The following is a 144,179-nucleotide window of genomic DNA, read 5'->3' on the forward strand; positions in this document are numbered from 1 at the left end:
GTTTCACAGGCCTTTGTAAGAGATGTTTCCAGTGGCTGTAAGAGCACTGTGGAGAGCGAGTTGTGTCTTTGCTTCCCAAAGATCTGGAAGGAAAACCGTTTGTGGCTTGTCTCCATTGTAGGCAATTACTCAGCGCTTTGTGACTTCCACCTCTACAGCAACATAGAACACGGCTTAGAGCAGACTTTCCAAGTAGGTGACATCAGGATTGGAAACAAACTCTGTTTCAGGTCTTTGTCTTAGTGGTTCCCGGTAGGATGTAAGAGTCCAGTGGAAAGCGAGGTCTTTCCCACCTTGCGAAAGAGCTGGAAGCAAGACGGTCAGTGGCCTGTCTCCTCTTAAGGAAGCCAGGCAGGGCTTTGTGACTTCCACCTCTAGGGAAATGTATTACACGGCAGAGCAGAAGTACTACTTCAGCGAGATCAAGGCTGGGAAGAAACTGTGTTTCACAGGCCTTTGCAAGAAATGTTCCCAGTAGGCTGTAAAAGCACTGTGGAGAATGAGTTGTTTCTTAGCTTCCCAAAGAGCTGAAAAGATGGCACTTTGTGGCCTGTCTCCCCTTGAGGAAACAAGGCAGGACTTTACGCTTTGTACCTCTAGGGCAACGTAGGACACAGCAGAGCAGAAGCCCTACTTCAGCGAAATCAGGTTTGGGAAGAAATTGCGTTCCATGGGCCCGTGTGAGAGATGTCCCAAGTAGGCTGTAAGAGGACTGTGGAGACTGAGTTGTTTCTTAGCTTCCCAAACAGCTGGAAGCAAGACTGTTTGTGGCTTGTCTCCTATGGTGGCATTGACTCAGGGCTGTGTGTCTTCCATCTCTACAGCAATGTAGGACATGGCTTAGAGGATAAATTCCAAGATGGTGAGATAATGACTGGAGAGAAACTTCATTTCAGGCCTTTTATTGAGAGGTTCCCGGTAGGCTGTAAGAGCCCTGTGTAAAGCCTGTTCTTTCTCAACTTGCCCAATAGCTGGAAGCTAGACGCTTTGTGGCCTGTCTCCCCTTGGGGCAACAAGGCAGGACATTGTGCCTTGCACCTCTAGGGCAATGTAGAACCCGGCAGAGCAGAAGTTCTACTTCAGCATGATCAGGGCTGGGAAGAAACTGCGTTTCACAGGTCTTTGTAAGCCATGTTCCCGGTAGGCTGTAAGAGCACTGTGGAGAGCGAGTTGTTTCTTAGCTTCCAAAATAGTGGAAGCAGGACGCTTTCTGGCCTGCCTCACCTTGAGGAAACAAGGCAGGACATTGTGGCTTGCATGTCTAGGGCAGTATAGGACACGGCAGAGCAGAAGTTCTACTTCAGCGATATCAGGGCTGGAAAGAAACTGTGTTTCACAGGCCTTTGTGAGAGATGTTCCCAGTAGGCTGTAAGAGCACTGTGCAGAGCGAGTTGTTTCTTAGCTTCCCAAAGAGCTGGAAGCAAGACTGATTGTGGCTTGTTTCCTTTGGTGACAATGACTCAAGGCTTTGCTTCTTCCACCTCTAGAGAAAAGTAGGACATGGCTTAGAGCAGAACTTCCAAGGTGGTGAGATCACGACTGGAAACAAACTGCATTTCACGCCTTTTTATTAGAGGTTCCCGGTAGGCTGTAAGAGCCCTGGGGAAAGCGAGTTCTTTCTCACCTTGCCAAACAGCTGGAAGGAAGACCGTCTGTGGCCTGACTCCTCTTAAGGAAGTCAGGCAGGTCATTGTGACTTCCACCTGTGGCGCAATGTATGACACGGCAGAGCAGAAGTTCTACTTCAGCAAGATCAGGGCTGGAAAGATACTGCGTTTCACAGGCATTTGTGCCAGTTGTTCCCTGTAAGCTGTAAGAGCACTGTGGAGAGCCAGTTGTTTCATCGCTTCCGAGAGCTGGAAGCAAGACCATTTCTGGCTTGTCTCCTTGGAGGCAATGACTCAGCCCTTTGTGACTTCCACTTCTAGAGCAACGTAGGACACAGCGGATCAGAAGTTCTACTTCAGCGAGATTAGGGATGGGAAGAAACTGCGTTTCACAGGCCTGTCTGAGTGATGTTCCCGATAGGCTGTAAGAGCACTGAGAAGAAGGAGGAGTTTCTTAGCTTCCCAAAGAGCTGTAAGCAAGACAGTTTGTGGCTTGTCTCCTGTGGAGGCAATGATCCAGCGCTTTGTCACTTCCACGTCTAGAGCTATGTAGGACATGGCTTAGAGCAGAAGTTCCAAGGCGGCGAGATCTCAGCTGGAAACAACCTTCCTTTCTAGTCATTCTACCAGAGGTTCCCTGTTGACTGTAAGAGCCCAGGGGAAAGCGAGTTCTTTCTCATCTTGCAAAAGAGTTGGAAGCAAGACTATCTGTGCCCTGTCTCCTCTGGAGGATGCCAGGCAGAGTTTGGGAATTCCACATCTAGTGCAATGTATTACACGGCAGAGCAGAAGTTCTCCTTCAGTGAATTCAGGGCTGGAAAGAAATTGCGATTCACAGGATTTGTGAGAGATGTTCTCAGTAGACCATAAGAGCACTGTGGAGAGCGAGTTGTTTCATAGCTTCCCAAAGATCTGGAATCAAGAATCTTTGTGGCCTGTCTCCCCTTGAGGAAACAGGGCAGGACTTTGTGCCTTGCAACTGTAGGCCAACATAGGACCCGGAAGAGCAGAAGTCCTACATCAGTGAGCTCAGGGCTAGGAAACAATTGCGTTTCACGGGCCGTGTGAGAGAGGTCCATGGTAGGATGTAAGAGCACTGTGGAGAGCGAGTTGTTTCTTAGCTTCCCAAACAGCTGTAAGCAAGACCGTTTGTGGCTTGTCTCCTTTGGCAGCAACGACTCAAAGCTTTGTGTCCTCCACCTCTAGAGAAATGTAGGATATGGCATAGAGCAGAACTTCCAAGGCGGTGAGATCATGACTGGAAACAAACTGCATTTCAGGCCTTTTTATGAGAGGTTCCCGGTAGGCTGTAAGAGACCTGTGGAAAGCGAGTTCTTTCTCACCTTGCAAAGAGCTGGAAGAAAGACGGTCTGTGGCATGTCTCCTCTTAAGGAAGTCAGGCAGGCCATTGTGACTTCCAACTCTAGGGCAATGTATGAAACGGCAGAGCAGAAGTTCTACTTCAGCGATATCAGGGCTGGGAAGAAACTGCGTTTCACAGGTCTTTGTGAGAGATGTTCCCGGTAGGCTGTAAGAGCACTGAGGAGAGCGAGTTGTTTCTTAGCTTCTCAAAGATCTGGAAGCAAGACGCTTTGTGGCCTGTCTCCCCTTGTGGAAAAAAGGCAGGACTTTGTTCCGTGCACCTCTAGGGCAATGTAGGACATGGCAGAGGACAAGTTCTACTTCAGTGTGATCAGGGATGGGAACAAACTGCGTTTCACAGATCTTTGTGAGAGATGTTCACGGTAGCTGTAATGGAACTATGATGAGCCAGTTGTTTCTTAGCTTCCGAGACCTGGAAGCAAACCGTTTGTGGCTTGTCTCCTTTGGAGGCAATGACTCAGCCCTTTGTGACTTCCACCTTTAGAGCTATTTAGGACACGGCAGAGCAGAAGTTCTACTACAGCGAGATCAGGGCTGGGAAGAAACTGCATTTCACAGGTCTTTGTGAGAGATGTTCCCGGTAGGCTGTAAGAGCACTGTGGAGAGCAAGTTGTTTCCTGGCTTCAGAAAGAGCTGGAAGCAAGACACGTTATTTCCTGTCTCCACTTGAGGAAACAAGGCAGGACACTGTTCCTTGCACCTCTAGGGCTATGTAGAACACGGCAGAGCAGAAGTTTTACTTGAGCGAGATCAGGGCTGGGAAGATACTGCGTTTCACAGGCCTTTGTCAGAGATGTTCGCCGTCGGTTGTAAGAGCACTGAGGAGAGCGAGTTGTTTCTTAGCTTCCCAATAGCTGGAAGAAAGACGCTTTGTGGCCTGTCTCCCCTTGAGAAATCAAGGCAGGACATTGTTCCTTGAATATCTAGGGCAATGTAGGACATGGCAGGGCACAAGTTCTACTTCAACAGATCAGGGCTGGAAAGAAACTACGTTTCACAGGGCTTTGCAAGAGATGTCCCAGGTAGGCTGTATGTGCACTGTGGAGAGCCAGTTGTTTCTTAGCTTCCCAAAGAGCTGGAAGGAAGACCGTTTTTGGCTTGTCTCCTTTAGAGGCAATGAATCACCGCTTTGTGACTTCCACCTCTAGAGAAACGTAGAACACAGCTTAGAGCAGAAGTTGCAAGGCGGCGACTTCAGGGCTGGAAAGAAACTCTATTTCAGGACTTTGTATTAGAGGTTCCTGGTAGGCTGTAAGAGCACTGTGGAGAGCGAGTTGTTTCTTAGCTTCCGAAAGTGCTGCAATCAAGGTCGTTTGTGGCTTGTCTCATTTGGCGGCAATAACTCAGCGCTTTGTGTCCTCCACCTCTAGAGAAATGTACGACATGGCTTAGAGCAGATGTTCCAAGGCAGTGAGATCATGGCTGGAAAGAAACTGCATTACAGGCTTTTGTATGAGAGTTTCCCGGTAGGCTGTAAGAGCCCTTTGGAAAGCGAGTTCTTTCTCACCTTGCCCAAGAGCTGGAAGCGAGACGGTCTGTGGCCTGTCCCCTGTTAAGGAAGCCAGGCAGGACATTGTGACTTCCACCTCTAGGGCAAAGTATTAGAAGCAGAGCAAAAGTTCTACTCCAGCTAGATCAGGGCAGGGAAGAAACTGCATTTCACAGGTCTTTGTGAGCCATGTTCCCGGTAGGCTTAAGAGCACTGTGGAGAGCGAGTTGTTTCCTAGCTTCCCAAAGAGTTGGAGGCAAGACGCTTTGTGGCCTGTCTCCCCTTGTTCAAACAAGGCAGGACTTTGTGCCTTGCACCTCTGGGGCAATGTAGGACTCGAGAGAGGAAGTTCTACTTCAGCGAGATCAGGTCTGGGAAGAAACTGCGTTTCCCAGGCATTTGTAGATGTTCCTGTTAGTCTGTAAGAGCACTATGGAGAGCCAGTTGTTTCTTTGCTTCCGAATGCTGGAAGCAAGACAGTTTGTGTATGCTCAGGCTTGGAGTTAGTGAGTCAGCCCTTTGTGACTTCCACTTTAGAGCAATGTAGAACACGGCAGAGCTGAAGTTCTACTTCAGGGAGATCAGGTCTGGGAAGAAACTGCATTTCACAGGCCTTGTGAGAGATCTTCCCCATAGGCTGCAAGAGCACTGTTGAGGCCGAGTTGTTTCTCAGCTTCCCAAAGAGCGGAAGCAAGACGCTTTGTGGCTTGCCTCAACTTGAGGAATCAAGGTGGGACATTGTACCTTGCACCTCTAGGGCAATGTAGCACACGACACAGCAGAAGTTCAACTTCAGTGAGATCACTGCTGGGAAGAAACTGCGTTTCAAAGGCTTTTGTGAGAGATGTACCCGGTCGGGTGTAACAGCATTGTGGAGAGAGAGTTGTTTCTTAGCTTCCCAAAGAGCTGAAGGAAGACGCTTTGTGGCCTGCCTCCACTTGAGGAAACAAGGCAAAACATTGTGCCTTGCACCTATAGGTCAATATAGGACATGGCAGAGCACAAGTTCTACTTCAGCAAGATCAGGGCTGGAAAGAACTGCATTTCTCAGCCCTTTCTGAGATATGTTGTCGGTAGGCTATAAGAGCACTGTGGAGAGCGAGTTGTTTTTTAGCTTCACAAAGAGCTGGAAGCAAATCGGTTTGTGGCTTGTCTCCTTTGGAGGCAATGACTCAGTGCTTTGTCACTTCCACCTCTAGAGCAATGTACGACATGGCTTAGAGCAGAAGTTCCAAGGTGGTGACATCTGGGCTCGAAACAAACTGCATTTCAGGTCTTTGTATCAGAGGTTCCCGTTACTCTGTAAGAGCCCAGGGGAAAGAGAGTTCTTTCTCACCTTGCCAAAGAGCTGGAAGTAAGATGATCTGTGGCCTGTCTCATCTTGGACCTAGGCAGAGCTTTGTGACTTCAACCTCTAGGGCAATGTATTACACTGCACAGCAGAATTTCTATTTCAGCGAGAACACTGCTGGGAAGAAACTGCGTTTCATAGGATTTGTGAGAGATGTTCCTGGTAGGATGTAAGAGCACTGTGGAGAGTGAGTTGTTTCTTAGCTTCCCAAAGAGCTGGAAGCAAGACTGTTAGTGGCTTGTCTCCTTTGATGGCAATGACTCAGCGCTTTTTGTCCTCTACCTCTACAGCAATGTAGGACATGGCTTAGAGCAGATTTTCCAAGGCCCTGAGATAATGGCTGCAAACAAACTGCATTTAAGGCCTTTGTATGAAACGTTCCCGGTAGGCTGTCAGAGACCTGAGGAAAGCGAGTTCTTTCTCACCTTTCCCAAGAGATGGAAGGGAGACGGTCTGTGGTCTGTCTCCTCTTAAGGAATCCAGGCAGGCCATTGTGACTTCCACCTCTAGGGCAATGCATTATACGGCAGAGCATAAGTTCTACTTCAGCGAGATCAGGGCTGGGAAGAAGCTGCGTTTCACAGGCTGTTGTGATAGATGTTCCTAGTAGGCTGTAAGAGCACTGTGGAGAGCGAGTTGTTTCTTAGCTTCCCAAAGAGCTGGAAGCAAGACCCTTTGTGGCTTGTCTCCTTTGTTGGCAATGACTCAGCGCTTTGTGACTTCCACTTCTAGAGCTATGTAGGACATGGCTTAGAGCAGAAGTTCCAAGGTGGCGAGATCTCGGCTGGAAACAAACTTCGTTTCAGGTCTTTGGATCAGAGGTTCCCAGTAGCCTGTAAGAGCCCAGGGGAAAGCGAGTTCTTTCTCACCTTGCGAAAGAGCTGGAAGCAAGACGGTCTCTTCCCTGTCTCCTCTTAAGGAAGCCAGGCAGGGCTTTGTGACTTCCTCCTCTAGGTCAATGTATTACAAGGCAGAGCAGAAGTTCTACCCCAGGCAGATCACAGCTAGGAAGAAACTGTGTTTCACATGCCAGTGTGAGAGATGTTCCTGGTAGGCTGTAAGAACACTGAGGAGAACGAGGTATTTCTTACATTCCCAAAGAGCTGGAAGCAAAGCGCTTTGTGGCATGTCTCCCTTAGAAGAAACAAGGCAGGACTTTGTGTCTTGCACCTCTAGGGCAATGTAGGACACCGCAGAGCAGAAGTTCTACTTCAGCGAGATCAGGGCTGTAAAGAACTGGATTTCACAGGATTTGTGAGAGATGTTCCCCATAGGCTGTAAGAGCACTGAGGAGAGCGGTTCGTTTCTTAGCTTCCCAGAGAGCTGGAAGAAAGACCGTTTGTGTCTTGTCTCCTTTGCCGGCAATGACTCACCGCTTTGTGACATCCATCTTTAGAGCAATGTAGAACACGACTTAGAGATGAATTTCCAAGGCAGCGAGATCAGGGCTGTAAACAAACTGCGTTTCAGGTATTTGTATTATAGGTTCCTGGTAGGGTGTAACAGACCAAGGGAAAATGAGTTCTTTCTCGCATTGCGAAAGAGCTGGAAGCAAGATGGCCTGTGGCCTGTATCCTCTTGAGGATGCCAGGCAGGGTCTTGGACTTCCACCTCTATGGCAATGTATTGCATGGCAGAACAGAAGTTCTACTTCAGCGAGATCAGGGCTGGGAAGAAACTGCGTTTCAAAGGCTTTTGTGAGAGATGTTCCCCGTAAGCTGTAAGAGCACTGTGGAGAGCCAGTTGTTTCTTAGCTTCCAAGAGCTGGAACCAAGACCGTTTCTGGCTTGTCTCCTTTGGAGGCAATGACTCAGCCCTTTGTGACTTCCACCTCTAGAGCAATGTAGGACACGGCAGAGAATAAGTTCTACTTCAGCGAGTCCAGGGCTGGAAAGAAACTGCGTTTCACTGGCATTTCTGAGAGATGTTCCCGGTAAGCTGTAAGAGCACTGTGGAGAGTGAGTTGTTTCTTAGCTTCCCAAAGAGCTGGAAGCAAGACCGTTTGTGGCTTGTCTTCTTTGGAGGCAATGACACAGCGCTTTGTCACTTCCATCTCTAGAGCAATGTATAACACGGCTTATAGCAGAAGTTCCAAGGCAGCGAGATCAGGGCTGGAAACAGACTGAGTTTCAGGTCTTTGTATTATAGTTTCCTGGTAGGCTGTAAGAGCCCAGGGGAGTGCGAGTTCTTTCTCTCCTTGCCAAAGAGCTTGAAGCCAGACGCTCAGTGGCCTGTCTCCTCTTAAGGAAGCCAGACAGGGCTTTGTGAGTTCCAACTCTAGGGCAATGTATTACACGGCGGAGCCGAAGTTCTACTTCAGCGAGATTAGGGATGGGAAGAAACTGCATTTCACAGGCCTGTATGAGTGATGTTTCCGGTAGGCTGTAAGAGCACTGAGAAGAACGAGGAGTTTCTTAGCTTCCCAAAGAGCTGCAATCAAGACCGTTTGTGGCTTTTCTCCATTGGAGTCAGTGATTCAGCGATTTGTCACTTACACCTCTAGAGCTATGTAGGACATGGCTTAGAGCAGAAGTTCCAAGGTGTCGAGATCTCAGCTGTAAACAAACTTCCTTTCTAATCTTTATATCAGAGGTTCCGGGTAGGCTGTAACAGCCCAGGGGAAAGCGAGTTTTTTCTCACCTTGCGAAAGAGCTGGAAGCAAGACGGTCTGTGCCCTGTCACCTCTGGAGGATGCCAGGCAGGTTTTGGGACTTCCACCTCAAAGGCAATGTATTACACGGCAGAGCAGAAGTTCTGATTCAGTGAGTTCAGGGCTGGAAAGAAACAGCGTTTCACAGGATTTGTGAGAGATGTTCTCGGTAGACCGTAAGAGCACTGTGGAGAGCGATTTGTTTCTTAGCTTCCCAAAGATCTGGAAGCAAGAATCTTTGTGGCCTGTCTCCCCTTGATGAAACAAGGCAGGACTTTGTGCCTTGCACCTCTAGGGCAACATAGGACCCAGAAGAGCAGAAGTCCTACTTCAGTGCTATCAGGGCTGTGAAAAAATTTCGTTTCCCGGGCCCGTGTGAGGGATGTCCCCGGTAGGATGTAAGAGCACTGTGGAGAGCGAGTTGTTTCTTAGCTTCCCAAACAGCTGGACGCAAGACCGTTTGTGGTTTGTCTCCTTTGGTGGCAACGACTCAGCGCTTTGTATCTTCCACCTCTAAGCAATGTAGGACATGGCATAGAGCAGAACTTCCAAGGCGGTGAGATAATGGCTGGAAAGAAACTGCATTTCAGGCCTTTGTATGAGACGTTCCCGGTAGGCTGTAAGAGCCATGTGGAAAGCGAGTTCTTTCTCACCTTGCCAAAGAACTGGAAGTGAGACGGTGTGAGGCCCTTCAACCCTTAAGGAAGCCGGGCAGGCCATAGCGACTTCCACCTCTAGCGCAATGTATTACAAGGCAGAGTGGAAGTTCTACTTCAGCAAGATTAGGGCTGGGAAGCAACTGCCTTTCACAGGCCTTTGTAAGAAATGTTCCCAGTAGGCTGTAAAAGCACTGCGGAGAGTGAGTTGTTTCTTAGCTTCCCAAAGAGCTAGAAGATGGCACTTTGTGTCCTGTCTCCCCTTGAGGAAACAAGGCAGGACTTTGCACTTTGTAACTCTAGGGCAACGTAGAACACGGCAGAGCAGAAGTCCTACTTCAGCAAGATCAGGGTTGGGAAGAAATTCCGTTTCACGGGCACGTGTGACAGATGTCCCCAGTAGGCTGTAAGAGGTCTGTGGAGACTGAGTTGTTTCTTAGCTTCCCAAACAGCTGGAAGCAAGACTGTTTGTGGCTTGTCTCCTATGGTGGCAATGACTCAGGGCTGTGTGTCTTCCATCTCTAGAGCAATGAAGGACATGGCTTAGAGGATAAATTCCAAGACGGTGAGATCATGACTGGAGAGAAACTGCATTTCAGGCCTTTTTTTGAGAGGTTCCCGGTAGGCTGTAAGAGCCCTGTGGAAAGCGTGTTCTTTCTCAACTTGCCCAATAGCTGGAGGCTAGACGCTTTGTGGCCTGTCTCCCCTTGAGGAAACAAGGCAGGACATTGTGCCCTGCACCTCTAGGGCAATGTAGGACACAGCAGAGGACAACTTCTACTTCAGCGAGATCAGGGCTGGAAAGACACTGCATTTCACAGGCCTTTGTAAGAGATGTTCCTTCTAGGCTGTAAGAGCACTGTGAAGAGCGAGTTGTTTCTTACCTTCCCAAAGAGCTGGAAGCAAGACCGTCTGTGGCTTGTCTCCTTTGTTGACAATGAATCAGCCCTTTGTGACTTCCACCTCTAGAGCTATTTAGGACACGGCAGAGCAGAAGTGCTACTTCAGCGAGATCAGGGCTGGGAAGAAACTGCGTTTCACAGCCCTTTGTGAGAGATGTTCCCGGTAGGCTGTAAGAGCACTGCGGAGAGCGAGTTGTTTCTTAGTTTCCCAAAGAGCTGGAAGCAAGACCGTTTGTGGCTTTTCTCCTTTGGAGGCAATGAGTCAGCGCTTTGTCACTTCAACCTACAGAGCAACTTAGAACACAGCTTAGAGCAGAATTTCCAAGGCAGGGAGATCAGCACTGGAAACAAACTGCGTTTCAGGTCTTTGTATTATAGTTTCCCAGTAGGCTGTAAGAGCCAAGGTGAAAGCAAGTTCTTTTTCACCTTGCCAAAGAGCTGGAAGAAAGACAGTCACTGGCCTGTCTCCTGTTAAGGAAGACAGGCAGGGCTTTGTGACTTCCACCTCTAGGCCAATGTATTACACAGCAGGGCAGAAGTTCTACTTCAGGGCTATCAGGGCTGGAAAGAAACTGAGTTTCAAGGATTTGTGAGAGATGTTACAGTACACTGTAAGAGCACTGTGGAGAGTGAGTTGTTTCTTAGCTTCCCAAAGAGCTGGAAGCAAGACGTTTTGTGGCCTGTCTACCCATGAAGAAACAAGGCAGGAAATTGTGCCTTGCACCTCTAGGGCAATGTAGGACACTGCAGAGCAGAAGTTCTACTTCAGCGAGATCAGGGCTGGAAAGAAACTGCGTTTCACAGGCCTTTGTAAGAGATGTTCCCGGTAGGCTGTAAGAGCACTCTGGAGAGCAAGTTGTTTCTTAGCTTCCCAAAGAGCTATAAGCAAGAGCGTTTGTGGCTTTTCTCCTTTAGAGGCAATGCCTCAGCGCTTAGTGACTTCCACCTCTAGAGCCATGTAGGACATGGATTAGAGCAGAAGTTCCACAGCGTCGAGATCAGGGCTGGAAACAAACTGCGTTTCAGGACTTTGTATGACAGGTACCTGGTAGGCTGTAAGAGCCCAGGGAAAAACGAGCTCTTTCTCACCTTGCCAAAGAGCTGGAAGCAAGACGGTCTGTGGCCTGTCTCCCCTTGAGGAAACAAGCAAGGACTTTGTGCCCTGCACCTCTAGGGCAATGTAGGACATGGCACAGCAGAAGTTCCACTTCAGCAAGATCAGGGTTGGAAAGAACTGCGTTTCACAGGCCTTGTGAGAGATGTTGCCGGTAGGCTGTAAGAGCACTGTGGAGAGCGAGTTGTTTCTTAGCTTCCCATAGAGCTGGAAGCAAGACCATTTGTGGCCTGTTTCCTGTGGGGGCAATGACTCAGCGCTTGTCGCTTCCACCTCTAGAGATATGTACCACATGACTTAAAGCAGAAGTTCCAAGGCTCCGAGATCACGGCTGGAAAAAATCTTCATTTCAGGTCTTTGTATCGGAGGTTCCCAGTAGGCTATAACAGCCCAGGGGAAAGCAAGTTCTTTCTCACCTTACGAAACAGCTGGAAGCAAGATGGTCGGTGCCCTGTCTCCTCTTAAGGAAGCCAGGCAGGGCTTTGTGACTTCCACCTCTAGGGAAATGTATTACACCACAGAGCAGAAGTTCTACTTCAGCAAGTTCAGGGATGGAAAGAAACTGCGTTTCACAGGCCTTTGTATGAGATGATCCCGCTATGCAGGAAGAGCACTGTGGAGACCGAGTTGTTTCCTAACTTCTGAAAGAGCTGGAAGCAAGACGCGTTGTTTCCTGTCTCCCATTGAGGAAACAAGGAAGGACATTGTTCCTTGCACCTCTACGGCAATGTATTACACAGCAGAGCAGAAGTTCTGCTTCAGGGAGATCAGGGCAGGAAACAAATTGCATTTCAGAGGATTTGTGAGAGATGTTCCCAGTAGGCCGTAAGAGCCCTGTGGAGAGCAAGTTGTTTCTTAGCTTCCCAAAGAGCTGGAAGCAAGACGCTTTGTGGCCTGCAACCTCTTGAGTAATCAAGGCAGGACTTTCTGCCAAGCACCTCTAGGGCAATGAAGGACACAGCAGAGTAGAAGTTTTACTTCAGTGAAATCAGGGTTTGGAAGAAACTGCGTTTCACAGGCCTTTGTGAGACATGTTCCCGGTAGGCTGTAAGATCACTGTGGAGAGTGAGTTGTTTCATAGCTTCCCAAAGAGATTGAAGCAAGACGCTTTTGGGCCTATCTCCCCTTGAGGAAACAAGGCAGGACTTTATCCCTGCAGCTCTAGGGCAATGTGGGACATGGCAGAGCCGAAGTTATACCTGAACGAGATGAGGGATGGGAAGAAACTGCGTTTCACAGGCCTTTGTAAGAGATGTTCCCGGTAGGCTGTAAGAGCACTGTGGAGAGCCAGTTGTCTCAAAGCTTCCCAAAGAGCTGGAAGCAAGACGCTTTGTGGTCTGCCTCCCCTTGAGGAAACATGGCAGGACTTTGTGCCTTGCAACTCCAGGCAATGTAGGACACAGCAGAGCACAAGTTCTACTTCATTGAGTTCAGGGCTGGAAAGTAACTGTGTTTCACAGGCCTTTGTAAGAGTTGTTCCAAGTAGGCTGTAAGAGCACTGTAGAGAGCGAGTTCTTTCTCACGTTGACAAAGAGCTTTAAGCAGGATGACCAGTGGCCTGTCTCCTCTTAAGGAAGCCATTCAGGGCTCTGTGTCTTACACCTCTAGGCCACTGTATTACACAGCAGAGCAGAAGTTCTACTTCAGCCAGATCAGGGCTGGGAAGAAACTGCGTTTCACAGGGCTTTTTAAGAGATGTTCCCGGGGGTTGTAAGAGCCCTGTGTAGATAGAGTTCTTTCTTAGCTTGCCAAAGAGCTGGAAGCAAGATGTTTTGTGGCCTGTCTCCCCTTGAGGAAACAAGGCAGGACTTTGTGCCTTGCACATCTAATGCAATGTAGGACACGGCAGAGCAGAAGTTCTACTTCAGCCAGATCAGGACTGGGAAGAAACTGCATTTCACAGGCCTTTGTGAGAGATGTTCCCGGTAGGCTGTAAGAGCACTGTGGAGAGCGAGTTGTTTCTTAGCTTCCCAAAACCTGGAATCAAGACCGTTAGTGGCTTGCCTCCTTTAGTGGCAATGACTCCGCGCTTTGTGTCTTCCACCTCTAGAGCAATGTAGGACATGGCTTAGAGCAGAATTTCAAAGGCGTAGAGATCATGGCTGAAATCAAACTGCATTTCAGGCCTTTGTATGAGAGGTTCCCTGTAGGCTGTAAAAGCCCTGTAGAAAGCGAGTTCTTTCTCACCTTGCCAAAGAGCTGGAACTGAGACGGTCTGTGGCCTGTCTCCTCTTAAGGAAGTCAGGCAGGCCATTGTGACTTTCACTTCAAGGGCAATGTATTACACGGCATAGCAGATGTTCTACTTCAGAGAGATCAGGGCTGGGAAGAATCTGCGTTTCACACACCTTTGTAAGACATGTTCCCGGTAGGCTGTAAGAGCACTGTGGAGAGCGAGTTGTTTCTTAGCTTCCCAAAGAGCTGGAAGCAAGACGCTTGTGGCCTGTCTCCCCTTGAGGAAACAAGGCAGGACTTTGTACCTTTCACTTCTAGGGCAGCATAGAACACGGCAACACAGAAGTTCTACTTCAGCAAGATCACGGCTGGGATGAAACTGAGTCTCACAGGCCTTTGTGAGAGATGTTCCTGGTAGGCTGTAAGAGCACTGTGGAGGGCCTGTTGTTTCTTAGCTTCCCAAAGATCTGGAAGCAAGACCGTTTGTGGCTTGTCTCTTTTGGAGGAAATGAATCACCTCTTTGTCACTTCCTCCTCTAGAGCAATGTGGGACATGTCTTAGATGAGAAGAACCAAGTTGGCGACATCAGTGCTGGGAAAAATCAGCATTTAAGGAGTTTGTATGACAGGTTCCCGGTAGGCTGTAACAGCCCAGGTGAAAGCAAGTTCTTTCTCACCTTGCCAAATAGCTGGAAGAAAGACGGTCTGTGGCCTGTCTCCTCTTGAGGCTGCCAGGCTGTGCGCTGTGACTTCCACCTCTAGGACAATGAATTACACTGCAGAGCAGAAGTCCTACTTCAGCGAGATCAGGGCTGGGAAGAAAGTGCGTTTCGCAGGCCTTTGTAAGAGATGTTCCCAGTGGGCTGTAAGAGCACTGTGGAGAGCCAGTTGTGTCTTAGCTTCCCAAAGAGCTGGAAGGAAGGCCGTGTGTGGCTTGTCTCCTTTGGAGGCAATGAGTCAGTGTTAGTGACTTTCACCTCTAGAGAAATGTGGGGCATGGCTTAGTGCTGAAGATCCAAGGCGGCAAGATAAGGGCTGGAAACAAACTGCGTTTCAGGTCATTGTATGAGAGATTCACGGTAAGCTGTAAGAGCCCAGAGGAAAGTGAGTTCTTTCTCACCTTGCCAAAGAGCTGGAAGCAAGACGGTCTGTGGCCTGTCTCCTCTATAGAAAGGCAGGCAGGGCTTTGTGACATCCTCCTCTAGCTCAATGTATTACAAGGCAGAGCAGAAGTTCTACTTCAGCGAGATAAGGGCTGGGAAGAAACTTCATTTCACATGCCCTTGTGAGACATGTTCCTGCTAGGCTGTAAGAGCACTGAGGAGAGCGAGGTGTTTCTTAGCTTCCCAAAGAGCTGGAAGCAAGACAGTTTGTGGCTTGACTCTTTTAGCAGCAATTACTCAGCGCTTTGTGTCTTCCAGCTCTAGAGCCATGTAGGACATGGCTTAGAGCAGATGTTCCAATGCGGTGAGATCGTGGCTGGAAACAAACTGCATTTCAGACTTTTGTATGAGAGGTTCCTGGTAGGTTGAAAGAGATCTGTGGAGAGTGAGTTGTTTCTTAGCTTCCCAAAGAGCTGGAAGCAACACGGTTTGTGGCTTGTCTCCTTTGTTGGCAATGACTCAGCGCTTTGTCACTTCCACCTCTAGAGTTATGTAGGACATGGCTTAGAGCAGAAGTCCTAAGGTGGCGAGATCTCGGCTGGAAATAAACTTCGTTTCAGGTCTTTCGATCAGAGGTTCCCAGTAGGCTGTAAGAGCCCAGGGGAAAGCGAGTTCTTTCTCACCTTGCAAAAGAGCTGGAAGCGAGAGGGTCTGTGCCCTGACTCCTCTTAAGGAAGCCAGGCAGGGGTTTGTGACTTCCACCTCTAGGGCAATGTATTACACAGCAGAGCAGAAGTTCTATTTCAGCGAGGTCAGGGCTGGAAAGAAACTGCGTTTCACAGGCCTTTGTCAGAGATGTTCCTGGTAGGCTGTAATAGCACTGTGGATAGCGAGTTGTTTCTTAGCTTCCCAAAGAGCTGGAAGCAAGACCGTTTGTGGCTTGTCTCCATTGGAGGCAATGCCTCAGCGCTTAGTGACTTCCACCTCTAGAGCAATGTAGGACTTGGCTTAGAGCAGATGTTCCAAGGCGTCGAGATCAGGGCTGGAACAAACTGCATTTCATGACTTTGTATGAGAGGTTCCCGGTAGGCTCCAAGAGCCCAGGCAAAAGCGAGATCTTTCTCACCTTGCCAAAGTGCTGGAAGCAAGACAGTCTGTCTCCTATCTACTCTTAAGGAAGCCAGGCAGGGCTTTGTGACTTCCTCCTCAAGGCAAAGTATTACAGGGCAGAGCAGAATTTCTACCTCAGCGAGATCAGGGCTTGGAAGAAACCGCCTTTGAAAGTGTTTGTGAGAGATGTTCCTGGTAGGCTGTAAGAGCACTATGGAGAGAAATTTGTTTCTTAGCTTCCCAAAGGGCTGGAAGAAAGACCATTTGTGGCTTGTCACCTTTGATGGCAATGACTCAGTGCTTTGTGTCTTCCACCTCTGGAGCAATGTAGGACATGGTTTAGAGCAGAAGTTTCAAGGTGGTGAGATCACGGTTGGAAACTAACTGCGTCTCAGGACTTTGTATGAGAGGTTCCCGGTAGGCTGTTAGAGCCTAGGAACATAGAGTTTTTTCTCACCTTGAGAAAGAGCTGGAAGCACGACGGTCTGTGGTCTGTCTCCTCTTAAGAAAGCCAGACAGGAACTTGTGACTTCCACCTCCAGGGCAATGTATTACATGGCAGAGCAGAATTGCTACTTCCGTGACATCATGGTAGGGAAGAAACTGCGTTTCACAGGTTTTGTGACAGATATTCCCGTTAGTCGGTAAGAGCACTGTGGAGAGCGAGTTGTTTCTTAGATTCCAAAAGAGCTGAAAGCAAGACGCTTTGTGGCCTTTCCCCGCTTGAGGACACAAGGCAGGACTTTGGGCCTTGCACCTCTAGGGCAATGTAGGACACGGCAGAGCAGAAGTTCCACTTAAGGGAAATCAGGGCTGGGAAGAAAGTGCGTTTCACAGGCCTTTGTGAGAGATGTTCCCGGTAGGCTGTAAGAGCACTCTGGAGAGGTAGTTGTTTCTTAGCTTCCCAAGTGACTGGAAGCAAGACCGTTTGTGGCTTGTCTACTTGGGAGGCAATTACTCAGCGCTTTCTCACTTCCACCTCTAGAGCAATGTAGGACATCGTTTAGATCAGAAGTTCCAAAGCTGTGACATCTGGGCTGGAAACAAACTGCATATCAGGTCTTTGTATCAGAGGTTCCCTGTAGGCTGTAAGAGCCCTGTGGAATGCAAGTTCTTTCTCACCTTGCCAAAGAGCTGGAAGGAAGACGGTCAGAGGCCTGTCTTCTCTTAAGGAAGCCAGGCAGGCCATTGTGACTTCCAACTCTAAGGCAATGTATTTCACGGCAGAGCAGAAGTTCCAGGTCAGCGAAATCAGGGCTGGAAAGAAACTGCGTTTCACAGGCCTTAGTAAGAGATGTACCCGGTACGCTATAAGAGCACTATTGAGAGCCAGTTGTTTCTTAGCTTCTGATAGCTGGAAGAAAGACCGTTTGTGGCTTGTCTCCTTTCGAGGCAATGACTCATAGCTTTGTCACTTACACCTCTATAGAAATTTAGAACAGGGCAGAGCAGAAGTTCTACTTCAGCGAGATCAGGGCTGGGAAGAAACTGCGTTTCACAGGCCTTTGTAAGAGATGTTCTGAGTAGGGTTTAAGAGCACTGTGGAGAGTGAGTTGTTTCTTAGCTTCCAAAAGAGCTGGAAGTGAGGCCATTTGTGCCGTGTCTCCTTTGGAGGCAATGACTAATAGCTTTGTCATTCTACCTCTAGAGCAATGTAGGTCATGGCTTCGAGTAGAAGTTCCAAGTCGGCTAGAACTTGGTTGGAAACAAACTGCATTTCAGGTCTTTGTATCAGAAGTTCCCGATAGGCTGTAAGATCCCAGGGGATAGCGAGTTCTTTCAAACCTTGCGAAAGAGCTGGAAGCATGAAGGTCTGTGGCCTGTCCCCTCTTAAGGAAGCCACGCAGGGCTTTGTGACTTCCCCCTCTAGGCCAATTTATTACGTGGCAGAGCAGAAGTTCTACTTCAGCGAGATCAGGGCTGGAAACAAACTGCATTTCAGCTCTTTGTATGAGAGATTCCCAGTAGGCTGTAAGAGTCCAGGGGCAAGCGAGATCTTTCTCACCAAGGGAAAGAGCTGGAAGCAAGACGGTCTGTGACCTGTCTCCCTTTGATGAAACAAGGCAGGACTTTGTGCCGTGCACATCTAAGGCAATGTAGCACATGGCAGAGCAGAAGTTCTCCTTCAGTGAGATCAGGGTTGGGAAGAAACTGTGCTTCACAGGCCTTTGCAAGAGATGTTGCCGGTAGGCTGCAAGAGCACTGTCGAGAGCGATTTGTTTCTTAAATTCCCAAAGAGCTGGAAGCAAGAGGCTTTGTGGCCTGTCTCCTCTTGAGGAAACATGGCAGGACTTCTGCCATGCACATCTAAGGTAATGTAGCGCACGTCAGAGCAGAAGTTCGACTTCAGGGAGATCTGGGCTGGGAATAAACTGCGTTTTACAGGCCTTTGTAAGAGATGTTACTGGTAGGCTGTCAGAGCACTGCGGAGAGCGAGTTATTTCTTAGCTTCCCAAAGAGCTGGAAGCAAGATGCTTTGTGGAGCTTGTCCGCTTGAGGAAAGAGGGCAGGACTTTGTGCCTTGCACCTCTAGGGCAATGTAGGACACTGCTGAGCAGAAGTTCTACCTCAGCGAGATGAGGGCTGGAAAGAAATGCGTTTCACAGGCCTTTGTGAGAGATGTTCCCGGGAGGCTGTAACAGCACTGTGGAGAGCGAGTTGTTTCTTAGCTGATAAAAGAGCTGGAAGCAAGACGATTTGTGGCCTGTCTGCCCTTGAGGAAACAAGGCAGGACTTTATGCATTTCACCTCTAAGGAAATCTAGGATACGACGCAGCAGAAGTTCTACTTCAGCGAGATCAGGGCTGGAAAGAAACTGCATTTCACGGGCCTTTGTAAGAGATGTTCTCGGTAGGCTGTAAGAGCACTGGGGAGAGTGAGCTGTTTCGAAGCTTCCCAAAGAGCTGGAACCAACAGCATTTGTGTCTCGTCTCCTTTGGCGGCAATGACTCAGTGCTTTATGTCTTCCACCTCTAGAGCAATGTCGGTCAAGGCTTAGTGCATAACTTCCAAGGCGTTGAAATCACGGCTAGAAACAAACTGAATTTTAGGCCTTTGTATCAGAGGTTCCCAGTACTCTGTAAGAGCCTTGTGCAAAGCGAGTTATTTCTCACCTTGCCAAAGTACTGGAATCGAGAGGGTCTGTGTCTTGTGTCCTACTAAGGAAGCCAGGCAGGCCATTGTGACTTCCACCCTTAGGGAAATGTATTACACTGCAGTGCAGAAGTTCTATTCACTCTCCACAGTGCTCATACAGCCTAGCGGGAACATCTCCTACAAAGGCCTGTGAAACGCAGTTTCTTCCCAGCCCTCATCTCGCTCAAGTAGAGCTTCGGCTCTGCTGTGTCCTACATTGCCCTAGAGCTGCAAGGCACAAAGTGCTGACTTGTTTCCTCAAGGGGAGAGAGCCCCCCAGTGCGTCTATCTTCCAGCTCTTTGGGAAGATAGGAAACAACAAGCTATCCACAGTGCTCTTAGAGCCTAACGGGATCATGTCTTACAAAGGCTTGTGAAACGCAGTTTCTTCCCAGCCCTGGTCTCACTCAAGTAGAACTTCTGATCTGCCGTGTCCTACATTGTCCTAGCACTGCAAGGCACAAAGTCCTGCCTTGTTTCCTGAAGGGGAGAGAAGCCCCAAGGTGTCTTGCTTCCAGCTCTTTTGGAAGCTGGTAACAACTCGCTCTCCACAGTGGCCTTAGAGCCTACTGGGAACATCTCTTACAAAGGCATGTGAAACGCAGTTTCTTCCCAGCCCTGATCTCGCTCAAGTAGTTTTTCTGCTCTGCTGTGTCCTACATTGCCCTAGAGCTGCAGGGCACTAAGTCCTGAATTGTTTCCTCAGGGGGAGCGAGGATGCAAAGCATCTGTCTTACAGCTCTTTGGGAAGTTAAGACACAACTCGCTCTCCACCTTGATCTCAGCGTACCTGGAACATCCCTAACAAACGCCTGTGAAACACAGTTTCTTCTCGGGCCTGATCTCACTGAAGTAGAACTTCTGCTCTGCCGTGTCTCACATTGCCCTAGAGCTGCAAGGTACAAAGTCCTTCCTTGTTTTCTCAAGGGGAGAGAGGCTACAACCCATTTGGCTTCCAGCTCTTTGGGAAGCTAAGAAACAACGCGCTCTCCACAGTGCTCTTACAGCCTACCGGGAACATCCCTTACAAAGGCCTGTGAAACGCAGTTTCTTCTCAGCTCTGACCTCGCTCAAGTAGAATTTCTGCTCTGCCGTGTCCTACATTGCCCTAGAGCTGCAAGGCACAAAGTGCTACCATGTTTCCTCAAGGCGAGAGAGGCCCCAAAGCGTCTTACTTCCAGCTCTTTTGTAAGGTATGTAACAAATTGCTCTCCACAGTGCTCTTACAGCCTACTGGGAACATCTCTTACAAAGGCCTGTGAAACGCAGTTTCTTCCCAGCACTTGTCTTGCTCAAGTAGAACTTCTGCTCTGCCGTGTCCTACACTGCCCTACAGCTGCAAGGGACAAAGTGCTGCCTTATTTCTCAAGGGGAGAGAGGCCCAAAAGCATCTGGCTTCCAGCTCTTTTAGAAGCTATTTAACAACTCGCACTGCAAAGTGCTCTTACAGCCTACCGGAACATCTGTTACAAAAGCCTGTGAAAGACAGTTGCTTCCCAGCCCTGATCTCACTCAAGTAGAACTTCTGCTCTGCCATGTCCTACATTGCACTAGAGCTGCAAGGCACAAAGTGCTGCAATGTTTCCTCAAGGAGAGAGAGGCACCAAAGCGTCTTCCTTCCAGCTCTTTGGGAAACTAAGAAACAACACGCTCTCCAGGGTGCTCTTGCAGTCTACAGGGAACATCTCTTGCAAAGGCCAGTGAAATGCTGTTTCGTCCCAGCCCTCATCTCGCTCAAGTAGAACTTCTGCTCTGCCATGTCCTATATTGCCCTAGAGCTGCAAGGCACAAAGTGCTGTCTTGTTTCCACAAGGGGAGAGAGGCACCAAAGCGTCTTGCTTCCAGCTATTTGGGAATCTGGGAAACAACTCACTCTCCACAGTGCTCTTACAGCCTACCGGAAACATCTCTTACAAAGGCCTTTGAAATGCAGATTCTTCCCAGCCCTTATCTTGCTCAAGTATAACTTCTGTTCTGCCGTGTCCTACATTGCCCTAGAGCTGCAAGGCACAAAGTCCTGCCTTGTTTCCTCAAGGGGTGAGAGGCCCCAAAGCGTCTTGATTCCACCTCTTTGAGAAACTAAGAAACAACTCGCTCTGCACAGTGCTCTTACAGCCTACCGGGAACATCTCTTACAAAGACCTGTGAAACGCAGTTTCTTCCCAGCCCTGATCTCGCAGAAGTAGAACTTCTCCTCTGCCATGTCCTACATTGCCATAGAGGTGCAGGGCACAAAGTCCTGCCTTGCTTTCTCAAGGGGAGACAGGCCACAAAGCGTCTTGCTACCAGCACTTTGGGAAGCCAAGAAACACCGCGCTCTCCTCAGTGCTCTTACGGCCTACCGGGAACATCTCTTACATAAGCCTGTGGAACCCAGTTTCTTTCCAGCCCTGATCTCACTGAAGTAGAACTTCCACTCTGACGTGTAATACATTGGCCTAGAGGTGGAAGTCACAAAGCCCTGCCTGGCTTCCTTAAGAGGAGACAGGCCACTGACCATCTTGCTTCGAGTTCTTTGGGAGGGTGAGGAAGAACTTACTTTCCCCTGGGCTCTTACAGCCTACCTAGACCTATAATACAAAGACCTGAAACACAGTTTGTTTCCAGCCCTGATCTCGCGGCCTTCGAACTTGTGCTCTAAGCCGTGTTCTACATTGCTCTAGAGGTGGAAGTGACAAAGAGCTGAGTCATTGCGTCCAAGGGAGACAAGCCACTAACGGCCTTGCTTCCAGCTCTTTGGGAAGCTAAGAAACAACTCGCTCTCCACAGTGCTCTTAAAGCCTACTTGGAACATCTCTTACAAAGGCAAGTGAAACGCAGTTTCTTCATAGCCCTGATGTCGCTGAAGTAGAACTTCTGCTCTGCCGTGTCGTACATTGCCCTAGAGGTTCAAGGCACAATGTCCTTCCTTGTTTCATCAAGGTGAGGCAGGCCAAAAAGCCTCTTGCTTCAAGCTCTTTGGGAAGCTAAGAAACAACTCGCTCTCCAGAGTGCTGTGACAGCCTACCGGGAATATCTCTTACAAAGGCCTGTAAAACTCAGTTTCCTCCAAGCCCTGATGTCGCTGAAGTAGAACTTCTGCTCTGCCATGTAATAAATTGGCGTAGATGGGGATGTCACAAAGCCCTGCCTGGCTTCCTTAAGAGGAGACAGGCCACAGACCTTCTTGCTTCCAGCTCTTTCGCAAGGTTTGAAAGAACTCGCTATCCCCTGGGATCTTACACCCTATTGGGAACTTCTGATACAAAGACCTGAAATGCAGTTTGTTTCCAGCCCCGTTCTCGCCACCTTGGAACTTCTACTCGAAGCCATGACCCACATTGCTCTAGAGGTAGAAGGGACAAAGCTATGAGTCATTGCCTCCAAAGGAGACAAGACACAAATGGTCTCACTTCCAGCTCTTTGGGAAGCTAAGAAACAACTCGCTCTCCACAGTGCTCTTAAAGCCTACTCGGAACATCTCTTACAAAGGCCTGTGAAATGCAGTTTCTTCCCATCCCTGATCTTGCTGAAGTAGAACTTCTGCTCTGCCATGTTCTACATTGCTCTAGAGTTGGAAGTGACAAAGCTATGAGTCATTGCCTCCAAAGGAGACAAGACACAAGCAGTCTTTCTTCCAGCTATCAGAAGCTAAGAAACAACTGGCTCTCAATAGTGTTCTTACAGCGTACCGGGAACATCTCTTACAAAGGTCTGTGAAACGCAGTTTCTTTCCAGCCCTGATATCCGTGAAGTAGAACTTCTGCCCTGCTATGTCCTACGTTGTCCTAGAGGTCCAAGGCACAATGTCCTCCCTTGATTCCTCAAGGAAAGACCGGCCACAAAGCGCCTTGCTTCCAGCTCTTTGGGAAGCGAAGAAACAACTCATTCTCCACAGTGCTCTTACAGCCTACCGGAAACAACTCTTATAAATGCGTGGTAAACGCAGTTTCTTCCCAGACCTGACATCGCTGAAGTAGACCTTCTGCTCTGCCGTGTCCTATACTGCCCTAGAGGTGCAAGGCACAGAGTCCTGCATTGTTTCCTCATAGGGAGATAGACCACAAGCGTCTAGCTTCCAGCTCTTTGGAAACCTAAGAAACAACTCGCTCTCCACAATGCTCTTACAGCCTACCAGGAACATCTCTCACAAAGGCCTGGGAAACGCAGTTTCTTCCCAGCCTTGATCTCACTGAAGTAGAACTTCTGCTCTGCCGTGTCCTACACTTACCAAGATGTGGTAGTCACAAAGCCCTGCCTGGTTTCCTAAAGAGGAGACAGTCCACAGATCGTCTTGCTTCCAATTCTTTTGCAATGTAAGAACTTGCTTTCCCTTGGGCTCTTACAGCCTACCAGGAACCTCTAATACAAAGTACTGAAATAGACTTTTTTCCAGCCCTGATGTCTCGGCCTTGCAACTTCTGCTCTATGTCGTGTTCTACGTTTCTCTAGAGGCGGAAGTCACAAAGCGCTGAGTCATTGCCTCCAAAGGAGACAAGCCACAAACGGTCTTCCTTCCACCTCTTTGTGAAGCTAAGAAACAACTCGCTCTCCACAGTGCATTTACAGCCTACCGGGGACATCTGTTACAAAGCCCTGTGAAACGTAGTTTCTTCCCAGCCCTGATCTCTCTGAAGTAGAACTTGTGCTCTGCGATGTCCTACATTGCCCTAGAGGTTCAAGGAACCATGTCCTTCCTTGATTTATCAATGGCAGACAGGCCAAAAAGCGCCTTGCTTCCAGCTCTTTGGGAACCTAAGAAGCAACTCGCTCTCCACAGTGCTTTTACAGCCTACAGGAAACATCTCTTACAAAGGCCTGTGAAACGCAGTTTCTTCCCAACCCTTATCTCGCTGACGTAGAACTTCTGCTCTGCCGTGTAATACATTGCCCCAGATGTGGAAGTCACAAAGCCCTGTCTGGCATCCTCAAGAGGAGACAGGCCACAGACCGTCTTGCTTCCTCTTATTTTGCAAGGTGAGAAAGATCTTGCTTTCCCCTGGGCTCTTTCAGCCTACCGGGAACCTGCAATAAAAAGACCTGAAACGCACATTTTTATAGCCGTGATCTCGCCGCCTTGGAAATTCTGCTCCAAGCTGTATTCTACATTGCTCTAGAGGTTTAAGTCACAAAGCAATGAGGCATTGCCTCCAAAGGACACAAGCAACAAATGGTCTTGCTTCCGGCTCTTTGGGAAGCTAAGAATCAACTCGCTCTCCACAGTGCTCTTACAGCCTACCGGGAACATCTGTTACAAAGGCCTGTGAAACGCAGTTTCTTCCCAGCCCTGATCTCACTGAAGCAGAACTTCTACTCTGCCGTGTCCTACATTGCCCTAGATGTGGAAGTCACAAAGCCCTGTCTGGCTTCGCTAAGTGGAGACAGGACACAGACCGTTTTGCTTCCAGCTCTTTCTCAAGATGGGAAAGAACGACATTTCCCCTGGGCTATTACTGCCAACTGGGAATTTCTCATACAAAGACCTGAAATGCAGTTTGTTTCCTGCCCTGATCTCGCCGCCTTGGATCTTCTGCTCTAAGCCATGTCCTACATTGCTCTTGAGGTGGAATTCACTAACACTAAGTCATTGCCTCCAAGGGAGAAAAGCCACAAACGGTCTTCCTTAAAGCTCTTTGGGAAGGTAAGAAACAATTCGCGCTCCACAGTGCTCTTACAGCCTACCGGGAACATGTCTTACAAATGCCTGGGAAACGCAGTTTCTTCCCAGACCTGATCTCGCTGAAATAGAACCTCCGCTCTGCCATGTCCTACATGGCCCCAGAGGTGCAAGGCACACAGTCCTGCCTTGTTTCCTCAAGGGGAGACAGGCCACAAAGTGTCTTGCTTCCAGCTCCTTGGGAAGCTAAGAACCAACTCACTCTCCTCAATGGTCTTAGAGCCTACCGGGAACATCTCTTACAAACGACTTTGAAACGCAGTTTCTTCCCAGCCCTGATCTTGCTGAACTGGTACTTCTGCTCTGCAGTGTAATACATTTCCCTAGAGGTGAAAGTCACAATGGCCTGCCTGACTTCCTTAAGAGGAGACAGGCCACAGACCGTCTCGCTTACAGCTCTTTGGCAAGGTGAGAAAGAACTCACCTTCCCCTGGGCTCCTACAGCCTACCGGGAACCTCTCATACAAAGTCCTGAAATGCAGTTTGTTCCAGCCCTGATCTCGACGCCTTGGAACTTCTGCTCTAAACCATGACATACTTTGCTCTAGAGGTGGAAGACACTAAGCGCTGAGGCAGTGCCTCCAAAGGACAGAAGCCGCAAAGGGTCTTGCTTCCAGCTCTTTGGGTAGCTAAGAAACATCTCGCTCTCCACAGTGTTCTTACAGGGTACCGGGAACATCTCTCACAAAGGCCTGTGAAACGCAGTTTCTTTCCAGCACTGATCTCGCTGAGGTAGAACTTCTGCTCTGCCATGTCCTACATTGCCCTAGAGGTGCAAGGCACAATGTCCTTCCTTCTTTCCTCAAGGGGAGACAGGCCACAAAGACTCTTGCTTACACATCTTTGGGAAGCTAAGAACAAACTCGCTCTCCACAGTGCTCTTACGGCCTACCAGGAACATCTCTTACAAAGGCCTGTGAAAAGCAGTTCTTTCCAGGGCTGATCTCGCTGAAGTAGAACTTCTGCTCTGCCGTGTAATACATTTCAAGAGAGGTGGAAGTCACAATGGCCTGCCTTGGTTCCTTAAGTGGAGACAGGCCACAGACCGTCTGGCAACCAGCTCTTTGGCAAGGTGAGAAAGTACTCGATTTCCACAGGGCTCTTACAGCCTACCGGGATCATCTCTTACAAAGGACTGTAAAATTCAGTTTCTTCCCAGCCCTGATCTCGCTGAAGTAGAATTTCTGCTCTACCATGTGATTCATTGGACTAGAGGTGGAAGTCACAAAGTGCTGCCTGGCTTCGTTAAGAGGAGACAGACCAGTGACTGTCTTGCTTCCAGCTCTTTGGCAAGGTGAGAAAGAACTCGCTTTCCCTTGGGCTCTTACAGCCAACCGCAAAACTCTCACATTCCGGAAACGCAGTTTGTTTCCATCCCTTATCTAGCTGCCTTGGAACTTCTTTTCTAAGCCATGTCCTGCTTTGCTGTACAGGTGGAAGTGACAAAGCACTGAGTCATTGCCTCCAAAGGAGACAAGGCACAAACGGTCTTGCTTCCAGTTCTCTGTGAAGCTAAGAAACAACTCACTCTCCACAGTGCTCTTACAGCCTACCAGGAACATCTCTTACAAAGGCCTGTGAAAAGCAGTTCTTTCCAGGGCTGATCTCGCTGAAGTAGAACTTCTGCTCTGCCGTGTCCTACTTTGACTTACAGGTGCAAGGCACAAAGTCCTGCCTTATTTCCGCAAGGGGAGACATGCCAGAAAGCGCCTTGCTTCCAGCTCTTTGGGAAGGTAAGAAACACATCGTTCTCATCAGTGCTCTAACAGCCTACTGACAACATCTGTTACAAAGGCCTGTGAAACGCAGTTTCTTCCCAGCCCTGATCTCGCTGAAGTAGAACTTCTGCTCTGCTGTGTAATACATTGCCCTAGCGGTGACAGTCACAATGGCCTTCCTGGCTTCCTAAAGAGGAGACAGGCCACAGACCGTCACGCTATGAGCTCTTTGGCAAGGTGAGAAAGAACTCGCTTTCCACAAGGCTCTTACACCCTACTGGGAACCTCTAATACAAATGCATGAAATGCAGTTTGTTTCCAGCCATGATCTCACCGCCTTGGAACTTCAGCTCCAAGCCATGTCCTACATTGCTCCAGTGGTGGAAGACACAAAGCATTGAGTCCATGCCACCAAGGACACAAGCCACAAACAGCCTTGCTTCCAGCTCTTTCGGAAGCTAAGAAATTACTCACTCCACACAGTGCTCTACAGCCTACTGGGGACATCTCTTACAAAGGCCTGTGAAACGTACTTTCTTCCCAGCAGTGATCTCGCTGAAGTACAACTTCTGCTGCCATGTCCTACATTGCCCTAGAGGTGGAAGTCACAAAGCCCTGCCTGGCTCCCTTAAGAGGAGACAGGCCACAGACCGGCTTGCTTACAGCTCTTTAGCAATGTGAGAAAGAACTTGTTTTCCTCTGCGCTTTTACAGCCTAATGGGAAGCTCTTATACAAAGACATGAATTGCAGTTTGTTTCCAGTGCAGATGAAGCCGCCTTGGAACTTCTGCTCTAAGCCATGTCCTACATTGCTGTAGAGGTGGAAGTGACAAAGCGCTGATTCATTGCCTCCACAGGAGACAAGACACAAACGGTATTGCTTACAGCTGTTTGGGATGCTAAGAAACAACTCGCTCTCCACAGTGCTCTTACAGCCTACCGGGAACATCTCTCACAATGGCATGTGAAACGCAGTTTCTTTCCAGCCCTGCTCTCAGTGAAGTAGATCTTCTGCTCTGCCGTGTCCTACATTGCCATAGTGGTGCAAGGCACAAAGTCCTGCCTTGTTTCCTCAAGGGGAGACAGGCCACAAAGCGTCTTGCTTCCAGGTCCTTAGGAAGCTAAGAAACACCTCGCTCTCCACAGTGCTCATACAGCCTACTGGGAACATCTCTGACAAAGGCCTGTGAAACACAGTTTCTTCCCAGCCTGATCTCGCTGAACTGGAACTTCTGCTCTGCAGTGTAATACATTGCCCTAGAGGTGGAAGTCACAATGGCCTGCCTGGCTTCCTTAAGAGGAGACAGGCCACAGACCGTCTCGCTTCCAGCTCCTTGGCAAGGTGAGAAAGAACTCGCTTTCCTCTGGTCTATTACAACCTACCGGGAATCTCTCATACAAAGGCCTGAAATGCAGTTTGTTTGCAGCCATGATCTCACCGCCTTGGAACATCTGCTCTTTGCCATGTTCTACATTGCCCCAGAGGTGGAAGACACAAAGTGCTGAGTCCTTGCCACCAAAGGAGAGACGCCAAAATCGGTCTTGCTTCCAGCCCTTTGGGATGCTAAGAAAGAACTCCCTCTGCACAGTGCTCTTACAGCCTACCAGGAGCATCTCTCTCAAAGGCCTGTGAAACGCAGTTTCTTTGCAGCCCTGATCTCGCTGAAGTAGAACTTCTGCTCTGCCGTGTCCTACGTTGCCATAGAGGTGCAAGCCACAATGTCCTGCCTTGTTTCCTCAAGGGCAGAAAGGCCACAAAGCTTCTTGCTTCCAGATCTTTGGGAAGCTAAAAAACAACTCGCTCTCCACAGTGCTCCTAAAGCCTACCGGGAACATCTCTGACAAAGGCCTGTGAAACGCAGGTTCTTTCCAGCCCTGATGTCGCTGAAGTACAACTTCTGCTCTGCTGCGTCCTACATTGCCGTAGAGGTGCAAGGCACAAAGTCCTGCCTTGTTTCCTCGATGGGAGACAGGCCACAAAGCGTCTTGCTTCCAGATCTTTGGGAAGCTAAGAAACAACTCACTCTCCACAGTGCTCTTACTGCCTACCTGGAACATCTCTCACAAAGGCCTGTGAAAGACAGTTTCTTCGCATGCCTGATCTCGCTGAAGTAGAAATTCTGATCTGCCATGTAATACATTTCCCTAGAGGTGGAAGTCACAATGGCCTGCCTGATTTCCTTAAGAGGAGACAGGCCAGAGACCATCTCGCCTCCAGCTCCTGGCAAGGTGAGAAAGAACTTGCTTTCCACAGGGCTCTTACAGCCTACTGGGAACCTCTCATAAAAAGGCCTGAACTGCAGTTTGTTTACAGTCATAATCTCACCACCTGGGAACTGTATCTCTAAGACATGTCTTACATTGCTCTAGAGGTGGAAGACATAAAGGGCTGAGTCATTGCCACCAAATGAGACAAGCCAAAAACGGTCTTGCTTCCAGCTCTTGGGAAAGCTAAGAATCAACTCACTCTCCACAGTGCTCTTACAGCCTTCCGGGGACATCGCTTACACGGGCCTATGAAACGGAGTTTCTTCCCAGCCGTGATCTCGCTGAAGTAGACCTTCTGGTCTACGGTGACCTACATTGCCCTAGAGGTGCAAGGCCCAAAGTCCTGCCTTGTTTCCTCAAGGGGAGACAAGCCACTAACGGCCTTGCTTCCAGCTCCTTGGGAAGCTAAGATACAACTCGCTCTCCACAGCGCTCTTAGAGTTTACCAGGAACATCTCTCACAAAGGCCTGTGAAACGCAGTTTCTTCCCATGCGTGATCTCGCTGAAGTAGAACTTCTGCTCAGCCGTGTCTTACGTTGCCCTACAGGTGCAAGGCACAAAGTCCTGCCTTGTTTCCTCAAGGGGAGACAGGACAGAACCGTCTTGCTTCCAGCTCTTTGGGAAGCTAGGATACAACTCGCTCTCCACAGTGCTCTTACAGCCTACCGGGAATATCTCCTACAAGGGCCTGTGAAACGCAGTTTCTTCCCAAAGCTGATCTCGCTGAAGTAGAACTTCTGCTCTGCAGTGTAATACATTTCCCTAGAGTTGGAACTCACAATGGCCTGCCTGACTTCCTTAAGAGGAGACAGGCCACAGAATGTCTCGCTACAAGCTCTTTGGCAAGATGAGAAAGAACTTGCTTTCCACAGGGCTCTTACAGCCTACCGGGAAAGTCTCATAGAAAGGCCTGAAATGCAGTTTGTTTCCAGCCATGATCTCACTGCACTGGAACTTCTGCTCTAAGCCGTGTCCCACATTGCTCTAGAGGTGGAAGACACAAAGCGCTGAGTCATTGCCACCACCTGAGACAAGCCACAGACAGTCTTGCTTCCAGCTCTTTGGGAAGCTAAGAAGCAACTCACTCTCCACAGTGCTCTTACAGCCTACCAGGAACATCTCTCACAAAGTTCTCTGAAGAGCAGTTTCTCCCCAGCCCTGATCTCGCTGAAGTAGAACTTCTTCTCTGCCATGTCCTACATTGCCATAGAAGTGCAAGGTACAATTTCCTGCCTTGTTTCCTCAAGGGAGGCAGGCCAAAAAGCGTCTTGCTTCCAGCTCTTTGGAAAGCTATGAGACAACTCACTCTGCACAGTGCTCTTACAGCTACCTGGGAACATATCTCACAAAGATCTGTGAAACGCAGTTTCTTCCCATCTCTGATTTTGCTGAAGTAGAACTTCTGCTCTGCTGTGTCCTACATTCCTCTAGAGGTGGAAGTCACAAAAGTCTGAGTCATTGCCTCCAAAGGAGACAAGCCACAAATGGTCTTGTTTGCAGCTCTTTGGGAGGAGAAGAAACAACTCACTCTCCATAGTGCTCTTACAGCCTACCAGGAACATCTCTCACAAAGGCCTGTCAAACGCAGTTCAATCCAGGCCTGATATCTCTGAAGTAGAACTTCTGGTCTGCCATGTCCTACATTGCTCTAGACATGCAAGCCACAATGTCCTGCCTTGTTGCCGCAAGGGGAGACAGGCCACAAAGAGTCTTGCTTCCAGCTCCTTGGGAAGCTAAGAAACAACTCGGTCTCCACTGTGCTCTTACAGCCTAGCGTGAACATCTCTTACAAAGGCCTGTGAAACGCAATTTCTTTAAAGCCCTGCTATCCCAGAATTAGAACCTCTGCCCTGCAGTGTTCTACAGTGCCCTAGAAGTCCAAGGAACAAAGTCCTGCCTTTTTTCCTCAAGGGAAGGCAGGCCACAAATCTTCTTGCTTCCAGATCTTTGGGAAGCTATGAAACAACTCACTCTCCACAGTGCTCTTACAGCCTACCGGGAACATCTCTTACAAAGGACTGTAAAACGCAGTTTCTTCCCAGCCCTGATCTCGCTGAAGTAGAACTTCTGCTCTACCATGTGATACATTGGATGAGAGTGGGAAGTCACAAAGCCCTGCCTGTCTTCCTTAAGAGGAGACAGGCCACTGACCGTCTTGCTTCCAGCTCTTTGGCAAGGTGAGAAAGATCTCGCTTTCCCTTGGGCCCTTACAGCCTACCGTAAAACTCTCATACAAAGTCCTGAAATTCAGTTTGTTCCCATCCCTTTTCTAGCCACCTTGGAACTTCTTTTCTAAGCCATGTCCTACATTGCTCTAGAGGTGGAAGTGACAAAGCGCTGAGTCATTGCCTCCAAAGGAGACAATCCACAAACGGTCTTGCTTCCATTTCTTTGGGAATCTAAGAGACAACTCACTCTCCACAGTGCTCTTTCAACCTTCCGGCAACATCTCTCACAAAGTCCTGTGAAACGCAGTTTCTCTCCAGCCCTGATCTTGCTGAAGTAGAACTTCTACTCTGCCGTGTCCTACATTGCCATAGAGGTGCCAGGCACAATGTCCTGCCTTGTTTCCTCAATGGGAGACAGGCCACAAAGATTCTTGCTTCCACATCTTTGGGAAGCTAAGAAAAACCTCGCTCTCCAAATTGCTCTTACAGCCTACTGGGAACATCTCTCACAAATCCTGTGAAACGCAGTTTATTTCCTGCCCTGATCTCCCTGAAGCAGAACTTCTGCTCTGCTGTGTACTACATTGCCCTAGAGGTCGAAGTCACAAAGCCCTGCCTGGCTTTCTTAAGACGAGACAGTCCAGAGACCTTCTTGCTTCCAGTTCTTTTGCAAGGTGAGAAAGATCTCACTTTCCCCTTGTCTCTTACAGTCTACCGGGAACCTCTGATACAAAGACTTGATACGATGTTTGTTTCCAGGAGAGCTCACCCCGACTTGGAAATTCTGCTCTAAGCCATGTCCTACATAGCTCTAGAGGTGGAAGTGACAAAGCGCTGAGTCATTGCCTCGACAGTAGACTAGCCACAAACGGTGTTGCTTCCAGGTCTTTGGGAAGTCAAGAAACAACTCACTCTCCAGAGTGCTCTTACAGCCTACTGGTAACATCTCTCACAAAGGCCTGTGAAACGCATTTCTTTCCAGCCCTCATCTCGCTGAGGTAGAACTTCTGCTCAGCAGTGTCCTACATTGCCCTAGAGGTGCAAGGCACAAAGTCCTGCCTTGTTTCTTCTAAGGGAGACATGCCACAAAGTGCTTTGCTTCCAGCTCTTTGGGAAGCTAAGAAACACCTCGTTCTCCTCAGTGCTCTTACAGCCAACCGGGAACATCTCTCACAAATGCCTGTGAAACGCAGTTTCTTCCCAGCCCTGATCTCGCTGAAGTAGAACTTCTGCTCTGCCATGTAATACATTGCCCTAGAGGTGGAAGTCACAAAGCCCTGCATGGCTTTCTAAAGAGGAGTCAGGCCACAGACCGTCTTACTTCCAGCTCTTTCACAATGTGAGATAGAAGTCGCTTTCCACTGGGCTCTTACAGCCTACCGGGAACCTCTCATACAAAGACCTGAAACGCAATTTGTTACCAGGCCAGATCTCGCCACGTTGGAACTTCTGCTCAAACCCATGTCATACATTGCTCTAGAGCTGGAAGTGACAAAGCACCGAGTCATTGCCAACAAAGGAGACAAGCCACAAACGGTCTTGCTTGCAGATCTTTGGGATGCTAAGAAACAGCTCGCTCTCCACAGTGCTCTTATGGCCTACTGGGAATATCTCTCACAAATCCTCTGAAACGGAGTTTATTTCCAGCCCTGATCTCCCTGAAGCAGAACTTCTGCGCTGCCGTGTAATACATTGCCCTAGAGGTGGAAGTCACAAAGACCTGCCTGGCTTCCTTAAGAGGAGACAGGCCACTGACCGTCTTGCTTCCAGCTCTTTTACAAGGTGATAAAGAACTTGCTTTCCCCTGGGCTCTTACAGCCTCCTGGGAACCTATAATACAAAGACGTGAAAAGCAGTTTGTTTCCAGCCCTGTTCTCGCTGCCTTGGAACTTCTGCTCTAAGGCGTGTTGTACATTGCTCTAGAGGTGGAAGTGACAAAACGCTGAGTCATTGCCTCCAAAGGAGACGAGCCTCAAACGGTCTTGCTTCCAGCTCTTTGGGAAGCTAAGAAACAACTGGCTCTCCACAGTGCTCTTACACCCTACCAGAAACATCTCTCACAAAGGCCTGTGAAATGCAGTTTCTTTCCAGCCTTGATCTCGCTGAAGTAGAACTTCTGCTCTGCCGTGTCCTACATTAGCCTATAGGTGCAAGGCACAATGTCCTTCCTTGTTTCCTCAAGCGGAGGCAGGCCACAATGCATCATGCTTCTTGCTCTTTGGGAAGCTAACAAACAACTGGCTCTCCACACTGCTCTTACAGCCTACCGGGAACATCTCTTACAAAGGCTTGTGCAATGCCGTTTCTTCCCAGACCTGATCTCGGTGAAGTAGAAATTCTGCCCTGCCATGTCCTACATTGCCCTAGAGGTGCAAGGTACAATGTCCTGCATTGTTTCCTCAACAGGATATAAGACCTAAAACGTGTTGCTTCCAGATCTTTGGGAAGCTAAGAAAACACGCTCTCTGCAGTTCTCTTACGGTCTACCGGGATCATCTCTCACAAATCCTGTGAAACGCAGTTTCTTCCCAACCCTGATCTCACTGAAGTAGAACTTCTGTTCTGCCATGTAATACATTGGCTTAGGAGTGGAAGTCACAAAGCCCTGCATGGCTTCCTTAAGAGGAGTCAGGCCACAGACAATCTTGCTCCCAGCTCTTTTGAAAGGTGAGAAAGAACTCTCTTTCCCGTGGGCTCTTACAGCCTATCGGGAACTTCTGATACAAAGACCTGAAATGCAGTTTGTTTCCATCAAGTTCTCGGCGGCTTGTAACTTGTAGTTGAAGCCATGTCCTACATTGCCCTAGATGTGGAAGTGACAAAGCTATGAGTCATTGCCTTCAAGGAGTCAAGCCACAAACGGTCTTTCTTCCAGCTATGTGAAGCTAAGAAACAAGTGGCTCTCCATAGTGCTCTTGGAGCCTACCTGGATCATGTCTTACAAAGGCCTGTGAAACGCAGTTTCTTTCCAGCCCTGATATCCCTGAAGTAGATCTTCTGCCCTGCTGTGTGCTACAATGCCCTAGAGGTCCAAAGCACAAAGTCCTGACTTGTTTCCTCAATGGAAGACAGGCGACAAAGCTTCTTGCTTCCAGATCTTTGGGAATCTAAGAAACAACTCGCTCTCCAGAGTGCTCTTACAGCCTACCGGGAACATCTCATACAAAGGCTGGAAATGCAGTTTGTTTCCAGACATAATCTCACTGCCTTGGATCTTCTGCTCTAACCCATATCCCACATTGCTTTAGAGATGGAAGACACAAAGCGCTGAATCATTGCCGCCAAAGGAGGCGAGCCACAAATTGTCTTGTTTCCAGCTCTTTGGGAAACTAAGAAACAACTCACTCTCCACTGTGCTCTTACAGCCTACCGTGAACATCTCTCAGAAAGATCTGTGAAACACAGTTTCTTCCCAGCCCTGATCTCGCTGAAGTAGAACTTCTGCTCTGCCATGTCCTACATTGCCCTAGAGGTGCAAGGCACATAGTCCTGACTTGTTTCCTCAAGGGGAGACAGGCCACAAAGCGTCTTACTTACAGCTCTGTGGGAAGTTACGAAACACCTCGCTCTATTCAGTGCTCTTACAGCCTACCGGGAACATCACTTACAAAGGCCTGTGAAACACAATTTCTTCCCAGCCCTGATCTCGCTGAAGTAGAACTTCTGTTCTGCCGTGTAATACATTGCCATAGAGGAGGATGTCACAAACCCCTGCCTGGCTTCATTAAGAGGAGACTGGCCAAGACCGTCTTGCTTCCAGCTCTTTCGCAACGTTTGAAACAACTCGCTTTCCCCTGGGCTCTTACAGCCTATCGGGAACTCCTGATACAAAGACCTGAAATGCAGTTTGTTTCCAGCCCAGTTCTCGCCGCATTGGAACTTCTACTCCAAGCCATGTCCTACATTGCTCTAGAGGTGGAAGTGACAAAGCAATGAGTCATTGCCTCCAAAGGAGACAAGCCACAAACGGTCTTTCTTCCAGCTATCAGAAGCTAAGAAACAACTGGCTCTCAATAGTGCTTTTACAGTGTACCGGGAACATGTCTTACAAAGGCCTGTGAAACGCAGTTCCATTCCAGCACTGATATCCGTGAAGTAGAACTTCTGCCCTGCTGTGTCCTACGTTGCCCTAGAGGTCCAAGGCACAACGTCCTCCCTTGTTTCCTCAAGGGAAGACTGGCCACAAAGCGTCTTGCTTTCAGCTCTTTTGGAAGCGAAGAAACAACTCGCTGTCCATAGTGCTCTTACAGCCTGCCTGCAACATGTCTCACAAAGGCCTGTGAAACGCAGCCTCTTCACAGCACCGTTCTCCCTGAAGTAGAACATCTGCTCTACCGTGTCCTACATTGCCCTAGAGGTGCAAGGCACAAAGTGCTGCCTTGTTTCTTCAAGGGGAAACAGGTCACAAGCGTCTTGCTTCCACTTCTTTGGGAAGCTAAGAAACAACTCCCTCTCCACAGTGCTCTACTGCCTACCGGGAACATCTCTTAGAAAGTCCTGTGAAACGCAGTATGTTCCCAGCCCTGATCTCGCTGTAGTAGAACTTCTTCTCTGCCGTGTAATACATTGCCCTAGAGGTGGAAGTCAGAAAGCCCTGCCTGACTTCCTTAAGAGGAGTCAGGCCACAGAACGTCTTACTTCCAGCTCTTTGGTAAATTGAGAAAGACATCGATTTCCCCTGGGCTCTTACAGCCTACTGGAAACCTCTCATACAAAGTCCTGAAACGCAGTTTGTTTCCAGCCCTGATCACGTCGCCTTGGAACTTCTGCTCCAAACCATATCCTACATTGCTCTAGAGATGGAAGTCACTAAGCTCTGAGTCATTGCCTTCATAGGAGATAAGCCACAAACGGTCTTGCTTCCAGCTCTTTGGGAAGCTAAGAACAACGCACTCTCCACAGTGTTCTTACAGCCTACTGGGAACATCTCTTACAAAGGCCTGTGAAATGCAGTTTCATCCCTGCCCTGAACTCCTGTAGTAGAACTTCTCCTCTGCCGTGTCTGACATTGCCCTAGAGATGCACGGCACAAAGTATTGCCTTGTTTGCTCAAGGGGAGACAGGGCACAGACAATCTTGCTTTCAGCACTTTGGCAAGGTGGGAATGAACTTGCTTTCCCCTGGGCTCATACAGCCTACCAGGAACCTCTAATACAAAGAACTGAAACAGAGTTTGTTTCCAGCCCTCATGTCGCCTACTTAGAACATCTGCTCTAAGCTGTGTTCTACGTTGCTCAAGAGGTGGAAGTCACAAAGCGCTGAGTCATTGCCTACAAAGGGGACAAGCCACAAACGGTCTTCCTTCCAGCTCTTTGTGAAGCAAAGAAACAACTCGCTCTCCACAGTGTTCTTACAGCCTACCAGGAACATCTCTTACAAAGGCCTGTGAAACGCAGTTTCTTCCCATCCCTCATCTCGTTCAGGTAGAACTTCGGCTCTGCCGTCTCCCACATTGCCCTAGAGCTACAAAGGACAAAGTCCCACCTTGTTTCCTCAAGGGCAGAGAGGCCCGAAAGCATCTTGCTTCCAGCTCTTTGGGAAGCTAAGAAACAAGTCACTCTCCACAGTGCTCTTACAGCCTACCGTGGAAAATCTCTTACAAAGGCCTGTGAAAGGCAGTTTCTTCCCAGCCCTGATTTCACTGATCTGGAACTTCTGCTCTACCGTGTAATACATTGCACTAGAGGTGGAAGTCACAATGGCCTGCCAGGCTTCCTTAAGAGGAGACAGGCCACAGACCATCTTCCTTCCAGTTCTTTCACAAGGTGAGAAAGAACTTGCTTTCCACAGGGCTCTTACAGCCTACTGGGAACCTCTCATAAAAAGGCCTGAAATGCAGTTTGTTTCCAGTCATGATCTCACCGCCTTGGAACTTCTTCTGTAAGCCGTGTCCTAATTTGCTCTAGAGGTGGAAGACATAAAGCACTGAGTCATTGCAGCCAAATGAGACAAGCCAAAAACGTTCTTGCTTCCTGATCTTTGGAAAGCGAAGAAACAACTCGCTCTCCACAGTGCTCTTACAGCCTTCCGGGGACATCTCTCACACGGTCCTGTGAAACGCAGTTTCTTCCCAGCCGTGATCTCACTGAAGTAGAACTTCTGGCCTACCGTGCCCTACGTTGCCCTAGAAGTGCAAGGCACAAATTCCTGCCTTGTTTCCTCAAGTGGAGACAGGCCACAAAGCATCTTGCTTCCAGCTCTTTGGGAAGCTAAGCACCAACTCACTCTCCATAGTGCTCTTAAGGCCTACTGGGAACATCTCTCACAAAGGCCTGTGAAACGCAGTTTCTTTCCAGCCATGATTTCGCTAAAGCAGAACTTCTCCTCTGCCGTGTAATACATTGCCCTAGAGGTGGAAGTCACAAAGCTCTGCCTGTCATCCTTAAGAGGAGACAGGGCACAGACCATCTTGCTTCCAGCTATTTGGCAAGGTGAGAATGAACTCGCTTTCCCCTGGGCTCTTACAGCCTACCTGGAACCTCTTATACAAAGACCTGAAACGCAGTTTGTTTCCAGCCCAGAACTCGCCACCTTGGAACTTCTGCTCTATGCCATGTTCTACATTGCTCTAGATGTGGAAGACTCAAAGTGCTGAGTCCTTGCCACCAAAGGAGACAAGCCACAAACGGCCTTGCTTCCAGCTCTTTCAGAAGCTAAGAAACAACTCGCTCTCCACAGTACTCTTACAGCCTACCAGGAACACCTCTCACATATCCTGTCAAATGCAGTTTCTTTCCAGCCATGAACTCGCTGAAGTAGAACTTCTGCTCTGCCGTTTAATACATTGCCCTCGAGGTGGAAGTCACAAAGCCCTGCCTGGCTGCCTTAAGATGGGACAGGCCACAGACCGTCTTGCTTACAGCTTTTTGGCAAGGTGAGAAAGAACTCGCTTTCCCCTAGGCTCTTATAGCCCACCGGGAACCTCTCATACAAAGACATGAATTGCAGTTTGTTTCCAGCCCAGATGTCACCGCCTTAGAACTTCTGCTCTAAGCCATGTCCTACATTGCTCTAGAGGTGGAAGTGACAAAGCGCTGAGTCATTGCCTCCAAAGGAGACAAGCCAAAAACGGTCTTGCTTCCAGCTCTTTGAGATGCTAAGAAACAACTTGCTCTCCACAGTGCTCTTACAGCCTAGCGGGAACATCTCTCACAAAGGCCTGTGAAAAGCAGTTTCTTTCCAGCCCTGATCTCGCTGAAGTAGAAGTTCCGCTCTGCACAGTCATACATTGCCCTAGAGAAGCAAGGCACAATATCCTGCGTTGTTTACTCAAGGGCAGAAAGGCCAGAAAGATTCTTGCTTTCAGATCTTTGGGAAGCTAAGAAACAACTCTCTCTCCATACTTCTCTTACAGCCTACTGGTAACATCTCTTACAAAGTCCTGTGAAACGCAGTTTCTTTCCAGCCCCGATCTCGCTGAAGTAGAACTTCTGCTCTGCCGTGTCCTACATTGCATTAGAGGTGCAAGGCACAAAATCCTGTCTTGATTCCTCAACAGGAGGCAGGCCACAAATCGTCTTGCTTCCAGCTCTTGGGGAAGCTAAGAAACAACTCGCTCTCCACAGTGCTCTTACAGCCTACCGGGAACATCTCTTACAAAGGCCTGTGAAACGCAGTTTCTTCCCAGCCCTGACCTCGCTGAAGTAGAAGTTCTGCTCTGCGGTGTAAGACATTCCCCTAAAGGTGGAATTCACAAAGCCCTGCCTGGCTTCCTTAAGAGGAGACAGGCCACAGACCATTTTGTTTCCAGCTCTTTCGCAAGGTGAGAAACAACTCGCTTTTCCCTTTGCTCTTACAGACTACCGGGAACCTCTCATACAAAGTCCTGAATCGCAATTTATTTCCAGCCCAGATCTCGCCGCCTTGGAACTTCTGTTCCAAGCCATGTCCAGCAAGGCTCTAGGGGTGGAAGTGACTAAGAACTGATCATTGCCTCCAAAGGAGACAAGACACAAATGGTCTTGCTTCCAGCTCTTTGGGAAGCTAAGAAACAACTCGCTCTCCACAGTGCTCTGAGAGCCTACCTGGACCATCTCTTACAAAGGCCTGTGAAATGCAGTTTCTTCACAGCCCTGATCTCGCTGAAGTAGAACTTCTGCTCTGTTGTGTAATACATTGGCCTAGACGTGGAAGTCATAAATCCCTGCCTGGCAAACTCAAGAGGAGACAGGCCACAGACTCTCTTGCTTCCAGCTCTTTTGCAAGGTGAGAAAGAACTCACTTACCCCTGGGCTGTTACAGCCTAGTGGGAACCTCTGATACAAAGACCTGAAACTCAGTATGTTTCCAGCCCTGATCTCGCCCCGTTGGAACTTCTGCTCTAAGCCGTGTTCTACTTGGTTCTAGAGGTGGAAGTCTCACAGAGCTGGGTCATTGCCTCCAAAGGAGACAAGCCACAAATGGTCTTGCTTCCAGCTCTTTGGGAAGCTACGGAACAACTCGCTATCCACAGTGCTCTTACAGCCTACCGGGAACATCTCTTACAAAGGCCTGTGAAACGCAGTTTCCTTCCAGTCCTGATCTCGCTGAAGTAGAACTTCTGCTCTGCTGTGTAGTACATTGCCTTAGAGGTTGAAGTCACAAAGACCTGTCTGGGTTCCTTAAGTGGAGACAGGCTACAGACCGTCTTGCCTCCAGCTCTTTCCCAAGGTGAGAAAGAACTCACTTTCCCCTGGGCTCTTACAGCCTACCGGGAACCTCTGATACAAAGACCTGAAACGCAGTTTGTTTCCTGCCCCGATCTAGCCACTTTGGAAGTTCTTCTCAAAGCCATGTCCTACATTGCTCTAAAGGTGGAAGTGACAAAGTGCTGAGTCATTGCCTCCAAAGCAGACAAGCCACAAATGGTCTTGCTTCCAGCTCTTTGGGAAGCTAATCAGCCACTCATTCCCACAGTACTCTCACAGCCTACTGGGAACATCTCTTACAAACGCCTGTGAAACGCAGTTTCTTCCCAGCCCTGATCTCGCTGAAGTAGAACTTCTGCTCTGCCATGTTCTACATTGATCTAGAGGTGGAAGTCACAAAGGGCTGAGTCATTGCCTCCAAAAGAGTCAAGACACAAACGGTCTTGCTTCCAGCTTTCGGAAGCTAAGAAACAACTGGCTCTCCATAGTGCTCTTACAGCCTACCGGGAACATATCTCTCCAAGGCCTGTGAAACGCAGTTTCTTTCCAGCCCTGATCTCCCTCAAGTAGATCTGCTCTGCCATGTCCTGCTTTGCCCTAGAGATCCAAGGCACAATGTCTTGCCTTATTTCCTCAAGGGGAGAAAGGCCACAAAGCGTCTTGCTTCCAGCTCTTTGGGAAGGTAAGAAACAACTCACTCTCCACAGTGCTCTTACAGCATTTCAGAAACATCTGTCAGAAAGATCTGTGAAACGTAGTTTCTTCCCAGCACTGATCTCGCTGAAGTAGAACTTCTGCTATGCCGTGTAATACATTTCCCTAGAGGTGGAAATCACAATGGCCTACCTGGCTTCCTTAAGAGGAGACAGGCCACAAACCATCTCGTTTCCAGCTCTTTGGCAAGGTGAGAAAGAACTCGCTTTCCCCTGGGCTCTTACAGCCTACCAGGAACCTCTCATACAAAGGCCTGAAATGCAGTTTGTTTCCAGCCATGATCTTTCCGTCTTGGAATTGCTGCTCTAAGCCAGGTCCTACATTGCTCTAGAGGTGGAATTCACAAAGGGCTGAGTCATTTCCTCCAAAGGAGACAAGCCACAAACGGTCTTGCTTTCAGCTCTCAAAAGCTAAGCAACAACTGGCTCTCCATTGTGCTGTTACAGCTACCGGGAACATCACTCACAAAGACCTGTGAAATGCAGTTTCTTCCCAGCCCTGATTTCGCTGAATTACAACTTCTGCTCTGCTGTGTAATACATTGACCTACAGCTGGCAGTCACAATGGCCTGCCTGGATCCCAAAGAGGAGACATGCCACACACCGTCTCGCTTCCATCTACTTGGCAAGGTGAGAAAGAACTCTCTTTCTCCTGGGCTATTACAGCCTACCAGGAACCTCTCATACAAAGGCCTGAAATGCAGTTTGTTTGCAGCCATGATCTCACCTCCTAGGAAGTTCTGTTCTATGCAATGTTCTACATTGCCTTAGAGGTGGAAGACACAAAGTGCTGAGTCACTACCACAAAAGGAGAGAAGCCAAAATCGGTCTTGCTTCCAGCTCTTTGGGATGCTAAGAAACAACTCGCTCTCCACAGTGCTCTTACAGCCTAATGGGAACATCTCTCACAAAGCCCTGTGAAACGCAGTTTCTTCCCAGCCCTAATCTCACTGAAGCAGAACTTCTGCTCTGCCGTGTAATACATTCCCCTAGAGGTGGAAGTCACAATGGCCTGCCTGACTTCCTTAAGAGGAGAAAGGCCACAGACCATATCACCTCCAGCTCTTGGCAAGGTGAGAAAGAACTCGTTTTCCGCTGGGCTCTTAGAACAGATGTTCTAAGGCGGTGAGATCATGGCTGGAAACAAACTGCATTTCAGGCCTTTGTATGAGAGTTTCCCAGTTGGTTTAAGAGTGCTGTGGAAAGTGAGGTCTTTCTCAACTTTCCAAAGAGCTGGAAGCGACACGGTCTGTTGCCTGTCTCATTTTAAGAAAGACAGGCAGGCCATTGTGACTTCCACCTCTAGGGAAATGTATTAAATGGCAGAGCAGAAGTTCTACTACAGCGAAATCAGGGCTGGGAAGAAACGGCATTTCACAGGCCTTTGTAAGAGATTTTCTCCGTAGGCTTTAAGAGCCCTGTGGAGAGCGAGTTGTTTCTTAGCTTCCCAAAGAGCTGGAAGCAAGACGCTTCTGTCCTGTCTCCCCTTGAGGAAACAAGGCAGGACTTTGTGCCTTGCACCTCTAGGGCAACATAGGACATGGCTCAGCAGAAATTTTACTTCAGCAATATCAGGGCTGGGAAGAAACTGCATTTCACAGGCCCTTGTGAGACATGTTCCTGGTAGGCTGTAAGAGCACTGAGGAGAGCGAGGTGTTTCTTAGCTTCCCAAAGAACTGGAACCAAGACCGTATATGGCTTGTCTCTTTTAGCAGCAATGACTCAGCGCTTTGTGTCTTCCACCTTTAGAGCCATGTAGGACATGGCTTAGAGCAGATGTTCCAATGCGGTGAGATCATAGCTGGAAACAAACTGCATTTCTGACTTTTGTATGAGAGGTTCCCAGTAGGCTGTAAGAGCCCTGTGGAAAGCAAGTTCTTTCTAACCTTGCCCAAGAGCTGGAAGCGAGACGATTTTTCTCCTGTCTCGTCTTAAGGAACACAGGCAGGGCATTGTGACTTCCACATCTAGGGCAATTTATTACACTGCAGAGCAGAAGTTCTACTTCAACGAGAACAGTCCTGGGAAGAAGCTGCGTTTCACAGGCCTATGTAAGAGATGTTCCCGGTAAGCTCTAAAAGCACTGTGGAGAGCGAGTTGTTTCTTAGCTTACCAAATAGCTGTTAGCAAGCCAGTTTGTGGCTTGTCTCCCTTGTACGAAATGACTCAGTGCTTTGTCACTTCCACCTCTAGAGCTATGTAGGACATAGATTACAGCAGAAGTTCCAAGGCGGCCAGATCTCGGCTGGAAACAAACTGTTTTCAGGTATTTGTATCAGAGGTTCACAGTAGACTGTAAGAGCACTGTGGAGAGCGAGTTGTTTCTTAGCTTGCCAAAGAGCTGGAAGCAAGACGCTTTGTGGCCTGCCTCCCCTTGAGGAACCAAGGTGGCACATTGTGCCTTACACCTCTAGGGTAATGTAGCACACGGCACAGCAGAGGTTCAACTTCAGTGAGATCAGGGCTGGGAATAAACTGTGTTTCACAGGCTTTTGTGAGAGGTGTTCCCGGTAGGGTGTAAGAGCACTGTGGAGAGCAAGTTGTTTCTTAGCTTCCCAAAGAGCTGGAAGCAAGACGCTTTCTGGCCTGTCTCCGCTTGAGGAAACAAGGCAAAACCTTCTGCCTTGCACGTATAGGGCAATGTAGGACACGGCAGAGCACAAGTTCTACTTCAGCGAGATCAGGGCTGGAAAGAACTGCGTTTCACAGGCCTTTGTGAGAGATGTTGCCGGTAGGCTGTAAGAGCACTGTGGAGAGCGAGTTGTTTCTTAGCTTCCCAAAGAGCAGGAAGCGAGACCGTTGTGGCTTGTCTCCTTTAGAGGCAATGACTCAGTACTTTGTCACTTCCACCTCTAGAGCAATGTACGGCATGGCTTAGAGCAGACGATCCAAGGCTGTGACATCTGGGCTGGAAACATACTGCATTTCACGTCTTTGTATCAGAGGTTCCCGGTACTCTGTAAGAGCCCAGGGGAAAGCGAGATCTTTCTCACCTTGCCAAAGTGCTGGAAGCAAGACAGTCTGTGGCCTATCTCCTCTTAAGGAAGCCAGGCAGGGCTTTGTGACTTCCTCCTCTAGGTCAATGTATTACACAGCAGAGCAGAAATTCTACTTCAGCGAGATCAGGGCTGGAAAGAAACGGCGTTTCACAGGCCTTTGTAAGAGATGTTCCTGGTAGTCTGTAAGAGCACTGTGGTGAGCCAGTTGTTTCTTAGCTTCCCAAAGAGCTGCAAGCAAGACGCTTTGCAGCCTGCCTCCCCTTAGGGAAACAAGGCAGGACATTTTGCCTTGCACCTCTAGGGCAATGTAGGACATGGCAGACCAGAAGTTCTACTTCATGGAGATGAGGGCTGGGAAGAAACTGCGTTTCACAGATCTTTCTGAGAGATTTTCCGGGTAGGCTGTAAGAGCACACTAGAGAATGAGTTGTTTCTTAGCTTCATAAAAGGCTGGTATAAGACCGTTTGTGACTTGTCTCCAGTGGAGGCAATGACTCAGCGCTTTGTGTCTTCCATTTCTAGAGCAATGTGGGTCATGGCTTAGAGCAGAAGCTCCAAGGCGATGAGATCATCGCTGGAAACAAACTGCATTTCAGGCCTTTGTATCAGAGGTTCACGGTAGGCTGTAAGAGCCCTGTGGAAAGCGAGTTCCTTCTCACCATACCAAAGAGCTGGAAGCGAGATTGTCTGGGGTCTGTGTCGTCTTAAGGAAGTCAGGCAGTGCATTGGGACTTCCACCTCTAGGGACATGTATTACGCGACAGAGCAGAAGTTCTACTTCAGCGAGATCAGGGCTGGGATGAAACGGCATTTCACAGACCTTTCTAAGAGATATTCCCGGTAGGCTGTAAGAGCACTGAGGAGAGCGAGGTGTTTCTTAGCTTCCCAAAGAGCTGGAAGCAAGATGCTTTGTGGCCTGTCTCCCCTTGAGGAAACAAGGCAGGTCTTTGTGCCTTGCATCTCTAGGGCAATGTAGGACACGGCAGAGCAGAAGTTCTACTTCAGCGAGATCAGGGTTGGGAAGAAACTGCGTTTCACAGATCTTTCTGAGAGATGTTCCAGGTAGGCTGTAAGAGCACAGTGGAGAGTTAGTTCTTGCTTACCTTCCCAAAGAGCTGGAAACAAGACCGTTTGTGGCTTGTCTCCTTTGGCGGCAATGACTCATTGCTTTGTGTCTTCCATCTCTAGAGCAATGCGGGATATGCCTCAGAACAGAAATTCCAAGGCAGTGAGATCATAGCTGGAAACAAACTTCATTTCAGTCCTTTGTATGAGAGGTTCCCAATAGGCTGTAAGAGCCCTGTGGAAATCGAGTACTTTCTCACCTTGCCAATGAGCTGGAAATGAGATGGTGTGTGGCCGTTCTCTGCTTTAGGAAGCCAGGTAGGCCATTGTGACTTCCACCTGTAGGGAAATGTCTTACACAACATAGCAGAAATTCTACTTCAGCGAGTTTCGGGCTGGGACCAAACTGGTTTCACAGGCCTTTGTAAGAGATGTTCCCTGTAGGCTGTAAGAGCACTGTGGAGAGCGAATTGTTTCTTATCTTCCCAAAGAGGTGGTAGCAAGACCGTTTGTGGCTTTTCTCCTTTGGTGGCAATGACTCAGCGCTTTGTGTCTTCCATCTCTAGAGTAATGTGGGACACGGCTTAGAGCAGAACTTCTAAAGTGGCGAGATCTGGGCTGGAAACAAACTGCATTTCAGGTCTTTTATGAGAGGTTCCCAGTAGGCTGTAAGAGCCCAGGGGAAAGCGAGTTCTTTCTCACCTTGGGAAATAGCTGGATGCAAGACGGTCTGTAGCCTGTCTTCTTTTAAGGAACACAGACAGGACTTTGTGACTTCCACCTCTAGGGCAATGTATTACACGGCAGAGCAGAAGTTATACTTCAGCGAGATCAGGGAGGGAAAGAAACTGGGTTTCACAGGCCATTGTAAGAGATGTTCCTGGTGGTTTGTAAGAGCACTGTGGAGAGTGAGTTGTTTCCTAGCTTCCAAAAGAGCTGGAAGCAAGACCGTTTGTGGCTTGTCTCTTTTGGAGGCAATGACTCAGTGTTTTGTCACTTCCACCTCTAGAGCAATGTAGAACACGGCTTAGAGCAGAAGTTCCAAGGTGGCGAGATCAGGGCTGGAAACAAACTGCGTTTCAGGACTTTGTATGAGAGGTTCACGGTAGGCTGTAAGAGCCCTGTGGAAAGCGAGTTCTCTCTCACCTTGCCAAACAGATGGAAGGAACACAGTCTGTGGCCTGTCTCCTCTTAATGAAGTCATGCAGGTCATTGTGACTTCCACCTCTTGCACAATGTATGACACGGCCGAGCAGAAGGTCTACTTCAGCGAGATCAGGCATGGGAAGAAACTGCGTTTCACAGGCCGGTGTGAGTGATGTTCCCGGTATGCTGTAAGAGCACTGAGTAGAACTAGGAGTTTCTTAGCTTCCCAAAGTGCTGTATGCAAGAAGCTTTGTGGCCTGTCTCCCCTTGAAGAAACAAGGCCGGAGTTTGTGCCTTGCAACTCTAGGTCAATGTAGGACATGGCAGAGCACAAGTTCTACTTCAGCGAGTCCAGGGCTGGAAAGAAACTGCGTTTCACAGGCATTTGTGAGAGATGTTCCCAGTAAGCTGTAATAGCACTGTGGAGAGCCAGTTGTTTCTTAGCTTCCGAGAGCTGGAAGCAAGACCGTTTCTGGCTTGTCTCCTTTGGAGTCAATGACTCAGCCCTTTGTGACTTCCATCTCTAGAGCAATGTAGGACACGGCAGAGCAGATGTTCTACTTCAGCGAGATTAGGGATGGGAAGAAACTGTGTTTCACAGGCCTTTGTAAGAGATGTTCCCAGTAGTTTTTAAGAGCACTGTGGAGAGCGAGTTGTTTCTTCGCTTCCCAAAGAGCTGGAAGGAAGACCGTTTGTGGCTTTTTTCCTTTTGAGGCAATGACTCGGCGCTTTGTCACTTCCGCGTGTAGAGCAATGTAGAACACAGCTTAGAGCAGAAGTTCCAAGGCAGCGAGACCAGGGCTGGAAACAAACTGTGTTTCAGGTCTTTGTTTTATAGGTTCCGAGTAGGCTGTAAGAGCCAAGGGGAAAGCAAGTTCTTTCTCACCTTGCCAAAGAGCTGGAAGAAAGACGGTCAGTGGCCTGTCTCCTCTTAAGGAAGACAGGCATGGCTTTGTGACTTCCACCTCTAGGCCAATGTATTACACAGCAGGGCAGAAATTCTACTTCAGGGATATCAGGGCTGGAAAGAAACTGCATTTCACAGGATTTGTGAGAGATGTTACGGTAGGCTGTAAGAGCACTGTGGAGAGCGAGTTGTTTCGGAGCTTCCCAAAGAGATAGAAGCAAGACGCTTTGTGGCCTGTCTCACCTTGAAGAATCAAGGCAGCACATTGTGCCTCGCACCTCTAGGGCAATGTAAGACACAGCAGAGCAGAAGTTCTACTTCAGCGAGATCAGGGCTGGGAAGAAACTGCGTTTCACAGTCCTTTCTAAGAGATGTTCCTGGTAGGCTGTATGAGCACTCTGGAGAGCAAGTCGTTTCTTAGCTTCCCAAAGAGCTGGAAGCAACACTGTTTGTGGCTTGTCTACTTTGGAGGCAATGCCTCAGTGCTTAGTGACTCACACCTCAAGAGCAATGTAGGACATGCCTTAGAGCAGAAGTTCCAACTCGTCGAGATCAAGGCTGGAAACAAACTGCATTTTGGGACTTTGTATGAGAGGTTCCTGGTAGGCTGTAAGAGCCCAGGGGAAAGCGTCTACTTTCTCACCTTGCCAAAGAGCTGGAAGCAAGACAGTCTGTGGCCTGTCTCCTATTATGGAAGCCCGGCAGGGCTTTGTGACTTCCTCCTCTAGGGCAATTTATTATGCTGCAGAGCAACGGTTCTACTTCATTGAGATCAGGGCTGGGAAGTAACTGCGTTTCAAAGGATTTGTGAGAGATGTTCCCGGTAGGCTGTAGGAGCACTCTGGAGATCGGGTTGATTCTTAGCTTCCCAAAGAGCTGGAAGCAAGACGCTTGTGGCCTGTCACCACTTGAGGAAACAATGCAGGACTTTGTGCCTTGCAGCTCTACGGCAATGTAGGACACGGCAGAGCAGAAGTTCTTCTTCAGTGAGGACAGGGCTGGAAAGAAACTGCGTTTCACAGGCCTTTGTGAGAGATGTTCCTGGTAGGCTGTAAGAGCACTCTGGAGAGTGAATTGTTTCTTAGCTTGCCAAAGAGCTGGAAGCAAGACTGTTTTTGGCTTGTCTCCTTTGGAGGCAATGACTCAGTGCTTTGTCGCTTCCACCTCTAGGGCAATGTAGGACATGGCTTATAGCAGGATTTGCAAGGCGGCGACATCTGGGCTGGAAACAAACTGCAATTCTTGTATTTGTATGAGAGCTTCCCAGTAGGCTGTAAGAGCCGAGGGGAAAGCGAGTTCTTTCTCACCTTGCCAAAGAGCTGTAAGCAAGACGGTCTGTGGCCAGTCTCATCTTAAGGGAGCCAGGCAGGGCTTTGTGACTTGCACCTCTAGGGCAATGTATTACACAGCACAGCAGAATTTCTACTTCAGCGAGATCATGGCTGGGAAGAAGGTGCGTTTCACAGAATTTGTGAGAGATATTCCAGGTACCCTGTAAGAGCACTGTGGAGAGCGAGTTTTTTCTTAGTTTCCCAAAGAGCTGGAAGCAAAACGCTTTGTGGACCGTCTCCCCTTGAGGAAACTAGGCCAGACCTTGTGCCTTGGACCTCTAGGGCAATGTAGGACACGGCAGAGCAGAAGATCTACGTGAGCGAGATCAGGGCTGGAAAGAAACTGCATTTCACAGGCCTTTGTGAGATATGTTCCTGGTAGGCTGTAAGAGCACTATGGAGAGCCCATTGTTTCTTAGATTCCGAAAGCTGGATGCAAGATGCTTTGGGGCCCATCTCCCCCTTTGGAATCAAGGCAGGACGTTGTGCCTTGCAGTCTAGGGCAATGTAGCACACCCAGAGCAGAAGTTCTACTTCAGCCAGATCAGGCCTGCAAAGAAACTGCATTTCACAGGACTTTGTAAGAGATGTTCCCGGTAGGCTGTGAGAGCACTGTGGAGGGAGAGTTGTTTCTTCGCTTCCCAAAGAACTGGAAGGAAGACCGTTTGTGGCTTGTCTCCTTTGTAGGCAATGACTCAGTGCTTTGTGACTTCCACCTCTAGAGCAACGTAGAACACGGCTTAGAGCAGAAGATCCAAGGCGGCGACATCAGGTACGGAAACAAACTCTGTTTCAGGTCTTTGTAATAGAGGTTCCCGGTAGGCTGTTAGAACCCAGGGGAAAGCGAGTTCTTTCCCACGTTGCAAAAGAGCTGGAAGCAAGACGCTTTGTGGCCTGTCTCCCCTTGAAGAAACAAGGCAGGACATTGTGCCTTGAACCTCTAGGGCAATGTAGGACACGGCAGTGCAGAAGTTCTACTTCAGCGAGATCAGGGCTGCAAAGAAACTGCGTTTCACAGGCCTTTGAAAGAGATGTTCCCGTTAGGCTGTAAGAGCAGTGTGGAGAGCGAGTTGATTCTTAGCTTCCCAAAGAGCTGGAAGCAAGACCGTTTGTGGCTTGTCTCCTTGGAGGCAATGACTCATTGCTTAGTGACTTAAACCTCTAGAGCAATGTAGAACACAGCTTGGAGCAGAAGTTCCAAGGCAGCGACATCAGGGCTATGAAAAAGTGCATTTCAGGTCTTTGTATTAGAGGTTCCCTGTAGGCTGAAAGAGCCTTGGGGAAAGCGAGTTCTTTCTCACCTTGCGAAAGAACTGGAAGCAAGACGGTCTGTGGCCTGTCTCATCTTAAGGGAGCCAGTTAGGGCTTTGTTACTTCCACATCTAGGGCAATGTATTACATGGCAGAGCAGAATTTCTACTTCAGTGAGAACATGGCTGGGAAGAAACTGCGTTTCTCAGGATTTGTGAGAGAAGTTCCCGGTAGGATTTAAGAGCACTGTGGAGAGCGAGTTCTTTCTTAGCTTCCCAAAGAGCTGGAAGCAAGACAGTTTGTGGCTTGTCTCCTTTAGTGGCAATGACTCAGCGCTTTGTGTACTCCACCTCTAGAGCAATGTAGGACATGGCTTAGAGCAGATGTTCCAAGGTGGTGAGATCATGGCTGGAAACCAACTGCATTTCAGGCCTTTGTATGAGACGTTCCCGGTAGGCTGTAAGAGCCCTGTGGAAATCGAGTTCTTTCTCAACTTGCCAAAGAGCTGGAAGCAAGACGGTCTGCGGCCTGTCTCATCCTAAGGGAGCCAGGCAGGACTTTGTGACTTCCAACTCTAGGGAAATATATTACACGGCAGAGCAGAAGTTCTGCTTCAGCGAAATCAGGGTTGGAAAGAAACTGCGTTTCACAGGATTTGTGAGAGATATTCCCGGTATCCCATAAGAGCACTGTGGATAGCGAGTTGTTTCTTAGCTTGCCAAACATCTGGACGCAAGAGTCTTTGTGGCCTGTCTCCCCTTGAGGAAAGAAGGCAGGACATTGTGCATTGCACCTCTAGGGCAATGTAGGACACAGAAGAGAAGAAGTTCTACCTCAGCGAGATAAAGGCTGGAAAGAAACTGCATTTCACAGGCCTGTGTGTCAGATGTTCCCGGTAGGCTGTGAGAGCACTGTGGAGAGCGAGTTGTTTCTTAGCTTCCCAAAGACCTGGAAGCAAGACCGTTTGTGGCTTGTCTCCATTGGAGGCAATGACTCAGCGCTTTGTCACTTCCACCTCTAGAGCTATGTAGGACATGGCTTAGAGCAGAAGTTTCAAGGCGGCGAGATCTCGGCTGGAAACAATCTTCATTTCAGGTCTTTGTATCATAGTTTCCAAGTTGGCTGTAAGAGCCCAGGGGAATGCGAGTTGTTTCTCACCTTGTGAGACAGCTGGAAGCAAGACGATCTGTGCCCTGTCTCCTCTTAAGGAAGCCAGGCAGAGCTTTGTGACTTCCACCTCTAGGGCAATGTATGACACGGCAGAGCAGAAGTTCTACCTCAGCAAGATCAGGGAAGGGAAGAAACTGCGTGTCACAGGGCTTTGTAAGAGATGTTCTCGGTAGGCTGTAAGAGCACTGTGGAGAGCGACTTGTTTCTTAGCTTCCCAAAGAGCTGGAAGAAAGACGGTTTGTGGCTTGTCTCCTTTGGCAGCAATCACTCACCGCTTAGTGACTTGCACCTCTAGGCCAATGTATTACACAGCAGGGCAGAAGTTCTACTTCAGAGACATCAGGGCTGGAAAGAAAGTGCGTTTCACAGGATTTGTTAGAGATGTTACGGTAGGCTGTAAGAGCACTGTGGAGAGCGAGTTGTTTCATAGCTTCCCAAAGAGACGGAAGCAAGACGCTTTGTGGCCTGTCTCCCCTTGAGGAAACAAGGCAGGACTTTCTGCCTTGCACCTCTAGGGCAATGTAGGACACTGCAGAGCAGAAGTTCTACTTGAGCAAGGTCAGGGCTTGGAAGAAACTGCGTTTCACAGGCCTTTGTGAGAGATGTTCCCAGTAGGCTGTGAGAGCACTGCAGAGGGCGAGTTGTTTCTTAGCTTCCCAAAGACCTGGAAGCAAGACCGTTTGTGGCTTGTCTCCATTGGAGGCAATGACTCAGGGCTTTGTCACTTCCACCTCTAGAGCTATGTAGGACATGGCTTAGAGCAGAAGTTCCAAGGCGTCGAGACCAGGGCTGGAACAAACGGTGTTTCAGGACTTTGTATGAGAGGTTCCTGGTAGGCTCTAAGAGCCCAGGGGAAAGCGAGTTCTTTCTCACCATGCCAAAGTGCTGGAAGCAAGACAGTCTGTCGCCTATATCCTCTTAAGGAAGCCAGGCAGGGCTTTGTGACTTCCTCCTCTAGGGCAAAGTATTACAGGGCAGAGCAGAAGTTCTACTTCAGCGAGATCAGGGCTGGGAAGAAACCGCCTTTCAAAGTATTTGTGAGAGATGTTCCTGGTAGGCTGTAAGAGCACTATGGAGAGAGAGTTGTTTCTTAGCTTCCCAAAGAGCTGGAAGCAAGACCGTTTGTCTCTTGTCTCCTTTGGCAGCCATGACTCAGCGCTTTGAGTCTTCCACCTCTAGAGCAATGTAAGACATGGCTTAGAGAAGAAGTTTCAAGGCGGTGAGTTCACGGTTGGAAACAAACTGTGTCTCAGGACTTTGTATGAGAGGTTCCCGGTAGGCTGTTAGAGCCTAGGAAAGGAGAGTTCTTTCTCACCTTGCGAAAGAGCTGGAAGCAAGACGGTCTGTGGCCTGTCTCCTCTTATGAAAGCCAGACAGGGATTTGTGACTTCCACCTCCAGGGCAATGTATTACACGGCAGATCAGAATTTCTACTTCAGTGACATCATGGCTGGGAATAAACTGTGTTTCACAGGCCTTTGTGAGAGATGTTCCCGGTAGGCTTTAAGAGACCTGTGGAGAGCGAGTTGTTTCTTAGCTTCAAAAAGTGCTGGAAGCAAGACTCTTTGTGGCCTGACTCCCCTTGAGGAAACAAGGCAGGACTTTGTGCCTTGGACCTCTAGGGCAATGTAGGCCAGGCAGAGCAGAAGTTGTACTTCAGCGAGATCAGGGCTGGGCAGAAACTGTGTTTCACAGGCCTTTGTGAGAGATGTTCCCGGTAGGCTGTCAGAGCACTGTGGAGAGAGAGGTGTTTCTTAGGTTCCGAAATAGCTGGAAGCAAGATGCAATGTCGAGTTTCTCCCCTTGAGGCAAGAGGGCAGGACTTTGTGCCTTACGCGTCTAGGGCAATGTAGGACACAGCAGAGCAGCAGTTCTACTTCAGCGAAGTCAGGGCTGGAAAGAAACTTCATTTCACAGGCCTTTGAAAGAGATGTTCCCGGTAGGCTGTAAGAGCACTGTGGAGAGCGAGTTCTTTCTCACGTTTCCAAAGAGCTGGAAGCAAGATGGTCAGTGGCCTGTCTCCTCTTAAGGAAGCCATTCAGGGCTCTGTGAATTACACCTCTAGGCCAGTGTATTACACAGCAGAGAAGAAGTTCTACTCAGCAAGATCAGGGCTGGGAAGAAACTGCGTTTCACAGGGCTTTGCAAGAGATGTTCCCGGGAGTTGTAAGAGCCTTGCGTAGATCGAGTTGTTTCTTAGCTTGCCAAAGAGCTGGAAGCAAGATGCTTTGTGGCCTGTCTCCCCTTGAGGAAACAAGGCAGGACTTTGTGCCTTGCACCTCTAATGCAATGTAGGACACGGCAGAGCAGAAGTTCTACTTCAGCGAGATCAATGCTGGGAAGAATCTGCGTTTCACAGGACTTTGTGAGAGATGCTCCTGGTTGGCTGTAAGAGCACTGTGGAGAGCGAGTTGTTTATTAGCTTCCCAAAGAGCTGGAAGCAAGACGGTTTGTGGCTTGTCTCCTTTAGCAGCAATGACTCCGCGCTTTGTGTCTTCCACCTCTAGAGCAATGTGGGACATGGTTTAGAGCAGAATTTCCAAGGTGGTGAGATCATGGCTGGAATCAGACTGCATTTCAGGCCTTTGTATGAGAGGTTCCCGGTAGGCTGTAAAAGCCCTGTAGAAAGCGAGTTCTTTCTCACCTTGCCAAAGAGCTGGAACTGAGACGGTCTGTGGCCTGTCTCCTCTTAAGGAAGTAAGGCAGGACATTTTGACTTCCACCTCCAGGGCAATGTATTACACGGCATAGCAGATGTTCTACTTCAGAGAGATCAGGGCTTGGAAGAAAGTGCGCTTCACAGGCCTTTGTAAGAGATGTTCCCGGTAGGCTGTAAGAGCACTGTGGAGAGCGAGTTGTTTCTTAGCTTCCCAAAGAGCTGGAAGCAAGGCCGTTTGTGTCTTGTCTCCTTTGGAGGCAATGACTCAGTGCCTAGTCACTTCCACCCCTTGAGCAATGTTGGACAGGTCTTGGAACAGAAGTTCCATTGCGGCGAGATCTGGGCTGGAAATAAATTGCGATTCAGGACTTTGTATGAGAGGTTCCCGGTAGTCTGTAAGAGCAAAGGGAAAAGCGAGTTCTTTCTCACCTTGAGAAAGAACTGGAAGCAAGACGGTCTGTGGCCTCTCTCCTCTCAAGGAAGCGAGGCAGGGCTTTGTGACTTCCACCTCTAGGGTAATGTCTTACATGGCAGAGCAGAATTTCTACTTCAGCGAGATCAGGGCTGGCAAGAAACTGGGCTTCACAGGCCTTTGTAAGAGATGTTCCCAGTAGGCTGTAAGAGCACTGTGGAGAGTGAGTTGCTTCTTAGCTTCCCCAAGAGCTGGAAGGAAGACGATTTGTGGCCTGCCTCCTGTTGAGGGATCAAGACAGGACTTTGTGCCTTGCACTTCTAATGCAATGTAGGACACGGCAGAGCAGAAGTTCTACTTCATCGAGATCAGGGTTGGGAAGAAACTGCGTTTCACAGATCTTTGTGAGAGATGTTCCCGGTAGGCTGTAAGAGCACAGTGGAGAGTTAGTTGTTGCTTACCTTCCCAAAGAGCTGGAAACAAGACCGTTTGTGGCTTGTCTCCTTTGGCGGCAATGATTCAGCGCTTTGTGTCTTCCATCTCTAGAGTAATGTGGGGTATGGCTTAGAGCAGAAATTCCAAGGCAGTGAGATCATGGCTGGAAACAAACTGCATTTCAGGCCTTTGTATGAGAGGTTCCCAATAGGCTGTAAGAGCCCTGTGGAAAGGGACTTCTTTCTCACCTTGCCAAACAGCTGGAAGCGAGACGGTCTGTGGCCTGTCTCCTCTTAAGGAAGGCAGGCAGGCCATTGTGACTCCCACCTCTAGGGAAATCTATTACACCGCAGAGCAGAAGTTCTACTTCAGCCAGATCAGGGCTGGGCAGAAAATGCGTTTCACAGGCCGTTGTGAGAGATGTTCCCGGTAGGCTGTGAGAGCACTGCGGAGAGTGAGTTGTTTCTTAGCTTCCCAAAGAGCTGGAAGCAAGACCGTTTGTGGCTTGTCTCCTTTGGCGGCAATTACTCAGGGCTTTGTGTCTTCCATCTCTAGAGTAATGTGGGACATGGCTTAGAGCAGATGTTACCAGGCGGTGAGATCATGGCTGGCAACAAACTGCATTTCAGGCCTTTGTATGAGAGGTTCCCGGTAGGCTGTATAAGCCCTGTGGAAAGCAACTTCTTTCTCACCTTGCCAAAGAACTGGATGCAAGAGAGTCTGTGGTCCGTCTCCTCTTCAATTTGCCAGGCAGGGCTTTTTGAATTTCACCTCTAGGGCAATGTATTACACGGCAGAGCAGAAGTTCTACTTGAGCGAGATCAGGCCTGGGAAGAAACTGTGTTTCACAGGCCTTTGTAAGAGATTTTCCTGGTAGGATGTAAGAGCACTGTGGAGAGCATGTTGTTTCTTAGTTTCCGAAAGAGGAGGAAGCAAGACGCTTTGGGGCCTCTCACCCCTTGACGAAACAAGGCAGGACTTTGTCCCTTGCAGCTCTAGGGCAATGTAGGACACGGCAGAGCAGAAGTTGTACTTGAGGAAGATCAGGGCTGGGAAGAAACTGCGTCTCACAGTCCTTTGTAAGAGATGATCCCGGTAGGCTGTAAGAGCACTGTGGAGAGCAAGTTCTTACCTAGCTTACAAAAGAGCTGGAAGCAAGACTCTTTGGGTCCTCTCTCACCTTGAGGAAACATGGCAGCACTTTGTGCCTTGCAGCTCTAGGGCAATGTAGGACACGGCAGAGCAGAAATTCTACTTGAGCGAGGTCAGGGCTGGGAAGAAGCTGCATTTCACAGCCCTTTGTAAGGGATGATCCCGGTAGGCTGTAAGAGCACTGTGGAGAGCGCGTTGTTTCTTAGCTTCCCAAAGAGCCGGAAGCCAAATGGGTTGTAGCCTCTCTCCCCTTGAGAAAACAAGGCAGGACGTTGTACCTTGCAGCTCTAGGGCAATGTAGGACATGGCACAGCAGAAGTTCTACTCGACCGAGATCAGGCCTGAGAAGAAACTGCGTTTCACAGGCATTTGTTAGGGATGTTCCAGGTACGCTGAGAGCACTGTGGAGAGCGAGTTGTTTCTTAGCTTCCCAAAGAGCTGTAGGACAGATGCTTTGTAGCCTCTCTCCTCTTGAGGAAACAAGGCAGGACTTAGTGCCTTGCAGCTGTAGGTCAATGTAGGACACGGCAGAGCAGAAGTTACACTTGATCGAGTTCAGGCCTGGGAAGAACCTGCATTTCACAAGCCTTTGTAAGACATGTTCCCGTTAGGCTGTAAGAGCACTGTGGAGAGCGAGTTGTTTCCTAGCTTCCCAACGCGGTAGAAGCAAGACGCATTCGGGCCTCTCTCCCCTTGAATAAACAAGGCAGTACTTTGTGCCTTGCAGCTCTAGCACCATGAAGGACACGGCAGAGCAGAAGTTCTACTTGAGCGAGATCAGGGGCTGGGAAGCATCTGCGTTTCACAGGCCTTTGTAAGAGATGTTCCCGTTAGGGTGTAAGAGCACTGTGGAGAGCGAGTTATTTCTTAGCTTCCCAAAGAGCTGGAATCCAGATTCTTTGGGACCTCTCTACCCTTGAGGAAACAAGTCAGCACTTTGTGCCTTGCAGCTCTAGGGCAATGTAGGACACGGCAGGGCAGATGTTCTACTTGAACGAGATCAGGGCTGGGAGGAAACTGCGTTTCACAGGCCTTTGTTAGAGATGTTCCCGGAAGACTGCAAGAGCACTGTGGAGAGCGAGTTGTTTCTTAGCTTGCCCAAATAGCTGTAAGACAGATGCTTTGTAGCGTCTCTCCCCTTGAGGAAACAAGGCAGGACTTTGTGCCCTGCAGCTCTAGGGCAATGTGGGACACGGCAGAGCAGAAGTTCTGCTTGAGCTAGATGGGGGCTGGTGAGAAACTGCGTTTCACAGGCCCTTGTAAGAGATGTTCCCGGTAGGTTGTAAGAGCACTGTGGAGAGCGAGTTGTTACCTAGGTTTGCAATTAGCTGGAAGCGAGACGCATTGGGGCCTCTCTGTCTTTGAGGAAACAAGGCAGGACTTTGTGCCTTGCAGCTCTAGGGCAATGAAGGACACGGCAGAGCAGAAGTTCTACTTGAGCGAGATCAGGCCTGGGAAGAAACTGTGTTTTACAGGCCTTTGTAAGAGATTTTCCCGGTAGCTTGTAAGAGCACTGTGAAGAGCATGTTGCTTCTTAGTTTCCCAAAGACGTGGAAGCAAGACGCTTTGGGGCCCTCACAACCTGAGGAAACAAGGCAGGACTTTGTCCCTTGCAGCTCTAGGGCAATGTAGGACAAGGCAGAGCAGAAGTTCTACTTGAGCGAGATCAGGCCTGGGAAGAAACTGTGTTTCCCTGGCCTTTGTAAGAGATGTTCCCCGTAGGCTATAAGATCACTGTGGAGAGCAAGTTGTTTCTTAGCTTCCCAAAGAGCTGGAAGCAAGACGCTTTGGGGCCTCTCTCGCCTTGAGGAAACATGGCAGCACTTTGTGCCTTGCACCTCTAGGGCAATGTAGGACACTGCAGAGCAGAAGTTCTACTTGAGCAAGGTCAGGGCTGGGAAGAAACTGCGTTTCACAGGCCTTTGTAAGGGATGTTCCCGGTAGGCTGTAAGAGCACTGTGGAGAGAGCATTGTTTCTTAACTCCCAAAGAGCCAGAAGCCAAACGGGTTGTAGCCTCACTCCCCTTGAGAAAACAAGGCAGGACTTTGTACCTTGCAGCTCTAGGGCAATGTAGGACACGGCAGATCAGAAGTTCTACTTCAGTGAGATGAGGCCCGAGAAGAAACTGCGTTTCACAGGCATTTGTTAGGGATGTTCCAGGTACGCTGTAAGAGCACTGTGGAGAGCGAGTTGCTTCTTAGCTTCCCAAAGAGCTGTAAGACAGATGCTTTGTAGCCTCTCTCCCCTTGAGGAAACAAGGCAGGGCTTTGTGCCTTGCAGCTCTAGGGCAATGTGGGACATGGCAGACCAGAAGGTCTACTTGAGCGAGATCAGGGATGGGAAGCAACTGCTTTTCACAGGCCTTTGTAAGATGTGTTCCCATTAGGCTGTAAGAACACTGTGGAGAACGAGTTCTTTCCTAGCTTCGCAAACAGCTGTAAGCTAGATGCTTTGTATCCTCCCTCCCCTTGAGAAAACAAGGCAGGACTTTGTCCCTTGCAGCTCTAGGACAATGTAGGATACAGCAGAGCAGAAGTTCTACTTGAGCGAGATCAGGCCTGGGAAGAAACTGCATTTTACAGGCCTTTGTAAGGGATTTTCCCGATAGGGTGTAAGAGCACTGTGGAGAGCGAATTGTTTCTTGGCTTCCCAAAGAGCTGGATGCCAGATGCTTTGGGGCCTCTCTCCCCTTGAGGAAACAAGGAAGGACTTTGTGCCTTGCAATTCTAGGGCAATGTGGCACATGGCACAGCAGAAGTTCTGCCTGAGCTAGATCACGGCTTGGAGGAAACTGCGCTTCACAGGCCTTTGTAAGAGATGTTCCCGGTAGGCTGTAAGAGCACTGTGAAGAGCGAGTTGATTCTTAGCTTCCCAAACAGCTGGAAGCAAGACGCTTTGGAGCCTCTCTCCCCGTGAGGAAACAAGGCAGCACTTTGCGCCTAGCAGCTCTAGGGCAATGTAGGACACGGCAGAGCAGAAGTTCTACTTGAGCGAGATCAGGGCTTGGAAAACCTGCGGATCACAGGTCTTTGTAAGAGACGTTCCCGTTAGGCTGTAAGAGCACTGTGGAAAGCAAGTTGTTTCTTAGCTTCCCAAAGAGCTGAAAGCAAGAGGCTTTGGGGCCTCTCTCCCCTTGTGGAACTAAGGCAGCACTTTGTGCCTTGCAGCTCTAGGGCCATGTAGGACACGGCACAGCCGAAGTTCTACTTGAGCAAGATCAGGGCTGCAAAGAAACGTCATTTTACAGGCCTTTGTAAGGGATTTTCCTGATAGGGTGTAAGAGCACTGTGGAGAGCGAGTTGTTTCTTGGCTTCCCAAAGAGCTGGATGCCAGATGCTTTGGGTCCTCTCTCACCTTGAGGAAACATGGCAGCACTTTGTGCCTTGCAGCTCTAGGGCAATGTAGGACACGGCAGAGCAGATGTTCTACTTAAGTGAGATCAGCGCTGGGAAGACACTGCGTTTCACAGGCCTTTGTAAGAGATGTCCCCGGTAGGCTGTAAGAGCACTGTGGAGAGCGAGTTGTTACATAGCTTCCAAAAGAGCAGGAAGAATGATGCATTGGGGCCTTTCTCCCCTTGAGGAAACAAGGCAGGACTTTGTGCCTTGCAGCTCTAGGCCAATGTAGGACACCGCAGAGCAGAAGTTCTACTTGAGCGAGATCAGGGCTGGGAAGAAACTGCGTATCACAGGCCTTTGTAAGAGATGTTCCCGGTAGGCTCTAAGAGCACTGTGCAGAGCATGTTGTTTCTTATTATCCCAAAGAGGTGGAAACAAGACGCTTTGGGGCCTCCCACCCATTGAGGAAACAAGGCAGGACTATGCCCATTGCAGCTCTAGGGCAATGTAGGACACGGCAGAGCAGAAGTTCTACTTGAGCTAGATGAGGGCTGGGAAGGAACTCTGTTTCACAGATCTTTGTAAGAGATGTTCCTGTTAGGCCGTAAGAGCACTGTGGAGAGCGAGTTGTTTCTTAGCTTCCCAAAGAGCTGGAAGCCAGATGCATTGTAGCCTCTCTCCCCTTTAGAAAACAAGGCAGGACTTTGTGCCTTGCAGCTCTAGGGCAATGTAGGACACGGCAGAGCAGAAGTTCTACTTTAGCGAGATGGGGGCTGGGAAGAAACTGCATTTCACAGGCCTTTGTAAGAGATGTTCCCGGTAGACTGCAAGTGCACTGTGGAGAGCGAGTTGTTTCCTATCTTCCCAAAGTGCTGGAAGCCAGATGCTTTGTAAGCTCACTTCCCTTGAGGAAACAAGGCATCACTTTGCGCCTTGCAGCTCCAGGGCAAAGTAGGACACGGCAGAGCAGAAGTTATACTTGAGCGAGATCAGGGTTGCGAAGTAACTGGGTTTCACAGGCCTTTAAATAGATGTTCCCTGCAGGCTGTAAGAGCATTGTGCAGAGCGAGTTTTTTCCTAGCTTCCCAAAGAGCTGGAAGCAAGACGCTTTGGAGCCTCTCTCTCCTTGAGGAAACAAGGCAGGACTTTGTCCGTTGCAGCTCTAGGGCAATGTAGGCCACGGCAGAGCAGAAGTTCTACTTGACCGAGATCAGGGCTGGGAAGGAACTGCGTTTCACAGGCCTTTGTAAGACATGTTCCCAGTAGGGTGTAAGAGCACTGTGGAGAGTGACTTGTTCCTAGCTTCCCAAAGGGCTGGAAGCAAGACGCACTGGGGCCTCTATTCCCTGAGGAACAAGGCAGCACTTTGTGCCTTGCAGCTCTAGGGCAATGTAGGACACAACAGAGCAGAAGTTCTACTTGAGTGAGATCAGGGCTGGGAAGGAACTGCATTTCACAGGCCTTTGTAACAGATGTTCCCGGTAGGCTGTAAGAACACTGTGGAGAGCGAGTTGTTTCTTAGCTTCCCAAAGTGCCGGAAGCCAGATAGGATGTAGCCTCTCTCCCCTTGAGAAAGCAAGGCAGGATTTTGTGCCTTGCAGCTCTAGGGCAATGTAGGACATGGCAGAGCCGAAGTTCTACTTGAGCAAGATGAGGGCTGGGAAGAAACAGTATTTCACAGGCCTTTCTAAGAGATGTTCCCGGAAGACAGCAAGAGCACTGTGGAGAGCCAGTAGTTTCTTAGTTTCCCAAAGAGCTTTAAGCTAGATGCTTTGGGGCCTCTCTCCCCGGGATGAAACAAGGCAGCACTTTGTGACTTGCAGCTCTAGGGCAATGTAGGACACTGCAGAAGAGAAGTTCTACTTGAGCGAGATCAGGACTGGGAAGAAACTGCATGTCACAGGCCTTTGTAAGAGATGTTCCCCGTAGGCTGTAAGAGCACTGTGGAGAGCGAGTTGTTACCTAGCTCCAAAAGAGTTAGAAACAAGACGCATTGGGACCTCTCTCCCCTTGAGGAAACAAGGCAGCACTTTGTGCCTTGCAGCTCTAGGGCAATGTAGGACACGGCAGAGCAGAAGTTCTACTTGAGCGACATCAGGCCTGGCAAGAAACTGCGTTTCACAAGCCATTGTAAGACATGTTCCCGTTAGGCTGTAAGAGCACTGTGGAGAGAGAGTTGTTTCTTCACTTCCCCAAGAGCTGGAAGCCAGATGCTTTTGTGCCTCTCTCCCCTTGAGGAAACAAGGAAGGACTTTGTGCCTTGCAGCTCTAGGGCAATGTAGGACACTGCAGAAGAGAAGTTCTACTTGAGAGACATCAGGCCTTGGAAGCAACTGAGTTACACAGACCTTTGTAACAGATGATCCTGGTAGGCTGTAAGAGCACTGTGGAGAGCGAGTTGTTTCCTAGCTTCCCAAAGAGCTGGAAGCAAGACGCATTTGGGCCTCTCTCCCCTTGAGGAAACAAGGCAGGACTTTGTGCCTTGCAGCTCTAGGGCAATGTAGGTCACGGCAGAGCAGAAGTTCTACATTAGCGAGGTCAGGCCTGGAAGAAAAGGGCGTTTCACAAGCCTTTGTAAGACATTTTCCGTTAGGCTGTAAGAGCACTGTGCAGAGCGAGCTGTTTCCTAGCTTCCCAAAGAGCTGGAAGCAAGACGCATTTGGTCCTCTCTCCCCTTGAGGAAACAAGGCAGCACTTTGTGCCTTGCAGTCTAGGGCAATGAAGGACACAGCAGACCAGAATTTCTACTTGAGCGAGATCAGGACTGGGAAGCAACTGCCTTTCACAGGCCTTAGTAACAGATTTTCCCGGTAGGCTGTAAGAGCACTGTGGAGAGCGAGTTGTATGTTAGCTTCACAAAGAGCTGGAAGCCAGATGCTTTGAGGCCTCTCTCCTCTTGAGGAAACAAGGAAGGACTATGGGCCTTGCAGCTCTAGGGCAATGTAGGACAAGGCAGACCAGAAGTTCTACTTGAGCGACATCAGGCCTGGGAAGAAACTGAATTTCTCAGGCCTTTGTAACAGATGATCCTGGTAGGCTGTAAGAGCACTGTGGAGAGCGAGTTGTTTCGTAGCTTCCAAAAGAGCTGGAAGCCAGATGCTTTGGGGTCTCTCTCCCCTTGAGGAAACAAGGAACGGCTTTGTGCCTTGCAGCTCTAGAGCAATGTAGGACACGGCAGAGCAGAAGTTCTATCTGAGCGAGATCAGGCCTGGGAAGAACCTGCGTTTCACAAGCCTTTGTAAGTCATTTACCAGTTAGGCTATAAGAGCACTGTGGAGAGCGAGTTGTTTCCTAGCTTCCCAAAGAGCTGGAAGCAAGACGCATTGGGGCCTCTCTCTCCTTGAGGAAACAAGGCAGGGGTTTGTGCCATGCTGCTCTAGGGCAGCATAGGACACGGAAGAGAAAAAATTATACTTGAGTGAGATGAAGGCTGAGAACAAACTGCGTTTCACAGGCCTTTGTAAGAGATGTTCTTGGTAGGCTGTAAGAGCACTTTGGAGGCCGAGTTGTTACCTAGCTTCCCAAAGAGCTGTAAGCAAGAGGCACTGGGACCTCTCTTCCCTTGATGAAATAAGGCAGCACTTTGTGCCTTGCAGCTCTAGGGCAATGAAGGACACGGCAGAGCAGAAGTTCTACTTGAGCGAGATCAGGTCTGGGAAGAAACTGCGTTTCACAGGCCTTTGTAACAGATGCTCCCGGTAGGCTGTAACAGCACTGTGGAGACGAGTTGTTACCTATCTTCCCAAAGAGCTGGAAGCAACACTATTTCGGGCCTCTCTCCTCTTGAGTAAACAAGGCAGGACTTTGTCCCTTGCAGATCCAGGGCAACGTAGGACACGGCAGAGCAGAAGTTCTACTTGAGCGAGATCAGGGCTGGGAGGAAACTGCGTTTCACAGGCCTTTGTAAGAGATGTTCACGGTAGGGTGTAATGGCACTGTGGAGAGCGAGTTGTTTCTTAGCTTCCCAAAGAGCAGGAAGCAAGACGATTTGGGGCCTCTCTCCCCTTGAGGAAACAAGGCAGCACTTTGTCCCTTGCCACTGTAGAGCAATGTAGGACATGGCAGAGCAGAAGTTCTACTTGCGCGAGATCAGGGCTGGGAAGCAACTGCCTTTCACAAGCCTTTGTAAGAGATGTTCCCGTTGGCTGTAAGAGCACTGTGGAGAGCAAGTAGAACTTCTGCCCTGCAGTGTAATACATTTCCCTAAAGGTGGAAGTCACAATGGCCTGCCTGGCATCCTTAATAGGAGACAAGACACAGACCCTCTCGCTTCCAGCTCTTTGGCAAGGTGAGAAATAACTCGCTTTGCCCAAGGCTCTTACAGCCTACAAGGAAACTCTGATACAAAGGAGTAAAATTCAGTTTGTTTCTAGCCGTGATTTCAACGCCTTGGAAGTTATGCACTAAGCCATGTCCCACATTGCTCTAGAGATGGAAGACACAAAGCGCTGAGTCATTGCCGTCAAAGGAGACAAGACACAAATGCTCTTGGTTCCAGCTCTTTGGGAAGCTAAGAAACAGCTCACTCTCCACAGTGCTCTTACAGCCTACCGGGAACATCTCTTACAAAGGCCTGTGAAATGCAGTTTCTTTCTAGCCCTGATCTCGCTGAAGTAGAAATTCAGGTGGGTCGAATCCTAGATTGCCTTAGAGGAGCAATGAACAAAGTCCTGCCTTGTTTCATCAAGGGCAGACAGGCCACAAATCGTCTTGCTTCCAGCTCTTTTAGAAGCTAAGAAACAACTCGCTCTCCACAGTGCTGTTACAGCCTACCGGGAACATCTCTCACAAAGGCCTGTGCAACGCAGTTTCTTCCCAGCCCTGATCTCCCTGAAGTAGAACTTCTGCTATGCCGTGTCCTACGTTGCCCTAGAGGTGCAAGGCAAAATGTCCTGCATTGTTTCCTCAAGGGGAGACAGGCCACAAAGCGTCTTGCTTCCAGCTCTTTGGGAAGCTAAGAAACAACTTGCTCTTCACAGTGCTCTGACAGCCTACTGGGAACATCTCTTACAAAGGCCTGTGAAAGGCAGTTTCTTCCCAGCCCTGATTTCACTGTAGTACAAATTCTGCTCTGTCGTGCAATACATTTCCCTAGAGTTGGAAGTCACAATGGCCTCCCTGTATTCCTTAAAATGAGACAGGCAACAGACCGTGTCACTTCCAGCTCTTTGGGAAGCTGAGAAAGAAGTTGCTTTCCATAGCGCTCTTACAGCCTACTGGGAAACTCTCATACCAAGGCCTGAAATGCAGTTTGTTTCCAGCTATGATCTCACTGCCTTGGAACTTCTGTTCTAAGCCATGTCCCACATTGCTCTAGAGATTCAAGACACAAAGCGCTGAGTCAGGGCCAACACAGGAGACAAGCCACAAACAGTCTTGCTTCCAGCTCTTGGGGAAGCTAAGAAACAACTCAATCTCCACGGTGCTCTTACAGCCTACCAGGAACATCTCTTACAAAGCCCTGTGAAACGTAGATTCTTTCCAGCCCTGATCTCTCTGAAGTAGAACTTGAGCTCTGCTGTGTCCTACATTGCCCTAGAGATTCAAGGAAAAAAGTCCTGCCTTGATTTCTCAAGGGGAGACAGGCCACACAGCGTCTTTCTTCCAGCTCTTTGGGAAGCTAAGAAACAACTCGCTCTCCACAGTGCTCTTACAACTGACTGGGAACATCTCTTACAAAGGCCTGTGAAACGCAGTTTCTTCCCAGCCCTGATCTTGCTGAAGTAGAACTTCTGCTCTGCCGTGTCCTACATTGCCCTAGAGTTGCAAGGCACAAAGTCGTGCCTTCTTTCCTCAAGGGCAGACAGGCCACAAAGCGTCTTGCTTCCAGCTCTTTCGAAGCTAAGAAACAACTCGCTCTCCACAGTGCTCTTACAGCCTACCAGGAACATCTCTTACAAAGGCCCGTGAAACGCAGTTTCTTCCCAGCCCTTATCTCGCTGAGGCAGAACTTCTGCTCTGCCTTTTAATACATTGCCCCAGAGGTGGAAGTCACAAAGCCCTGTCTGGCATCCTCAAGAGCAGACAGGCCACAGACCGTCTTGCTTCCAGTTCTTTCGCAAGGTGAGAAATAACTCACTTTCCCCTGGGCTCTTTCAGCCTACAGGGAACCTCTCATACAAAGACCTGAAATGCACTTTTTTCCAGCTCTGATGTCACCGCCTTGGAACTTCTGCTCCAAGCTGTGTTCTACATTGCTCCAGAGTTTTAAGTCACGAAGCACTGAGTCATTGCCTCCAAAGGAGACAAGCAACAAATGGTCTTGCTTCCAGCTCTTTGGGAAACTAAGAATCAAATCACTCTCCACAGTGCTTTTACAGCCTACCAGGAACATCTCTTACAAAGGCCTGTGAAACACAGTTTCTTCCCAGCCCTGATCTCACTGAAGTAGAACTTCTGCTCTGCCGTGTCCTACATTGCCCTAGAGGTGGAAGTCACAAAGCCCTGTCTGGCTTCATGAAGTGGAGACAGGACACACACCGTTTTGCTTCCAGCTCTTTCTCAAGGTGGGAAAGAACTCGCTTTACCCTGGGCTCTTACTGCCAACTTGGAATCTCTCATCCAAAGACATGAAAGGCAGTTTGTTTCCAGCCCTGGTGTCGCCGCCTTGGATCTTCTGCTCTAAGCCATGCCCTACATTGCTCTAGAGCTGGAAGTCACTAACACTGAGTCACTGCCTCCAAGGGAGACAAGCCACAAACGGTCTTCCTTCCAGCTCTTTGGGAAGGGAAGAAACAACTGCCTCTCCACAGTGCTCTAACAGCCTAAAGGGAACATCTCTGACAAAGGCCTGTGTAAGGCAGTTTCTTCCCAACCCTGATCTCACTGAAGTAGAACTTCTGCTCTGCCGTGTAATACATTGGCATAGAGGTGGAAGTCACAAAGCCCTGCCTGGCTTCCTTAAGAGGAGACAGGCCACAGATGGTCTTGCTTCCAGCTCTTTTGCAAGGTGAGAAAGAACTCGTTTTCCCCAGGGCTTAACAGCCTACCGGGAAGCTGTGATGCAAAAACCTGAAATTCAGTTTGTTTCCAACCCTGATCTCGCCGCCTTGGATCCTCTGCTCTAAGCCGTGTTCTACATTGCTCTAGAGGCAGAAGTCACTAACACTGAGTCATTGCCTGCAAAGCAGACAAGCCACAGATGGTCTTGCTTCCAGCTCTTTGGGAAGCTAAGAAACAACTCACTCTCCACAGCGCTCTTAGAGTTTACCGGGAACATCTCTCACAAAGGCCTGTGAAACGCAGTTTCTTTCCAGCACTGATCTCGCTGAAGTAGAACTTCTGCTCTGCCGTGTCCTACATTGAAATAGAGGTGCAAGGCACAATGTCCTGCCTTGTTTCCTCAAGGGGAGAAAGGCCACAAAGCTTCTGGGTTCCAGCTCTTTGGGAAGCTAAGAAACAACTTGCTCTCCAGAATTCTCTTACAACCTACCGGGAACATCTCTCACAAAGGACTGGGAAATGAAGTTTCTTTCCAGCGCTGATCTCGCTGAAGTAGCACTTCTGCTCTGCCGTGTCCTACATTGAACTAGAGGTGCAAGGCACAAATTCCTGCCTTGTTTCCTCAAGGGGAGACAGGCCACAAAGCTTCTTGATTCCAGCCTTTTGGGAAGCTAAGAAACAACTTGCTCTCCAGAGTTCTCTTACAGCCTACCGGGAACATGTCTTACAAAGGCCTGTGAAACGCAGTTTCTTGCCAGCACTGATCTTGCTGAAGTAGAACTTCTGCTCTGTCCTGTCCTACATTGCCCAAGAGGTGCAAGGCACAAAGTCCTGCCTTGTTTCCTCAAGGGGAGACAGGTCAAAAAGCCTTTTGCTTCCAGCTCTTTGGGAAGCTAAGAAACAACTTGCTCTCCAGAGTTCTCTTACAGCCTTCCGGGAACATCTCTCACAAATCCTGTGAAACGCAGTTTCTTCTCAGCCCTGATCTCGCTGAAGTAGAACTTCTGCTCTGAAGTGCAATACCTTCCCGTAGAGGTGGAAGTCACAAAGCCCTGCTTGGCTTACTTAAGATGAGACAGGCCACTGACCGTCATGCTTCCAGCTCTTTGGCAAGGTGAGAAAGAACTCGCTGTCCACAGGGGTCTTACAGACTACCGGGAACCTCTCATACAAAGGCCTGAAATGCAGTTTGTTTCCAGCCATGATCTCACCGCCTTGGAACTTCTGGTCTATGCCATGTCCTACATTGCTCTAGAGGTGGAAGAGACAATGCACTGAGTCATTGCCGCCAAATGAGACAAGCCAAAAACAGTCTTGCTTCCAGGTCTTTGGGAAGCTAAGAAACAACTCGCTCTACACAGTGCTCTTACAGCCTACCAGGGACATCTCTTACAAAGGCCTGTGAAACGCAGTTTCTTCCCAGCCCTGATCTCGCTGAAGTAGAACTTCTGCTCTGCCGTGTCCTATTTTGCCCTAGAGGTGCAAAGCACAAAATCCTGCCTTGTTTCCTGAAGCAGAGACAGGCCACAAAGCGTCTTGCTTCCAGTTCTTTGGGAAGCTAGGAAGCAACTCACTCTCCACAGTGCTCTTACAGCCCACCGGGAACATCTCTCACAAATCCTGTGAAACTAACTTTCTTCCCAGCCCTGATCTCGCTGAAGTAGAACTTCTGCTATGCCGTGTAATACATTTCCCTAGAGGTGGAAGTCACAATGGCCTACCTGCTTCCTTAAGAGGAGACAGGCCAAAGACCGTCTCGTTTCCAGCTCTTTGGCAAGGTGAGAAAGTACTCGAGTTCTGCAGGGCTCTTACAGTCTATCAGGAACCTCTCATACAAAGGCCTGAAATGCAGTTTGCTTCCAGCCATGATCTCAGTGCCTTAGAACTTCTGCTCTAAGCCACGTGCTACATTGTTCTAGAGGTGGAAGTCACTAAGCCTTGAGTCATTGCCCCCAAAGGAGACAAGCCAAAAACGGTCTTTCTTCCAGCTCTTTGGGAAGCTAAGAAACATCTTGCTCTTCACAGTGCTCTTACAGCCTACTGGGAACATCTCTTACAAAGGCCTGTGAAACGCAGTTTCCTCCCAGCCCTGATCTCGCTCAAGTAGAACTTGTACTCTGCCGTGTTCTACATTGCCCTTGAGGTGCAGGGAACAAAGTCGTGCCTTGTTTCCTCAAGGGGAGACAGGCCACATAGCGTCTTGCTTCCAGCTCTTGGGGAGGGTAAGAAACAACTCAGTCTCCACAGTGCTCTTACATACTACCGGGAACATCTCTCACAAAGGCCTGTGAAAGGAAGTGTCTTCACAGCCCTCATCTCGCTGAAGTAGAAATTCTGCCCTGCCGTGTAATACATTGCCCTAGAGGTGGAAGTCACAAAGCCCTGACTGGCTCCCTTAATATGAGACAGGTCACAGACCGTCTTGCTTACAGCACTTTCACAAGGTGAGAAAGAACTTGCTTTCCCCTCGGCTCTTACAGCCTACCGGGAAGCTCTGATACAAAGACATGAATTGCAGTTTGTTTCCAGCCCAGATGTCACCGCCGTGCAAATTCATCTATGAGCCATGTCCTACATTGCTCTAGAGGTGGAAGTGACAAAGCACTGAGTCATTGCCTCCAAAGGAGACAAGCCAAAAACAGTCTTGCTTCCAGCTCTTGGGAAGCTAAGAAACAACTCGCTCTCCACAGTGCTCCTGCAGCCTACCAGGAAAATCTCTTACAAATGTCTGGGAAACACATATACTCACCAGCCCTAAACTCGCTGAAGTAGGACTTGTGCTCTGCCGTGTCCTACATTGCCTAGAGTTGCAAGGCACAAAGTCCTGCCTTGTTTCCTCAAGAGAAGACAGGCCACAAAGTGTCTTTCTTCCAGCTCTTTGGGGAGCTAAGAAACAACTCGCTCTCCACAGTGCTCCTGCAGCCTACCAGGAAAATCTCTTGCAATGGTCTGGGAAACACATATACTCACCAGCCCTGAACTTGCTGAAGTAGAACTTGTGCTCTGCCGTGTCCTACAGTGCCTAGAGTTGCAAGGCACAAAGTCCTGCCTTGTTTCCTCAAGAGAAGACAGGCCACAAAGCGACTTTTTTCCAGCTCTTTGGGAATCTAAGAAACAACTCACTCTCCACAGTGCTCTTAAAGCCTACTGGGAACATCTCGTACAAAGGTCTGTGAAACGCAGTTTCTTTCCAACCCTGATCACACTGAACTAGAACTTCTACTCTGTCGTGTGCTACATTGCATTAGATGTGCACGGGACAAAGTCCTGCCTTGTTTCCTCAAGGGGAGACAGGTCACAGACAGTCTTGCATCCAGCTCTTTTGCAAGGTGAGAAAGAACTCGCTTTCTCCTGGACTCTTACAGCCTAATGGGAACCTCTCATACAAAGACCTGAAACGCAGTTGGTTTCCAGCCCTGATCTCGCTGCCTTGGAACATCTGCTCTAAGCCATGTTCTACATTGCTCTAGAGGTGGAAGTGACAAAACGCTGAGTCATTGCCTCCAAAGGAGACAAGCCACAAACGGTCTTGCTTCCAGCTCTTTGGGAAGCTAAGAAACAACTCGTTCTCCACAGTGCTATTACAGCCTACTGGGAACATCTCTTACAAAGGCCTGTGAATCGCAGTTTTTTCCAGCCCTGAACTCCCTGAAGTAGAACTTCTGCTTTGCCGTGTCCTACATTGCCTAGTGTTGCAAGGCACAAAGTTCTGCCTTGTTTCCTCAAGAGAAGACTGTCCACAAAGGCTCTTGCTTCCAGCTCTTTGGGAATCTAAGAAACAACTTGCTCTCCACACTGCTCCTGCAGCCTACCGGGAAAATCTCTTACAAAGGCCTGGGAAACACAGTTATTTCCAGCCCTGAACTTGCTGAAGTAGAAATTGTGCGCTGCCGTTTCCTACATTGCCCTAGAGTTGCAAGTTACAAAGTCCTGCCTTGTTTCCTCAAGAGGAGACAGGACACAAAGTGTCTTTCTTCCAGCTCTTTGGGAATCTAAGAAACAACTCACACTCCACAGTGCTCTTGCAGCCTACCGGGAACATCTCTTACAAAGGCCTGTGAAACGCAGTTTCTTCCCAACCCTGATCTTGCTGAAGTAGAACTTCTGCTCTGCTGTGTCCTGCATAGGTGTAGAGGTGGAAGTCACAAAATGCTGAGTCATTGCCTCCAAAGCAGACAAGCCACAAATGGTCTTGCTTCCAGAGCTCGGGAGCTAAGAAACAACTGCCTCTCCATAGTGCTCTTACTTCTACCAAGAACATCTCTCACAAAGATCTGTGAAAGGCAGTTTCTTCCCAGCCCTGAACTCACTGAGGTAGAACTTCTGCTCTGCCGTTTCGTACATTGCCCTAGAGGTGCAAGGCACAATGTCGTCCCTTGTTTCCTCAAGGGGAGACAGGCCACAAAGCTTCTTATTTCCAGATCTTTGGGAAGCTAAGAAACAACTAGCTCTCACCAGTGCTCTTACAGCCTACCAGGAACATCTCTCACAAAGACCTGCGAAACGAAGTTTCTTCCCAGCCCTGATCTCGCTGAAGTAGAACTTCTACTTTGCCGTGTAATACATTGGCCTAGAGGTGGATGTCACAAAGCCCTGCCTGGCTTCCTTAAGTGGAGACAGGCCACAGACCTTCTTGCTTCCAGCTCTTTCTCAAGGTGAGAAAGAACTCGCATTCCCTGGGCTCTTACAGCCTTTCGGGAACTTCTGATACAACGACCTGAAATGCAGTTTGTTTCCAACTCAGTTCTAGCCGCTTTGGAACTTCTACTCGAAGCCATGTCCTACATTGCTCTAGAGGTGGAAGTGACAATGCTATGAGTCATTGCCTTCAAAGCAGACAAACCACAAACAGTCTCTCTTCCAGCTCTTTGGGAAGCTAAGAAACAACTCGCTCTCCACAGTGCTCTTAAAGCCTACTGGGAAAATCTATTACAAAGGCCTGTGAAACACAGTTTCTTCTAGGTGCTGAACTCGCTGAAGTAGAACTTCTGCTCTACCGTGTAATACATTTCCCTAGAGGTGGAAGTCACAATGGCCTGCCTGACCTCCTTAAGAGGAGACAGGCCACAGACCGTATCACATCCAGCTCTTTGGCATGGTGAGAAAGAACTCGCTTTCCACAGGGCTCTTACAGCCTACCATGAACCTCTCATACAAAGGCCTGAAATGCAGTTTGTTTCCAGCCATGATCTCACCGCCTTGGAAATTCAGCTCTCAGCCATGTCCCGAATTGCTATAGAGATGGAAGACACAAAGCGCTGAGTCATTGCTGCCAAAGGAGACAAGCCACAAACGGTCTTGCTTCCAGCTCTTTGGGAAGCTAAGAAACAAGTCGCTCTCCTCAGTGCTCTTACAGCCTAGCAGGAACATCTCTCACAAAGTCCTGTGAAAGGCCGTTTCTTCCCAGCCCTGATCTCGCTGAAGTAGAACTTCTGCTCTGCCGTCTCCTACATTGCCCTATAGGTGCAAGGCACAAAGCCCTGCATTGTTTCCTCAAGGGGTGACAGGTCACAAAACGTCTTGCTTCCAGCTCTTTCACAACGTGACAAAGAACTTGCTTTCCCCTGGGCTCTTACAGCCTATTGGGAAATTATGATACAAATACCTGCAATACAGTTTGTTTCCAGCCCACTTCTCGCTGCCTTGGAACTTCTACTCGAAGCCATGTCCTACATTGCTCTAGAGGTGGAAGTGACAAAGCTATGAGTCATTGCCTAAAAAGGAGACAAGCCACAAATGGTCTCAATTCCAGCTCTTTGGGAAGCTAAGAAACAACTCGCTCTCCACAGTGCTCTTAAAGCCTACTGGGAACATCTCTTACAAAAGCCTGTGAAGCGCAGTTTCTTCCCAGCCCTGATCTCACTGAAGTAGAACCTCTGCTCTGCAGTGTAATAGATTTCCCTAGAGGTGGAAGTCACAATGGCCTGCCTGCCTACCTTAAGAGGAGACAGGCCACAGAGCGTCTCCCTTCCAGCTGTTTGGCAAGGTGAGAAAGAAGTCGCTTTCCACAGGGCCCTGACAGCGTACTGGGAACCTCTCATACAAAGGCCTGAAATGCAGTTTGTTTCTAGCCATGATCTCACTGCCTTGGAACTCCTGCACTAAGGCGTGTTATACATTGAGCTAGAGGTGGAAGTGACAAAGCGCTGAGTCGTTACTTCCAAAGGAGACAAGCCACAAACAGTCTTGCTTCCAGCTCTTGGGAAGCTAAGAAGAAACTCACTTTCCACAGTGCACGTACAGCCTACCGGGAACATCTCTCACAAAGATCTGTGAAACGCAGTTTCTTCCCAGACCTGATATCGCTGAAGGAGAACTTCTCCTCTGCCGTGTCCTACATTGCCATAGAGTTGCAAGGAACAAAGTCCTGCCTTGTTTCCTCAAGGGGAGGCAGGCCACCAAGCGTCTTTCTTCCAGCTCTTTGGGAAGCTAAGAAACAACTCGCTCTCCACAGTGCTCTTATAGCCTACGGGGAACATCTCTTACAAAGGCCTGTGAAACGCAGCTTCTTGCCAGCCCTGATATCGCTGAAGTAGAACATCTGCTGTGCAGTGCGGTACATTGGACTAGAGGTGGAAGTCACAAAGCCCTGCCTGGCTTCCTTAAGAGGAGACAGGCCACTGATGGTCTTGCTTCCAGCTCTTTGGCAAGGTGAGAAAGAACTCGCTTTCCCCTGGGCTCTTACAGCCTACCAGGAACCTCTCATTCAAAGTCCTGAAACGCAGTTTATTTCCAGCCCTCATCTCGCCGCCTTGGAAGTTCTGCTCTAAGCCATGTCCTACATTACTCTAGAGGTGGAAGTGAAAAAGCACTGAGTCATTGCCAAAAAGGACACAAGCCACAAAACGGTCTTGCTTACAGCTCTGTGGGAAGCTAAGAAACAACTCGCTCTCCACAGTGCTCTTACAGCCTACCAGGACCATATCTCACAAGGCCTGTGAAACGCAGTTTCTTCCCAGACCTGATCTCACAGAAGTTGAACTTCTGCTCTGCCGTGTCCTACATTGCCCTAGAGGTGGAAGTCACAAAGCACTCCCTGGCTTCCACATGAGGAGTCAGGCCACTGACCATCTTGCTTCCAGCTCTTTGGCAAGGTGAGAAACAACTCGCTTTCCCCTGGGCTCTTACAGCCCACCGGGAAACTGTCATACAAAGTCCTGAAACGCAGTTTCTTTACAGCCCTGATATAGATGCCTTGGAACTTCTGTTCTAAGCCATGTCCTGCATTGCTCTAGAGGTGGAAGTGACAAAGCCCTGAGTCATTGCCTCCAAAGGAGACAAGCCACAAACGGTCTTGCTTCCAGCTCTTTGGAAATCTAAGAAACAACTCATTCCACAGTGCTCTTGCAGCTTCTGGGAACATCTCTCAGAAAGATCTGTGACACGAAGTTTCTTCCCATCCCTGATCTCTCTGAAGTAGAACTTCTGCTCTGCCATGTCCTACGTTGCCCTAGAGGTGCAAGGCACAAATTGCTGCCTTGTTTCCTCAAGGGGAGACATGCCACAAAGCGCCTTGCTTCCAGCTCTTTGGGATGGTAAGAAACACATCGTTCTCCTCAGAGCTCTTACAGACGACCGACAACATCTCTTACAAAGGCCTGTGAAATGCAGTTTCTTCCCAGCCCTGATCTCGCTGAGGTAGAACTTCTGCTCTGCTGTGTCATACATTTCCCTAGAGGTGGAAGACACAATGGCCTGTCTGACTTCATTAAGAAGAGACAGGCCACAGACCATCACGCTAGGAGGTCTTTGGCAAGGTGAGAAAGAGCTCCCTTTCCACAGGGCTCTTACAGTCTAACAGGAAACTCTCATACAAAGGCCTGAAATGCAGTTTGTTTCTAGCCCTGATCTCACCACCTTGTAACGTCTTCTCTAAGCCATGTCTTACTTTTCTCTAAGGTGGAAGACACAAAGCCTTGAGTCATTGCCGCCAAAGGAGACAAGCCACAAACGGTCTTGCTTCCAGCTGTTTGGGAAGCTAAGAAACAGTTAGCTCTCCACAGTGCTCTTACAGCCTACCAGGAACATCTCTCACAAAGGCCTGTGAAACGCAGTTTCTGTTCAGCCCTGATATCACTGAAGTAGAACTTCTGCTCTGCCGTTTCCTACGTTGCCCTAGACATGCAAGGCACAATGTCCTGCCTTGTTTCCTCAAGGGGAGGCAGGCCACAAAGCGTCTTGCTTCCGCTCTTTGGGAATTTAAGAAACAACTCTCTCTCCACAGTGCTCTTACAGCCTACCAGGAACATGGCTCACAAAGACCTGTGAAACGCAGTTTCTTCCATGCCCTGATCGCACAGAAGTAGAACTTCTGCTCTGCTGTGTTCTACATTGCCCTGAACATGCAAGGCACAATGTCCTGCCTTGTTTCCTCAAGGGGAAACAGGCCACAAAGCGTCTTGCTTCCAGCTCTTTGGGAAGCTAGGAAACAACACGCTCTCCACTGTGCTCTTACATCCTATGGGGAAGATCTCTCACAAAGGCCTGTGAAACGCACTTTCTTCCCACCCCTGATCTAGGTGGAGCAGAACTTTTGCTCTGCTTGTAATACTTTGCCCTACAGGTGGAAGTCACAATGTCCTGACTGGCTTCCTTAAGAGGAGACAGGCCACAGACCATCTCAGTTCCAGCTCTTGGGCAAGGTGAGAAAGAACTCACTTTCCAAAGGGCTCTTACAGCCTACCGGAAAACTCTCATTCACAAGCCTGAAATGCAGTTTGTTTCCAGCTATGATCTCACTGCCTTGGAACATCTGCTCTAAGCCTTGTCCCTCATAGCTCTAGAGGTGGAAGACACAAAGCGCTGAGTCATTGCCCCCAAAGGAGACAAGCCACAAACGGCCTTGCTTCCCACTCTTTGGGAAGCTAAGAAACAACTCACTCTCCACAGTGCTGTTACAGCTACTGGGAACACCTCTCAAAAATGCCTGTGGAACGCAGTTTCTTCCCATCCCTGATCTTGCTGAAGTAGAACTTCTGCTCTGCCGTGTCCTACATTGCCCTAGATGTTCAAGGCACAACGTCCTGCCTTGTTTCCTAAAGGGAAGACAGGCCACAAACATTCTTGCTTCCAGATCTTTGGGAAGCTAAGAAACAACTCGCTCTCACCAGTGCTCTTACAGCCTACCGGGAACATCTCTCACAAAGGCATGAGACACAAAGTTTCTTCCCAGCCCTGATCTCGCTGAAATAGAACTTCTGCTCTGCCGGGTCCTACATTGCCCTAGATGTGCAAGGCACAAAGTGCAGCCTTGTTTTCTCGAGGGGAGACAGGCCACAAGCGTCTTGCTTCCAGATCATTGTAAGCTAAGAAACAACTCGGTCTCTACAGTGCTCTTACAGCCTACCAGGAACATCTCTCACAAAGGCCTGTGAAACGCAGTTTCTTCCCAGCCCTGATCTCGCAGAAGTAGAACTTCTGCTCTGTCGTGTAATACATTGGCCTAGAAGTGGAAGTCACAAAGCCCTGCCTGGCTTCCTAAAGAGGAGTCAGGCCACAAACCGTCTTGCTTCTAGCTCTTTGGCAACTTGAGAGAGACCTCGCTTTCCCCTGGGCTCTTACAGCCTACTGGAAACCTCTCACACAAAGTCCTGAAACACAGTTTGTTTCCAGCCCTGATCACCCCGCCTTGGAACTTCGGCTCCAAACCATGTCATACATTGCTCTAAAGGTGGAAGTAACTAAGCTCTGAGTCATTGCCTTTATAGGAGACAAGCCACAAATGGTCGTCCTTTCAGCTCTTTGGGAAGGTAAGAACAACTCGCTCTGCACAGTGCTCTTACAGACTACCGAGAACATCTCTTACAAAGGCCTGTGAAACGCAGTTTCTTCCTAGCCCTGATCTCGCTGAAGTAGAACTTCTGCTCTGCCCTGTCCTACATTGCCCTAGAGGTGCTTGGCACAAAGTCCTGCCTTGTTTCCTCAAGGGGAGACAGGCAACAAAGCGTCTTTCTTCCAGCTCTTTGGGAAGCTAAGAAACAACTCGCTCTCCACAGTGCTCTTACAGCCTACAGGGAACGTCTCTCACAAAGGCCTGTGAAACGCAGTTTCTTACCTGCCCTGATCTAGCTGAAGTAGAACCTCTGCTCTGCCGTGTAATACAATGCTCTAGGGGTTGAAGTCACAATGGCCTGCCTGGTTCCTTAAGGGGAGACAGGCCACAGACCTTCTTGCTTACAGCTCTTTTGCACGATGAGAAAGAACTCACTTTCCCCTGGGTTCTTACACCTACCGGGAACCTCTGATACAAAGACCTGAAAAGCAGTTTGTTTCCAGCCCTGATCTCGCCGCATTGGAACTTCTGCTCCAAGCCGTGTCCTACATTGCTCTAGAGGTGGAAGTGACAAAGCGCTAAGTCATTGCCTCCAAAGGAGACAAGCCACAAACGGTCTTGCTTCCAGCTCTTTGGGAAGCTAAGAAACAACTGGCTCTCCACACTCCTCTTACAGCCTAACGAGAACATCTCTCACAAATCCTGTGAAACGCAGTTTCTTCCCAGCCTTTATGTCGCTGAAGTAGAACTTCTGCTCTGCCGTGTAATTCATTGCCCGAGAGGTGGAAATCACAATGGCCTGCCTGACTTCCTTAAGAAGAGAGAGGCCACAGACCGTCTCACTTCCAGCTCTTTGGAAAGGTGAGAAAAAACTCGCTTTCCACAGTCCTCCTTCAGCCTACCGGGTACCTCTCATACAAAGGCCTGAAATGCAGTCTGTTTCCAGCCATGATCTCACCACCTTGGAACTTCTGTTCTAAGCCATGTCCCACATTGCTCTAGAAGTGGAAGACACAAAGTGCTAAGTCATTGCTGCCAAAGGAGACAAGCCACAAACGGTCTTGCTTCCAGCTCTTTGGGAATCTAAGAAACAACCCGTTCTCAACAGTGCTCCTGCAACCTACCGGGAACATCTGTTACAAAGGCCTGTGAAACGCAGTTTCTTCCAAACCCTGATCTCGCTGAAGTAGAACTTCTGCTCTGCCGTGTGCTACATTGCCTTAGAAGTGCACGGCAAAAAGTCCTGCCTTGTTTACTCAAAGGGAGACAGGTCACAGACAGTCTTGCTTCCAGCTCTTTCGCAAGGTGAGAAAGAACTCACTTTCCCCTGGACTCTTACAGCCTACTGGGACCCTCTCATACAAACACCTGAAACGCAGATTGTTTCCAGCCCCGATCTTGCCGCCTTGGAACTTCTGCTCTAAGCTGTGTTCTACATTGCTCTAGAGGTGGAAGTGACAAAGCACTGAGTCTTTGCCTCCAAGGAAGACAAGCCACAAACGGTCTTGCTTCCAGCTCTTTGGGAAGCTAAGCAACAACTCACTCTTTACTGTGCTCTTACAGCCTACCGGGAACATCTATCAGAAAGATCTGTGAAACGCAGTTTTTTCCCAGCCCTGATCTCGCTGAAGTAGATCTTCTGCTCTGCCATGTCCTACATTGCCCTAGAGCTGCAAGGCACAGAGTCCTGCCTTTTTTCCTCAAGGGGAGACAGGCCACAAAGCGTCTTGCTTCCAGCTATTTGGGAAGTTAAGAAACACATCGCTCTCTGCAGTGCTCTTACTCCCTACGGGGAACATCTCTTACAAAGGCCTGTGAAACACAGTTTCTTCCCAGCTCTGATCTCGCTAAAGTAGAACTTCTGCTCTGCCATGTAATACCTTTCCCTAGAGGTTGAAGTCATAATGGCCTGCCTGCCTTGCTTAAGAGGAGACTGGCCACAGACCATCTCTCTTCCAACCCTTTGACAAAGTGAGAAAGTAGTCGCTTTCTCCTAGGCTCTTAGAGCCTACCAGGAACCTCTCATACAAAGGCCTGAAATGCAGTTTGTTTCCAGCCATGATCTCACCGCATTGGAACGTCTGCTCTAAGCCATCTCCCACATTACTCTACACATGGAAAACACAAAGTGCTGAGTCATTGCTGCCAAAGGCGACAAGCCACAAACGGTCTTGCTTACAGCTCTTTGGGAAGCTAAGAAACAACTCACTCTCCACAGTGCTCTTACAGCCTACCTGGAACATCTCTCACAAAGGCCTGTGAAACGCAGTTTCTTCCTAGCCCTGATCTCGCTGAAGTAGAACTTCTGTTCTGCCGTGTAATACATTGCCCTCGAGGAGGATGTCACAAAGCCCTGCCTGGCTTCCTTAAGAGGAGAAAGGGCAAGACCGTCTTGCTTCCAGGTCTTTTGCAAGGTGAGAAAGAAGTCGCTTTCCCCTGGGCTCTTAAAGCCTACCAGGAACCTCTGTTCCAAAGAACTGAAACAAAGTTTGTTTCCTGCCGAGATCTCGCCGTCTTTGAACTTCTGCTCTAAGCAATGTCCTACATTGCTCTAGAGGTGGAGGACACAAACTGCTGAGTCATTACCACCAAAGGAGACAAGCCACAAATGGTCTTGCTTCTAGCTCTTTGGGAAGCTAACAAACAACTCGTTCTCCACAGTGCTCTTACATCCTACCCGGAACATCTCTCACAAATCCTGTGATATGCAGTTTCTTCCCAGCCCTGTTATTTCTGAAGTGGAAATTCTGCTCTGAATTGTAATACATTGCCCTATATGTGGAAGTCAAAAAGCCCTGCCTGGCTCCCTTAAGGTGAGACAGGCCACAGACCGTCTTGCTTCCAGCTCTTTCGCAAGGTAAGAAAGAACATGCTTTCCCCGGGCTCTTGTAGCCTACTGGGAACCTCTGATATAAAGACCTGAAATGCAGTTTGTTTCCAGGCCAGATGTCACCGGCTTGGAACTTCTGCTCTAAGCCATGTCGTACATTGCTCTAGAGGTGGAAGTGACAAAGTGCTGAGTCATTGCCTCCAAAGGAGACAAGCCACAAACGGTCTTGCTTCCAGCTCTTTGGGAAGCTAAGAAACAACTCGCTCTCCACAGTGCTCTTACACCCTACCGGGAACATCTCTCACAAAGGCCTGTGAAATGCAGTTTCTTTCCAGCCATGATTTCGCTGAAGCAGAACTTCTCCTCTGCTGTGTAATACATTGCCCTAGAGGTGAAAGTCACAAAGCTCTGCCTGTCAACCTTAAGAGGAAACAGGGCACAGACAGTCTTGCTTCCAGCTATTTTGCAAGGTGAGAATGAACTCGCTTTCCCCTGGGCTCTTACAGCCTACCGGGAACCTCTGATACAAAGACCTGAAATGCAGTTTGTTTCCAGTCCAGATCTCGCCACCTTGGAACTTCTGCTCTATGCCATGTTCTACATTGCTCTCGAGGTGGAAGACACAAAGCGCTGAGTCCTTGCCACCAAATGAGACAAGCCACAAACGGCCTTGCTTCCAGCTCTTTCGGAAGCTAAGAAACAACTTGCTCTCCACAGTACTCTTACAGCCTACCAGGAACATCTCTCACATATCCTGTGAAACGCAGTTACTTCCCAGCCATGATCTCGCTGAAGTAGAACTTCTGCTCTGCCGTTTAATACATTGCCCTAGTGGTGGAAGTCAAAAGGCCCTGCCTGGCTCCCTTAAGATGAGACAGGCCACAAAGCGTCTTGCTTACAGCTTTTTGGCAAGGTGAGAAAGAACTCGCTTTCCCCTGGGCTCTTACAGCCCACCGGGAACCTCTCATACAAAGACATGAATTGCAGTTTGTTTCTAGCCCAGACGTCAAGCCTTGGAACTTCTGCTATAAGCCATGTCCTACATTTCTCTAGAGGTGGAAGTGACAAAGCGCTGAGTCATTGCCAACAAAGGAGACAAGACAATAACGGTCTTGATTCCAGCACTGTGGGATGCTAAGAAGCAACTCGCTCTCCACAGTGCTCTTACAGCCTACCGGGAACATCTCTCACAAAGGCCTGTGAAACGCAGTTTCTTTCCAGCCCTGATCTTGCTGAAGTAGAACTTCCGCTCTTCCATGTCATACATTGCCCTAGAGGTGCAAGGCACAATATCCTATTGTTTACTCAAGGTTAGAAAGGCCAGAAAGCTTCTTGCTTTCAGATCTTTGGGAAGCCAAGAAACAACTCACTCTCCACACTGCTCTTACAGCCTACCGGGAACATCTCTTACAAAGGCCTGTGAAACGCAGTTTCTTTCCAGCCCCGATCTCGCTGAAGTAGAACTTCTGCTCTGCCTTGTCCTACATTGCTCTAGAGGTGCAAGGCACAAAGACCTGCCTTGTTTCCTCGATGGGAGACAGGCCACAAAGCGTCTTGCTTCAAGCCCTTTGGGAAGCTAAGAAGCACCTCGCTCTCCTCAGTGCTCTTACAGCCTACTGGGAACAACTCTTACAAAGGCCTGTGAAATGCAGCTTCTTCCCAGCATTGATATCGCTGAAGTAGAACTTCTGCTCTGCCGTGTAGTACATTTCCCTAGAGGTGGAAGTCACAATGGCCTGCCTGACATCCTTAACAGGAGACAGGCCTCTGACCGTCTCACCTCCAGCTATTGGCAAGGTGAGAAAGAACTCGCTTTCCGCTGGGCTCTTACAGCCTACCGGGAACTTCTCATACAAAGGCCCTAAATGCAGTTTGTTTCCAGCCATGATCTCATGGCCTTGCAACTTCTGCTCTAAGCCATGTCCCACATTGCTCTAGAGGTGGAAGACACAAAGCACCGAGTCATTGCTGCAGAAGGAAACAAGCCACAAACGGGCTTGCTTCCAGCTATTTGAGAAGCTAAGAAACAACTCTCTCTCCACAGTGGTCTTACAGCCTAACGGGAACATCTCTTATAAAGGCCTGTGAAACGCAGATCCTTCCCAGTCCTGAGCTCACTGAAAGTAGAACTTCTCCTCTGCCGTGTGATACATTGCCCTAGAGGTGGAAGTCACAAAGCCTTTCCTGGCTTCCTTAAGAGGAGACAGGCCTCAGAGCGTCTTGCCTCCAGCTCTTTCACAAGGTGAGAAAGGACTCGCTTTCCCCTGGGCTCTTACAACCGACTGGGAACCTCTGATACAAAGACCTGAAACCCAGTTTGTTCCAGCCCTGATCTCGCTGCCTTGGATCTTCTGCTCTAAGCCATGTCCTACATTGCTCTAGAGGTGGAAGTCACTAACACTGATTCATTGCCTCCAAAGGAGACAAGCCACAAACTGTCTTCCTTCCAGCTCTTTGGGAAGCGAAAAAGTAACTCGCTCTCCACAGTGCTCTTGCAGCCTACAGGGAAAATCTCTACCAAAGGCATGAGAAATGCAGTTTCTTTCCAGCCCTGATCTCGCTGAAGTAGAACTTCTGCTCTGGCGTGTAGTACATTGCCCTAGAGGTGCAAGTCACAAAGCCCTGCCTTGCTTCCTTAAGAGGAGACAGGCCACAGACCGTCTTGCTTCCAGCTCTTTTGCAAGGTGAGAAAGAACTCGCTTTCCCCTGGGCTCTTACAGCCTACTGGGAACCCCTGATACAAAGACCTGAAATGCAGTTTGTTTCCAACGCAGATCTCGCCGCTTTGGAAGTTCTGCTCGAAGCCATGTCCTACATTGCTCTAGAGATGGAAGACACAAATGGCTGAATAATTGCCGCCAAAGGAGACAAGTCACAAACGGTCTTGCTTCCAGCTCTTTTGGAATCTAAGAAACAACTCACTCTCCACAGTGCTCTTACAGCCTACTGGGAACATGTCTCACAAAGGTCTGTGAAACGCAGTTTCTTCCCAGCCCTGATCTCGCTGAAGCAGAACTTCTGCTCTGCCGTCTCTTACATTGCCCTAGAGGTGTAAGGCACAAAGTCCTTCCTTGTTCCCTCAAGGGGAGACAGGTCACAAAGCATCTTGCTTCCAGCTCTTTGGGAAGCTAAGAAACAACTCGCTCTCCACAGTGCTCTTACAGCCTACTGGGAACATCTTTCACGAAGGCCTGTGAAACCAAGTTTCTTCCCAGCCCTGGTTTCGCTGCCTTGCAACTTCTGCTCTGCCGTGTCCTACATTGCCCTAGCGGTGCAAGGCAGAATGTCCTGCCTTGTTTCCTCAAGGGGAGGCAGGCCACAAACTGTCTTGCTTCCAGCTCTTTGGGAAACTAAGAAAAAACTCGCTATCCCCAGTGCTCTTACTGGCTACCGGGAACATCTCCTGCAAAGGCCTGAAATGCAGTTTGTTTCAAGCCATGATCTCGCTGCCTGGGAACTTAGCTTTAAGCCATGTCCTACATTGCTCTAGAGGTGAAAGGCACAAAGCACTGAGTCATTGCCTACAAGGGAGAGAAGCCACAAACGGACTTGCTTCCAGCTCTTCGGGAAGCTAAGAAACAACTCGCTCTCCATATTGCTTCTACAGCTACCAGGAACATCTACTACAAAGGCCTGTGAAACGCAGTTTGTTTCCAGCCCTGATCTCGCCGCCTTGGAACTTCTGCTCATAGCCACGTACTACATTGCTCTCGACGTGGATGGCATAAAGCACTGAGTCATGGCCTCCAAGGGAGACAAGTCCCAAACGGTCTTGCTTCCAGTGCTTTGGGAAGCTAAGAAACAACTCGCTCTCCACAGTGCTCTTACAGCCTACCAGGAACATCTCCTACAATGGCCTGGAAAGGCAGTTTCTTAGCAGCCCTGATCTCGCTGAATTAGAACTTCTGCTATGCCGTGTCCTACATTGCCCTTGAGGTGGAAGTCAGAAAGCCCTGCCTCGTTTCCTCCAGGGGAGACACGCCACAGACCATCCTTCTTCCAGCTCTTTTGCAAGTTGAGAAAGAACTCGCTTTCCACAGGGCTCTTACAGCCTAAAGGGAACTTATCATACAAAGGCCTGAAACACAGGTTGTTTCCAGCCATGATCTCGCCGCCTTGGAACTTCTGCTCTAAGCCATGTCCTACTTGCTCTCGAGTTGGAAGACACAAAGCACTGAGTCATTGTCTCCAAGTGAGACAAGCCACAAAGATTCCTGCTTCCAGCTCTTTGGGAATCTCAGAAACAACTCTCTCTCCCCAGGGATCTGACAGCCTACCGGGAACATCTCATACAAAGGCCTGAATGCAGTTTTTTTCCAGCCTTGATCTCGCTGCCTTGGAACTGCTGCTCTAAAACATGTCCTACATTGCTCTAGAGGTGGAAGACAGAAAGCACTGAGTCATTGCCGTCAAAGGAGACAAGCCACAAATGGTCTTGCTTCCAGCTGTTGGGAAGATAAGAAACAACTCAGTCTCCACAGTGCTCTTACAGCTTACCGGGAACATCTCCTGCAAAGGCCTTTGAAATGCCGTTTCTTTCCAGCCCTTTTCTCATTGAAATACAACTTCAGCTCTGCCATGTCCAACATTGCCGTAGAGATGCAAGGCACAAAGCCCTGCCTCGGTTCCTCTAGGGGAGACAGGTCACAGACCATCTTGCTTAAAGCTCTTTGACAAGGTGAGAAAGAACTTGCTCTCCACAGGGCTCTTACAGCCTACCGGGAACCTCTCATACAAAGGCCTGAAACACAGTTTGTTTTCAGCCATGATTCGTGGCCTTGGAACTTCTGCTGTAAGCCGTGTCCTACATTGCTCTAGAGGTGAAAGGCTCAAGGCACTGAATCATTGCCTACAAGGGAGACAAGCCACAAACGGACTTGCTTCCAGCTCTTCAGGAAGCTAAGAAACAGCTCACTCTCCACAATGCTTCTACAGCCTACCGGGAACATCTCCTACAAAGGCCTGAAACGCAGTTTGTTTCCAGACCTGATTTCGCCGCCTTGGAACTTCTGCTCTAACCATGTCCCACGTTGTTCTTGAGCTGGAAGGCACAAAGCACTGAGTCTGTTCCTCCAAGGGAGACAAGCCACAATGATCTTGCTTCCAGGTCTTTGGGAAGCTAAGAAACAACTCGGTATCCACAATGCTCTTACAGCCTACCAAGAAAATCTCATACAAAGCCCTTGAAACACAATTTCTTTCCAGCCCTAATCTCGCTGAATTAGAACTTCTGCTCTACCGTGTCCTACATTGTCCTTGAGGTGGAAGTCACAAAGCCCTCCCTTGTTTCCTAAAGGGGACACAGGCCACAGACCGTCTTGCTTCCAGCTCTTTGGCAAGCTGAGAAAGAACTCGCTTTCAACAGGGCTCTAACAGTCTACCAGGAATCTCTCTTACAATTGCCTGAAATGCAGTTTCTTTCCAGCCCTGATCTTGCCGCCTTGGAACTTCTGTTCTAAGCCATGTCCTACATTGCTCTAGAAGTGGAAGGCACAAAGCACTGAGTCATTGCCTTCAAGGGAGACAAACCACAAACGATCTTGCTTCCAGCTCTTTGGGAAGCTACGAAACAACTCGCTCTCCACAGTGCTCTTTCAGCCTACTGGGAACATCTCCTACAAAGGCCTGGGAAACGCAGTTTTTTTCCAGCCCTGATCTCGCTGAATTAGAACTTCTGCTCTGCAGTGTAGTACATTGCCCTAGAGGTGGAAGTCACCAAGCCCTGCCTCGTTTCCACCAGGGGTTACAGGCCGCGACCGTCTTGCTTCCAGCTCTTTGGCAAGCTGAAAAAGAACTCGCTTTCCACAGGGCTCTTATAGCCTACCAGGAACCTTTCATACAAAGGCCTGAAATGCATTTTGTCTCCAGCCCTGATCTCGCCACCTTGGAACTTGTGATCTAAACTATGTCCTACTTTGCTCTAGAGGTGGAAGTCAAAAAGCACTGAGTCAGTTCCTCCAAGGGAGACAAGCCACAAACCGCCTTGCTTCCAGCTCTTTGGGAAGCTAAGAAACAACTCAGTCTCGAAAGTGCTCTTACAGCCTAACTGCAACCTCTCATGCAAACCCTGCAACACAGTTTGCTTCCAGCCCTGATCTTGCCTCGTATGTACTTCTGCTCTATGCCGTGTCCTACATTGCTTTAGAGGTGGAAGGCACAAAGCTCTGAATCAGTTCTTCCAAGGGAGATAAGTCACAAACGGTCTTGGTTCCAGCTCTTTGGGAAGCTATGAAACAACTCGCTCTCCACAGTGTTCTTACAGCCTACTGGCAACATCTCCTACAACGGCCTGTGAAACACAGTTTCTTTCCAGCCCTGATCTCGCTGAATTAGAACTTCTGCTCTGCCGTGTAATACATTGCCCTAGAGTTGGGAGTCACAAAGCCCTGCCTCGCTACTCAAGGGGATACATGCCACAGACCGTCTTGCTTCCAGCTCTTCAGCAATCCGAGTAAGAACTCTCTTTCCACAGGGCTTTTACAGCCTACTGGGAACCTCTCCTACAAAGGCCTGAAACGCAGTTTGTTCCCAGCCTTGATCTCGCCGCCTTGGAACTTCTCCTCTAAGCCATGTCCTACATTGCTCTAGAGGTGGAAGGCACAAAGCACTGAGTCACTGCCACCACCGGAGACAAGCCACAAACGGTCTTGCTTCCAGCTCTTTGGGAAGCTGAGAAACAACTCGCTCTCCACAGTGCTCTTACAGCGTACCGGGAACCTCTCATGCAAAATCCTAAACCTCAGTTTCTTTCCTGCCCTCATTCACCGCATTAGAACTTCTGCCCTCAGCCATGTCGTATATTGCTCTAGAGGTGGGAGGCACAAAGGCCCCCCCTCCTTCCCTTAAGGGGAGATCAGCCACAAGCCATCTTGCTTACAGCTCTTTAGGAAGCTGAAAAACAACTTGCTATATACACTTCTCTTACAGCCTACCAGGAGCCTCTTCTACAAAGCCCTGTGAAACACATTTTCTTTCCATCCCTCATCTTGCCGCATTAGAGCGTCTGCTCTCAGCCGTGTGCTACCTTGCTCTACAGGTTGGAGGCACAAAGAACTGCCTCTGTCCCTCAAGGGGAGACAAGCCACAAGCTGTCTCGCTTCCAGCCCTTTGCAATGCTGAGAGAAAACTCACTCTCCACTGTGCTCTTACAGCCCACTGGGAAACTCTCATACAAAGGCCGTGAAATGCATTTTCTTTCCAGCCCTGATCTTGCTGCATTAGAACTTCTGCTGTAAGCCATGTCCTACATTGCTCTAGAGGTGGGATGCACAAAGCTCTGCCTCCGTCCCTCAAGGGAAGACAAGCCACACACCGTCTTGCTTCCAGCAATTTGGGAAGGTGAGAAAGAACTCGGTGTCCACAATGCTCTTACAGACTACCGGGAATTTGGAGGTATTGTGTCAGAGTCTGGCTAGTGAGATGGAAATGTGCCACCAGCAGAAGTTAGATAGGCACGTGTTACAAGCTGGAAAGAAACAGCCTTTCTGCTGCCCTTTGGATCACAGGTTGCTGGTACACTTTAACAGCCCTGTGGAAGGCGTGTTCTTTCTCAGCTTCCTAAAGAGTAGGAAGCAAGACTGTTCGTGGCTTGTCTCAGCTTGAGGGCTGGCTGGAATGCTTTGTGCCTCCCAGCTCTACATCAATGTATGCCATGGCTGACAGCAAATGTGCCTTTCGAGACAGGTGCTTTCTGACTGCCTGTGCACACTGCAGTTGCTGTTTGCTGGGCACCGCTTCCCTGAAGGAAACAAACTGCAATGGTGCAGGAGCTCTTCCAGGCCTTGCCAAAAGCCAGAAGCAACAGTGTTTCTCCTGCCTATGATCTCAGGGAGTGCAAGCAAGACACATTGTGTCTTGGGTCCTCATGGCTCTGATAGGTACCCAGTCACAAGCTTTCCCTCTGCTGAATTTCCCTGGATTCAGGGAGCTTTCTACTAGTTGAAGGAGATTCTCTCTGCCAGTCCACTTGGGCACTTTGTTAAAAGCGTATTGTTTTTCTCCTTCTAAGCATGTGCAAACACCAACATTCAGGCCGTGGCCCTGCTGATAAGGGAAGTTGGAGGCATTGTGTCTGAGCCCGTTTAGCCAGATGGAAATGTGCCTCCAGCAGAAGGTAGATAGGCGCGAGTTACAAGCTGGAAAGAAACCTCCTTTCTGCTTCCCTTTGGGTCAGAGGTTGCCCATACACTGTAACAGCCCTGTGGAAAGCGTGTGTTTTCTCATCTTCCTAACGAGCTGGAAGCAAGACGGTGGATGGCTTGTCTCCGCTTGAGGGCTGGATGGAAAGCTTTGTGCCTCCCAGTTCTACATCAATGTATGGCACGGCTGATAGCAAATGTGCCTTTCGAGATAGGTGCTTTCTGACTGCCTGTGCACACTGCAGTTGCTGTTTGCCGGGCACCGCTTCCCTGAAGGAAACAAACTGCAATGGTGCAGGAGCTCCTCCAGGCCTTGCCAAGAGCCAGAAGCAAGAGTGTTTCTCCTGCCTGTGATCTCATGGAGAGCAATCAAGACACATTGGGTCTTGGGTCCTCACGGTTCTGATAGGTAGCCCGTCGCATGCTTTCCCTCTGGCTGCTGATTTGCACTGGTGCAGGCAGCTTTCTACTAGTTGAAGGAGATTCTCTCCACCACTCCCTTAGGGTGCTTTGTTAAAATCATACTGTTTCTCTCCTCCTAAGCATGTGCAAGCACCAACTTTCTGGCCCTGGCCCTGTTGCTTAATGGGAAGATGTAGACATTTAGTCTGAGCACAGTTAGTGAGAGGGAACTGTACCTCCAGCAGAAGGTAGATAGGCGTGTGTTCCAAGCTGGAAAGAAACTGCCTTTCTGCTGCCCTTTGGATCAGAGGTTCCCGGTACACTGTAAGCGCCCTGTGGAAAGCGTGTTCTTTCTCAGCTTCCTATAGAGCTGGAAGCAAGACGGTTGGTGGTCTGTCCCAGCCTGAGGGCTGGATGGAATGCTTTGTGCCTCCCAGCTCTACATCAATGTATGGCATTGCTGACAGCAAATGTGCCTCTCGAGCTAGGTGCTTTCTGACTGCCTGTGCACAGTCTGGTTGTTTTCCACGGTGCGTGTCCCTGAAGCAAGCAAATTTTATGGTGCAGGATTTATTCCATGCCTTTTCAAGAGCCAGAAGCAAGAGTGTTTCTCCTGCTTGTGATCTTATGGAGAACCAGCCAGACACATTGTGTCTTGGGTCCTCACAGCTCTGATCGGTATCCCGCCACACACTTTCATTCTGGCTGCTGATTTGCCCTGGTGGCAGGGAGCTTTCTCCTAGTTGAAGGAGATCCTCTCTTCCAGTCCACAAGGGCTCCTTGTTAAAGGCACATTGTCTCTCTCGTTTAAGCATGTGCCATCAGCAACTTTGTGGCAGCGGCTCTGTTGCTTAAGGGGAAGATGTAGGCATTTCGTCTGAGTAAGTTAGGAAGAAGGAAATGTGCCTCAAGCAGAAGTAAGACAGTAATGAGTTACAAGGTGCAAAGAAACCACATTTCTGCTGCCTTTTGATTCAGAGGCTGCTGGTACGCTGTAACAACCTTGTGGAAAGCGTGTTCTTTCTCATCTTCCTAAAGAGCTGGAAGCAAGATGGTTTGTGGCTTCTCTCATCTTGAGGGGTGGATGGAATGCTTTGTTCCTCCCAGGTCTACATCAATGTATGGCACCACTGATGTCAAATGTGCCTTTTGAGATAGGTCCTTTCTCAATGCTCATGGACAATTCTGTTGTTCTTTGCCGGGGAGCGCTTCCCTGCAGGAAACAAAGTGCAAGCCGGCTGGAGTTCTTCCAGTCCTTGTCAACAGCGAGAAGCTAGTGTGTTTCTCATGCTTCTGATGCCATGGAGAGCAACCAGGACATATTGTCTCTGGACTATACAGGGCTTTGTTAGGTCACATTTGACACGCTCCTCCTTTGTCTGTGGATTTGCCCTTAGAGCAGCATGCATTCTTCTAGGAGAAGGAGATTCTCCCTGCCAGTCCACAAGGGCTCTTTTAAAAAGGATGTTGCTTCGCTGCTCCTAAGCATGTGGAAGAACCAACGTTTTGGCCTTGGTGCCATTCATTTAGGAGAAGATGTAGGCATTTTGTCTGAGCAGTAGTAGCAAGATGGAAATGTGCCAGAAGCAGAAGCACCATAGCTGTGAGTCTGAAGTTGGAACAAAACCGGCTTTTGGCTGACCTTTGAATCACGCATTGCCAGTAAACTGTAGGAGCACTGTGGAAAGGGAGTTCTTTCTCAGCTTCCTAAAGAGCTGCAAACAAGAAGGTTTGTGGCTTGTCTTATCTTAAGGGATTTAGGTAGAGCTTTGCACTTCCCATCTCTAGAGCAATGCATGGCTCGGCTGACACCAAATGTGCCGTTTGAGACAGGTGCTTCCTGACTGCCTTGGGAGAATTCTGCTGTGCTTTACCAGTGAGCGCTTCCCTGAAGGAAACAAACTGCAATCGTGCAGGAGATCGTCCAGGCCTTGCCAAAAGCCAGAAGCAAGAGTGTTTCTCCTGCTTGTGATCTCATGGAGAGCATGCAAGACACATTGTGTCTTGGCTCTACACTGTTTTGTTAGGTCACCTGTGACAAAGTTTCCCTCTGGCTACTGATATTCCCTCCTGGCAGGGAGCATTCTTCTAAGTGAAGGTGCTCTCTCTGCCAATGAGAAAGGGTTGTTTTTAACAGCATATTGCTTCGATCCTCCTAAGTATGTGGAAGCACCAACGTTCTGGCCTAGGCCCCATTCCTTGAAGGGAAGATGTAGGCATTTCGTCTGAGTAGGGTTAGCAAGATGGAAATGTGGCAGAAGCTGAAGTGCGATAGCCGCGATTTTGAACCTGGAAAGAAAACACATTTCTGCTGACTTTTGAATCAAATGTTTCTGGTACACTGTAAGAGTACTGTGGAAAGGGAGTTCTTTCTCAGCTTCCTAAAAAGCTGGAAGCAAGGCGGTTTGTGCTTTGTCTTATCTTGTGTGATGGTTGTAATGCTTTGTGCTTCCCAGCTCTAGAGCAATGTATGGCACTGTTGGCACCAAATGCGCCTTTTGAGATAGGTGCTTTCTGACTGTCTTGGGAGAATTATGTTGCAGTTTGCCGGTGAGCAGTTCCCTGACAGAAACAACCAGCAATCCTGCTGGAGTTCTTCCAGGCCTTGCCAAGAGCCAGAAGCAAGTGTGTTTCTCCTGCTTTTGATCTCATGCAGAGCAAGCAAGACACATTGTGTCTTTGCTCTACACTCCATTGTTAGGTTGCCTGTGACAATGTTTCCCTCTGGCTGCTGATTTGCCCTGCCGGCAGGGAGCATTCTTCTAGTTGAAGGAGATTGTCTCTCCCAGTCCACAATGGCTGTTTGCTTTTAGCATATTGCTTCACTCCTCCTAAGCATGTGGAAGCACCAATGTTCTGGCCTCGGTCCCCTTCCTTGAGGGGAAGATGTAGGCATTTCGTCTGAGCTGAGTTAGCAAGATGGAAATGTGGCAGAAGCAGAAGCACGGTAACTGCAACTGGGAAGCTGGAAATAAACCGTGTTTCTGCTGCCTTTTGAATCAGACGTTGCTGGTACGCTGTAATAGCCCTGTGGAAGGGGAGTTCCTTCTCAGCTTCCTAAAGAGCTGGATTGAATATTCTTTTTGGCTTGTGTTTTCTTGAAAGATGGATGTAATGGTTTGTGCATCCCAACTCTAGATCAATGTTATGAAGGTCTGACACCAAATGTGCCTTTCAACATAGGTGCTTTCTGACTGCCTTTGGAGAATTCCGTTGCTGTTTGCTGGGCAGCGCTTCCCTGAAGGAAGCAAAGTGCAATCCTGCTGGTGTTTTTCAATTCCTTGCAAAGAGCCAGAAGCAAGAGTGTTTCTCTTCCTTGTGATCTCATGGACAGTAAGCAAGACATATTCTCTCTTGGCTCTTCACAGCTTTGACAGGTCTTCTCTGACAAGGTTTCCCTCTTGTTGCTAATTTGCTCTGATGGTGGTCAGCGTTCTTCTTGGTATAGGAGATTCTCTCTGCCAGTCCACAAGGGCTGTTAAAAGTTTTTCCTTCCCCCTTAATCATGTGAAACTACTATCATCCTTGCTTTGACTCCATTCCTTCTGGGTAAGATATACATATTGTTTCTGAGCAGTTTGAAAATGATTGAAATTTGGCAGATGCAGATGTTCCTATTGTGAGTATGCCAAGCTAGGATTAAATTGGTTTCATGCTTTCATGTGAATGAGACGTTGCTCTTATACTATAAGAGCACAGTGTTATCAGTGTTCTTTCACTGCTTCCTAAAGACCTGCAAGTAATATGGTTTGTTGCTTCTCTTATCTTGAGGGATTTATGTGTTAGCTATTGTGTTCCATTCCAGCTCTAGAGTGATGTTTGAAAAACCTGTCATCAAAGGTGACTTTCGTGAATGGTGCTCTATGACAGCTTTCCAAGAATTCCAATGCTGTCTGTCAGGGAGCCCTTCCCTGAACCTAGCAAAGTGCAATATTGCAGGAGTTCTTGAAGGCCTTCCCAAGAGACTGCAGCAAGTGTTCCTCCTCCTTGTTATCTCATAGAATGCAAGGAAGTGTTATTCTGTCTTGGCTCTACATTGCTTTGATAGGTCTTCTGTGACATTATTCTCCTGTAGCTGCTGATTTGCTTTGTTGGGAGGAAGCATTCTCCTTGTGCATGAGCTTCTCTCTGCAAATCATCGCATTGTTTGTTGAAAGGATTTTCTTTCACTCTTCCTAAGTCTGTGGAAGCACCAACTTCCTTCCCGCCACTCGATTCCTTGAGCTGAAGAAATATGCTTTTTTTCTGATCGGTGTGAAAATGATTGAAACCTTGCAGAAGAATAATTCCTAAGCTTCGAGGTCCAAGCTACTGTTAAATTGCGTTCATGTTGGCTTGTGAATCAGATATTGCTGTTATGCTGTAATAGCACTGTGTAAAGACACTTCTTTAAGTGCTTCCTAAAGACCTGGAAGGAAGATGGTTTGTTGCTTCTGTTATCTTGAGGGATGGATGTAATAGTTACTGCATCCCAGCTCTAGATTAATGTATGAAAGATCTAACACAAAATATGCCTTTCAAGATAGGTTCTTTCTGACTGCTTTGTGAGAATTCTGTTGCTATCTGCATGAGAGCATTTTTCCTGAGGGATGCATATTTCATTATTGCGTGAGTTATTCCAGGCCTTCCAAAGAGCCACAACCAAGAGTGTTTCTGCTCCTTGTGATTTCATGTCCACAAAGCAATAAATATTTTGTCTTGCCTCTTCACTGCTTGAATATGCCGCCTTTGACACATTCCCTTTTGGTTGCTTATTTGCTATCTTCCAGGAGAGCCTTCTTGCAGTTGAGGGAGGTTCTCTCTGCAAGTCAGTGAGGCTTTTTTCATAAAAGAGTTTTTTGTAGACATTCTTAAGGGTGTAGAAGCACTAACATCCTGCTCTTTGCTCCATTCCTTCAGTGTAAATGTACACATTCTTTCTGGGTGGTACTGAAGATATTCAAATTTTTAAGAAGCAGAAGATGCTAAGCTGCAAGTTAAAACGTGGGATGACATTGCATTCATGCTTGCATGTCAATCAAATGTTGACTTTATGCCAGAAAGAGTCTTCTGTTAAGAGATTTCTTTAAGACCTTCATAAAGTCCTTGAAGGAAGATGGTTTCTGGCTGTTCTTATCTCTATGGTTAGATGTAATAACTCTTGTGTCCCAGATGTAGAGTAATGTTTGAAAACTCTGACACAAAATGTGCCTTTAGACACACATGGAGAATATCTCAAACAAACAGTCTTACACTATACCTGAAAATACTAGATTACTAGACAAAGAAGAACAAACAAAGCCAAACATCAGTAGAAGGAAGCAAACATAACCAGAGCAGAAATAAGTGAAACATAGACTAAAATATAATGGGAAGGATCAATGAAACTAAGAGCTGGTTCCTTGAGCAGATAATGTAATTTGACAAACCCTTAGCCAAACTCACTAAGAAAAAAGACAGATGACTAAAATAAGTCAGAAATGAAAGAGGAGAAATTACAATAAATACCACATAAATACAAAGGAATATGAGAATACTATGAAGAGCTATATGCAAACAAATTGGATAACCTACAAGAAATGGATACATTCTTAGAATAATAGAACCTCTCAAAACTGATTTAAGAACAACTAGAATCTGAACAGACCAATCACAAGTAAAGGGATTGAAATAATAATCAGAAACTTCTCAAAAAACAGAAGTTTAGGAGCAGATGGTTTGTCTACTGAATTCTACCAAGTATTCAAAGAAGATTAATACCCATTATTCTCAAACTCTTCCAAAATATTGAAGAGGACAGGACACTTTGTAACTCAATTTATGAGGCCAATATTACCCTGACACCAAAACTAGACAAAGACAACACAAACAAGGAAAATTGCAGGCCAATATCACTGACGAACATAGATGCAAAAATTCTCAACAAAATACTAGCAAATCGAACAAACCAGTACATTATATGTATTATAAGCTGCATTCAAGTGGGATTTATTCCACAGCTGCAGGAGTGATTCAACATCCACCAATCAATGTGATACACTACACTACCAAATTGAAGAATAAAAACAGATGCAGTGAAAGTATTTGACGAGATACAGTACCCTTTTCTGATAAAAACTGAATAAAATTGGATATATAAGGAAAGTACCTCAACATAAGAAAAGCCACATATCACACACCCACAGCCAACATTATACTCAATGGGGAAAAACAGAAAGCCATCTCTCTGAGAACAGGAAAAAGACTAGGCTGTCCACTCTCACCATTCTTATCCAACATAGTACTGGAGGTTTTGGTGAAAGCAATTTGGCAAGAAAAAGAAGTAAAAGGACTCCACATTAGAAAGGAAGAAGTGAAGCTGTTACTATTTGCAGATGACGTGATTTTAAATATAGAAAACCTTGAAGAATCCAACAAAAATCTATTAGAAATAATTAACAAATACAGTAAAGTTGCAGGGTACAAAATCAATTGCATTTCTATATGCTAATAGCGAAATAACAGAAAAAGAACTCAAGAATACAATCCCATTTACAATCACAACAGAAAGAATAAAGTACCTAGGAATAAATTTAACCAAGGAAGTGAAAGACCTATACAATGAAAAATATAAGTTGCAGTTAAACTGCAAGTTGTCTCTGTTTCTTTATCAAAGTTGAAATCACATTAAAGGTAGATTCCAGCACTGGGAATGAAAACCTCATATTCTATTTCAGAATTTTAAGGTATAGGGTATTCATTCATTCACTTATTCATCATTCACTCCATCAGTCACTCAGCCAATGGATATCTTTTGAACATTGACTCTTTCCTGGATATTATTTTAGAAGCTGTTAATGCAATCTGTTTAGACATACCCTTTTTAATGAAAAAGCTTATAGACTAGCAAATTCCAAACAAAAAGTAAAATAAAAAATGTTGTCTGTATTTATTACAATATTTATTTTTGCCTAAAGAAAGATCACAGGATTATATGAAAAGATATATTTTCCTTCCAAATAAATTTTATTAAAAACTAGGAATTGGATGAGGTATTTGATAGGTCCTTTATGAATTTCAATGAAAAATTGATATTGAGTATCATTACAACTATTCATATTTTGAATTTATGTTGTACATTCTCTGATTTTTATGGCAAATACATGGAGACTTATTGTTGACATAAGATTTGAGGTTTTGCAAGCCAGCCCTAATGGCCTAGCAGTTCAAGTTCAGCATGCTCCACTTTGGTGGCCTGGGTTCAGTTCCCAGGCATGGAACACCACTCATGTGTCAGTAGCCATTCTGTGCTGGTAGCTCATATAGAAGAACTAAAAGGACAACTAGAATATACAACTATGTGCTGAGGCTTCAGGGAGGGAAAAAAAAGAGGAGTATTGGCAACAGTTATTGCTTGGGGTGAATCTTTCCCAGCAAAAAAGAAAAAAAACAAAAGAAAAAAGAATAAAGAAAATAATCTTACATTATTAAAAAGAAGAATGAAAGTCTGGCATTCAATATTTTTCATAATATTCACATTAAAATTGAACATTGGAGCCAGAATCCTGTGCTTTCTAACTGCTAGATTTGCTTACATTCTAGCACCAGCAGCAATATTTCCCAGCAAATGTAGGGGTACAATTCAATACACACAAACAAAAAGTATAATCATTGCATGTAATTGTTCTTCAAAATGATCACCTAAGAGAGTCCCTTGTCTATCTCCACTTTTTCACTCTAATGGAGACTTGACAAATGAACATTCAATTTATCTTTCTTTCCCTGAGGAATGAGACTTTTATTTGGGAATCTGGTTCTCATTCAGCAAATAGGGCCATAAATAAACATATTTCAGTGTGAAGGTCTTCAGGGACTTCAGACACTTCTGAAACTATTTTGCATGCTTCATGCAGCAACCTTAGAAGTGGGTTGCAACAGATCTTTGTGTACAGTTAGGTTAAACCAACTGATTTACTTATTACTAATTCTAGATGAGAAGACCAAGTACCTTGAAAGCTTTATCAATTTCACCATAGTATAATATAAGAGGAATGTTATCTGCCTTTGAATTGGCATGATTGATGGATGTTTTAGACCAGATGAGAAGCTTCTTAAGTGTCTTTAAAATATAAGATTCTACGTCTCCAAGAAAGACCTACTAAATGACTTAACATCAATAAAAACGTTTTCATTTTTCATAGAGTGACAAATCATAAGATAGAAGGATCCCTAGTGTCAACAGTCAATCTCTATGTTGCTGGTGTACACCGAGAGTGCATATCAAGATGCAGTTTGTCCCTAATACAACATAGGTTTAAATAAGTTTCAGACAAATTCTGCAGTTACAAACCAATGGAACATACATTTCTTCAAGAAGATTATCCCTGAGCTAACTGCTGCCAATCCTCCCCTTTTTGCTGAGAAAGACTGGCCCTGAGCTAACATCCATGCCCATCTTCTTCTACTTTATATGTGGGACGCCTATCACAGCATGGCATGCCAAGTGGTGCCATGTTGGCACCCAGGATCTGAACCAGTGAACCCTGGGCTGCTGAAGCAGAACATGCATACTTAACCACTGTGCCACCAGGCCGGTCCTGGAATATACTCTTGAAATCATTTCAGAAACTATTTAAAAATTACATTGCAATATTATTTCTCATCCACAATTGTAACATAAAATTATTGACATTAGGTAATTTTTACAATTTACTGAGAATTTATTTTGGTAGACTTTTAACATATTTCTTTTCATAACAAACTTGTAAAAAACTGTATGTAAAATATTGAAATAACTCAACAGGAATAAATGCAAAATCAAACAAGATTCTGAAGAAACAGAAGAAAACAGAATCTTTATTTCAGTGGCATATACTTACTGAAATAAAAAGCAACCCTAGATTTGCCATCAGTTATACTGCAGTAGAAGAGGGAATTTTAGTAGGTAAGGATTTTTGCAAATAGAGCCAGCCCTGGTGGTCTACCGGTTAAGATTTGGTGTTCTCACTTGCTGTGGCCTGGGTTCATTTCTGATCAGGGAACCATACAACTTGTCTGTCGGTTTTCATACTGTTTATGCTAGTGAACTTCTTTTTAGATGTGGTGGTAGGAGACAAATGATACAGGATAATTGATACAACACCATCAGGTCAGCTCCAGACACAAGCCTTTTTTGAAAGCTCCACCTAGAATGTTGTCTAAGCAAAGATGCTGATGCTCAGGTCAGGGATATTAATGCTGTCTGTGCCTCAGATATTAATGGTTTCTGATAGGGCTTCCAGTTTTCCAGCTTTGTGATATTATCACTATCTCTCATTATCATGCCTCTATAGAGTGTCATTTGTGCTATAGGTAAGTGTTGCCTCATTTTATTAATGGCATATAAGAGACTAGGACTGTCAGAGTTGAAACTGCCCCAAGAGCAGACGCTGAAGCAAGGATTTAAGTATACAATGTTTATCTGATAGGTGATTTCAGGAAGCAAAAATGAGGGAGTATGGAATGTTAGACCAAGAAGAAAGTTACTGAAGTGTACAATAAAGTATAGATTACTGCTGTAAGCAACTGAACATCCATAGCTTGAGATGCTTTGCAGTATCCTTCAGATCACTTCTACACTTCTAGGAATTGGTTGAAAGAAGCCTAGGAAAGCTTCGGTGTTTATCCATTGGTTCTTGTCCCTTACTGGTTGAGTACTGCTCCTTGACACATGAATCTCAGGCAATACCAAACTGTCTTACATATGTTCTGAGCAAGCTCTCAAGACACTCTGTCATCAGTAAAAATAAGTGAAATTTTCAAAATGGGAAGCTGCCAGCAAGCCAGAAACAGTCTACCATGGCTGCAGGCCAAGTCAGAGGTGGCCCAACGTGACAAGGGATGGGGAGACACATGTGTCTGCTTCAGTGCAATAGTAAAATGATGGCAAAGCCAAAATAATATAAAACAAACTTTTAACTTAGGCTAATATGTCTATGGCACCACAATAATAAGATGCTTAGAAAAAGTAGTGCTTGTGGTTCTGTAATATCATCTTCATAAGTGACTTTTAATTCAATGCCAAGCAGTCTAGACACAGGCTCTCAACTCATGTGTGGAAGGAAAATTATTACTGAGGTCAGCTTGCCAGAAGTTTCAAGTGACACTTTCCTAGGAGAGTTTTTAAACATTCCACTAGAGCTGGGAAAGAATATATCTCACACACAATCAAGCAAAGTACACTGTGGAGTAAAGCTCTGGCATTTAGCTGTTTAGGATCATCCTAGTAAGAACAACTACACACATTGCAGTTCATGCCTTCAGTCAGGCTCTCTTCTCACTTGACATGAAACCATGTTGCTGCTGAACTCAGCTGCCCATAGCTGTGAAGGGATTCTTCTAAAGAGATTGAAAACCCTTCACTACCTCTGGGACAGATTATCTGTAACTTTTGGGCAATGTGGGTATGCAGTTTAGAAAGACTCCTGCCTGTGGCTCTTTAATATCCTCTTCATAAGTGACTATTAATTCAATGCTGAACAATCTACACACAGGCTCTCCTGTGCATGTGATGAAGAAAACCATTGGTGACCTCACCATGTCAGGAGCTTCAAGAGACATTTTCCTAGGAGAGCTTTTAAAAATTTCACTACAGCTGGGAAAAAAATCTATAACACATATTCAAGGAAAGTATACTGAAAAGCACCGACTTGTACTTGTTTCAGATCATCTAGGTCAGTGCCTCACACATTTAAGTCCACAGACTTCACTCAAGCTCTCTCTCAAATGTCAGGAAAGCACATTTCTGTTGAACTGAACTGCCCATAGCTGTGAAGGAACTTCTCCCAAGGAGAGATTGAAAACCTTTCTTTATCACTGCAACAGATTATTGGTAACTTACACGCAATGCTGGTACATGGTTTAGAAAATCTTCCGCTTGTGTTTCTTTAAGATCATCTTAATAAGTGACTATTTCAATGCTGCTCAGTCTACACAAATATACTCATGTCATGAATGCAAACGACTGCCACAGATTAGTTACTGGAAGGAACTAAATGGTAATTTTGGTTATTTCAACTTTTCCACATTGTTCTTCTTCCTTTTGTTATGTTTAGGAGATGCCATCACCAACCATCATGAACTGGAACAGGTCTCCCCACAGAAGCTGTGCCTGACCTTTGCATTATTTTTAGTGCTAAGATCTCTCCTGGAGGAGCTTAGGTCTTGTTACCATCAGCTGCAGTGTGTGTGAAATCATATTTTCCAAAAGAGCCTGTGCGAGAGAATACACACCACTCCTTTTTCAATATTCATCCCCCATCCCAAATAAATTTCCCTGCTTCCCTTTGTTTGGGGACGCCATGACTATGGAAGTGATCCCTCATGGTCTCCTATTTGCCACAAATACACTTTACTTTGTGAGACAACTACTTCTGGTGTAGAGTCTGATTTAACTTACCAGGAGGGAAATCACTTCAGTTTCAGTAACAAGTGGGCTCCCAATGGGGGACTGGCCCCTTCATGGTGCCTGTGCCACCAGCTTGATGTCACTGCCCCCTCAGGAGAGCCAACAGCCACACTGAGCACTTTGCTTGATGGCTCTGTCAATGGAGGAGACGGATGCCAAACCCACTGCATGGCTATAAGAGGTCTTTCTTTGTCTCACAGAAGTCTGCCCGATGGGGCCTGGTTTTGGGGTTTGAGTATCCATGCGGGTGTTGCCAGGCTGAAGGGAGCTAGAGCCCCCTGTGGTTGGAGGGATAACAGGACTTGTCCACTATGTGAGGGCCGATGTTTGGCTATGGTAAAATGGGAGCAATCCCTGTTGACTAGTCAGGGGTTCGAGTCCCCTTTGGAGATTGAATCTCCTCTGAATGGCATGGCCCAGATACTTTGGTGAATGGGAGCAATCCCTGTTTACTACTCAGGGGTTTGAGTCCTTTGTGTATAGAATCTTCTCTTGAGGGATAAGGTGGGGGTTTGAGGCCGCCCTGAAGACACTGACTCTGTCTTTGTGTTGTGCCTGTGATTGGAGAAGGGGTCCACTTTGATGGGTTTAACTGCCACTGAAGTCACTGAGACTGTCTTTGTGTTGGGCCTGTGACCTGAGGAGGGGGTCCCCTGAGATAGGGTCAAGACCCCTCTGGAGTTGCTGAGTCTGTCTTCTTTGGTCGTTTCTTTGTTTTTGTTGAGGATGCTTGACATCCATCTTATTTTTCCACAGTCTGGCTTTTCTGGACTCCTAGGTCTCATTTTTCTGTTACTTGCCCTCACTTATCACACATCCCTGGGTGAAAGTGAGCATCCAGCAGTTTTATTTTTCCTTTAAGGAATTAGTGACCCAGCCTTGATCTCATTTCAGGCTATTAGGGGGCTAAATGTACTCTAGGCACAGATTTGTAGCATCTGAGTCTGCACTAGAAATTACAACCTGTACTTGGAAAGTTAGAAACAGACCATAAGAAAAGAAACTAGAATGACAGGGAAAGCAAGCTCAATACCGGAGAAGAGACGAATTGCTGCATAATTAAAAACTTGAAAGGGATCAAGTTCTCACCAATTGGCCTAAGAGCAGATGGTCTTTTTATAACACAGAACAGGGCCACAACCCTTGCTGTTCTCCCCCCTGCCATCCCCCTACAGGGAATTGGACTCTGCTACAGGCAAAGACCCTTCCCCCTCCTCTTCCAGAGTGGGCATCCAGATTAGGAACAAGTGACAAACCTGGGGTACAGCCCCTAAGACAGGTGCCTGACGGTGAGGGGACACTTATTGATGTGCACGTCCCCCTTTCCACCTCTGACCTGTGTAATTTGAGGGCACACATGAAAGGATGGAGCACTGACCCAGAGGAGTTCATAAGCCCAATGAAGGGAATCTTCTGAGCTCATGATCTGAGCTGGGCAGATAGTCCAAGTCTGCTGACTACATGCCTCATGCCTGAGGAAAAGTCATTGGTTCCATTCAAAGCCAGAGAAAAAGCAGGTAAGGAAGACAACCCAGGATCAGACATCCACAGGCCTGGTGGACAGGCTGTGCCAGAGACTACCCCAGGGTGGAATCCCAACAATCCCTAGGATCGAGAAAAGCGAGGGTATTTCTGGGGCTTGCTTTTGAAAGCCATGAAAAGAGTAAGCCAGCCACCCATTAAATGACCTAAGAGAGGTCCAATAGGGCCCTGAGGAAAGCCCCCCCACTTTGTTGCAGAGGTTGCAGGACTGCCTCAGGCAATATACAAATTGGGACCTGGAGGCCCGGGGCAGTACAGTGATCCTTAATCCATACTCGGATCTCAGAAGTGCTCCAGACACCCATGGGAAACTCTAAAAGTTGGTTATTGGTCCTGATACCAGTCCTGCACAGCTACGAGAGGCTGCATTTTGGGTGCTTCATGATGGCCATGAGGCTAGGGATGAAAAGGAAGACATGAAAATGAAAAGGCAGGCCACCCTGCTCACTGTTGCCCACCAGTCTCCTCAAGGTAACCTGAGGGAGAGAAGGAATATGCCATGGGTGAGTAACCCCGGCCCACACCAAGGGACCAGGAGGCCACCAACAACTTCTGGGGCTAATTGGTGTGCGGACTGCCAACAGGAGGGGCATTGGTGGCAGAATTGTCCGAACCATCCCCAGAGAGGGAAGGGATTAACAAATAAAAATGGCAAGCAATAGGATATATTGGAATATACGAGAAAGCCATTTGGTATAAACCTAATTCAGCCTGACTTTGTTTTTTCCAAAAGGGCCTGACTGTGCTATTGAGCACGCATTGTATATCTGCTTAGACATTTCCTAAGGCCAGAACAAAGGCCCTTGAGATAAAGGGCCTCCCCCTCCCACATTGGCATTTCCTTAGGGATAAGCATCTTTCCTTAGGCTAGGAACTGATTGTTGCATTCACCTTTGACCACCCAGCTCACCTGTGACCACTCAGCTGGAGACAACAGACTGCCACCCTGCTGTGTTCACTGAGACAGCAGACCTCCCTGCTGTTTCCATCAATCGCTGTGCTGACAGAGCAGTCTCTCGACTATTGTAAAAGGATCATTTCAATCCTATGTGAAACATCCTCTCTGGGGGTATATAACCACTCTGTGCACCTTCCTTCGGGAAGAAAGGCCCGGAGTTATAATCCTCAGATTTAAGCTCAGAATAAACTCACCCAAATTTTCATTTATAGATTGGTTATGGATTATTTTCGTTGACAGGATCGAAGAAGATCAAGCCTGGGCGGCTTCCCTTGACTACAGATGAGATGTGATGGGGCTGTGGGGCTCCCCGGGTGGCCCCAGAAGGCCCGGGTGACCTTGGCAGGAGGAGGAGAGTAGGTTGAATGTTTGCTCCATAGTGGAACCATGCTTTCAGTGTTGAATGCCCCAAAGGAACACCTTTCTGAAGGAAAGTGTGAACTGAAAGAGGTCTTGGGAAAGGGAGAGGCCCAAAGATTTCTGGAGCCCTGGACCTGTGAAACAGGATCCAAATTGCTGAAGGATTCCTCACCATGTGTACCAGAATGCCCGGTTCCCCTCCCCTTCTAGGGAGGGACATTCTTTCTAAGTTACGGGCCTCCACAGGCTGGGAACAAGAGAAAATCGAGATCAAAGTGCCCAGAAGTCAGGGAAGTGAGCTGATGTCCCTCTTACAGAATACAGCAGCACCTGAGAAGGAAGAGATTCCCCTACATGTCTTAAGCTGAGCTAACTCAGAATTAAGGGCACCAGGACAGGTGGAGTGAGCAGCCGGTGCCACACCAGGAAAGGTAAAATGGAACCAGGTAGGTCACTGGCCCTGGATAAAACATATACCCCTTGACACCAGAAGCCATAAAGAGGAATCTTTCCCATAATCAGTAAGTTTTCAGAACAGGGGGATGTAGATTTTCTCAAGACCTTAGTGCTGTCAATGCTGTACACTCCTGGAGTTATCCAGCAGTAAATAGCTTCACTTTGTTTCTGGCACGGAGCTCCTAAAACTCCTGTAATTTCCCATATGAGAACCATATGGGGAATCTTTTGTTCTAATAATTATGTTAGTCCTTAGTTCCTGAAATAAGTCCAGAGCAATAAAGGTGAATTGGTTTGTCTTGTGTTATTCCTAACAAGCCCCTTTCAATGCCACCTGAATTGGTGCTAACAAAGTGAGTGTTGGAAAGGCCCTAAGGGTGGGGGCTGGTCGCCAGGGAAACCAATTGGGTGATTTGGGGGTTGGAAGTTTCAGGCCCATCCCCACCCCCAAACCACCCGTGGGGGAGAGGGAGAGGGGTGGCAGAAGGGCTAAATATCATGTTCAATTGCCAACTGCCAAAGATCGAATAGACTATGCCTAGGTGATGAAGTCTCCATTAAACCCCAATGGTGTTCAGAAAGCTGCCACGTTGGCAAACACATGGAGGTTTTGGGAGAGTGGCACACCCAGAGAGGCTCTGGGAGCTCCTTGGTGCTTCTCCACCTGTCTTGCTCTATGCATCTCTTCCATCTGGCTGTAATAAGTAAAAGGTTTTCCTGAGTTCTGTGAGCCACTCTATCAAAGCACTCAAACCCGAGGAGGGAGTTGTGGGAACCTGTGGTCTTGTGGAGGGTTTTTCAGGAGCAGAGGTGACAACCTGAACTTGCAATTGACGTCTAAAATGGGGGCCAGGAGAAGGGTAATCCTGTGGGATCTGATTCTGCCCCCAGGTAGATAGATAGTGTCAGAATTGAGTTAAGTATGTTCAACTTCTTAGCCAGTAAGGGATATAAGGTGTCTAAAGGGGATGGCTGGGTTTTTGCCATCTTCGGATCCCTGATGTTGGATTCACAGCTAAGCCTCTCTGACAAAGGACAGGGACCAGAAACGGACCCCTTCAAATGGGGTAAGCTAGACACCGTGGTGAAAGGATGGCCCCCATGCTTGAGACCTGTATCTGCCACCTGCCTGTTAATCAAGAGAGAAAGAAAATGGATTATGGGCCAACCTAAGATGGTGTGGACTGCCTGTACCCCTTCTGCTCCCCCAACCCTCCCCGTGCAAGTCTCTCACCTCCTAGAGACTGAAGGACATCGCTGGCTATCTCAGAATAGAATACTACAATGTCAAGCCATGCTGCTAGATTCCCCTCAGATTTCTTTAAAACGCTGGCATACCTTAAACCTAGCTATCCTACTTCCTGATTCCAATGGGACTACGTCCCAATGCTTTCCCAGAAGTGATTGATCAGGTTTTCTCTAGCTGCAGAGATCTCCAGAGTGAACCATCACCTAATGCAGAGGAAGTATGGTTTGTAGATGGGAGAAGCTTCATGAGTAATGGACAAGGAAGAACAGGTTATACAGTAGTGTCTCTGCATGCAACCATAGAAGCCAAGGGGTTGACGCCAGGCACCTCATTCCAAAAAACAGAAAGAATTGCATCAACCAGAGCTTTGGAATTGGGAAAAGAAAAAATAATAACAATATACACGGACTCTAAATATGCTTTCTCTATAATTCATGCTCATGGAGTCATTTGGAAAGAAAGAGGGCTTCTTAACAGCAGCAGTAAAAGAAATTAAACACGAGCCAGAGATGCTTAAACTGCTAGAAGTGGCACAGAGCCCCAAGGAAGTAGCTGTGGGCCATTGTAAAGGCCATAAAAGTGGGGAATCAGAGGCCATAAAGAGGAATAACTTGGCATATCCAACGGCAAAAAGGGCTCCTATATCATGACAGCTTCTCCAATTACCATTAATTCCTACTCTACCCTGTTATGAATTTACACCAGTGTAATGCACACCTCTAATGAAGTAAAAGAAGCCACTACACAGGGTTACCAGTGGTCCTCAATAGTCAAGGGCTGGATAATAAACCCACAAGCGAAGATTTGGGTCCCCAAACAGCTTGGGGGCTCCTTAAGAGTGCTATGATTCTAGCCATTATGGAAAAAATACCCTATATACCTCTGGCTGACAAAGGTCATAAGCACCCCAGGTATAAAAGAAGATTGAAAAAAATAATGGGACAATGCATTTACTGTCAGAAGAATGATGCATAAACCAGACCTCTTGTATCTTTCCTGGCCAAAGAAACTCAAATTCAGGGAACTTTACTGGGGAAAGACTGCAAGTTGATTTTACTGTTATGCCCATGGTCCGCCGAGTGTAAAAATACCACTTGGTGTCTATGGATACATTCACCAGATGGATTGAAGCCCTTCCTGTAGATCAGAAATGGCAAATAAGGTAACAAAAGTGTTAAAAAGAAATAATTCCCCATTTGGGGCTGGCGAGATCAATTCAGAGTGACAATGGGACAGGTTTTGTATAAAAAATAACCTCTGAAGTAGCTAGAGTTAAAAAAAATTAAATGAAGGGCTACATACCACATGGAGACCACAATTGTCTACAAAAACTGAGTAGCCCAATCAAACTTCAAAGGAAACCTTGGCAAAATTGTGCCAAGACATACAAGAAAATTGTCTAAATTACTGCCAATAGCCCTCACATGGATAACGGCAGCTCCAAAAGGCAAACTGAAGCTTAACCCCTTGGAAATCACCTATGAGAAGCTATTCCATAAAGACTCAGATTCACTCACAAATCCAGACCCAGATGTTTCCAGGTCAATCAAACATGAAATCAATCTGAAGTAGGTGGTAGAAGCACTCAATAAATATGGAAACTTCTGTCTTCCCTTGCCTACAGAGGTTAAACTCCACCCATATGAGCCAGAAGATTGGGTCTATATTAAAACTTGGAAAAGCAGGTCGTCCCAAGATCAGCTAAGTCTTATTTGGGTAGGGTCTTGCTTGATGTTACACTCTTCCCTAAAATAAGGAGTCGCCCCTTGGATCTACCACACACGAGTTACAAAAGGCACCCATGCCTGAACACCAAGAGAAGTCATCACAATAGATGCCTCTGAGTTTTCCTGAAAACCACTCTCTGTTTTGAAACTCTTGTCTTGGTGACACTATACAGATTAGTAATGACTCCCTATCCACCCCAGCCTCTGCCCTGGATCCTAACCAACCCCACACCAATTACAGATGGTTGCTTCCTTAGAAGGTTGTATGGTCCTGGGCAGCAAAACTAGGTCCCTCAAGGAGGGATGGAAAACCAAGTATCTAGACTGTAAAAGAGCTGGTGGAATCTGGAGGGGTAGGGGGCAACTATGTGCATATCCTAAACGTATAGTAAACACATTGAGGGTATAAAATTACAGATGGTTGTTATGAACAACTCGAGGCTATGTCTGTGGTGACCCACAAACCTATTTGAGATTAGATGGAAATTCAGCTCCTCTACTGGTTCTATGACAATGCCCAGTTACAGAAGAAGGACCTTTGAGCTATGCTCCTCAAGAATGAGAAGCAGATAAAACCAGAGGAGAGATTTTGTCACTGACTAGTTACCTCGAGGAATGCAAGAGTCGGTTTGGCTGTGTTAACTGTTTGTCCAGGTTGTTCTTTTTCCTTTTGCTATGTTAAGTAGATGCAATCACCAACCTCCCTGAACCAGACCAAGCCTCACCACAAGAACAATGCCTATGATGTTTGCCTTATTTTTAATACTAAGATCTTTCCAGGAGGAGCTTGTTACTTTATTACCATCAGCTACACTGTATGTGGAAGCATGTTTTCCAACTGAGCCTGTGCAAGCCAATACCCACCTTTCCTTTTTGAATATTCATTCCTGACCTGAAATAAATGTCCCTGCTTCCCTTTGTTCAGGGAGGCCATGACTTGGGAAATGATTCCTCATAGTCTCCTATTTGAGGCAAATATACCTTACTTTGTAAGACAACTACTTCTGGTGGGGAGTCTGATTTAGATCACCAGGAGCGAACCCACACTGGTAAAAAAAAAAAAAAAAAAAAAAAGGGCGTCCTGAGAATAAAAGAAGAAAGCTGGAGGTATCACACTCCCTGATTTCAAAATACACTGCAAACCTATAGTAATCCAAACAGAATTTTCCTGGCACAAAAACAGAAACACAGATCAATGGAACAGAATTGAGAGCAAGGAAATAAATGCACACATCTATGGACAGACAATTTTTGACTAGGGAGCAAAGAACATACAATGGACAAAGGAGTCTCTTCAATAAATGGTGTTGAGAAAACTGGAAAGGCACATGCAAAGGAATGAAAGACCATTATCTTACACCGTACACAAAAATTAACTCAAAATGGATTAAAGACTTGAATGTAAGACCTGAAACCATAAAACTTCTAGAGGAAAAGATAAATGCTATGCTCTTCAACATCAGTCTTGAAAGCAGTATATTTTCAAGTACCATGTCTGACTGGGCAGGAGAAACAATAGAAAAAATAAACAAATGGGACCACGTCAAACTAAAAATCTTCTGCACAGCAAAGGAAACCATCAACAAAATGAAAAGTCAACGTGAAAATTGGGAGAATATATTTGCTAACCATATATGTGATAAGCAGTTAATATCCAAAATATATAAAGAACTCATACATCTCAACAACAAATAAACTAAAAACCCAAGTCAAAAATGGGCAAAAGACATTTCTCCAATGAAGATATACGGATGGCCAACAAGCACATGAGATGTTCAACATCACTAATTATCAGGGAAATGCCAATTAAAACTATAATGAGATATCAATCACCTCATGCCCCTCAGAATGGCTATAATTAACAAGACAGGAAACAAGTGTTGGAGAAAATGTGGAGAAAAGGGAAATTTTATACACTGCTGCTGGGTGTCCAAACTGGTGCAGCCACTATGGAAAACAGTTTGGAGATTCATCAAAAAATTATGAGTAGAACTACCATACGATCCAGCTATTCCAATCCTGGGTATTTATCCAAAGAAGAAGAAAACTTGAACATGTAAAGACATATGCACCCCTATGTTCATGGCAGCATCATTCACAATAGCCACGACTTTGAAGTAAACAAGGTTCCCATCAAGGGACAAATGGATAAAGAAGTTGTATATAAACACATTGGAATACTACTCAGCTATAAAAAAGATGAATTCTGGCCATTTGTGACAACATGGATGGACTTTGAGGGTCCACTATGCTATTTGCAATAAGTCATTGTGAGAAAGTCAAATACAGTATAATCTCACTCATAAATAGAAGACAAGACCAACAATAAAGAATCACATACATGTCTCTACAGATATTGGATTGGTGGTTACTAGATAGTAAGGTGGGAGGGAGGAGGGTGAAAGGAGTGATGAGGCACATGTGTATGGTGATGGATTGTAATTAGTCTTTGGGTGGTGAACATGATATAATCTACATAGAAATAGGAATAATGATTTGCACCTCAAATTTACGTAATGGTGTAAACCATTGTTACCACAATAAATAAAGGAATAAGAAATGAATATGGTACAGTTGCAGGGTACAAAATTAACATGCACAAATCTGTTGTATTTTTATACACTAACAAGAAAGTAGCAGAAAGAGAAATTAAGAATTAAATCCCATTTACAATTGCAACAAAATAAAATACCTAGGAAGAAACTTAATCAAAGAGGAAACAGACCTTTATACTGAAAATAATAAAACATTGTTGAAAGAAATAGAAGACACAAAGAAGTGGAATGATATTCCATGCTCTTAGATTGGGAGAATTAACATAGCTAAGATGTCCATACTCTCTCAAGCAATCTACATAGTCAATGCCATCTCTATCAAAGTTACAACAACATCTGTCACAGAAATAGAACCAACAATCCCAAAATTTATATGGCACAACGAAGAACTCCAAACAGCCAAGGGAATCCTGAGAATAAAGAACAAAACTGGACGTATCACACTCCCTAATTTGATGTAAATTGAGGAGATTGGAAACATTGGCTGAGCTGGTGGCTGGTGTCTTTGATGAGCTCCTGTAACTCATCCTTGATCTGGAAGTCACTGACAAACTGCCAATTCTCCCCCACATCCCTAATCCTACCGTCTCCTTCTATAGGTCTCAGGGGTGGGAAAAGCATTAACCCCCAACGTCCACCTCCTTCACCTCTTCCTGACACTTTTGGCAAACATCAGTCCCAAAATGACATTGACAATAGCCAGGCTTCCTGCTGAGCACTTTCATGCATGATCATCTCATTTAAATCCCATAGAAGCCCCCATGAGGTGGATACAATGATCATTCCTGTTGTTCAGATGGGAAAACTGAAGCTCAGAGAAGTGAAACAAACAGGCCAAGAAGTGCACATGGGTTTGAATCCAGGTCTGTGCGGGATGGGTGGAGAAACTAGGACATCTACACAGGGAAAGTGGGGGATCATGGGACACAGTGCTATCTTTGAATATTTCTAAACTTCAGTTCCTTTGTCTTTAACATGGGAATAATTATAACAATACTTTCCACCACAGTAATGGTGAGGGAATGTGTAAGTCACTTCTCAGAAGTGCTCAATAGATATTCATTATTGTTTCTGTTATTGCTCCTCTTCCCAACTCCAGGAAGCCTTTCCTTTTTGGTCAGGATCTCTTTCCTAGTATGGGAGAAGAGACAGCCAGATAACTCCCCACTGCTTATCCCTTGGTCTCTGGCTGTATAAAGCAGGATCTCAGGAAACATAGCTGCTTTGGGACACTGGCTGAGTTCCCTTGGTCTCTGTCTCTAGTTTGGACTACACGTTGGCCACCATCCAGGCACTATTCTCCTCCAATCTGGACCACATAATTGTGAAGCCAGTGCTTTTAGACCACGCACTGAATGCCTCATCCCACTGCCTGTGTGGCACCTAACTGTTGGCTAATGTGCATGTGACAGGTGCAAGATGGGGTCTGGTTTCATGGCTTGAAGGGATGGGAGCTGGGAGGAAGGATGGGTCTTCTCAGTAGCAGTGTAATGGATAGAGGCTCTGGAGATAAAAGGGGGCCTTTCTATCTGGCCAAGTTGATGAGTGATGGCAGTGTGTCATCCAACAGGAGGCAGGAAGAGAACATGCATCAACCGCACCCAAGGGAATTATTATTACACGTTAATTTTTCCAACCCCAAACGTGAAGGATCCTGAGTTGACTTCTTAGTTATGAGTCATGCATTGTTTCATTCTCATTCATTTATTCAATAAATACTTAAGGGAAGTATACAGGCACTGATGATACATTTTGATGATTGCTATAATTGGAATTTCAAGAGCATGTGGAAATATCGAGGGACACACAGCCAAGTCTTGAAAAGTTTTCTGAGGAAGTGATGAGGAAACAGAGATTTGATGGGGAACAGGACCTAGCAAAGGGGAAGAGATGAGGAGTGGTGCTGCATGTGCCTATAACCTAGAACAGAAAAAGATCAGGGCATATTCGGGGAAGCTGTAAGAAGTTTGGTGAGGCTGAACCGCACAATTTGACGAGGGAGAGGTGACAGTTGAGGCTAAAGGTGTGGGCAGAGTCTTTGTTGGGCACTGGAATGGTTCATGGGGGAACACTACACACTCAGAGTCCTGCTTCAGAAATCTCATCTTCTAGGTGACGTTTGGAGAATTGATTGGGAGGGGGAAGATGACCAGAGGCAGGAAGACCCATTAGGAACCTAGGTCAGCAAATCTGTGTGAGAGATGCCCACTGGGGCGGTCAGCACCTGCACTTGCTGACTATGCCCCCATCCTAGTGAACTCTCATAAGTCTTGGTGGGGAGTGGGACAGGTAGACACATGAATGGATTCAAAGTGGGCAGGGAGATGAAGGGTCTTCAGTAGCCCACCTTTAAAAACCCAGCACAGGTCACTTTGCCAGGAATAAGTGGACCTGGCTGGAATGACTTCTTAAAATCTTCTCCTGATAGGGGACTTTTATACTTTCTGTTTATTCTAGGAGTGGAGCCACCATTTCATCTACTGACAGACAAGCCAACAAGCAGCCCCAGTCCCCAGCACTTCCAGCTGAATTTCACTGTCACCAACCTACTCTAGTCCCAGGATATAGCCCAGACAAACACCACCAAACACCAGTATAACAAGAGAAGTATTGAGGCTGCAGTGAGAATGGGTTTGTGTGTCCAGCCTGTTCCCATGTAGGGACTGACCTGTGGACACTGGGTAGTCAGAGGTTGACTTTTCCCACCGATCATGAAGACAGGTTCTTATTCCCATTTTATAAATTAAGAAATAGGCACTGAGAGTTTGAGTAGCTGGCTCAGGGTCACATATCTAAGTCATAGCCTGGAAAAAGACATCCTTTGGTACACATATCTGGTCTACTGTTCACTGAGACAAGAAAAAACGAATAGGAAAGTTCACTCAGTAGCTGAAAAGTGTCCTAATTTTTCAGGGGTGCAAACTGACCACTAAGCCTGGGATTCTGACCTCAGAAATATTGCCCTGCCTTTCAGCTCAACCAGATCTTCTGAAACAGCATCATCAGGAGTTATTTTTCTGTGAAGTTTTAACCTTGAGGTGAGTTTCAACTCAGGACCTAATGACTCTGGAAAGTTCTCCTTTTGTAAAAGTATCCCCATTCCATAGCTCTCAGTTCCTGCTGTTATGGAAGAGAATCCTTGGAACATAGAGCTGTTACCTAAAACCCAGCTTCTTCCTAAACCAGTGAGCCCAACAGGTTTAGAACCTCAAGGAAGCTTGTATAAACCCAGAAGTCACTGAGGTACCTGGTGCTGGGAACCATGGAAGATGTTGTGTAGGAATCATGCGTTAAGAAATCAGATACTAAAGTCAAGAGTCACAGAAGATGGGGGGCTGGAATCAGTTGACTTAGGATCCAGCAGTCTAACTGTGCTGTCCAATAGTTTATCCACTAACCACATAAGGCAGTTTAAGGTTTTTTTTTTTTTTTGAGGAAGATTAGCCCTGAGCTAACTACTGTCAATCCTCCCCTTTTTGCTGAGGACGACTGGCCCTGAGCTAATGTCCATGCCCATCTTCCTCTACTTTATACGTGGGACGCTTACCACAGCATGGCTTTTGCCAAGCGGTGCCATGTCCACACCCAGGATCTAAACTGGCGAACCCCAGGCTGCTGAGAAGTGGAATGTGTGAACTTAACTGCTGCATCACCTGGCCAGCCCCGGCAATTTAAGTTTTGATACACCTATTGGGATAAGATTCACATACCATGTGTTCATCTGCTTATTTCTTAGGATTTTCTACATATGTCATCTGCAAAAAGAAATTGTTTTACACCTTCCTTCCCAACCTGGATTCCTTTTGTTTCTTTTTCGTTGTGCCTAATTGCCTTCATTAGAACCTCTAGTACAATGTGATTACCATATGAGATGAGGGCAGACATTGCTGTCTTGTCCCTGGTCTTAGGGGGAAATTTTCAGTCTTTCACCATTGAGTATGTTGTTAGCTGTGGATTTTTCAAGGATATTTATCAGGTTGAGAAAGTTTCTTTCTATTCCTAATGTATTGAGTGATTTCTTTCTTGATCCTGAAGGATTTGTATTTTGTGAAACTCTATTTTCTATATGTGTATTGAGCTTATGTGGTATTTGTCCTTTATTCCCTTAATATGGCATATTACATCAATCAATTTTTCAGATAAACCAAACTTTCAGATAAACCAAACTTTCAGATAAAGGTGAGAGATTGAGACCTTCTCAAGTTTTTCCTGGTCATGCACAGAGCCCTGCACACTTGCAGCCTTCTAGATGCCAACAAATACACTGGAGCTTTTCAAAGCCCCCTATGGACATTTCATTGTCCCAATTTTTCTTTTATGCTTTTTCTCACCTCTTGCCTGCCTCAACTAGTATAGCTCACTCAGGCCTCTACAGTGTAAAAGAATTACCAATAATTTTTTAAGTGCTCTGGGGAAAGCTTTCCTCACTGAGCAAGCTCTGAGTCAAATAAAGAGAAGCGCTGAGAATGAGGCTTTTTCAAGGAGCTTCCAGATAGGTCAAAGAGTGACAATTCAATAGGGATGGGTCTTTCAGGAGATCCAAATCCATTATGGATGCTAGAATGCTGTTTTTCAGAGCTACCATGGTTTTGAGACTGATGATTTTCAAAGTTATTGAGAATATTCTGAGAGCAGGATGGGAATAGTGTAAGTTATAATGGCACAGAGCTTACTCCCTTTACCAAGAGTCAACTGTTTTTCTTAACTAAACAGCCCTCAGATTGTTACAAGCCTTTGGTTAATTTCTAGACATCTGAAAAAGTTCATTTTGACTATATTGACCAGTTTTCTCATTGTTTTTATGGATTTTTCAGAAACCCTTTCTCCAACATTTCCCTGTGACTGTTTATTTATAAATCAATTACATTAAATTAAAATACATGAGAAATTTTAGTCCTCACTCACACCCACTAGGCACATTTTAACTGCTCAATAACAAAATAGGGCTAATAATGACTGTATTGGGTAGGGCAGACACAAATGTTTACAACCTTACAGAAAGTTCTCTTGAACAGGACCTAGAATCAGGGTGGAATTCCAGACACCCTTGTTCATCACTTGTGCCCTTCTAGGTCTGTTCCCACAGTAACCACACTGGAGAGACTCCCTGTGTAACTTCTCAACATTGATGTGGAGACTGGACAAGTTTGCCATTTGTGAGAAATTCCTGTGACTGACTCAGAATGGTATCCAGCTACAGAACTTTACCCTGGACAACATCAGTGTTTTGGAGATGGTAAGGCTCCCTGGTCACTGGGGCAGGAGTGGGTTTCCAACTTCTACACCTGGGGTTGTTCCTGGGAATCTGGAGGACTGGAGCTGAGAGAGCATGAGACCTCCTCAGGCTAGCAGGAGGTACCATAGTCTGCTAGGCTTTACTCACGATTGAGGGAGAAAAAAAGGCACCCAGTGGAATATAAGAGGCCTTCCCCAAGAAAGCTCTGTGAGCTCAGGCCAGTCACCTTGCCTCTCTGTACTCCATTTCCTGACCTCTGAACTGAAAGCCACTTGTCCAGATGATCAGTGAGGACCCCTATCTGAATGTGAACCAGCATTGACAAGTGTGGCTGGGTGGACCTGTTTTCACATCCATAGGCTGTATAAAAATAGGAATGATCCTGGAGAGGAGGCAGAACAAAATGGCACAGTGAGCTGATGTGGGACTCTCTCCCCTCCAAAATACAACCAAAGAAATGGAAAAACTGAATTTCAACCAATAACCCCTAATCCCAAGACTGTCAGAGACCTACAGAGCAAGACGACAGAGAACAGAGAGGCTGCAGCCAGCCTCAGAGGAACTGGAACAGGGTAAGAGAGAACTTTGCTCTCTCCCTTAGAGACTGGGATTGCTGCCGTGGGTGAGGGAAGGAGTGGGGGAGGGGCCGCATGACAGGGGGATTGTCCAGGACTCCCACCACCAGTGCAGTGGAAACCTGCTGACGGGGGAATGCTTCTGTGTGTGGGGACCCCATCAAACCAGGCCCCGGGAGACCAGAGAACAAGAGCTGATCAGAATACAGATCGGCGCCCATGAGAGAAAGTGCCCCTGCTCCCCCAAACCACGCTGGGCACCGCCATCTTGGCTGAATGCAGAGAGCTCAGAATGTGTGGCTCTCGACCACCATCTAGTGGTGACAGTCTGTAACTGCAACTGAATACTACCATCATGCACAAAAACCGCTCCTCTACCATTCAGCAATTTATAAAAGCTCCAGACCAGAAGGAAAACAATAAAAACACAGAATTAAGTCCTGAGGACTTGGAAATAGGTAAACTAAGTGAAAATGAGTTCAGAGTAGCTATCATCAAAAAACTCAATGAGGTAGAGGGAAAGATAGAGAAACAAGTCAATGAGTTCTGGACTTACTTCACAAAAGAGATTGAAACTATAAAGAAGAATCAAACAGAAATACTAGAGATGAAAAATACAATGGACCAGATAAAACAGAATATGGAGTCCTTGAATGCCTGTGTAGACACCATAGAGGAGAAAATTAGCATAATCGAAGATAGACAGGCTGAATGGCTCCAGACAGAGGAAGAAAGAGAACTAAGGATTAAAAAGAACAAGAAAAATATCAGAGAAATAGCAAGTTCAATGTGGAGAGCAAATTTAAGAATTATCAGAATACCCGATGGCGTGGAAAAGGAAAATGGAGCAGAAAGTGTGCTTAATGAAATTATGGAAGAGAAGTTCCCAAATCTGGGGATTGAGGGAGAAATGTGTGTAGAGGAAGCTTTCAGATATCCTAGATTTGCCGATGTAAAAAGACCTACTTCAAGGCATACAGTAGAAAAATGGCAAAAATTAAAGACAAAGAAAGAATACTCAGGGCAGCAAGACAGAAGAAAATAACCTACAAGGGAACCCCTATCAGACTTTCAGCGGATTTCTCTACAGAAACCTTACAAGCTAGGAGAGAATGGAGCAACTGATTCAAAACTTTAAAAGATAGAAATCTTCAGCCAAGAATACTCTATGCAGAAAAAATATCCTTCAGATATGAGGGAGAAATTAATTCTTTCCCAGACAAACAAAAAGTTAAGGGAATTTGTAACCAAAAGTCCTCCACTACAAAGAATCCTCAAGAAGGCTCTCAGACCTGAAAAAAGAAAAAAAGGGAGAAAGGGGTCACAAACCACAGAGTAGGGAGACAAATAGAACCAGAATAGGATAGCAAATATTCAACTATAACATTAGGATAAACGTAAGGAAACCACCAAAGCAAAGATGATCTTATCACTCTAACTACAAACTCATAACACGAGTTGGAATAAGAAATGAAAATAATAATTTAGGAGGGGAAGAGCAAAGTGACTAAAACAGTCTAGGCCAAGTAAGTAAGAGACCACCAGAGAATAGACTATACTGTACACAAGATTCTAAATACAAACTTCAGGGTAGCCATTAAACTAAAAAAACACAACAGAGCCACAAAATATAAATAAGGAAAAATCTAAGAAACCCAGCATAAGAAATTGCAGAAGTCAATGAGTAGGCTAAAACACAGGATGAGAAACACAAGTAACTCAGGAAAACCAGAGAACGTGTGGCAGAATGACAGCATTAAGCCCACATGCATCAATAATCACTCTCAATGTAAACGGATTGAACTCTCCAATAAAAAGACACAGAGTGGCAAAATGGATTAAAGAACAAGATCCAACAATTTGTTGCCTCCAGGAAACACACCTCAGCCCCAAGGACAAATACTGGCTCAGAGTGAAGGGGTGGAAGAAAATACTTCAAGCTAATAGTAAGCAAAAGAAAGCAGTTGTTGCAATACTTATATCAGACAAAATGGCTTTCAAAATAAGGCAGGTAAAGAGAGACACAGAGGGACAATATATAATGATCAAAGGGACACTTCATTGAGAAGAAATAATGCCTATAAATATCTATGCACCCAACACAGGAGCACCAAAGTTCATAAAGCAACTAGTAGCAGACCTAAAGGAAGATGTTAAAAACAAGACAATAATAGTAGGGGACCTCAACACACCACTCACATCAATGGACAGATCATCCAGACAGAAAATCATCAAGGAAATAGTGGAGCTCAATGAAAAACTAGAACAATTGGACTTAATAGACATATATAGAACCCTTCATCCAAAAACGGCAGAATACACATTCTTCTCAAGTGCACGTGGAACATTCTCAAGGATAGACCATATGTTGGGAAACAAGGCAACCCTCTACAAATTTAAAAACATTGAAATAATAACAAGCATCTTCTCCGAGAATAATGCTATAAGGCTAGAAATTAATTACAAGAAAAAAACTGAGAAAGGCACAAGGATGTGGAGACTAAACAATACGCTATTGAACAAGCAATGGATCATTGAAGAAATTAAAGAAGAAATAAAAAAATACCTGGAGACATGAAAATAATAACATGCCGTAACAACTCATATGGGGTACAGCAAAAGCTGTATTAAGAGGAAAATTCATCACAATACAGACACACCTTAACAAATAAAAAAATCCCAAATAAGCAATCTTAAACTACACCTAACTGAATTAGAGAAAGAAGAACAAACAAAGCCCAAAGTCAGCAGAAGGAGAGAAATAATAAAAATCAGAGCAGAAATAAATGCTATTGAAACAAAAAAGGCAGTAGAAAGGATCAATGAAACAAAGAGCTCGTTCTTTGAGAAGATAAATAAAATTGACAAACCCCTAGCCAGACTTACAAAGAAAAAAAGGGAGAAAGCTCAAATAAACAAAATCAGAAATGAAAGAGGAGAAATAACAACAGACTCTGCAGAAGTACAATGGATTATAAGAGAATACTATGAAAAATTATATGCCAACAAAATGGATAACCTAGAGGAAATGGATAAATTCTTGGACTCCTACAATCACCCAAAGCTCACTCAAGAAGAAGCAGACAATTTGAACAGCCGAATCCAAGGAAAGATATTGAAACAGCAATCAAAAGCATCCTAAAGAATAAAACCCCAGAACCAGATGGCTTTTCTGGGGAATTCTACCAAACTTTCAGAGAGGATTTAATGCCTATCCTTTTCAAGCTATTCCAAAAAATTAGGGAGGATGGAACACTTCCTAACACATTCTATGAGGCTGACATCACGCTGATACAAATGCCTGACAAGGACACCACGAAAAAAGAGAACTACATGCCAGTATTGCTGAAGAACATAGATGTGAACATTCTAAACAAAATTTTGGCAACCAGAATTCAGCAATTCATCAAAAGGATCATATATCATGATCAAGTGGGATGCATACCAGGGACACAGGGATGGTTCAACACCCGCAAATCAATGTGATGCACCACATAACAAACTGAGGAATAAAAACCACATGATCATCTCAATAGATGCAAAGAAAGCATGTGACAAGATCCAACAACCATTTATGATAAAAACTCTGAACAAAATGGGCATAGAAGGGAACTACCTGAACATAATAAAGGCCATATATGACAAACCCACAGCCAACATCATACTCAATGGGCAGAAACTGAGTGCCATCCCCCTGAAAACAGGAATGAGACAAGGATGACTTCTATCACCACTCTTATTTAACATAGTACTGGAGGTCCTGGCCAGAGCAATCAGACAAGAAAAAGGAATAAAAGGAATCTAAATAGGGAGGGAAGAAGTGAAACTCTCGCTGTTTGCAGACAACATGATCTTATATAGAGAAAACCCCAAAGAATCCATTGGAAAACTCTTAGAAGTAATTAACAACTACAGCAAAGTTTCAGGGTATAAAATCAATTTGCATAAATCAGTAGCATTTCTATATTCTAATAACGAACTAACAGAAAAAGAACTCAAGAACACAACACCATTCACAATCGCAACAAAAAGAATAAAATACCTTGGGGTGAATTTACCTAAGGAAGTGAAAGACCTATACAATGAAAATTACAAGGCCTTTCTGAGAGAATTGGATGACAACATAAGGAGATGGAAAGACATTCTGCGTACATGGATTGGAAGAATAAATATAGTCAAAATGTCCGTTCTACCTAAAGCAATCTACAGATTCAACGCTATCCCAATCAGAATCCCAATGACATTCTTTACCGAATTAGAACAAAGAATCCTAAAATTCATATGTGACAACAAAAGACTCCGAATTGCTAAAGCAATCCTGAGAAAGAAATAACAAAACAGGAGGCATCACAATCCCTGACTTCAAAACATACTACAAAGCTACAGTAATCAAAACAGCATGGTACTGGTACAAAAACAGGTGTACAGATCAATGGAACAGAATTGAAAGCCCAGAAATAAAAGCACACATCTATGGACAGCTTATCTTCGACAAAGGAGCTGAGGGCATACAATGGAGAAAAGAAAGTGTTTTCAACAAATGGTGCTGGGAAAACTGGAAAGCCATATGTAAAAGAATGAAAATTGACCATTCTTTCTCACCATTCACCAAAATAAACTCAAAATGGATCAAAGACATAAAGGTGAGACCTGAAACCATAAGATTTCTAGAAGAAAATGTAGTCAGTACACTCTTTGACATCAATATTAAAAGGATCTTTTTGTACACCATATCTCCTCAGAGAAGGGAAACAATAGAAAGAATAAACAAATGAAACTTCATTAGACTAAAGAGCTTCTTCAAGGCAAATGAAAGGATTGAACCAAAAATAACCACTAACTGGGAAAAAATATTTGCAAGTCATATATCTGACAAAGGCTTAACATCCATAATATATAAAGAAGTCTCACATTCAACAACAAGAAATCAAACAACCCGATCAAAAAATGGGCTGGCGACATGAACAGACATTTCTCCAAAGAAGATATACGGATGGCCAATAGGCACATGAAAAGATGTTCATCATCGCTGATCATCAGGGAAATGCAAATCAAAATTACACTAAGATATCACCTTACACCCATTATAATGACAAAAATATCTAAAACTAATAATAACAAATGTTGAAGAGGTTGTGGAGGCTGGTGGGAATGCAAACTGGTGCAGCCACTATGGAAAACAGTATGGCGATTCCTCAAAAAATTAAAAATAGAACTACCATATGACCCAGCTATTCCACTACTGGGTATCTATCCAAAGAGCTTGAAGTCAGCAATTCCAAAAGTCCTATGCACCCCAATGTTTATTGCAGCATTATTTACAATAACTAAGACATGGAAGCAACCTAAGTGCCCATCAACAGATGATTGGATAAAGAAGATGTGGTATATTTATACAATGGAATACTACTCACCTGTAAAACAGAACAATATTGTCCCATTTGCAACAACATGGATGGACCTTGAGGGAATTATGTTAAGTGAAATAAGCCAGTTAGAGAAGGACAATCTCTGTATGACTCCACTCATATGAGGAATTTAAAAATGTAGACAAAGAGAACAGATTAGTGGCTACCAGGGGAAAGGTGGGGTGGGCACAAAAAGTCAAGTGGTGCACCTACAACACGACTGACAAACAATAATGTACAATGTACAACTGAAATTTCACAAGATTGTAACCTATCATTAACTCAATAAAAAAATTTAAAAAAATAGGAATGAGCCTGACTTGGCCCACAGGCTGTAGTTTGCCAAGTCCTGCTCTAGATCAGCACCATGCACTAGAGCTTTCTGCAATGATGGAAATGTTCTTTATCTGTGCTGTCCAGTGCATAACCACTTGTGGCTATCGAGTACTTGAAGTGATGGTATTGTGATTAGGATTTATATTTACTGATTTCTAATGTTACTGAGGTACAAGATTTTTTATATTATTTAATTAAAATTAACTTGTTGCAACTACATATTGGACTACACATCTATAAGAATTTGGCTGGGGCGAGGTTGCACAAGTAGGGGGACCTGCAACCCTATCCCCATGCACAATGGATGCTGTGTGTCCCTACACTCCTGGAGTTTATGTTGTAGTTGGTAATCACAGTGATAGGTGATTGATAATTATAAATTATGTGAAGTGAACCAATCCATAATTGGGAGTGGTAATCTGAGAAGGCTTCCTGGAGGAAATTACATTAAAAGAGAATCCTCAAAAATAAGTATAAAGGAGGGGCTGGCCCCGTGGCCGAGTGGTTAAGTTCGCGCGCTCCACTGCAGGCGGCCCAGTGTTTCGTTGGTTCGAATCCTGGGCACGGACATGGCACTGCTCGTCAGACCATGCTGAGGAAGCGTCCCACATGCCACAACTAGAAGAACCCACAACGAAGAATGCACAACTATGTACCGGGGGTCTTTGGGGAGAAAAAGGAAAAAATAAAATCTTTAAAAAAAAATAAGTATAAAGGAGAAGGGGATGACTATTTTTCTAGCCAGAGAAGAAAGCGTTTGAGTGGGAATTTACAAATTTACAGTGATCCCATGGGCTTGCCAATTGTGATGACTCATTTTACCCCCGACCATCATAAGATGGCCCAACCCAATTTCAGTTCTTCATGCCCAGAGGCATAAATTTGACTTAATTTGTTACACTCTTGTAGTGCAATAATGGCCTTGAATATGTAGCAAAGTGTCCTAATTTTTCAGGGGTGCAAACTGAAATGGGGTTGAAACATCATGATGTCTACTCGATTTCAATATTTCGATGAAAATATGGAAGAAAGCAAGGGTGGCAAGTGTTAATAATTTACACATTGGAAGAAATATTGTTTTAATTGGCTAAAATATACGTTCTTAAATCTAGGTGATGGATGTTTCTGATGTTGTTCTACTCTTCTGAGTGTTTGAAAACTTTTATTTAAAAAAGTAAAACACACATGCATTATCCATTTCATTCACTTCCAGGGTATTTTCCCAACAGAAATTGTGCCTTCACTGAGAATTCTGGTCAACCTCAAGGAAGCCACAGCCCATGGTGTGGAGGGAATGTCTTGATGCTCTGCCCCATCAAAGATAACCAGGTACAAAGGGTCTTGGGTGATGATGAAAGTTGGCCAACCCATGTCAAGGAGTGTTGCAACACAGTGAGGGGACAGCAGTAACCCTGGGGGAATCACAGGAGTTTGCTCACACCAGCAATTGTCTTCCCATACCTCCCCTTCTAGACCATCACTCTCATTTGCTTGGCAGGACTCATGGTGCTCATCACATGCCTGATCTGCTGTCTCCTGGTAAGAAAGGAAGTGTTGCTTCTCTTCTTACTATTGGGTTGTAAGAGCTGTTTATATATTATAAATATATGTGCTTTGTTAGGAATATGTTTTGCAAACATTTTCTCCCATTGACCACTTGGTATGCATAGCTCCTTTAGAGCTTAAATTAATAGTGAAATTATCATCAACCTGACTCTTAGGGACTCACTCCCACATCCCAGATGTTTCCATAAACCCAAATGGTCACGTGCAAAAATAAATAATTCAGAAAACATATCCACCCACCACAAATTCCTGATTTCCAGTTTTTACTCAAATGCTCATACAATAGACACTCATTCTTCAAGATTGGAAGTGAGGCCAGATCACCATATCCTCACCTTCATTTGTTTTCTCCTATTCCTATCATCCCAGGATTCCATGGGCTATGATCTCAGGCTATTATGTCAATAATTCTCTTGGAATGATCCAAACTTTCTTACTGCTCATCATATGTGCCTTGTAAAACTTCAAACCCAGAAGATCCTGATTATCTGCCATGCCTTACCTGCTGCTGGTCTGACGTTAACTGCTAAGAAAAGCACACAACATATGTTGGTACCACTGTATATCCAATATCATCTACCTCAACTGGGAAGCATCCATAAATCCTGGAAATTTTACTTCCTTTTTATGTGTCACTAATTTACTCCTTGATTTTCCACACAGCCTTTTTTTTTTTTTTTTAATATTCCTCACTTTCCTTTTTCCTTCATACATATTCAAGGTCACTTAACTTACCTGATATTTCACAGAGAAATTGCTGTCTATAACTCCTCTGTAGTGATGAACCACTGAAAAAAGGTCATCTACATTATGTGTCTCTGTCCCACCACCTCCTCAGACCCCCACTCCATCTGCCTTCACCATTCTATGGGTGATTCCCTTGGTAAGGCCATACTGACTCCTTTCTTACTAGACCCAAGAGAAACTTTTCATTATTCATCTTACATGATCTTTAAATGGAAATCTTTTAAGTATGTTTGCCACAACTTAGATATGTAAATCTTATGTTACAAGAGTGAACATTTTAATATCTCAAAACATAGAATGTATATCTGAAAAAAATCAAGTTACAAATGGAGATTATGCTATAACTGGAAGGTACAAACTGGATTTGTGGAACCAGTTTTAAAAAAAAAAAGAACAAGAAGGTACACTATCTCATTACTAATTTTTATAGAGATTGCATGCACAAATGAGAATATCATGGTTATAATGGGTTAAAATATACTATTAAAATTAGCTTCACCTGTTTGTTTTTTAGTTTTTTAAACATGGCTACAAAAAAGTTTCAATTTCATATTATAGAGCATTAATGATACTATTGGGCAGCCATGAGTGAAAATAAAGCCCAGAGAAAGTGGTTATGGAACATTTTCCCAAGAAAAGGAGTGTCCCTGGCCCACACTGAAAGTTGGAGCAAACACTGTCATTCACACACACACACACACACACACACAATAACACAAGCGTCATCCTAGAGTCCCACCACCACTTCTCAAGTGGCATGGAATTGCACTCCTACATAGTCCTAAACGGACTAATCTCAAGAAAGTAATCGGAAGTCAAGATAATTTATCAATTAGGAGGACCTAAAACCAGAGACTAAGGGTCAAAATTTTTGTGAATTTTCCATCAGTGGATTCTGTTATTAATTCAATATGCTAGGGAGATTCTTTCAAGGAGAGTTGTTTTAAACCTCACTTTTTCTTTACTATGTAAGTATATACAAGATATGTAAAGAACAACAGAATTACACTAGCCAATCAATGAAATGGAGATGATAGAACACAAATATCACTACGATTAACTTGGACCTCATTAGGATGATTCTGATTTCATGAACCATCATATTACAGGTATTATGCTAGGACCCATGAAGCAGCCACCTCCCTGACACACTATTTAACCCTCAAGGCCCACCAGCCAGATCAGTCCTTGTTGACAAATCCCTTGACTCCACCCCTCAGACAACACCTGAAGGATTTTACAAAAATCCCACTCTGTCACTGCATTCTTCTACCTGCCCCAGGCCAGGGAAACGTTTCTACAAGGCTCATGCTCTGTGTGTGCCCAGTTCTGGGGATGACAATTCTCCCTCATGTGAAGAAAAGGATCAGAGTTCAGACCCTGTGAGCTGCAGCAATTAAGACAAGGACCAGGGTTTGTGACAGAGTGAAGAGAATCTTTAGTGAGTACAGTGACCAGTGTCTAAGAAGCCCAAGAGATTCCTGGATAGAATCAAAGAAGATGGTGTGGGACACAACAGGTATGTTTGGGTGTGATTCTTCTTGGGAATGCCTGTAGGATGACATATGTGACAGTGGTAAAGCATTCAACAGTGTTGTTCATTCTTTTATTCATCATAAGTCATGGAGTGCTTTCTACACACATCCAGGAACTAGTTTCACCCTCTGGAGCTTGTGAACAGTGTCAGAAGATTTTTTAAATTTTATTGATATTACCTAGATACAGTGCTTGTGATATGCTAGGGGTTCCAAGCATTTTTCAGACATTAGCTCCAATGATACTTTTCATGACTTTACAAAGTGGGTACATATATCATTATTGCCAACTGATAGACGAAGGGCTGAGGTAAATAATTTTCCCAATACACATATCTAGTAAGTGACTGATCTGGAATTTTAACATGAGATGTTGGCTCCATTTTCTATGCTCATAATCATGATATTTGCTCTCTAAAGACTTCACACATTGAAAAAATTTGATCTGCATATCCATTTTCTTGGTACATTCAATAGCCCTGCTATTTTCTTTGTTTGAAAAATATAATACCTGCATAGAAACTCTTGCACATATACACCCAAATTACCTCTACAAATATCCCTTGTCCTTGAAAATTAATACAGAGAACATTAAAAACATTTCTTGCCCAGGGTGGGAGGGCTCTGAGGAAATCCCATTGTTACTCTAACAAGCCAAGGGCAGGCTGGGAGTTGGGTCTCAGGGGAAAGGTGAACTCAGAAGTTACCATTGAATTACAAAATGGATGGGAAGGTCTCAGCAGTAACTGAATTCAGGATCTGGTGGTGTTTCAACCTGGTCCTCATTTTCTGGCTGTGGGTTTGGGGCCTGGTACAGCATTACAGGGAGAGGGGATGGCTCACTGTGTTCTTGGGGAAACCAGACCCAGGAAAAGGAAGAAATGATGGTTTCCTTTCACAATGGACTTGTGGTGAGAAAAATTGGGCCTGGAGGAGATAATTGTGTACCTGGTATAACCAGAAGGAGCTGCATCTGCTTCAGCCAAAGCAGACAGCCCTTCTGCGGGGACACATCTTATCTAAATAAGACCAAGAAGGGGGAAATAATTTAATGGCCTTCTGGATGCAAGATGTGTGATGGTAGAGACTGCCTAGAAGGTTCCAAAAAGTCTCACTGAGGTGACATTCACTGTGAGCGGGATGACAAAAGTAAGCCAGCCCTGCCTTTGTCTGGGAAGAGTTAGTGTGTCAGGGAGAAGACACCACTGGTGCAGAAACTCACAGGAAGAAGTGAGTTTGACCAGAGGAAGTCAGAAAGGCAGCAGTGTGGCTGGAAGGATCCTGAGAGGAGAGAGCAGGGGAGAAGGGAGGATGACAGGGCCAGATCCTGGGATCCAGACGACTGTTCTTTCTTGTTCCTCTTTGACAACATTGCTCTAAAATCTTGCACCTATAAAGCGCAAATATTTAACATCTTATAACTTCTGTGGCCCAGGCTTCAGGCATGGCTTAGTTGGGTGCCTCTGCCTCAAGGTCTCTCTGAAGCAGGGCAGCAGTTACGACTGAGGCTCAACGGGGGCAGAATTTGCTCCTAAGTTCACTTACAAGGGTGTTGTCAGAATTCACTTGGACTGACAGTCTGTGTTCCTATCCTTCTGTTAGCTGGGCACTCCCTCAGGTCTCTCCTATGGAGCTTCTACATAGGGAAACTGAAAACATGGGCACTAGCTTTTCCAGTTGCAGAGATATGAAACAGAGAGAGAGAGATGAAAACAGAGAGAGGGAAAGAGGGAGGGAACTCAAGAAAGTGAGCAGGATGGAAGTGACAGAGTTTCTGTAATGAAAACTTTGTCACAAGGGCTGGCCCCGTGGTCAAATGATTAAGTTCACATGCTCCACTTGGGTGGCCTGGGGTTTCATTGGTTGAGATCCTGGGGCAGACATGGTACCGCCCATCAAGCCATGCTGAGGCAGGGTTCCACATAACACAACTAGAAGGACCTACAACTACAATATACAATTATGTACGGGGGACTTTAGGAGAAGAAGTAAATAAAGATTGGCAACAGATATTAGCTCAGGTAACAATCTTAAAAAAAAACAAAACACTTGGACATGATCCCATCACCTTGGCTGTATTAGTTGTTCAGAAGCCATTAACTAACCACATCATGGTTACACAAGGATAGGCATACCAGGAGGCAGGGAGCATTGGGAACCATTGTGGAGGCTGCACAACATATAGGCCAACATGAAGCACTTGGGTCCATAAAACAGGAGACCATGGAAGGTTTAATGCCACTCGATGATATTAGATGAATATTTAAATTTCATCCAATTTCAACCCTTTAAAGTCGCAGACCTGCAAATGAGGCCTAGAGGGGCAGTGAATTTCCCAAGATAACACAGCTGGAACCCAGGCCAGTTTTGAGAGATATCCCATGGTATATCCCAACCTTTCTTGTAGTTCTTTCATCTGTAAGTTTGTGCATCAGACACATGTGATGCTACCCCACAGATGTTGTAGATGTTATCTTATATATACCTGATGATGTCCCTATGCAGTTTTTTTTTTTAGCATCATCGTTGTGCAGGTTGGGAGAGTGGGGAAGCCCTGGGAGGCACAATGGCTTTTCCAGGACACAGAACTGGTAGGAAAAAAGAGGTCTGAATTCAGTTCTGCCTCCTCAAAGCTGGAACCCTGGCTTCATTCACAAGGAGCTGTGGGCAGGGTTGTGATGGATACTTGTGTACAGTTATGGAGATGACATGGACAAGGAGGATGAGCAGTCAACAGACCAGAAGGCTTAATGCCTCAGCACAATGCCTTGGGAGCACAACATAATGTCTGCCTGTTTACCACTCAGCACAGTGCTGTCTATCTTAGCACTCAGCACAGTGGCTGGTGATCACTCAGCCTGGTGAGCACTCAGCACTGTTCTGGGGTAGCTCTCAACACAGTGCCTGGTGAGCATTCACAAAGTGCACACCACGTGAGTGATCAGCACAATGCCTGCTTGGTGAGCACTCAGCAGAGAGGCTGGTGAGCGGTCAGCAAGGTTCCTACCTGGTGAGGACTCAGGATATTGCCTGTCAGGTGAGCACTTAGCAAAGTACCTGGCTGTAGAGCACTCAACACAGTGCCTGATGAACTCTCAACACTTCCCATATTTGCATTCTTAGCTCTGGCACCTCCATTCCCAGGTCTCTTCCTCTGAGGCCACCAACAGAGGTCTTCCTCAGGCACCTCTGCTAGATATGTCCTATTAAGGGAAAAGGGGAAAAACTTGAAGACAATTTTTCCCACTCTGACTCAGTACCCCACACTTCTCCACTCCTAGCTCATCCCTCCTAGACTCCAGGTTCCAGAAAATAAATTGAAGGCTTTCATCTGGGGCTCTCTGAACAGTGAGATGACCCCTACATCTGTGCTGATCCACATGACCCCCAACCCATGAGCCATTCCATGGGAGAAAATTAAATAGGAGGAGTTGAAATTTTCTCCAGTTTTAGTCTCTTGCTTACACCATCACAATAAGTGATTAAAAGCTTAACACTTTCATTTTGGGTTTGTTGTTTTAATCAGACACTCTGACACCTGGCATTTCCACTATCTCTCTCACAGCCCAGCTGATCTCCTGATTCTAGCTTTATATAATTGTGTTACAAGATTCAGGAGGATAAAAGACAAGTTTAAATATTCTGGCAGAAAAGTAGGACATATCTTTAAAAAAGACAAAGCAAATTTGGAAAAATGAAGATAAAAATTCTCAAACTGACAGTTAAAATAATATTAAGAACTCAATGGATGTATTTGAAAGTACACATCTTAGAGACAGCTAAAGAAAATTAGTAAGCAGGATAAGTGGTTGGAAAGAAATCCAGAATAAAGTCCAAAGAGGCAAAATCTTGAAGAAGAGAGAGAGAAACCATAAGAATGAAATATAAATAATTCTAAAATGCATTCAGCTATTACCACAGGTGAAAGGGACAAACGAGTGGCAGCAATATTGAACTGAAAATGACTAAGAATTTTAAAACTGATGAATGACTACTCTAGAGAGAAAATAAGCTCATTGGATTGCCAGCATGACAAAAAAAGAATTCCACATCTACAGTGATTATAATAAAAATCACCAAAAAATAGACGAATGAAAAGATAAAGAGAAAACCTGAAAGCAGTCAGGAGAGGGTAAAAGTAGGAAGGAGGGGAGGAAATAAGGAAAGAGATAAAGAAAGAAAGAAGAAATTCAACTGATATCTCATTTTCAACAGCAAAAATGGAATCTGGATCACAATGGAAAAATAGCTTTGATGTGCTGAAACAATATAATGACAAACCTAAGAACTGTAAACAAAGACAAATATCTAAAAACATTTCTAGAAAAACAAAATCTGAAATTTATCATTAACTTATTGTGGGGCAGCAGAATTTGCTGCCCCAAAATGTATATTTTTGGTTTGATTATTTTTAAGAACAAAGGACCCAAAAAGATCATTTGACCTTCCCCCTAACTTCCTAAAGTAATTTAAGATAGAAGGTCTGTTCCAGGAAGGAGCTCTCACCATAGTTAACTATAGTGTAATATGTACTAGGTGAAGTAGATGGGGAGGAACCTAACAAAGCCCATTTGATGAAAATCCTCCCCATGTCCCACTGTCTCTGAAAAACATGGCAAACATTTGTGACCAAACATTTGCTTTTCCTTGTCTGAGTGAATTGCCTCCCTCTCCTTTGAAGTCTCAAACCACTACCTCCAACGCCCTCTTTTGTCTTTAGCTGAAGTATTTAAGATATTTAAGGTAGTGGCTTCAGCCATTTTGGTGAATTACTCAGTTTTGCTAGGTTTCTCCCATGTCTCCATGTTCTTAAACTTTCTTTGATTCTCTCCTGTTATTCTTTGTCAGGTCAATTTAATTCTTAGACAAGACAGAAGAACCCAGAGCATAGAGGAACATTTCTTCCTCCCCTAAAATATCAAACTAAAGGATAATAGTGAAGTATATTTTTTGAGAGGAAGGGGGAAAATCTCAGATAACAGGATGGAGAAGTAGGAACAAATTAAGAACAGCAAAATTAATAATTATGTGGGTAACTCAAAACAAATACTCTATAAAACAAAGATAATCGCTTGATAGCCTTCAAATATATATTGCCGTATATTACCTTTATACTTTTATACTTATAATTTAAGTACACAACAATAATCTAGAAGTCAGAAAGAGATAAATGGGATTGTTGCACTCTCTGGGAAGAAGGTATAAATACTAATTCATGCTAGACCTTGATAAAGTAGGGTAGCCACTAAAATAATAGAAAAAATATTTATTTCTCTGAGAAGAGAGAGCACAAAGGAAAGAGAAGGGAGTGAGAATTACTAGAGATGTGGTGGAGGAGGACGAGCAGGAGGAGGAAGAGTTAGGGGGAGAGAGTCCAGGAGAGAAGGGGTGTCAGAAAATCCAGAGGAAAGTGTTTCAAGAAGGAGGGAGTGTTCAGTGGTATAATCTGTGTCAAATGCAGCTGAAAGGTTGAGATAAGAGCAAAAACCTAACCTCAAATTTAGCAAAATGGAAATCATTGGTGACCTGAAAAAAGCCATTTCAGTGAAGTGGTGTGGAGAAAACTGGAATGGAATTAGTTCAGGAGAGAACTTGAGGGGAGGCAGCTTGAATGGAGCAGAGAAGCAGAATGGTAAATGGAGAGGAATGGGTGGTCAAAGGAGGTCTGTTTAATGCACATTGTACATGGATGTTGGCAAGGAATCATCCCAGATACAGGGCTACAGAACACTGAGATGCAGCCTGAAAGAACTTCTCAGCCCAAGTCTACTCAAAGTTACAACTTTAGGTCAAGATGGTGGCATAGGCAGTCTCTGAACTCACCTCCTCCTATGGACACAACAAATTTACAACTACTCTAGGAACAATTACCCCCAAGAGAGAACTGAAAACTGGATAAAAAGAACCCCCACAAAAAGGAACAGTGCTGACTGAGGTGGAAGAGGCAGAATTCCTTTCTGGAGAGAAAAAGACCACCTTCTAGCAGAGATGGTTCACGGCCTGCTGGGAGCAAACTTAAGGTACAAAGCCTTCCCTGGAGGAGTGGGGGATCTGAGCGGGGGACCATTATCACAATAAGCAGCTTTTGTACTCAGCACAACCAAGACAATTGTCATAATATCTGGCTTTGTTGGCTATTAACTGCAATGAGTAATGCCCCCAGAAAAGCTATCAGACAGTAGGAAAAAAAAAGCTTGTTCTTAAAGTGTCCAGGCACAAATTCAACCATTTTGGAAAGCAACCTAAAATCACCAGAAAGAAAGGTGCACAGTCCTTTGGTGAAAAGAAACTCACCTGATAGGCTCTGGGTGCATCTCAGGGAGAGGTGAGACCTCTCCAGGGACTGCAACATCAGCAGCAGCCATTATTGTGACTGAGTACAGGTGTGCTGACCCAGATGCTGGCAGATGCCATTGGAGTGCTTCCCTTGGTCTGTTAGCCCAGGCGTCTGCCCCACCCACTACAGAACTGATTTAATCAAGCTCACCCAGGGCAGGCATCCTGCCTCAGGGACTGACCCCAGCCAACAGCAAACCATAGGGCAACTAGAGGGCCTCCTTAGGTGGGGTGCCTGGAACCTCTGCAACTGGGTGAGTGGGTCCATCTCTGTGGGGCAGAGCATGTGTGAGGGGCAGGCCTGCATTGGTGGAGTGGTTGGAGCCTTGCAGTGGGGTGACTGAGTCCACTTCAGTGAGTCAGGGCACACACACAAGACAGGACTGTGTTGATGGGGCATGTAGCCCTGTGGGCAGTGGGGCCTGTCAGCTGCAGAAGACTTGTGCTCCTCAAAAAGCCACATAGGGGATCAGCCTCACCTTCCAAAGCCTGAGTTAATTGGGTGCTCCCATGCCTGGGGCTGGCCCCACTCATCTGCAAGCCTAGGAGAGCTAAGAACGGCCTTGCAGGCCAGAGGCCTACAGCAATTTTAAGCCCCTGAGCCTAGCAACCAGCCATACTGGGGGCCTACTTGTGCTATTAGACCTGGTGGCCAATTGTGCTGAGACTCCCCACACCTGATAAAGTGACTGAAAGGACTGTAGCAGCCACATGCAGCTAAGCATCACAACCAGCTGGCCAGGGAGACAGCCTAACCTCCCCAGGCACCTGCAGCAAGAGCAATCCTAACAAAAAGATACACGTAGCCCACACAGGGGACACTCCTGGACCACTTGGAACTGGTGATGAGAGGGAAGCAAACTGCTGGACCTCATAAGACATCTCTTACATAAGGCCACCTCTCCAACATCAGGAGATGTAGCTGACATACCTGCTACATAGATATAAGCACAGAGAAAGAGGCAAAATGAGGAGACAAAGGAATACATTCCAAGTAAGGGAACAGGATGAAATCCCAGAAAAAGAACTAAATGAAACAGAAATAAACTATCTACCTGACAAAGAGTTCAAACAAAGAGTCATAAGGATGCTCACTGATCTTGGGAGAAGAATGGATGAACTCAGTGAGAACATCAACAAAGAATTGGAAAATATTAAAAAAAACCAATCAGAAATGAAGACATGAAATCTTTACTAGAGGGACTCAAAGCAGAGAAGATACAGAAGAACAGATCGGCAAGCTGGATGAAAGACTAGAGGAAATCACCCAAGCTGAACAGATAAAAGAAAAAAGAATTAAAAAGAATGAGGGCAGTCTAAGGGACCTCTGGGACAACATCTAGCATACTAATATCTGCCTTATAGGTGTCCCAGGAGGAGAAGAGAGAGACAACGGGGCAGAGAATCTACTTGAAGAAATAATAGCTGAAAACTTTCCTGACCTAAAAGGGAAACAGACATCCATGTATAGGAAGCAAAGAGAGAACCAAACAATGCAAATCCAAAGAGACTCACACCAAGACACATTATAATTAAAATGTCAAGAATTAAAGATTAAGAGAGGATCCTAAAAGCCACAAAAGAAGGGCAACAAGTTACATACAGAAAAAACCTGACAACACCATCAGGTGACATCTCAGCAGAAACTTTACAGGCTAGAAGGAGTGGTATAATATATGTAAAGTGCTGACAGGAAAAAACATACAGCCAAGAATACTCTACCCAGCAAGGTTATCATTCAGAATGGAAGCAGAGATAATTTCCCAGAGAAGCAAAAACTAAAGGAGTTTATTGCCAAGAATCTAGCTTTACAACAAATGCCAAAGAGACTTGTTAAAGTGGAAATGATCAGACTACAAATAGGAATAAGAAAATTATATTTTAAAAAAGAAATAAAATCACTGATAAAGACAAATACACAATAAATGTAGCAGATCAACTACCTATGAAGCTAATATGAAGGTCAAAAGACAAAAGTACTAAAATTATCAATTTCCATAAGAGGGTAACGGGTACACATGCAGAAATAAAAGGAGTTTAGATATGATATAAAAAATAGAAATGTGGGATGAGGGGAGTAAAAGAGTAGAGCTTTCAGGGCCAGCCCAATGGCGCAGTGCTTAAGTTCACACAATCTGCTTTGGCGGCCCAGGGTTCACTGGTTTCAATCCAGTGTGTGGACCTATGCACCGCTTGTCAAACCAATGCTGTGGCAGGCATCCCACATAGAAAGTAGAGGAAGATGGGCATGCACGTTAGCTCAGGGCCAGTCTTCCTCAACAAAAAGAAGAGGATTGGCTGCAGATGTTAGCTCAGGGCTAATCTTCCTGACAATAAAAAAAAGAGTAGAGCTTTTAGCAAGAGGTCAAACTGAAGAGACCATCAGTTCAATACTGATTGTAATATATGTAGGCTATCCACATGATAATCACAAACTGGAAACCTATAATACACAAAGAATTAAGAGAAAGGAACCCAGACATAATATTAAAGAAGGCCATCAAACTACAAGAGAAGAAAGCAAGAGAAGAAAGGTACTGAGAAGCATTACTAGAGCACCCAGAAAGAAAGTAACAAAATGGCAATAAGTACGTTCTTATCAATAGCTACTTTAAATGTCAATGGATTAAATGCTCCAATCAAAAGGCACAGCGTGGCTGATTGGATAAAAAAACTCAATGGATACAGAGGACATTATTAATAAATGCCATTTTGTATCAAGAAAGAAAAAGTACCAGCTCTAAGAGAGGACACTAACCCCTTCCCCATTAGCTCTTTCAAGAATGCACTTAAGATAAAAGCAGTGCCCATGCTCACAAGTTCCTTTAACTCATTATCTCAGCTCTGCACACTATTTGTTGACCTTCACTGGAAGAATGGATGCATTGGACTTGCTGGGATGAGTTCTCTTACATATGAAGGGGAATCAGAATAAATAGTTTTAGTTGCAAGATGATATATTCTCCTGGTAAGAAAATAGGTTCTTCATCATAGTAAATGTGGAGGCCACGAGAATGTACAAACTACGGGGAGCAGAACTGACCAATGGCCTGAGCTGCTGCTCTGAAACCCATCACTTCTTTGTGCTGAGGCCATGCCTCCCACAAGCTCTTCCAAGCCAATTGCTGAGCTCAGCAAGGAGAACTTGGCTGCCCTCTTCCTGAAAGATGTGAGCTGCAGGATTCCCTTATTGGTTGACTTTGGTTCAAGGTTGTTTCTCCTTGACAAACTTTCCTTCCCTCAGATCAGACCTCCCTCACAGTCTGACAGCCCTGCCATGTTCTCTAGCTTCCACCCCAATTTCTCTCTCAAATATGCCCCCCACAAAAAAAAAAAAATCCTTGTCATGTCTTGGGGGATCCAGATTAACATTGTAAGCAAAACAAAAAAGAAAACACTTAGTTTTCAAAAAACTTTTGCTTCTATAATAACATCTACTCCTTATAAATATCCAATACATTACACAAAAGAGAAATTGCAATCACCACTGTTTGGATGAGGAAATGAGTTAAGTGATTTGGCCAAGATCAATTACCTTATTCTTTTCAGTAGCTTCTCCATTTCCTAATCTTCCATGTTCAGTGTTCAGAAAAGAACTTTGAGTTTGCTTTCCCTTTTGATTATTATTTTCCTACTATGAGCAACAATAACATCTATAATTTACCAAGCAGGCACTGTGTAAGCACTTTGCATATATTCAATTTTTCATTTAATCCTCACAGCAACTCAGGAAGGTAGGTACTTCCCCCTTTATACATGTGAGGAAACAGCTCCAAGGAGTTAAGTAACCTGCTCAAGGTCACTCATCTACTAAGTAAAAGGCCTAGGATCAGCCCCTGACTCTAAATTTAGTGTTATTATCTCTAATCATACTACATCATATCTGTCAGCATTTTACTAAGCACATCTACATTCATTAGGAAGTGGGATGGACACCCACCAGTAACTCTCCCTTCAGAGGTCTGGAGATGACAAGAGCTAAGGAAAGGAGCAGGTGGTGATAGGAGTTGACAAGGTATAGGCAATGGTGAAGATGACTAACCTTGTCCCAACTGCTTCATCTCAGGTCACAGAAGAGTTACTCATGGCCCCCTGTAATCCAAGGGGACTTATTTCAAAGAAAGTATGAGGGGGGAAAGTAAGTTTTTATTTAAGAGGTTGTAGCAATTATTTTCCCAAATAATTCTCATAAAAACATTAGGAAATAGAACCCAGCTCCCTCCCACCTACCAGCCATGGAATGGGGAAGAAAGTATTAGGCAGTGAAGGTTCTCCATGATTCAATCTTTAGCCTCCTCTCCAGCTTCATCTCCCCTCATGCTTTGTTTCACTTGATGCTTAAATACAATAGCATCCTTACTGTGCAGTCTGTACATCCAGTCATGTAGTTCACTGTCCAGTTTACCCTTCCTTCCCTTCCTCTGGCTAACTCTCACTCATTCCTCCACATCTCAGCTCAGCCATCATATACATCAGGAAGTCTTGTTCAACAACCAAATTGAGAACACCCAGAGGACCCCTCCCCTGTGCTCCCCTATCCTAACCTCAATGCTTACCTTGCCTCAACATTTCCCTTATTATGTGAGATTATCTCACACTAGAGATCCAAACAAAATTGTCTTCTTAAAACATCATTCATGCCACATCACTCTGGCCCATAAAGTGCTTCAAGAGGTATCCTATGGGAGGTAAGAGAAGATACAGGCCGCATGCTCTGGCCTTTAAGGCCCTAAATGGCCTGGTCCCTGAGCTTCCCTCCAAACTCCCCCTTTGTCCTTGCTTACTGTCATACCACTGTGTGTCTTCAGATCCATTACCATGCCAAACCCTCTCATGCCTTAAGACTTATTTCCTCAGCTCTTAGCACAGTTGTTCCTTTTCATTCTCTAGGTCTTTGCTTGAAAGTTGCCTTCTTAGAGGCACCTTCCATCTCCACCTCCAGATCTAACATCCTCTCCCACTGTTCCCTATTCCTTTTCTTCACAGCAACCAAGGAATTTTATAATTAAGATATTTATTTACTTATTCATTTATTGTTAGCTTGTTATTTAAATCTCTAATTTAGTGGAAAACACATCCTTAACTCTTCATGCTACTTCAAAGCAAGAATCCAGGCTAATTAAGTTGTATCCTTCCAGGGTGTTTGGTGCACTATTACATCCTAAAATTTGCCAAGTAAATGAATGAACAAGCAAAGTTCAGCAATGACATTAAAAGAGAGGGAATTACAAAATAGCAGAGATTTACAGAAATTAAATATTACTGTTAGCTTTCATAATGACGTGTTGAGGGAACTCTAAGTGCTTTAAAAATGTTAATTTACACTCTATTCACAGGAAGAACTCATTATCTCTAACTTACAAGCACAGAAAGTAATGCCAAATGAAGTGACTTTTCCAAAAGGAATATACTGTGTTCAATAGGGAGCTTGGTCTAAACTCTGAATAACTTTATTTTATACCCTGTCTTGTTCCCAAAGTATTTTAGATGGCTTTGAAAGGCACAGAGAGTTACACAATTTAGAGTGTCCACAAAAACAAAACAAGCCAGTTGCTCAGGAGAAGCATGACTATTCCTGGTACTGCGTCTGAAAGAAACTTCTTCCTTGGGTCCACACAAAGAGTAGCAAACCACATCCTCCAGGAAATGAAGCAGTGGGGCTCCCAGGGTTGCTTGCTGTCACTCCTCAGTGTGGGCTGATGGCACAGGGCCAAGGCTCAGATCCATAGAACAATTTTCCAAGGAGACAAATCAAGACAGCCCAGGTGTGCAATTCTCTGATGGTCTGTCTTAATCCAAAGAGGACATCTGGAGATTCTGGAGGAATCATTTAACAGCACACCCTTCATATGCTGGGCTCTGTGAATTTTATGTTTCACACACAATCTTCTAATAAGTATTAAGTAACAGTGAATTGAAAGTGACAACCACCTGGAATACAGTCAATGTTGTGTAACAATGAAGAGTTCCATATGATTTATCAGTCAGATGACCTGGGGAAGGGTACATTAGCTAATGTGCAGTTAAGCTGCTATAACAAAGAGACCCCAAAATACAGTGACCTAGATAAAACCACACTAACATTTTGAAGAAAAGCACTGGGAACTTCTCGTCCTGTTTTCGGTGTTAACTAGGCCAAGAGGCCCATGCGGGATAAGGAAGTCCTGTGGACCAGCTGAGTGGAGCCTCAGAGAAGGGGCTTAGGGGGTCACTTACTGGGCTTCTGTGTTTCTTGTCTATAGTGCATGAATTAGGGCTGTCCACTGTGATGTTTCCTCCTTTTCATACCAGGGCTGGGGCAGTACTTCCGTGAGGCATGACCAAGGTGTGGACATTTCAGCAGGGAGTGCTTGGCTGTGAGCACCCTGGCAGCCCAGACAGGTGGAGGGGGTGGTGGGAAAGGTGGCTTTGAAAATGCAAGTTCCACTTACCTAGGTCCCAGTATTTCCATTTTAGCCACTGAACTTATGCTTTCCAACATCAGCCAGGGAGCATTTGCTGGGCTCCCAGTGGCCTCGGGAGCCCTCAGAAACTGGCCTCAGGTACCATTAATTAAACTGGCTTTTGCCGGGCCGCATTACACATGCCCACAGGGACAGGGCATGGAGAATAGGTGTGAGGATGGGGAGGGGTGTGAAGGAGCACAGAGCATGGTGGGTGTGATGGGGGCATGAGGAAGGGAATGGCGTTGAGGAGGGCAGAGCATGGTGGTCATGGCAAGGGCCATGGCGATGGGCATGAGGGATGGAAGGGGTGTGATAGCCGTGGTCTCCTAAGCACTATATGTAGCAGCGACTACGACTCTTTTCAGCCCTCAGGACATGGAGCAGCAGGTGTGCTTCCACACTCTCTCTTGCCCTGAATCATGTGGGCAGGCCCGCAGCCTATGCACAGCATGGAGGGGGTGCTCCTGCTGCTGCACACAGTGTCCAGGTCTGATGGCAGGTGCTGCTGTAGTCTCTTGAGCACTACAACTGCAGTGACTGTGAATCCTTTCAGCAGCCCTCAGGCCTTGGAGCGGCGGACCTGCCGCTGCGATTTGCTCTTGCCCTGAATCATTGGGGCAACGCCTGCAGCCTGTGTGTGGCATGGAGGGGGTACTCCCACTGCTGTACACAGTGTCCTGGTCTGGTGGCAGTCACCACTGTCACACTCAAACGTCTCAGACTTGGTCTCCTCAGGCTCAGATGATGCATCTGTGGGGTGGCTGTAGACTCTTCAGGTGGGGTGGGCTCCCTGTGTGGGTGATCAGAGCCAGGCTGGGGGTGGGGTGGGAGCAGCTTGGCAGGTGTGGGGCAAGGGACAGGGTGGGGGATGGGGAGGGCCTGGGAAGGCAGGGTCTCCAGACCAAGCCCTGAAATCTTGGAGGACTGCTGCAGGACCTCCCACAAGGAGAGGGGTGGGATGCTCAGGCCACACCTCAGCCAGATGCCCTGTGGGCCCCTCCTGTGGCCACCTCCTCCCTGGGGCCTGCCTCATCCAATGACCAATTTCTGCCCCATTCATGACTCTGCTGGTCCTCTCACATCTGTTTATTTATCAGATAATATTTTCTCTACTCCAGAACTCCTCCTCAAAGAGTTGTAGTCCTAACCTCGCTCATGACATATTATCATAATTTGTCCCTGCTGTACACTTAATAGTGTTTTTTGTAGAATTTTACAGCTGAATGATGCTTCCACAGACAAATTATGACAGAAAAGCATGTTCCTGTTGATGATAATTACTAGGGCAGAGCTCCAGGTGCCGTTTCACTACAATATCTGAAATGCTCAACTAAAATTCCCTCACTCTATGACTTATGAGCCTTCCTGCCCTGTGGGGAACATGGGACCCAAGAGTAGCATTGTTTTGTATGTACTATGGCTTCTGTCCTGTGCCAGGGAATTTTAGTGCTTTATTTACATGATGAGAGTCATTGAACCCTCCAATAAGAGATGGATCTTTGAATTGTTGCACACTACCCTTCAATAGATTCCAAAGTAGTCTGGTCAGATATCCAAGGATGAGGAGGATGGAGCCAGGGTTTCACTGATATTGCCTGCATCCCCATGTGGAGGAGTCAAGACGATTAAGAGCCAGTATATGCAGAGGGTGGGGACAGAGTACAGAGGGAGGCTAGTGTAGCTATTGAAGAAGAGATGCTAATGCACCTAACCAAGAAGTATTAAACCAGAATTCCTATAACGGTGCCCTTGGTTTTGGATACAAGAATCTCCATGTAACATACACCAGGTTCTTCTAGGATTTGACATCAGGGAAGGTATTAAATAATACCTCTACCTGGGCTAATGAAAGAATGGTAAAATCCCATGACTTTCAATTTGTTATCTATAAAATAAGGATATTTGTATCTTCCTTATGATCATCAGTAGCTAAAGCCTTCTCACTGTGACCCTAGGAAGAGTGCTTCACCTGTTTCTCTTAGATCATCCTTCATGCCAGTGTGGTTTGAGCTGACAGATTCATTACCATGTGAGGGTTTAGGATTTCATGACTGGTGTATGTACAAGTGGTGTGAAAGACTGGAGTCTCATGGCTTCTTTTACTTTCCTCAGCTTTGTCTGCTTACTTATCAGAGCATCCTTTGGTGAGAATACTAAGGAAGACAGGAGGTAGCTGAGCTCTTGAGAATGCAACCACAGGTGAACTTGCTCTTCTTCCTGAATTGATACTTCTGTTATCAGCAGATGGGTAAGTGTCTCCAGTTGGCCTGGATCTTCTAAGTGCACCCAGAAAATATTGATGCTATGTTCCACGAGGATTCTGGGAGGCTTATGGCAGGTCCCAGGCTGATAAATAAGAAATCTCCTTCCTACATTTACACTGATTTAGTCAATTCTCCACTAAGGATGTCCTTGCAGAGAAGAGATGTGAACGCTTTTTTTTTTTTTTTTTCAAATTCACCGCATAGCCTTGGTGGGAAAATAACTCACTCATTATCCATGTTAATGGCTACAGTGGCCTTAGGCCTGTAGTTAACACAGGTGCATAGATGAGTACAAGTAAATGTTATAATCCAGTGGAGGGGAGGCATTTCAAGTGAATTCAATCAACCCAGTGTCACAGGGGCTGGGGTGGAGGCTGTGTAGCATTGAGATGGTGGGTTCAAGAGAGGTTTAGACCACAGAGAACAATGAGGAATCATTTATTTATTTTCACCAATTTTAAATTTATTAAAGTTTATAAAAAATACTTGAACATTTTTACAACTTTTAAAAAGGATAACTAAAATTCTGTTTACTCTGCTTCCAAAAACCCAGTTTGTCTCTTCGCAATTAACTTTTGATCAAATTTTAAAACTGAAAACAATGTATGGAGAGTATTTTCCTAATTGTTGTGGTGCGTTGAGGAGAAGGAGTATACTAGATAGAATAAAACTTCAGATTCTGTGGCCATTTTGGGGGTACTGGAGTGACCATATACAACTGAGAGGCTTCTGTTACCTGTTAGCAGATGGATAGGGCTAAACTACAATGATAACTGATGTTTGGAGGTCCCAGAGAAAATTGACAATGGAAACCTCACTGTAGGTGGAGCAGGCTAGGGCCATCCTTCTGGATAGAACTGTCAGGGGCCCTTGGGTTGTGTTTCTGGACCATCTGTCCTTCCACCTTGTAGTGAACATGGGAAATGTATAGAGATCATAGACAGAGGCTGCACCTGCTAATCCATATTCTCTATTAAGTCTGTTCCATTCTGCAGAATGGTCAGTATTATTTCATTGTTCTCTACCTTTAAATAACATACTTATTGCTTATGTGTATTGAGTGTTTGATATAAAGAAAGTGCTTTGCAAATTAGCTCATTGGATCTGTCAACATTTGTAAAAGGTTGTTAAGCCATTTCACAAAGGTTCATATAAGGGAAATCTTTACACATAATCACAGTTATATGTCACAGGCATTAGATATTGCCTGCTATGTGATGAGTCTGTGATTTACTTTAAATTGGTGAGGAGAGTCTAGTTATGTATTCTTAAGATGACAACCAATAAACTATATTAAATACACCAGTCTGTAAATGATATTTATCACATTTTTGGGAAATGTCCAGTTTATTTCACATTGCACATCATGTGATATTCCTTTATAATGAAGCTAGTATGTATTAAGGCTGGTACAGACTGTACATATGTTTGTGTTTATGCATGAACAACACATGCCAGATCAACACAGGGAAGCTTTTGGCTGGAACCTCAAAGAGGGCTTGAGTTTTCTATACCTACAGCCTCCATTCTCCAGCACGATCATGTCAACTCTCTGCCTCTAGAGTCTGGTAGAGATGATGTCCCTGTCTAAACCAGAATGTCCATGTTTTAGGAGTCAGTGACCTTCATGAATGTGGTTCTGGGCTTCACCTAGGAAGAGTGGGCCTTGGTGGATGCATTCTGGCAAAAGCTGTACAGAGATGTGATGCTGGAGAACATCTCATCTTGTCTCTGTGGGTGACTCTGTCAATAAAGATTTATTTATTCAACAAGTATCCAGAGAAGTTTCCACATATCAAGCTTCCCCCTCAGCTCTCATTTTTCTTCTTTCATAACACTTACAACTACGTGAAGGTAAATCTGTTTATTCATTGATTTACTGACATGTAATTTGTCCCCCCACTAGAATATAGTGTTCTTGACCACAATTTCATGTCTTTGTTGCTGCTCTATTGCCAGCACCCATAACAGTGCTGGAAACTCAATGGATTTTTAAAAAATGAATAAACAATAAGATTAAACAATTCCTAAGTAATTATTCTGTTCTAAGCACTAAGCCCATAGTCTGACACCACAGTAGAAAAAACAGCAGGCAACATAAACTTAGATTATTCTGGATTAACTGGAAACATTCAATTCCTCCCTTGTTGAAAACACTGGGAATCCCTACTCTGTGAACTTGCTCATGCACATCCACAACGAGTTCCTCAGTGCTTTGGGCTTGGTGTCAGGGTCTTCCTCCTGCTCTGCCCAAGGGCCTACAAGGTTTTCTTCAATGCTCATGTGGTTGTTCATTGAGATCCTGTCCTGGACTTGAGGACTATGGTTCTTAAAACAGAGTTCAAAATTCAAGTGCCTTTTTCCCATGAACAGGGTTTCAGCTCTGTGCTGGGAGCTGTGTTACCAATGCCTATACAGCCGTCTGACAGGGTCTGGGCTGAGAAGGGCCAAGGGGCGCAGGGATGTCCCTTGGTGAAGAATGGCTGGCCGACACCCCTGATATTTTCTGAAATGTATGCATGCTTTCTATCAAGGTTATGACTATACTTGTTTCTGCTTTATATAGTTTAACTTAGCTTTTCAGCCTGATGCTTTACTAGCAAAATGATATTTTCTCTGGGCAGTGTGCTCAAGGTACAATTAGTACCTCCTGAAAGACAAAGGAATGCTTTCACCCCCTAAGGGGTGCGGGAATGTAAAGAATTTTAACTCCTCGCTGAGAATGCACATAGTCCTGGGGATAAGATACCCTGGAGTTGCCTTTTGTTCCCATTAACCCTCTACACTAATGATGTAGATGATTGATGGAGGGAGGGGTAGCTCCCCCAGGACGTGAACAGATGGAATGCTGTCCTGTCCGGAGGTCTGGACTTTCTCTGTGCCTTTGATTTAACTTTACCATGAATTAAAACAGATGTCAAGGTACCTATCTCTTTTAGCTTAGAGACAATAAATAATAGTTAATTGCAGAGAAGATGATTATTAACCTTATGCTCTATAGAATGGAATGCTAATAAATATTCTTGTGCTCACTTTGTACCTACTTATCTCTCTGAGAATATTTGTAGAGCTATTTCTGTACTAATCCTGAAAAATATAAAAACGACACTTGTGCACAGTAAAGACAGACTTGATTGCACCGACTCAAGTCTCACGTCGCTTCTTTCACTGCACCGACTCCATCCCTCCCTCAGGAACCTGGACTCAGCTGGAGCAGGACTCCGGCAGCTCTGCAAATCAGACATAATTTCCCACTGGAGCAAGGAGAGGAGTTGTGGAGGGAAGAAAGAGGATTCCCACAAGGCCTGAGGCTGGGTAAGCTCCAGGCATGTGTGCTCACTATGAGGGGAAGCCCAGTCAGTGAGGCAGTGAGGACCTTGGTAATGCCAACTGCAGATTTCCTTAAGTCAATGGTCTTTTCAAGAAAGTATGAGAAGCCAGTGGGGAAAAAAATTCTCAATGGTGCCATTATTCCTAACATTTATCAATGTCTTTTATTTATAGTTTATGTCCTCTTTGGAGTGAAAGTTTCATGTTGTGACCTTTGTTCCCATCCCTTCCCTTTGATGATTTCTTCTCTCATAACCTTACCAAAATCTCATCTTAATTTTCTCTTCAATCTTGAAACCATTTTGTAATTGTCAGTGCTCTAAAACATGTTTCTACTCACTGGTGCATTGCTCCATTTCACATTATTTTTCTTCACAATATTTGCCTTGCACACTCTACAACATTTTGGTTCCCTAATGCCTCTCTAGAAATTTATTTTTTTATTTACTTTAGGTAGGAGAAGTGACCTTTAAAACCAAGAAATGGTACCTATGCCAGATATCTGCAGGAAGGACCCATCTAACTGAACGGTGATGGTAAGTTTCTTGGGTTGAACCCTGGTCCCCTACATTAGAGGCCTGGGAATAGGATGATTTTTAGTACTGCACAATAACATGACTATAATTTGAGTTGGGAATAAGTGCTGTCCCAGCAGAAAGTCTTGTCTAATTTTAATTTTGGAAAGATATTAACCTGAGCTCAAAGCTATAACCTGAGTTCTTATAAAAGGACAATTGTATAAACATGGCTCAAATACCTAGTCTATGAAACACAATGAAGTTACAAAATTAATCAACTGTACAGTTGAGATGTTATAGAGAAGAAACCTCAGTGCATGCAAGAGAGTATCACACCATGTGTATGTAACTTACATGGGGAACGTTTTTAACCAGGAACTGTGACTGACTGATTAGCCTAGAATTCATATGTAGAGAAAAGAATGAGTGTCTGTGGGCAGTCTTTTAAATGCCTCTTATCTCCTCCAATAAGCAGAAATCTCACACTGGGGAGGAACCCATTGAATAGAATTAGTGTGAGAAGCTTTCATTCACAGATTCACAGTGACTTAACATGTGTGAAGTCACATGGCCCCAGGAAGCCCACCTCCATAAGCTGTTGGACCAACTGAGGCAGCAAAGCCATTAGGAAACACTGAAGTTTCACCTGGAAAATGCCAAAGATATTCTCCAGAACATGAAATCCTGGTAGGCAGACCAGATTCAAAAAGACAGAAAAGGATCACCCAAAATCCATATTTAACGTCAGATGCAGCCTGTTTAGGAGCCCAAAGGTATGCCCAGGAAGTTCAAGATGAAAATCTTGCCTCTAACTTTGGAGAATGTTGTGGTCTTTGCTGCTCTGCTCTCAGCCAACTCAGAATGTTCCAGGGAGAATTTTGATCTGAATAGCTTATGGAGGGAGGTTTCAAGCCCATGTAATTTAAACAAGTGCAGGCAGAGTGATGGCTGTAACTCAACAGAGCAGGGCTCCTGGAGTGGTGAGAATCAGTAGGACAGATGGGAGAGATGGGGGGTGAGGAGGGTGCAGGTGTGCCAACCATGCACTCCTCAGGTGCCTGAGATGCTGGATGTCTGGGAAGCAGCTACTACCAAGGCCTCTAACACCACAGCCACCATCAGTGTCATTTCCCTAACCACCAAGAACACCATTGCAGTGGGCTGGACAGGGAGGTGAGACGTAGGTTCCAAGGTCACCCTCATGGTATCAAACCTGGAGCTGGGCATGTCATGATTGGATCCAATAGGAGTGGCAGGGCAGAGGAATTACCCTGAGGCAGGGGTGTGAAGATCCCCAAGTCCCTCTCCAAGTGTCATTCGTGGCATCTGTCCATCTGTTGAGCTGAGGTGGGCCCCTGCTCCAGAGGTGGCCAGAGGCAGCCCAGTCCATGTGCCACACCACAGGGGGCCTCTGCCCACCCAGTGCATCCCAGGAGACTGTGGGGCATCACCCTCACTGCTGGTGCTCTTGCACTAGCTGCTGCCAAGGCCATCGTCCTCCCTCTGAAGCCCGGCCTGGGCCAGAAGGGGCTCAGACATGGAGGGGCTAAGACACAGGTTGGGCACACCAGCTGCTTGGCAGCCTCCTGCTCCAACTAGGTTGAGGACAACTGCCAGGGAACTTTCAGGTGTCAGGGCCCTTTCCCCCACCCTAGACCCTTGACAGAGTCTCAGCCTGGGAAGCTGGGATGGCCTGCCTCCTTCAGACAAAGCAGGCTCCCCCATAGGATGCACCTCTTCCTGTGCCTTGCCTCACTGCACCCATGGAGATGGCCTGCCACAGCCCTTAGTTGTGGATTTCTCTCAAGAGTAGAGCTCTGGGCAGCAGGAGGGCATGGCTTTCCTGACTCCAGAGTGGAGGGCGGTACCAGCCCACAGAAGGGCAGGTGTGCTGGTTTCCCCACTCTTTCTGCAGGGGGCATGGCATGCCTAGTGTGGCCTCACTCCTTTGGCTAGCATTCCTCAGCCCTGTTGACTTGTCAAACCTTTCCTGCTCCCTGTGTTGAAAAGTTACTTCCTGATGGGAAGCCTCATTTTTTCAAATAAAGGAGGCCCCGGATGACCAGCATGCAAGAACAATAGCCTTACCCTGACCCCTAGTCCCTGATGGGCAAAGAGGGGCAGAAAGCCACTTCCAAAGGATGGGAGCAGGACCTGAGCAGAAGAGGAGGCGGGGATGTGAGGCACAGCTGTAGGAGTTGGTCAGCCCAGTTCACATGCAGCTGCACCTGGCCACAGCCAGTGGGCTCCCAGACACTTTCAGTGCCACAAGGACCTGTCCATCGGCAAGCCAGAGGGCCTCTCCACGTCCAGAGTCACCATCGCCATGCATGCATGAGAAGGGTTTTACTCCATGGAGTGGGGCTTCCAGAATGATAACAGTCAATAGGGCCCATGGAATTTGTCAGTCAGCTGGGTAGGGGTAGGTGTACCCACCATCCTCTCCTCATTTCTCTGAGATCCCAGATGTGGTGAGAGTCACTTGAGGTTTCTATGAGGTTAGTGGAGTTCTCACTGTGTTGTAGCAGGTCTTGGTGAGGTAATGGTTGGTCTCTGTGATGTCGGGGGATGTCTCAGTGAGGTCAGAGGAGGTCTCTGTAATGTCACTGGAGGTCTCTGGGAGGTCATGGGAGTTCTCTGTGAAGTTAGGAGACATCACTTGAGGGCAGAGGGGCTCCCTGTGAGGTCACTGGAGATCTCTGTGTGATCAGAGTAGTCTCTATGTGGGCTTGGGAGGTCTCTGTGTGGTCAGGCGTAGTGTCTCTGATGTCAGGGGATGTCTCTGTGAGGTCAGGTGAGGTCTCTGTAAGTTCAGAGGGGGTCTCTGTGATGTTGGAGGAGGTCTCTGTTAGGTCAGCAGAGGTCTCTGTGAGATCAGGGGTTTCTGTTAGGTCAGGAGAGTTCTCTGTGTGTTCAGAGAGGGTCTCAGTGAGGTCAGATGGGGCCTCTATGAAGTCAGAGGTAGTCTCTGTGAGGTCAGGGTGTTACCGAAATCGAAGTAGGTTCCCTCCTTGCAAATTAAGTTAGCATTGGCACTCTTAAGGAGCCCCCAAGCTGTTTGTTTGGGGACCTATATCTTCCCTCATTGGTTTATCATCCAGCTCTTGACTATTGGGGACCACTGGTAACCCTGTGTAGTGGCTTTTCTTACTTCATCAGGGGAATACACTGGGGTAAATTCATAGAAAGGTAGAATGGGAATTAAGATAATTAGAGAACCTCTGCTAATATAGCAGCCCTTTTTACAGCTGTATCTGCCAAGTTATTCCCTTTTATGGCCTGTGATTCCCCACTTTGAAGGCCTTTACAATGGACCACAGCTACTTCCTTGGGGCCCTGTACCACTTCCAGCAGTTTAATGATGTCAGGACCATGTTTAATTTCAATGGCTTGCTCTGGAGACCTCTGAAGCTAGCAATCATTTCTTGGCAAGCATGAGTGAGTAATAGGCCCATTGGAATCAGGGAGCAGGATATCTGGGTTTAAGGTATGACAGGGTTTTAAAGAAATATGAGGGGAATCTAGCAGCATAGCGTGATATTGTATTAGTCTATTCTGGGTTGGCCAGAGATGTCCTTTAGTCTCTAGTTGGCTAGAGACTTGATGAGGGGGAGTCCACACCATCATAGGTTGACCCATAGTCAGTTTGTCTGCTTTCTGGATTAAGAGTCAGATGGCAGCTACAGCTCTCAAGCATGGTGTCCATCCCGTTACCATGGTGTCTAGCTTATCCCATTCAAAGGGGTCCATTTCTGGCCCCTGTAGTTTATAATAGAGAGGCTTAACAATTAATCTAAAGTTAGGGATCCAAATGTGGCAAAACTCAGTCATGCCCTAGAATCCTGGTAGTGGCC

This window comes from Equus caballus, chromosome 9, assembly GCF_041296265.1.
Source record: "Equus caballus isolate H_3958 breed thoroughbred chromosome 9, TB-T2T, whole genome shotgun sequence".
In the NCBI taxonomy this organism is placed as follows: Eukaryota; Metazoa; Chordata; class Mammalia; order Perissodactyla; family Equidae; genus Equus; species Equus caballus.